This window comes from Sander lucioperca, chromosome 3, assembly GCF_008315115.2.
Source record: "Sander lucioperca isolate FBNREF2018 chromosome 3, SLUC_FBN_1.2, whole genome shotgun sequence".
Classification (NCBI taxonomy): domain Eukaryota; kingdom Metazoa; phylum Chordata; class Actinopteri; order Perciformes; family Percidae; genus Sander; species Sander lucioperca.
The window spans coordinates 12,616,215-12,760,393 of record NC_050175.1 but is presented as its reverse complement, the minus strand read 5'-3'; the positions used below and the strand labels follow the sequence as shown (position 1 = coordinate 12,760,393).

At 40.9% G+C, this 144,179-nt stretch overlaps 2 protein-coding genes and 1 long non-coding RNA gene across 11 annotated transcripts in view; 1 reads left to right on the top strand and 2 right to left on the bottom strand.

The window, feature by feature from the left end:
- Positions 1-38,308, bottom strand: part of LOC116037564 — a 102,653-nt gene extending 64,345 nt beyond the window's left edge. For all 4 annotated transcript variants that reach the window (XR_004101892.2, XR_004101891.2, XR_004896841.1 and 1 more), the window contains exons 1-2: positions 37,930-38,308; positions 36,923-36,990 (exon numbers count right to left, since the gene is read on the bottom strand). This is a non-coding gene — a long non-coding RNA (uncharacterized LOC116037564). The remainder of the gene's footprint in view (positions 1-36,922; positions 36,991-37,929) is intronic.
- Positions 38,309-58,676: 20,368 nt separating this feature from the next.
- Positions 58,677-134,430, bottom strand: cd276 (CD276 molecule). 2 transcript variants are annotated; one of them, XR_004101898.2, is made up of 9 exons: positions 134,139-134,430; positions 128,673-128,768; positions 114,322-114,672; positions 111,185-111,481; positions 84,253-84,390; positions 80,728-80,769; positions 73,332-73,370; positions 72,226-72,283; positions 58,677-59,551 (listed from the first exon to the last, which is right to left on the bottom strand). XR_004101898.2 is itself a non-coding variant. In XM_031281551.2 (8 exons), the coding sequence occupies exons 2-7, from the start codon at positions 128,716-128,718 to the stop codon at positions 73,348-73,350; spliced, it is 897 nt and encodes a 298-aa protein (XP_031137411.1). In that variant the 5' UTR covers positions 128,719-128,768; positions 134,139-134,429; the 3' UTR covers positions 58,677-59,551; positions 73,332-73,347. The 2 variants fall into 2 exon arrangements, 1 of the variants encoding a protein (XP_031137411.1); XM_031281551.2 differs by lacking the exon at positions 72,226-72,283 and having other exon boundaries at positions 134,139-134,429.
- Positions 134,431-135,972: 1,542 nt separating this feature from the next.
- On the top strand, positions 135,973-143,733 carry ubl7b (ubiquitin-like 7b (bone marrow stromal cell-derived)). Of its 5 annotated transcripts, none has more exons than XM_031281403.2 (11): positions 135,973-136,114; positions 136,603-136,783; positions 136,914-137,033; positions 137,141-137,226; positions 139,986-140,070; positions 140,171-140,228; positions 140,342-140,475; positions 141,283-141,332; positions 141,427-141,603; positions 141,809-141,922; positions 143,348-143,733. In XM_031281403.2, the coding sequence occupies exons 2-11, from the start codon at positions 136,609-136,611 to the stop codon at positions 143,486-143,488; spliced, it is 1,140 nt and encodes a 379-aa protein (XP_031137263.1). In that variant the 5' UTR covers positions 135,973-136,114; positions 136,603-136,608; the 3' UTR covers positions 143,489-143,733. The 5 variants fall into 5 exon arrangements, with proteins under 5 accessions (XP_031137263.1, XP_031137264.1, XP_031137266.1 ...); XM_031281404.2 differs by having other exon boundaries at positions 135,979-136,109; XM_031281406.2 differs by having other exon boundaries at positions 136,000-136,109; positions 136,607-136,783.
- The last annotated feature ends 446 nt before the right edge of the window (positions 143,734-144,179 follow it).

Below are 144,179 nucleotides of genomic sequence, written 5' to 3'. Positions count from 1 at the left end.
AGCAGACCCAGGGAATGCTGACTGACATGACCATATAATGCAAAGTATATAGAAGTTCTATTTTAAGCATTAATTGCTTCTCCAGAGAGATATTAATAAGTGTTTCACAGAGAAAGCTTGGATACATGGATGTCGAATTACAATGTGAGTTATGCTTTAAGCCAAGCCTGATACATGACAAGTTGAAGACAAGCCTAATACTGTATATTACTCTTTAAAGCTACATTGTGTAAGAATTTCTCCCATCTAGCGGTGAAATTGTATATGACAACCAACTGAATATTACTTTCTAACCCTTCCTCCTACAGTGGCCAAACCCAAAATTAGCTCTCTCCATCGTTTGCACGCAGCTGTTCTAGCCACTCCAATATTAACTTTGGTGTTGTTGCTTTGCCTGTCTCGTTGTTGTTTTAATTCTCTTTTTCGCTTCCCTGGCGCGTAATCTCCCCCTTGCATTCGTCACGGTGCCATTAGGTGTAAGAGGGCGAAATGCGGAGTCATGTCCCTCTTTGGCTAATGTATTTTAAAGATGGAGGTGTTACATGGCTGCCGTCATTCGAGTGAGTCGCTCGTATGTATTCTGAATGATTCTAAATGGCAGATTCTACGCTTACGAGAATACTTTGATTAGTTGGTGGAAGTAATTACACGAGTGAGTACATATGTGTGAAAGAACAATGATTTCTTTTGCTAAGAATCAACTCAAAAAATTACACAATGTAGGTTTAATTAATTAATGAGATAAAGTACACGCAACGGTTTTTAATTTCCAAAAAGAAGTTACTGTCAACTGAAAGCATCATACGGAAACCTCTTAATGTATAATAGTTAATATTTTCATTATTGTACTTGCATTCTGTGATTACCTATTTATTTAGTAGATTCCCAGGGGGAAAAAAGTATATGTATTGTAAATGTATCTTATTAGTAGAGCTTAACAATTCCAAATTGTGCTGTACAATTAATTGTCTCAGAAATAATTGGTGCGTAACAGTGTAATTGTCTCTTTTAGTCAATTTTTTAAGTTTGGAATGAATCCCAGGATAGATCTTTTGGTTATATCACTCTCATGTGACCCAACTAATGTAATAACACAAATACACAGTCTATGAAGTAAACAACGCCTCTTTATTATAAAACATTATTTTTTTTTACTTAAATAAACATAAAATTGACAATAGAACATTTATCCTCATCAATGAAAAACAAAACACCAATAATCACTTTTATAATTAAAATGTGGCACATCTAAAATCAACTACCATCAATAGTTATACCTCTTAGCACCTTAGCTAATGTTAGCAATTCATTGCAGTTAAACAAAGAAATGGCGATCACTTAAAAAATATTGCGATTAGACAATTATGTAATAATTGTTACAGGACTACTTATTAGATATAAGCCTCCCTGTTTATTTATCGCTTTACCAAATCTGTACCAGATATGTATTTTTTTACTGCTGATGCTAACCCATGATTTCCTAGTCTAGCTTAATGCTAAAGATATTTGTCGACGACACTCAATATCTGTCTGTTTATGCCCAACCACCATGTAACATCGGAAACACAGACTCCTGTAGCTAGCCTAGTCTGTAGTAGGTTAATACAACAGCCAAGCTCCATGCAAGGTTCAACCATACAACAGAAAATCATATTCTGACTGAACCCTCACTGAAAGTTTGTTCCTGCACACATGCACTGAGTCACAGACTGTGCCTTTAACTATTGCAGGAGTGAAAGTAGAAGATTGTCCTTTAAAAGCAGAATAAAAAGTCAGTAATTGCTAAAAGACAATGAAAATAGCTTGCCGGATTTATGAGGAAAGGTCTTCCAGAGCCTGTAGGGGCTGCAATGGACCAAGGTCAACTGAGCACAGCACAGCCTAAAGATCTCAGGCTGAGGAGCAGAACATTCTGTCCATTTGAAAATTCCGTTTTGATATACTGTAGACCATCCTACACACTGCAGCTTAGATACTAATTAGATTGTTCAGTTTTAATTTCAAATGAAGGAAATACATTCCTGACAAAGTAGGCTATCACTTTTCTCGTATCACAAAACGCTAACTGCATGTCACCTCGTATTCCCCTGGGTGTTTATACAGCCCCTGTGGATCAACATGTCTGGGGGAGACTATAAAGGTGATTGCAGTGTTTATGAGAACTGATTTTCAATCAGGAAAACACAGTAGAGTGACTTTCCTCTTGAGCACAATTCAGCCCTTCACACGCTGAGTGATAATTGCAGCTCATCTGAAATGGCTGTTTTTGTGCTTCCTTCTCAAGGTCTATCTTCTACGTTCGCTCAGTTCACCATTTTGGATCTGTTTCGTAACTGTGCATGACTTGAGGAAGTAGTTGAACAGAATAAGATAAAGTTACTGGAGCACAATGTCATTCCCCTCAGGCAAGGTTAAATTAAACTTTATCAAAAGCCCAACTGTAAACTGTAGTTTTGTGCTTGGCAAGGTGAAATGACTTGTGAGTTGGTAAAGAAGACGTTTGGATCCTTCTGTGTTTTGTCAATGTTAGGCTTCAATGCCAGCAAGTACGAGGTGGGCAAACCGAGAGAGTCGTCACACATAACCATACAAGACTATCCGCACAGGTACACATACTGTATACCAACACATACAAGCTTCAATAAAGCACCTTACTGTCTTTCCTCCCCCACAACACACACATGCCACCTCTCCAGCACAACCCTTCATCCTCTCTTAATTTTCATCAAAACAATGCAGATGAGGTCCTGGGCTCAATCAATCAGTCTCAAGCCCTTCTGCACTGCCCCCCTATTAATCACCAAGCCCACCATACTGCAGGGCCAGACCTCAGAAACCTCTCTTTGTGTGAGTGGTTGTGTTGTCACTGGATGTGTATACATCGCTATACCCAAATGCACTCGCCTACTCACACCTTCAAGTGTATACACACACACACACACACACACGACTGCCATTCTTGTACCTTAATTGATTTAGAGAATGTGAGTTGGGCTTATGTCAGGGTCTTCCTCCTTTTCTGTGGATAGCCTGCTGACAATGAAGTGATAAACAATTTTCCACAGGAAAATTCACAAAAGGATTGCGTTGCTTTTGCGGTTTCTAAATCTGCACAGATAAAGACAAAAAATTCTCAAAGCTCCCACAAAAGGGTGAAATGTACCCCTAACAGCGCTGCCAAGCAAATAGCATCTCGGTGCTCCTGTGCCATTTGCACATATTTAAATTAGGTAATATGCATACATTTGGTGCAAAATTGGCCCCTTTCTATGCAAATGAGCCCCATTGCTAAAACAGTCCAATTCACAAAGATCAGCGCTAATAGCCTCACGCAGTGACAGTGGAATTACTGTATTAGCGTCTTCAGAGAGTTGGTGGTAACTGGAGCATATTTATAACGTATGTCTTACACTTCAAATCATGTTTACAGTCTGAAGGTGTATGTTTGAAAACATCAACTGCACTGACAGACTGGGATATTAAATTCCAAATACGATTTCTCTCTGTCATGTTTAAATTCTTTGCCTGAAATTTGAAAGATTTTTTTCTCTGCAATTGTTCTGCCTGCTGTGTTCTTGGCGCAATGGCAACATTTATACTTTGCCAGACGATAAATGCAATCAGACGCAAAAAAGGGCAAATTGCACTAAGCTGCTAAACATTATGTGCGCGTTTGCGCTGTAATATCATTTGTGCAATTTCTTTCCTGAATCGAACTTTGAGGCCCATAACGATTGCAAGTGATGATCTATTAGCGGCCGCAATCCCTTCATTGTGAATTCGCCCGAGAGAGTATAAATTTAGGAATACCATAAGCAGCCTAATGGGAAAAATTTCAGAAAACTTAAGATATAAAATATTTTCTCCTACATAACTTGCGTTATTTCCAAAGCCAATGGGCATATCATTACCTAATTTGATTATTTTGTGGAGTTACAGGTTATGTAAAATGCCTATGTACTGGAACATCCACCCTGAGGGAGCAAAGATGCTACTATATCAGGGTTTAGAGTTACATAACCACCTCTGTCCAGCTCTTTGTTTTGGGGAAGTTTATACTCCAGCCAAACTTGTGTTAGGTAATATTTCATCATTGGTAATCCTTTTACCTAAAAATACATAGACACGTAGCTCTAACCTCTTTAACCCATCTTTTAGCATGATCTTGTTTATGTAGAGTTTTAACGTTAGCATTAGCTTACATTAGCTACAGCTGATCAAATCTTCTAGCAAATATTTCAGCTGATAAGATGAGTTGTTGGCTAAAAATGAGGAAGCTCCTTTATTATATGAAATCAAAGGGCAATTGTTTAAAACACAACTGCAAAAGTTGTGGGATAACAACCGTAACAATGCAGGGCATAGATTATTTCTGCCAAAAGAAAAAAAAAGACCTAAGACAAGAAGTATGGCCTGAATTTTAAGAACAAGTTAAAAAGACATTGCATGACATTCATAGTATTTTTTTTTTATAACTAGATTATATTAAATGACCTAAAACATTTGAAACCAATGAACCACACATTAATATTTGTCAAGAAATTCATTTAAAAAATAGCTGAAAAGATCCACTCTGTCTACTCCCCACCTCTGCATGCTACTGTATCATGCAGCACCTAGTAAAACTGTCATAAAAGCATCCTCATATCTGTCAATATTTCAAGGTAATTTCTGAAAACTTTAATGTGATAGCCATTTCTAAGATTATCCCCGATATGTTCCTAAACTCATTTACCTTCTACCTTAAATTAGCTCTGAATAATTGACTAGTATTTATTCATTATTGCTTGCCTTCCTTTGCTCTTCTTGTCTGTTTTTTCTAATGAAAGTATATAGTACAACAGCTTGAGAGGCAGGGGCAGCTTGCTTAATTATAATACATTTGTGGCTCTTATCTGTCCTAAGTCAACCTTGGCAATTTTTACTGCACTCCTTTTACTGCTCGCTCCTCCAAGGCACAGAAAACACCCATCTTTGCGTCAAATATCTGCTTAAAACACAAGACAAAGCCTTATCTACACCCAGCTATGAGCGTGCTAAGAGAGCAAATGATTCAGTTCCTCAGTAAAGCCCAACTTGGCCTGTGATGCATTGATTTTCTCAGCATTCAGGAGATGGTACACTCATTTTGAGAATGGACATTTAATTAATTTCTTGATAATTCACATTATATCTGGAATATTAACTGACTTAAGCTGAAATACAATAAACCAAGTTGTTACAGATCAATAAGACTGTTTTTCCTATGAGGTCATGAGATAATACCTGAATGTCGCCCCAATACTGACTACTTAGCAACCATATTGTAAAAACAGAGCTATTGTCTTGCAAATGTTGTTGAACAAGCAAGCAAACAGCACTCTCCCTGCAGCAAGAAAGTGGGAGGCTTTCGCGGTGGAGCGCCTGACCAACAGCACATTGCAAGAAACACCAACAAGCCGCTGAGAATTATCAAGTTGGCTGTGTTCCTATCAGACAATCTGCTGCTGGTGCAGTCACAGTCAAAACAGACCATAGACTTTCTCAGCATCCTATATTTTACAATGGATACAATATGTGCAGAGAGACTGAAAGCCTACTCATGTTGAACATGAACCCATGGTGCTGTTAGGCTCTTTTGATACGTATGCAACTCATGTGTCTTTAAGGAAATGCTTAACAAGCAATTAATTAAAGTATAAGTATAGCTATATTCTTTCATTTTAATTTCTGTCATCAAATCCCATAACACCAAAGCCAACAATTAATTTATTCTACCAATACGGACTGGGTTGCCAACTTGCCCGCTCCGGCCACCGCTGCTGCCCGCTGGTCAAACTAACCTGTACGGCGGGCCACAGCAACCTCTTATTTCCGAACATTCATCTCTCCCCCGCCCCCCGAGGGCCGTTGGTCTAGCATCACGTTAACTGTACTATTATGCTTAGCTCCGTAGGTGGTAGCTCAAGCTTGACGTGCTTCGGTGATATTTTAATTCCGCTTTACACAATGTGCATATGGCTTTCAACTTGTGTATGAGCCGTCCGGGAGTTTTGGAAAATAAAAAGCGCCATTCAGGATTTCATTGCTGCTGTCTTTCTCCATCATGCCTGCAGCCTGCAGCAGCAGGATGTGTTACGAGGAAGTGGCAGCTTGCTGACAAGTAACGGTGCTGCAAAGGGTCAAAATAGTAGCCTGTTAGGCACAACGCAAAGCCGAGTGAAGTGTAAAATAAATTAATAAATGCCGGCATGCGATTCAAAAAAATGTATCGCATCGCGTCGGCCCTTAATCGCATCGCAATTAACGCGTTAACGCTGACAGCCCTATAATATATAAAAAAATATATCTATATTATTACATGCTTTGTGCTGGCAAATTCAATACCCTATGAGTATAATGTATTAAGATTATCTTCCTTTATCATTCATGTCTCTAAAACCTGATTGAGGCCACCTGTTGCAAATGTAATAAGCAGTTTTCACAGCTGACAGTTTGACATGACATAAAAACCTGAAACAAATAATGATGGCCAAGCTCCATCCATGTCATGCCAGTAAGCTACTGAAACAGCCTGCTGGGCCCTGGCACTGGGACATCTAAATGGAATGACGGCATTAATAATGTTATTAGTTACACTTGTGTAAGTCAAAATCTCTGCTGAGAAATGTCCGTTGATTAGATTTGACTGAAAAAGGCACACACTGGCCAATGTAAAGTCTCAGTTCCCTGTACATCATATAAGAAAGAAGTTATGTCTACGAAACTGTTGATATGCCTAGGACATAGAACAACTGCTGAAAGCTCCACTGAGCCCCATCATTGAGCCTGACATGAGTTTTCAGATAATGCAGAAAAAGATGGTAATTTCTCAATTAATAAAGTGGTGCTCAATTGCTGCTCATCCACATGTCAAAAACTCTTAAAACAGTTATGATTTGTGTGCACTGACAAGTCATGCTCTCCTTTGTCTCCAATGCAGCACCAGAAAGGTTCTGAATGCTATTTGCCTGTAAAGCTGTGGTTGGCGCACACATGGGATGTGTCAGCTTCTTTGCAATGCAATGTGTTTGACAGCAGGTTGACTACAACAGGTAATGCATAATGCAAGTAATATAAACTCGATGCCTTTGATTACACACCATCTAAATCTGATCAAAGGGTCATTCAAAATTCAAAGCTAATAGATTTGACAAAGTATTCCATTTAAACAGGTCATTGATAGGATGATAGGTTGCAGTCATAAAATAGTAAAGAATGCAGAGTGACACTGCCAGCGAATGCTAGGCAGCAGCTTACAACGATATGCAGCTACTGTAAACTTTCTGTCTGGGCTGACCTTTTATTGTAGTGTAAGATACTAGGCCATGGTGAAACTTGATAAGGTCATAGAGTGTAATAACATCCAGTTATTACAGTTTTAGTGTGCGAACAGAGTCAATAAGTGAGGTAGCCCGTATCTGACACACAGAGGGGAGCAGAGCAATTCTAGCACAATTCTAGTTCTGTTTATATTTTAAAGCTAATTTCTCTGTCACTGCAATATTTAGACTCTGCTTGTCATATAAAATGTAGATCACCCTCTAAAATCATAGCCTATGATTTTATTCAGTGTTATGATGTTGAATACACTACATCCCCCATCAGTTTTCTTTAGGCTCACATTTATTCTTTCTCTAATAAAGTTTCTTGACTCCACAGGGAAGGCAATTAACAGAAAAGCAGTGGTATGCACATTTGCAGTGCCCCAATATCATCATTTGCACATCAAACAGCCTCCGCCTTCATCCCGGTCAATTTGCATATAATACCACTAAGGTGCATCAATGTCAAATAGAAGTCTTCATTCCAATGCAGCATCTATGTCTTCTCTGCTGGGATGCTTAGGGAAGTGCACCTGAGATACACAAAGCACTGCGTAAAAAGAGTCAGGTAAGGTATAAAACACTACTACTTCCACTCCTGACATCATAGAGGATGGTGTGTCATAGTTAGAGATATAGTAATCATGACGAATTATCAATGAGACGACAGACTGCTTTCACATATCCATGTTTCTTTTTTGGATCGTCAAGTTTGTATGACTGTGACCTGGGATCTGTCTCATATGGCGCAAAAAATTCAGATACATAATTTCAATGCATAAATATTCAGTGCTAGAAATTCAATGGCTTTTTAATTTCAAAATCCGATGAAACAGATTTACTTCCATAGAGGTACAGCAGGGGAGGTAGGCAACAACTAAAATCACTCTCCACAACACGTCAATCAACACACTCGGATAACAAACAACTGTTACAATCCATAAAAAAGTCAGACCTCTCAATGTTCAAAAGGAAGGATTCATTTTTGAAATGTTATATATATATATATATATATATATATATATATATATATATATATATATATATATATATATATATATATAATAAAAATTCTCAGTCAATATTGTTAGTCATGTATAACGATCATCAGAAATTGTTCAGCATAAGAATCATAGTCCATAAAATATTGGACTATGGAATGACATTTCCAATTCAAGTATTCATCAAAATTGGTGACAATAATCATAACTTATAAAAGTAAACGTGACACAATACAAATATAGTGTATATGCTAATAAGGATAATTAATTAAATAGTATATAAAAGAAAAGGATGGTAACAGCACATCACCAATAGTCAGATCATGCTGTTTCTCACCATTCACCAGGTATGCATGAAATGTGGGCAACTTCTTTACAAAATTCACTATTGCTAAATTAAAGATGTATGTATATTAAAATTGCAGCTCAACAAGACCTTGGGATATGTTAAATTTTTACTTTTGTGTCACGCCCCGCCTGCCGTGACTTCTTCTCCATGACAGTCTGGTGTGTGTGTGTAAATGTGTTTTGTTTTATTTCTTCATTTTGTTATGCCTGCAGTGTGTTTGGTGTGTTTTGGTTTTCTGTCTGTGTTCACCTTCATTTTCCACAGTGTGTGGACACGCCCCCCCCAGTTGATTCTCCCCACACCTGACACCCATTCCAAATCAGCACACCTGCCATTCATCAGCTTCGTCATCTGCCTTTAAAGACGAGTCTGACTTTCCTCTCCCTGCTTACTACCAGTATGCTATTACACCAGCCTTTGTTATTTGTTCCAAGTCTAGTTTCCTGTTCTCGTTCTGACCTGTCTGCTCCGTGTTCCAAAAATAACTCATCTTCTGAATCCACTGCCTGCTCAGCCATCTCCGGACCCAGCACCTCCACTGCCTGCTCACCATCGTCAGACCCAACACCTCTACTGCCAGCCCAGCCAGCTTCGGACCCAGCACCCCCCACTGCCAGCTCACCCTCACTATCTAAATAAAACAGATTCTTTTGCACCAACTCCAGTCTGCGCCCGAGTTCTGTCCCCAACCTTGACAGAACAATCCGGCCAGTATGGACTCAGCAGATCTGGAGCCGGTGTGTCATGCTGTCTCCACACAGGGAGCAATCCTGGAGCAGCACAGCAAGGGTCTCCAGGAAATCATGGGTGGATTCAACCAGCTCAACACACGTCTGACGGAGATTCAGGCTGTTTCTTAAGCCGCTCCTTCAGTGCTGGGACCCCCACCTCCCGCCGCGCAAACCATGGGTTTCTCCGCCCGAGAGGTATGATGGACATTTCATTTCATTCATGTCAATGTAATACTTTTCTCCTGCAATGTGGGTTAGTTTTCGACCTGCAGCCCCTGACGTATTCTGAGAAAGCTAAAATGGCTTACCTGATTAGCCTGTTGCGAGGAGAGGCTTTGGAGTGGGCATCCGTTCACTGGAGAAGACAGGATCCGGTGACCTCCACCTACGCCAACTTCATTCATGAGATGAGCAAGGTTTTTGACTACCCCGTTCGAGGTTTTCACTTCGCCAGGGGTCGCGGAGTGTGGCTGAGTATTCCATTGAGTTCCGTACTCTGGTTGCTGAAAGTGGGTGGAAGTGGGTGGAACGAAGCGGCGTCTCTAGCCATGGTTGTTCACGGACTTAATGAACAGTTAAAAGATGAACTTGTGTCACATCCAGAGCCAGCAACTCGGGATGATCAGATTTCTCTCACAATCCGCATTGACAATCAATGCAGTGAAAGGAGGAAGAAGAGGTGAGCAGCTGGCGGTGACGTCACTGTGCGACTGACCTGCTGCCTGGTTCCACTCATCCCCGAAGCCTGTCAAAACCGGAGCAGGGAGCCATGGAGGAATACATAAATGGTTCACTAGCTTCAGGCAAATTCGCCCATCATCCTCCCCACTGGGAGCTGGATTATTTTTTGTGAGCAAGAAGGATGGGACTCTCCGCCCATGTATCGATTTCAGAGGTTTGAATGACATCACTATTAAGAACAAGTATCCTCTCCCCCTCATGAGTTCTGTGTTTGAGTCTCTCCAGGACTCTTCCATATTCACCAAGCTGGACCTTCGCAACGCCTACCACCTGGTTCGTATCTGTGAGGGGGATGAGTGGAAAACGGTGTTTAACACTCCGCTGGGACATTTTGAGTACCTTGTCATGCCTTTCGGCCTAACTAATGCTCCAGCAGTGTTTCAGTGCTGGGTTAATGATGTTTTAAGGGACATGATTGGCAAGTTCGTGTTTGTCTACCACGATGACATTTAGATTTTTTTCCAGAGACCCCGCCGAGCACACTCAACATGTTCGCCAAGTTCTTCAACGGCTCCTGGAGAACCACCTATTCGTCAAGGCAGAGAAGTGCGAATTCCACACCTCATCAGTTACCTTTCTGGGCTACATCGTGACTGAGGGTCGGGTTCAGATGGATCCTGGCAAGGTGAGAGCAGTCCAAGAATGGCCCAGACTGGAGAACAGAAAGAAACTACAGAAGTTTTTGGGGTTTGCTCATTTTTACAGACATTTCATCAGGAACTACAGCCGTTTGGCTGCCCCTTTAACTGCTCTCACCTCCACTAGTAGACCTTTTGTCTGGACACCTGAGGCTGAAGACGATTTCGCCGGACTTAAGGAGCGTTTCATTACAGCCCCCATCCTCACCCAACCTGACACTAGCCTGCAGTTCGTGGTAGCGGTTGACACCTCAGATGTGGGAGTTGGAGCAGTTCTTTCCCAACGGAACCTAACTGATAACAAACTTCACCCTTGTGCTTTTCTTTCTCACCGTTTATCCCCCGTAGAGAGAAACTACGATGACGGTAATCGGGAGTTGCTAGCTGTGAAACTGGCTCTCGAGGAATGGAGACACTGGCTGGAGGGAGTAGAACAGCCTTTTCTCGTGTGGACTGATCATAAGACTCTCGAGTACATCCACTCTGCAAGACGCCTCAACTCTCGTCAGGCCAGGTGGGCCCTGTTTTTTGGTCGTTTCAATTTTGCACTAACCTACAGACCCAGTTCACGGAACATCAAGCCAGACTCCCTTTCCCGCCTGTTTGTTAAAGTGCCCATATTATGAAAAAATAACTTTTTCTGAGATTTGGGGTGATATTTTGTGTCTTTGGTGCTTCCACACACATACAAACTTTGGAAAAAAAAAACATCCATGCTGTTTTGAGTGAGATACAGTTTCTGAATGTGTCCTGCCTTCAGTCTCTGGGTGAGCTGTTCAAAATCGGCACGGCTTGTGACGTCACAAGTCGAAACGAGCTGGCTAACCGCAACCATTAGCTCGTAGCGTTAGCATGCTAACGCTAATGCTAACGCTAGCATGCTACCTCATTCTCAATAGCAAAGCACTGCTACAACACACACAAGTTCACCATAATCTACAAAAGAACTACTTACATGTGCGCCCTCATTTAGAAGTCTGTGTAACTGACCGAAGTTGTAGAAACAGCCTTTCTTTTACTGTCTATGGAGCTAGCTAGCTGACATGATCTACATCTGAGCTACTGCGCATGTGCGAGTGCAATCAAAGATAGTACAGAAGAAGAAGAAAAGAGGTCTCACTCTGTAGCTAAAACAGAGACCAGATGAAAAGAGGATCTGCAGCAGTGAGAGAGAGCGGTGCAGTAAAACAAAAATATGGTGTTTTTTGAAAATTAAACCATGTAAACCTATTCTGGTACAACCTTAAAATACAATTATGAACCTGAAAATGAGCATAATATGGGTGCTTTAAAGAAGAGAGTGGTTCCTCTGCTCCAGACACCATTGTACCTGGTACCTGTGTTATTGGAGCAGTTTATTGGGGAATCGAAAAGGAGGTGAAGAAGGCACTGCAACAGGAACCAGGTAACGGTCCACCAGGACGCCTGTTTGTTCCTCATTCTGTCAGAACATCTGTGTTACTGTGGGAGCATTCCTCTAAACCAGTGGTTCTCAACCTTTTTTGTGCCAGCGCCCTGCTATCCATTATCCAGGTTCCTAACCGCCCCCTATCAAATAAGATGTAGGCTAATTGCCCCGAATATTAATGATTATGCCCTAATATTTGGCCTATTATTGTTACTATTGTCATCACAAATAATCAAAATCTTATCATTGAATGACAACATATTTATTAGTTTCCCAGGTATCAAAAAAGCCATGTGAATATAGAAATTATTTTTACAGGTGTTTAAAAAATGAAACCATTTGACATTCAATTTAAATAAGGTAACAGCAGCCAATCAGAACGACTAGATATGTAACATTCAGACTTTAATTAGGTATTACAAACACTAACAGTAGCCAATCAGAAACAGCTAGCAATTTAACATTCAAATCTAAATCTATAATCAAATTGTTCCAATGGAAAACAAGCTGGCACTTATCAAGGGGTAAAAGCAGAAGTAGAGGTCGACCGATATGGTTTTTCTCTGGCCGATGCCGATCTTTAGAAATCAGGGTCAGCCGATGGCCGATTAATGCTGCCGATTTATTTTGGCCGATATGTGCTTGTTTTTAAACCTCTATTTGAAAGATAAAACGTAACACTAATATACACAGAATTTCTCAACAAAAACATTTATTGAACACTTCACCAATCTACACTGTATAGGCTACAATTAAAAATGTATAATGTAAAAACATATGCCTACTGTATATTGTATAGCCTAAATAATGTATGAAAAATATATTAAACAAAACAGGTAAGAAAATAAACTTTGTCAAATAAACCTTTCAATGAAAAAAATAGTTTAGTGCACTTAGCATTTATTAAATTTCTGAGAATACAAATCTGCAAGCTTCACAGAAAGTGACATATTAATCTCAACACTATTTCCTCCTAACTCCTGTTGAATCACATAAGACTAGGGCTATCTAAAGTCAATTCTTGTTCACCTTGTTTGTTAGATCATTGTTCATTTGTTTGTGTGTTTTATCTGTGTTTTTGGGGATCCTACTGTTACATGTCCTGTTGACCTCATTAGGATCTTATCTGAGCACATTTCTGTCATTCAAACAACTCTTAGTTGTAATTTAAAACTCATCCAGCCAATTTAATAAAATTAAGGGTTTTATTCGTGCTCGAGTCCATAGATGCAGTTAATGGATACAGGCACGGAGAACTGAAGGCTGTTAACGACTAGCTCCGTTAGCGGTTAGCTCTGTTAGCTCTTAGCTCCAGTTAGCTCCGTTATAGGAGTGGATGAGACTGCCACGGACAGGGGTAACAACCAGACTCTGATAAATGACATTCAGGGAGCTTCCACAGCGGTGTGGCCGCGGTGTTTTGTACGGTTTTATTAGTACAGTTAATCCCAAGGCAAGAACACCAGCAACATGCTACTGCTAACGGTAGCGTCTGATCCTGAAGTAACTGTGCGAGACACACGGCAAGAATTCATGAGGGGAGGGGCTGGAGGCAGCTGGTCTGGGCGTGCTGTAAAAAGTGTCGCCTATTCATGTTTTTAACACTAGGCTGCCCGCAGATGCACCTGCTTATTAATCGGCTTGATATTGGCCGATGCCGATTATATGACACGGAGCTGCGCCAAACAAAGCTGACAGAAGCACAGAGGAGAAGAGGAGTTATGATACACCGTCTCGTCCAGTTGCAGTGCCGTGAACTGGCAGGTTTTAATGTTTCAGACCACTGTTTTTTGCAAGTAGTTTAAAGTGTAAACATGTATTGTTATTGTGACTCTTTGGTTTAAACTAGCTTTCAAACAAACGCCCCCCAAGGGCACCTCAACGCCCCCCTTTCCAAAATATTGCTTCCAGCGCTCCCCGTCATTTTCTGAACACCCCCTGGTGGGCGGTACCGCCCCCGTTGAGAAACACTGCTCTAAACTTACCTGTCCAGGGTTTCCCGCAGAAAATGTGTTAGTTAAGGTGGTAGGTTTGCCATCTGACGATGGCATTTAAATATCAAATTTAAATATATAATTAATACATAGTGCAGACTCTGTACTACACACTACACTAAATATTACATTTAAATAATTAATAAATAACCAGCTTTTCAAAATAACAGTTGCAATGTGCAACTTTAAGCTCATTAAACTATTTTCAAAAAAAGTGCTGTAACAGTTTCACTGGCATTGCTCCCATTATCCTCCGTGACACGTTCTCTTCCACTTTGCCCAACAACTCTTCTCCAAAACTGCGCTGAGATAGCTTCACACACTCCAGCAGATAGTATGCGTGAAATAAATACAGGACATGTAGTGACTGTGACAGACATAATTCACCTTTATTGTTTGATGTAATATGTTGTGTGTATTACGTTGGTTTAGGGATTGCAGTCCCTTTAAGCATGTGATGACGTCACGTGGGACCTGGGGGTTGGGTTGCTGGACGGCACCGTTTTGTGAATGAATTGTTTTCCCTATATAAATAAATGAGACACGCATTCGTGTGCTCAATGTGAGAAGTTGTCTCTGTCAAGATTACTACAATTCCACAGACACGTAATTTCACTGTGTGTAACTACGCTAACTAACCATGTATTGTGAACCGCGTGTAGTGATTAAAAAAAAAAACCCAGCTGTGTCTCAAAGACCGGGGAACAGCCGGGACGTTGAGAATCCACGCGCGAGAGGTGATAGATATTTCCAGTCACTTCGTCATGTATTCACTTCGTTGAAACAAGAGAAGAAAGCCTCACTGATGTGAAGAACAGGACAGAGAATAAATGTTCTCTGCCCACCATATGCCAACACTCCAGTAAGTCCACTCACCCAGTCTCTGCCCGGGCATGCCCCAGCTGCCGCACATTTGTTGACAAACTCCGACGCACACGCGACGGTGAAATGGCGATTGTTCTCACGGACACACGCGCGATATCAACTGGCTAGTTATCCTCCAGACAGCGACGGACCACGTCTGTTTTTCTTTCTCTCATTTCGGCCGTGTGGCGCGCGTGCCCACTAGCGGTGTGAAGCGCGTCCGCGCTATTGTCCGAGATGCACTTGACGGCCTTTTGTGCAGCGGACTTTTTTTTTTTTTGACAATCTAGTTAAGGCGGTAGGGTTCCCCAGCTTAGGCGGCCACCCAAGCTGCAAAGTGCTGCGGGAAACCCTGCTGTCATCCGGGAGTGGCCTGCTCTCTCACATTCCTCCAGAGACAGTTCTGGTGGCCGACGATGGAGGCAGATGTTAAGTCATTTGTCTCTGCCTGTTCTGTCTGTGGCCAGAATAAGACGTAGAACCAGCCCAGTTCTGGTCTCCTGCATCCGCTGCCGATTCTTTATATATATATATATATATATATATATATATATATATATATATATATATATATATATATATATATATATATAGGCTGTCAAAATAACGTGTTAATTTCGATTAATTAATCTGAGAAAAAATAACGCGTTAAAAAAAATAACGCAGATTAATCCATTCCATATTGACGTTTGACCCGGAGCCGTTCTAGCCACCATTTGACTGTAAAATGAAGGAGGGAGACGAGAATGTGCTGCCTGGATCATTAATTGGAACATTTACTTGTAAAAATCTTCTTCCTGCCAACCCTGGCTACCGAAATCTGGTGCCAATGATATGTCTGCACTTCTCTCTGATCTAGTAGCTGGATTAAACACGGTTAAAATGCTGACAGCTAACGCTAAACGGTGTAAAGTTTGACTGTTTTACTGTAGAGGATTCAACACCGGTATGTAACAATCTGCAGCTGCCATCAGAGAAACAACACAGACGGTGCGTTCAATGAAACTGGTAAACTACAGCCTCGTGGTGCATTTGAAGTTATTGTAAATGTCCTTTTCCCATCTGGTGGTTGTGTTTTCTAGTGAAATAACTTATTGTTATTGTTATACATTATTATTATTAAATCATTTAATTTTGGCCTTAGCAATAAACAAGCCGTTCTTTAATGTCACCGACTGTTGTTTACTACCCTTTTTTTTCTTTTCTTTCCTTTCTTTCTTAAAAGTTTCGGTTTCGGTTCAGGCACCGTTAATTATGTATGCGATTAATTTCGATTAATTAATCAGAGTATGTAATTAATTAATTAGATTAAATGTTTTAATCGATCGACAGCCCTATATAGCTTGTTTTATGATTCATGAGGAGTATACCGTTTTATTGTATTAATAAAGGGCACTTTTTTGAAATATTTAATGTGTCAACTCTCACTGATTCTTGCTTACTCATTACATGGCGTTAGTAGTTTTGAGGAGTAGGAGTTGGTATGTACATATTCAGGGGAGCGCAAGGACGGGTGGTATTTGTGATCTTATGCGGTGGGCCGGTCTGGGCGAAAATGCCAGGGCCGATCTTTGGTCCCAGTCCGTCCCTGCCTATCTAAAAGATATGGTCTTCACACAGAGTAGACTCTGCACACGTACATAAACATTGCATCCACACACAAGCGTAGTTTGCGACTTATATTTCCTTTGCTTACATTATTCTGAATATTATTGATAACCTAGTTAACACACTTATCTATTTTCACACAATCCAAACAGAAGGATTCATCACACGTCTGAGGGGAAAAAGGCTTAACAATGTAACCACTGACTGGAGTTACACTTCAACTATCCAGCTCGCATAACACACTCGTTTGGATACATGCATTATTCATGGTTTTTCTCTCCTCAGAAGGACACATTAAATATTTGTTAACTTATAAAAGCATCATGCAACACTCTGCACCACAGGACAATTAATTTTCATCACATGCTTCATTGTAAAGCTCCATCTGCTACACCACTGGTCCTATTATGGCAAGAAAGGGGGGCTTGAATATTGAATGGGAACAGTTAAACCTCAAAGACGGAGAAGAAAACACGGGAGAGATTCTATATCCACAAATAAATAAGCCAACAGTGTGCAGTCACTCTCAAAAAAACTATTGCAACATCTGAGGTCCCAGTGATGTTGTATATTTGCAAGAAGTGCACAATAGAACTACAAAACAAGACATGGCAAATTGATAACCGAGTTTTTATACTTTGAGCTGGTGGCTCTGTTGGACAAAACAATAACTATTCCAGTACAAATCTAATTATGACCACATATCAACCCCTTTTCCTTAGTTTAAAAATCCAAGTTTCTTTTGGGATAACTTTAAATATTCTTAGGATTACAAGCAGGGTGTGAATTGCATTAGTTATTGTTTTAATTTGTATTCTTTAAATAGCCCCAATAAATCATCTTTGATCCCCTAACACCCAATGTAAGAATCCCTAATTTCATTCTATGCATGCGGACTAATTACAGTGCATTATAAATAGAATGTGGTTCTTTTCTGCAGTGATTAATTAGGTTCTATGCTGCTCCATGAAAGCAATATTGTATTACAGATGTGAACATGTTTAGACTCCAAACAAATGAACATGAAAATCCACATAACAGATTACCGTTAAATTCTATAGTTATTTTTTTGTTTGTTTCCAAGCAAGTTTAGAATAATGAGAATTTTGAGCAAAGCGTTCTCTATGGAGTACAGTGATAGCTAAACTGAAAGGAGTTAAAATGTTTTTCCATTCATCGGTGTATTTTCTAGGTGTCCCAGCCCCATCGACTTTCTCTTTTAAATAAACGATCATGGATATGTATTCCAGAATTTAACCCAGAGTGATCAGCAGTTTTTGGGTACCATACACATTATTTTAGGTCTCAGTTGGCCATATTAACTACATTATGTGAAAATTGTATTTGTGATGTTAACAGTCTACAATAACATGATTACAGTGATTACTACAATATAAAGGCTAACATGCACTTAAGTAGTTACTTAATCAGAGAAAAAAAAATAAAGGGACATGTTGCTTTTATCTTTCTTAAATTGGTGTTGTAAATTGGAGTACTCTTAAGGATACAAATAATATTTACTGCATGTAATTGTTCAGAGGGGAATGTAGCATCAGTTACTTTCTGTTAAAGACTTTTGATTGAACTGCATAATCAAAAGTTCAGTAGCTTCGATAGTACACCTAATAAAAATTAGTTTAAAGCTCAACAGGGAATGTTTTTTAGCCAACATTGATAAGCACCTCCCTAGAGTAAAAGAATGCTCTTACTCGCTGCAGTTTCACCTCAGGACACAATCAAGGCTACTGTTATTTAAATTCTTTGTACCTTTGTGATTACATTTCAAACCTTTAAAATGCCTCTAATTTTTAGTGGATGAGCCACTGCATTGGGAAGTAATTTAACACTCCAGCTCCTTCCTCTTGGCATAATTAACATATCCAGTGTGTCACTAATTAAGCAATCTGGATATGCCCATTAGTAACATGTAAAAAAGAAAACACTGTAGGAATATCATTGCCCATTTTTACCAAATTTGATAGGGTATCAATTTCCATCTTCGTGTTAATTGAAAATGTTTCAGAGATAAAATACAATGTATTCTATGCCCACAGGACATGATTATCCTCGTGGTTAAGCATATCAGAAATACAGATCAAGACATGGAAGCAGACTTCAAAAATGTCGGATGTTCATCCTGTTTATTGTCAAGACAGAAATGGGATGCAAAGGATTTCAACAAGCTATTATTGCAACGTCTGGTCCATCATCCTGCAATGAAATGTCCACGGCACACAAAGAATAAAGGCCACTAAACAAACAGGCTGAGTTTAAAAGGCTGGCTGAGGTTGCCCAGAGGCTCATTAAAGCAGCCTGCCTCTCTTCTTAAAAGCAGCTCCACTGGCAGAGTCGGCCATAGAAACTCCAAACTGACAGAATATTTCATTAGAAGCCTTGAATATTCCATTTGAATACAAATCCTCGAATGCATTTCCTCTTTCCTCTCATACATTACGAATTAGGCGCTGCAACAATTAAACACACTCATCTGCATATGAAAAGCCGCCTGTAAAATCTGCGCTCAGTGAATACAATTTGGAACAGGCATTTGGGATTCAGGGGACGGAGGTTCCATGAATTCCCAGGCCCGGGTGCAGAACCGAGACCTATCAACACACTTCAAAATGCTCATTACATCCCTGGCTACTCCACACCCTGTCTGGCGTCCTGTGGCCCACAGAAACCAACATCCAGCACCTCCCGTCCCGTCTGTCACTGAATTGTCATGGCAACCGCTCTCTTGCTCACATCCCCTCAGATATTTTTCTTCACAGCTACATTTCCTGAAGGCTGGTTCCAAGCATGACAGCTAGCCATCCAACTGGTGTTAAAGCACTTCAAGGTGAAGTTGTGGCACCGTGCCACGTCTTGATTATTTCTCCCCCAAAAAAGCAGGAAGGCAGATAAAAATAATTCACGACAGCTGTGTTATAATCATTTTAGAACTGATCTCATTAGTGAATTACCATAATGCACTGAAGCTATTCTTTTGAAATGTGGTCATTATTATTGTATCTTACCCATTTTGTTTTCTGTAGCTGCTGCTTATTTATGATATATGCCAACTGCTTTAGTACTCAACCTCAACATACCAGATTGTCATTACCATAAGAAGAAAGGCTTTGAGTGAAACTAATCTGATAATATTGTTGTTGTTTTAAATTGTGCATATATAATAGTGATGTCAATTTGCATAGCTTATTATTGCACCTCTATCTTCGTACCAATAAATTGATCTTTCGCATGCTAAGAATATAAAATCATCTGACACATAGTTTTTGTATTACAGTATACACTATTACATTTAGCTGACAACTATATGTAGCATATCTAAAGCCAACCATGTTTATTTACAATCATACACAACATGTTATGGATATTCATTTTTTATTTTTAAACCATCAAACCTTTTTGTAGTTGTTGACATCATGCTACTTGGTGCTGATCAGAATATAATTGATTAGCCTCTTAAAGTTACAATCTAAAAGCAACACAGAAAATTGAATATACTGTAATTAAAAGTGAACCATGGAAAGTGAAGTCCAATGTGACCAAGAAAATAAAATAATTGCCATAGACAGGATCATCTGTGCATAATAGCTGTGGTCACATCTACATCAGGGGCTAGATGCTTAAAACTATATGTAGATTCATGACTGTAACCGTTTGTATGCACAAAGACAGTGTGCATACACATTTTTTTTGTCAGATGTATAAAGCCACACGTAGCGTAACTGTACCCTAGTAGAAAACGTTATTGCCTCAGACTTGATGCAATCATCACATTAGCTGTTGGTTCTATTGTACCACTGTATCTTAAATCAATTATACGTTATATGTACTCCCTGGCCATTTATTTAGGTACAGCTTGCTAGAAATGCCTTACTTATTTGTGGTATTGATTTAACAAGGTGCTGGAAACATATCTGGTCCATATTGACTTGACATGGCATGTTCTAGCGGGGTCGGTGTTGCTGCAGCTGAGCAGGAGCTGAGTGCACCCAGCCCCAGCATCTGTCCTGACAGATGCAGTCCTACAAACTCAAAAGAGACACCATTAAGAGAATTAAAAGAAATACATGTGAAATAAGCTGCATTGAAGTTTGAAAGAGCTAGTCACTAAATAGTGTATTTTCTTTTTTTACATACATTGTGTTTTTACAAACAACGCCTCCCATCCATACCCTAGTGTAAGGCAACAGTGTTTGGCTCTAATTGATTTATCATTTATGGGAATACATTAAGTATTGTTTAATAATTGCAGATTAAATTAAATATGATTCCTGGTTAAACTGTATGAAAAAAATATGTATAATCAGGTCAGAAGTAATATTTTGATTTACAAACCCCAATTCCAATGAAGTTGGCACGTTGTGCAAAACGTAAATAAAAATAGAACACAATGATTTGTCAAATCCTTTTCAACCTATATTCAATTGAATACACTACAAAGACAATAATGTATATTTAATGTTCAAACTGATAAACTTTATTATTCGCCCCCCGCTGGCAACAGGAAATAAGCCTTATATGACAAACATCATCTGATTTACATGAAACTTATGTGTGGTCTGCATGTGATACTGAGCCGCCCCCAATACTTTAACCACGCCCACTTATGCAGGCCACACCCCCTTTCATAACATTTGAACCACTTAAGGTAGAGTCTTGTGTGAGGTGTCACTGAACTCAGCTGAGTTCCTTCTTTATTGTTTATGGTTTGGCCCGCCCCCTATGCCTAAGCCACTCCCCCTTTCATAACTGGTGACCCGTTTAAGGTAGTCTTATGTGAGGTATCAATGAACTCAGCAGAGACTTCCTTTTTAATTGGTAAAGGTTTGCCCCGACCCCTATGCGTTTGGCCATGCCCCCTGTCACAGCTAAAGAACTGTATGATGTAGAGTCTTGTGTGAGGTATCATTGAACTCAGCAGGGAGTTCCCTTTTCATTGGTGACGATTTGCGGTGTCTGAGTGCCGCGCAAATGCACGGTCGCAAGGAGCGGCGACCGCCGGTAACCCCGACGCGCGCAGAGGAGCGAGGGCCCGTCCATCGCTGCTTGCAGCTTTAATTGTTCATGTTTTACAAAAGGTTTTACCCCAAGCCGGGCCACACAACAATGATAGCAATCATATCACATTCATACATCATATATTATTTTTTAAATTTGATCAGTACTTCAAGTTCAGGTATCGGAAGCGGTAAGGAAGAAAATGGTATCGGGTAATCTCTAATTTGAGTCATCCTTTACTAATTTTGCTTTATTTGTGCAGTCACATACAAACTGTATGTAAAGGGAGTAATTAATCACTACAGATTAAACAATAATTACTTTAAAAGCCTAATTTTAGAGCAACATAAATATGCAAAATTATAGTGTATAATGCATTTTGCTATTGCCTCTACACAAGTCATTTTAATTGGATCTCTAATCTAGAAAGCTACCATATTTTATGTCTTATGAAAATGTGGCTTTATAACCTAGTGAAATTTTGAATATGGTTAGATATAATTGAGTGGGTATCACACTTCTCAGCCTCCCCGGTAAAGTCTACTCCAAGGTGCTGGAAAGGAGGGTTCGGCCGATAGTCGAACCTCAGATTGAAGAGGAACAATGTGGATTCCGTCCTGGTCGTGGAACAACGGACCAGATCTTTACTCTCGCAAGGATCCTGGAGGGAGCCTGGGAGTATGCCCAACCGGTCTACGTGTGTTTCGTGGATTTGGAGAAGGCGTATGACCGGGTCCCCCGGGAGATACTGTGGGAGTATGGGGTGAGGGGGTCTCTTCTCAGGGCCATCCAATCTCTGTACGACCAAAGCGAGAGCTGTGTCCGGGTTCTCAGCAGTAAGTCAGACTCGTTTCAGGTGAGGGTTGGCCTCCGCCAGGGCTGCGCTTTGTCACCAATCCTGTTTGTAATATTTATGGACAGGATATCGAGGCGTAGTCGGGGTGGGGAGGGGTTGCAGTTCGGTGGGCTGGGGATCTCATCACTGCTTTTTGCAGATGATGTGGTCCTGATGGCATCATCGGCCTGTGACCTTCAGCACTCACTGGATCGGTTCGCAGCCGAGTGTGAAGCGGCTGGGATGAGGATCAGCACCTCTAAATCTGAGGCCATGGTTCTCAGCAGGAAACCGATGGAGTGCCTTCTCCAAGTAGGGAAGGAGTCCTTACCCCAAGTGAAGGAGTTCAAATACCTTGGTGTCTTGTTCGCGAGTGGGGGGGACAATGGAGCGGGAGATTGGTCGGAGAATCGGCCCAGCGGGTGCGGTATTACATTCAATTTATCGCACCGTTGTGACGAAAAGAGAGATGAGCCAGAAGGCAAAGCTCTCGAGCTACCGGTCAGTTTTTGTTCCTACCCTCACCTATGGTCATGAAGGCTGGGTCATGACCGAAAGAACGAGATCCAGGGTAAAAGCGGCCGAAATGGGTTTCCTCAGGAGGGTGGCTGGCGTCTCCCTTAGAGATAGGGTAAGAAGCTCAGTCATCCGTGAGGAGCTCGGAATAGAGCCGCTGCTCCTTCGCGTCGAAAGGAGCCAGTTGAGGTGGTTTGGGCATCTGGTAAGGATGCCCCCTGGGCGCCTCCCTAGGGAGGTGTTCCAGGCAAGTCCAGCTGGGAGGAGGCCTCGGGGAAGACCCAGGACTAGGTGGAGGGATTATATCTCCAACCTGGCCTGGGAACGCCTCGGGATCCCCCAGTCGGAGCTGGTTAATGTGGCTTGGGAAAGGGAAGTGTGGGGTCCCCTGCTGGAGCTGCTCCCCCCGCGACCCGACACCGGATAAGCGGACGAAGATGGATGGATAATTGAGTACAAGTTTAATTGGCTAAAAAAATAACTATCTACGTATAGTAAGGGCTGTTATGAATGGTGTTTTATTGTGAAAGTGGGAGAGCATTTTTCAACAGTTGTGTCTACGGAAACGCCTTTGCGGATATTGCCATGAATATTGTATGTTTCAGATGTGTTTTCGTGGACTACATATGACAGCTGCCCACAGCGTGTGAAACTGCAGCAAAGAGGAATCTGGTATCAAAGAGCTGCCTTGGAGAGGCGACACAGGAAGAGGGACTTATCATGTCGAAGCTTGAAATATTTATTTGATACAATAGACACATACAGTTGCTGTAGCTCAAGTGGGACATGATTTAAAACCACAGCAAGCCATTAATGTTTCAAGTGTGGTTCTGAAAAAAAAGATGAACCAGATCCATTTTTTTATTCTTCTATTGTTTATATAGTCAAAGATGTGGAGGTAATTAATAATTCTGCTCACTTTTCACCCCATTTTTCTGCCTTGACAGTACTGTTCACTGAACATATTGTTTCAACTGAAGGCGCCGCCTTAAATAAATTCTTATTAGCCATCTAAAAATAGTCTCCTGGTTTCAGGGTCTAGGCTGCCTGTAATCTGACAAGCACAGAGGGAGCATCATGACCAGCCAGCTGCCAGAGCCTCAATGAAAAACATTAGGAATATGGGCATTATATTATAAATCTCCCACGGAATATCAGTAGCTGTTAAGAAAGATTTTGCGCTGATCATTAGCGCTGGCAAATCAATATGAGGAAATGGCCATTGCTTGGTTCATGTCGCACAGGATAGAAATGTAGTTCTGGTGTTGTTTCATCCTCTTTTTTTGACATTAAGTGTGGTATACACAGTGAGAATACAGCGATTGATATGTGAATGTGAGTTTTGGGATCACATGAATTGATCATTTTATGAGATCCATTGCTGTGCATTTATATGTTTTTAGGAAAAGAAGTACTACATGTATGGCTGTACTAGATCTGATTGAAAAGATTAATGATGCCATTGATAACGGTGACTGTGGTATAGGTATATTTTTACATTTAAATAAGGCATTTGATACTAATGATTTTGATATATTATTGAATAAATTACATCATTATGGAATCAGAGGAGTAGCACTTAGCTGGTTTACAAGTTATTTATTTGGCAGACAGCAATACGTAAATATTAAGGAACAAATTTCCATAAGCAAAACCATCAAATTTGGAGTCCCACAGGGATCCATTTTGGGCCCTCTTCTCTTTATATTATATATTAATGACTTTGAAAATTCTACCATGGTTTTACACATCCTTATTTGCTGACAATACAAATTTATTTATGTCACATAAGAGTCCAGTTGGACTGCAAGAAACAGTAAATAGAGAGTTAAGAAATGTAGATATTTGGTTTCAATCTCTTAACATCAAACGAACTACACTGTGTTTCATTCCAACAAAAATCAAATGAAAAACAGGCATGTTTGTCTTAAAATAAATGACCAAATTATTGAAAGAGTAAATACCACTTCCTTGGTATTTATATTGATGAATGTTTAAATTTCAAATGTCATTGATCATCTAACAAAAAAATTATCTAAATATGTTGGGTTATTTTTTAAATTAAGACATTTTCTCCCACACTCAGCACTTCTCACCTTATACAAAACGCTGTTTGAGCCTCACTTAAACTATTGTAATGTCATATGGTGTAATACTTTTCCCAGCCACTTGAAAAAACTACAGATTTTACAGAAAAAAAATAATCATACGGGCATTAACGTGGTCCGAGCCCAATACCCCCACTCGTCCTCTATTTCGTCGTCTGGGTATATTAAGGCTTACCGAATATAATGTCTTTCAGAATGCATGCATGATATTCCAGGTTATCCATAGGTTAAATTACCGTTTGTGTGAGCTTATTCCAATAAATCATCCCCTGCACACTTATGACACAAGGAAAAAACACCTAATTACTGGCCAAAAAACGCTGGTTAAAATGTACGAGCATGAGTATAGTTTGTAGGGGACCGCAGATTTGGAAAGAGCTTGAGGAAAACTTGAAAGTGTCGTATTCTGTCTCCATCTTCAAGAAAAACCTCAAGGAAAAATTGCTTATAACATATGATTGATGATTATTCTTTAAATGCTATAGTTTGTGCTGGGATCGTCTGTCTGTCTGTAGTATTTGTCTATGTTAGTCTAAGAATGTCTGTATTTTGTTGTATTTTCTATTGTCTATTTTGTGTTTCTGGTAAATTGAGTTTTTAGATTGTATATTATCTGTTGTTTCTTGTTATCGGGCCCCCTCCAAAAAGCTTTTAGTAGCTTATTTGGGGTTCCCCATTTCACACGGCTTATATATGATTATTGTACCTTATGAGATTGTGTTTAATGATACATTAATGACGTGTGAAATAAACGTGGTTAAGACACTTAAACGTGGTTAAGATTTACAGTGAGAATGGCTGTTTTTGTCAGTTATGCTCTACAGCATATATGTTTTTATGGTTTGCTCATATATATTCACACTATGGTTACATTCTTTTTCCAAAATATCATTATATTGTCCATATCCATATTCATTTGTAGCTCTGAAGCCAACACAATAATATGCTTTGTAAAGCAACTGCAAGGCCTTTATCTACTGTACAACTGACTCATCTGCCTGTTTATGCGCATGTTTATTGTCACTGATAATCTCATTACCGGGAGGTTCTTACTGTAAAGGTTTCTCAGTGTTAAAGTGAGCAGCTAACTCATTATCAACAGTAGCAACATTTCGGAAACAACTGCCAAAACAATCGATCCATCCTGGATAGTTCACCACTCTATTGTAGGACCAACACATAAACACAAACACAATCACTCATTTCCATGTGTAGGGGCCACTCTTTAGTTCACCTAACATGCAGGTCTTTGAATTGCAGGAGGAAATCAAAATACAAAATGGACCAGGGCTGACATTTGAACACATGATGGCCACCCCTTGGCTTTCTACAAACACTTGGTGAAAAGAAGAAAAGAAAGTGCATAGTACTACATAATATGCATAGCTTTTGTCTAAATGATTATAATTGTGAAATCCACACACCATTTTAATGGGTCTGAATTTTAAGTACTAAACTAATTTAAGTTAGTTAACTGTAACTGGCCTGAAAACACTTTTTGCAGTAACAGTTGGTAAGATTCACCTTTCCTATCAGTCAGTTAAATGCTTAAATGCTCATTGTCTCACCTTAAAACTAACTTACACAACTGTGCCAAAGACTGACATTGTCAATCCAGCATAATCTGTTGTGACACAGCAGATGTTGCAAACTGCAGTTCTATAATGGGCCCAGAAATAGCCAAATTGCCTTGTAATGGTAACATTTCTCCACACATCAAGTTGATCCCTTGATGCATTACAGCGCAATGTAAACAGCCTTATTTCATTCTTGCGGCAATCATTTTACAGATACTCATTGTTCAAGAATCACAAAACTAGAGTAGAAGTCAACTGTGAAGGTTGAAGTCAGGTAGTGAGATAAATGTGTTAGTAGGAAAAACGGTCATGAAACCTTCACTAGATCATTTCTGATGACTTAACTCACATGGGCCAGAATCAAACACCAATGTGATCAACACACACATGCACAGAAGAGATAGATGGTGAGCTCAAAAGGAGCAATCAGTATCTTTGAGTGTAATTTGTCTCCCTTCAGTCACTATAAGCAAGTTACTATGTCTGAAGTGCAACGACCTGGATTCCAATCCACTGGGAAGAAGGTGGGGATGCAGTATAACTGCACAAGGGACCTCAGCAAGGATTGGCTTTAACACATGCACCAATTACAGTGAGCACAGCGTGCTTCCTTTTCCAAAAACTGCTGAGCGCACTGCACCCCCCCCCCGGGGAAAACATCTGCTTCTGTACACAGATCCCAATTCTACTCCCACATATACACACGTTTTATTCTGGTACACATGAGCAAACCTTGTAAACACACTGAATAGTGCATAAAATAAATGGAGGTAACAGCTTTTTGATAAATAATCAAGTACATTTTAATTTCCTTCTTTCAGATCAGAATAGAACTGCCTTATATCCATCCACTGATTCTTACCAACAGTTTGAGAAAATGACAAATGACAAATGTTTTAAATTCAAATTTGTGTAAATGTATTTTTATATTGTTGCTGCATAAATTCAGAGAATTTGCCATTTTGACTGAATAAAATACCATCACTGTCTTGATTAATATTATACAAAATAAATGTTGCCTTCTTTTTGATGCAGATTGGTTATCTTATACTAGATATGGTTACTAATTTTGTTTCACACAGAGCCTCCGGTGTCCTCTTTGGGGTACTGTTAAATCATTTCTTCACAACTTCCTGGAAGATGTATTAGGGGCTAAACCTTTCAACTGGTTAAAGCAGCAACAATACGTGCATGTAATTTGCATTCATTTGAGGGTTGTGCTGCATGTTTCCCAATCACGAGTCACACAGCATAGGAGCCGCAATTATATCTTCCAACTCTGCAACAAGTTCTGGTAGAATAAGTCCATGACCTCTTGTGATTTTCTGCACATCTGTTTGGCTATTCATGCAGATTTCAAGATTATACACTCAAATCACTCTCACTCAGATTATATAAGGATCAATGCACACTGAGCCTCCTAAAATATCTCAGAGCACTTTTTTTCCTGAAGCAAAACTCCAGACACCCTTTTCTCTGGATATTCAAAATAATATTTTATGTTTTGCAAATGGGATTATTATGGAGGCCTGTCAGTTTATGAAATCATGTACTATAAATGGCTTGAACAGACTGGATTGCTTTTCTCACAGCATTATTGTGCACATGTAGATGTACCCAAATATGAACATGGAATAACACATTTCTTTGTCAGTTTAGTAAACAACTAGAATTACCGCCTCAGGCCCCCTGCTCTGGATGTCATCCAGGGAGAGGAAGAGAAGAGGGTGGACTCATACCAGTACCTTAGGGCAGGGTTTTTTACTGGGCTCCAGACGGCGACACAATTTTGCGACCATTTTTTGAGACAGTGCGAGTATTTTTGCGACCTGCAAATAAAAAAAAAAAAAAAAATGTTTTTTAATTTTAAGTTGAAAAACTAGGAGGAAGCTAGTCTGCCAGAGCTGGCCAATATGTGTGTAAAGAGGAGGGTCCGTGAGTGATTAGCCAACTGCGGGGGTAACGTCATCTACCCTTGCGTCACGTGCCAGACTCATTGTCCGTAAAAGCCAACCATGGCAAAACATGCACATGCTGTTGTTGCGCTATTGTTACCATGTTTCTGTGAAAATCATGATGTTGCAGTCCATAATCCATTTCTGAGTGGTGATCCGCAGCCGAAGTTCAACCATTTTTTTGCTGAAGACCGTACATTGGCGAGGAAAATGCTGCGTAGTGATAGCCGATAAGAAGTTAGCCTTGGCCTAACATTAGCCCTCCTCTCTTCCCTCGACTTCGTTTACGGTCTTAAGCCCCGTCTGCGAGCACTTCCAGTCAGCGGAGACGGGGTTGTAGCCCTCGTCAGTGTTTTAGTAATCGGTCTCGTCACAAAATCAACCGCATTTTTACTCAGTGTTGTCTCGGTCTCAGACAAAAATTACTGGATTTTATTTCAAAACCACAACTGCAGGGATATCACTCACTTGCCTGTGCATTCACTGATGTATTTGCATTTTTACGTCAATGCTAATGTTAGCTCCGACATTTGCCACACGCCACAGTACCGCTCCCTCACATGGGTAAGAGAGGTAGAGATGTGACAGCTGAGAGGGGAGACCGCTTCTATGAAAACAAAAATACATTTAGGCTGCTTTGCCTGGCCATAAGCAAACGGCACGTTACTTTAATTTTGGTTTTAAATACAAGGTTGCTGATCAAATATATAACTATTTACCTCATCAAAACAAATAATGCTTTTAATGCCGTGAGCTCCTCTCTCTCTGGCTTGCTCATCACTCATCTTTCCCACACTGGGTACTTAGATACTCCCCTTTCAGTGGAAGTTTAATCCCCTTAGATATGATTGTTATTTCAGTGTTAACAAAAAAAGACAGAGGAGGGAGAGCCTGTATGAGGCAGTAATACAGTACATTGATAATACTTTTACATTTCTGAAAGTGCATTTGTTAAGCGCCATTCAATTAAAATGTGACTGAACCGAAATAAAACAGCACATTGTTTCTGTATTTATTACCAAAGCATCAGTAATACAGTTAAATTGGGGGAAATGTAAAAACTACGTTGCAGGTCGATTTTAGGTGTGCGCCTAGTGGTGCACGATATATCGGCCGCCGATATAATATCGGCCGATATGGTCATTTTTTTACACATCGTTATCGTTCCGATGTCAAAATAGGGCCGATGTGAATCATTCCTGTGTATTTTGACGTGTGTGTAGGCTTAGATGTGAGTGTGTGTGAGAATTTAGATCTAAATCTGACCTGTGCAGTTTCAGACACAGATATGGTAATAATGATGGTGCAAAATGATGTCAAATTGAATAATGGCCAGAAAAGTGTTTTTGCAGAACATTATAATAGCCTCTTTCTGACCAAGTAGTTACAGGAACGTAGTTATAGGAACAGTCCACTTCTAAACAGTTCTACTAACTACTCTCCCTCACAGCGAGGGAGAACTAATCACTCAACGAAATCCCGACTGTTCACTGTCCTGGCTACCAAAAACAAGCTCCCCATCGACATCAGGATGGCCGAAAGCCTACACATCTTCCGCCGAAGTCTAAAAACACATCTCTTCCGACTACACCACGGATAAAAAAAAACCTGCATGAACCTGCATTTTTATGTATCTCTTTGTAGCTTTGCTTATTTAAAGCTAATGTACTTGCACTTACTACTTGTTGTCGGGAGTTTGAACCTTCACAGTTGAAAGCACTTAATTGTAAGTCGCTTTGGATAAAAGCGTCAGCTAAATGACATGTAATGTAAAAAAAACGGTTTTGCCATTTGCATTCGCACTGGCCAAGTTGCCATAGGAACTGGTAGCAGGGGTAAGGGAGTGACGCAAGCACGGCAACGGTCTTAATAGCGTCGTCACTTAACTTTACCGCCACATACAACAAACGAGCATGGAGGAGGCCATCGGAATGTTCCTGTTGTGCCTTGCCAGCATTCTCATAACGGAGTTCGAACGGCGGCTTTTAAAGACTAGGCTGGAGTACTTAACAGAGAAACACAGAAGATGAAGGCTCCAGCGTAATATGATCCTAATTAATATTATGGAAAAAGATAGAAGAGCAGAGCGCAACACGCAAACAAAACAACGGGTAAGTTTAACTAGCATAAAAGGAATACGCCACCGTTTGTTGAAATAGGGTTATTCACCATCTCCTCTATATTTATATAGGTGGGCAAACACATATTTGTCTCAGTGCATGCATTGTCTTAGTCCGGCAGCGCTAGCTTAGCGTAGTGAATGGAATCCTTTGTTGCCGGTTAGCATGTCGTGAGTAAAAGTGACCCAATAGCAACAACAAAAACAAAACCTAATTACTTCTTGTGGCCTGCGTATTCACGAGTACAAATAGCAATGCAGATTAAGACTAGACGATTTCCTAGGCAGATATTGACTTGGGACTATATTGGGTAGAAGTAGGCTACAGCCAAAGCACTGCTACTTGGGCATAGAGATCACGCAAAGGATTCCATTCACTACGCTAAGCTAAGCTAGCGGCGGCGCTGCCGGACTAAGACAATGCATGCACTGAGACAAAAATGCGCTCGCCCACCTATATAAATATAGAGGAGACGGTGAATAACCCTATTTCAACAAACAGTGGCGTATTCTTTTAACAATTAGCTGGTTGAATGCGTGACGTTTGTTTTATGAGTTAGCATACGTAGGCGAATTGCAACAGACAATGAAGAATATGTACTGTTTGTGTTTCAGACGTTGCTAGGTCACCAAGGGTTCCTATGCGGAAAAGAAAAAAAAGAAAAGACCTTGCCCAGAAGCAGGAGCTGAAAGAGTTACAGGAACTGCGGTCAGAGGAACTTAACAATCCCCAAATTGGTCCAGTCGGAACACGAGTAAAAAAGGGTTCTAGGAACGTTATGTTCTAGGAACTGCAAAAATCCCTCCGGTCAGAAAGGGACTATTGTCACAGTGAAGTTAACCTCTTGGATATTAAATGTGATCATTTTATAATTTTTATCTTCTTAGACATTTGTGTGAAATTTGTCGCCGGCGCGGAGGTATGAAAAGGGACATCATATTTGGGGTGCTGCTCGTTCATATTATGGGTGCTGAATATAGTATTTTTGCTTTGGCATTTTGTACTACCCACACAACAATTCTCTCCTGAGAGAACAGGAGATTGGCCATTACTGAAGCCTGCAGTGGTGCAGCAGGATTGCAAACCATTGCAATATTCATGCAAATTTGACAGCATTTATTCATATTTTTCTGTTGTGGAATAAAATAGAATTTGCATACTACACTAAATGAATGGGTACTTGTATTAGCAAAATGTCTTGATTGTCATCCCTCACTGCCAACTGTGGGCTGTATCAGCACAAAATGGCATGAATGATGTGTGTGGGCAAACAGAGGATGGTGGAAAATGCGATGAGGGAATTTCAGCCTGGTTCTGACAAATTTAACTGGACAAAACTATAGTAATCGCATTTCTGTGACAACAGACTTGACCACACTGCTAAACAGAGTAGCACATTGCTGGCCAAACAGGGTAAACCATAATTTCTTGCCAACCAAAACTATATAATGCTGTCAAAACCCACCTCTGCATCCATGACGACAGTGACTATGTAGGTCAACACCGTCTGACAGGCTCTATATGCTTCGGGGGGGGGGGTGTACATGAACATTGTAGAGAAAGTTCATGCACAAGAGACAGATACACACACTCCTCAACTATTAATGGCTAAACACAGTCAGGATAGGTACAGAAAGAGGTCATGCGCTTCCCAGCACTCTGAAGCAGCTGATTTGGCTGTACATCATTGACAAAGACGAGGATGCAGTGATATCACACAGCTCACTTCATTTCACTAGACTACAGTAAGATAATGTGAGGAGTTGGCATCCAGGAAGCTCCCAAGATAGAAGCCATGCAGAACACTACAACTTTACTGAGAGATAAGGGCAAGTTAAAAACAAAAACATATCCACTTTTAACACAATTATGTTGTGATTCAAACTCACAACATACATACATAAACTTAAGTTGCAGAGGATCAGTGAGTGAGATGTCATTCAGAGGCATGACAGACAATAACACCGATATATTTCAGCACTCGCCATAGCTCCTACACATTGGCAGGTTCATAAATGTAAGAAGAATTATTTAGCATGAGAAAGAGCCACAATGCACTGGCCATAAGGCAGGAGTACCTAATTACTGCCTTGTGGGGCCTTGCTTATCATAAGTAGCAATTTTTGTGTGGTAAATATTCCCACAACAGCCTTTGATGTAATTACTTTCCAAACCGCTCCCCTCTAGCCAGTATTCTGTTCTAAATTCATGGCTTGGTTTGTTTGCAACGTCACTGAAACGCACAACGTTTTTCATTTGCTGCCCTGTAGAGAACAGAGACGCAGCAGCTCCACTGACACCAAGAAGCGAAAAACAAACTATATTTGCCACTACGACAGAGAGTAAACCGGTAAAGTGCAGACTACTGCAAGCACACTAGAAAAAAAGCGAGTCATAAATAAACAAAAAGGTTGTGATGGCCAATTTTTTTTTACTTGGTGAGAAAGCAATGTAAGGTTGAGTTTAGCTCCTCTGAGAAATGTGGAAGCAAAATAACCAACCTGCAGTGAGCTTCATTATCAAAATACTGAGCAGAGGACAAAACATTGTTTCTCCAAACAGAGTCGAAGGATAACTCGTTATTTATTTATTTTTTTTAAATGGACCATGTGTTCTGTCATGAGTATGCCATTAGGACAATCATTATGTCCTAGCAGCACAAATTTCCAGTTTCATAACATTTAAATATGAAACTGTGGCTCCACAATTGACACTGTGGAGTCTTTCCGCTTCCTGGGAACTACCATCTCCCAGGACCTCAAGTGGGAGCTGAACATCAGCTCCCTCGTGAAGAAAGCACAACAGAGGATGTACTTCCTGCGGCAGCTGAAGAAATTCAACCTGCCAAAGACAATGATGGTGCACTTCTACACAGCCATCATTGAGTCCATCCTCACATCCTCCATCACCATCTGGTACGCTGCTGCCACTGCCAAGGACAAGGGCAGGCTGCAGCGTGTCATTCGGTCAGCTGAGAAGGTGATTGGCTGCAATCTGCCGCCACTCCAGGACCTATACGCCACCAGGACTCTGAAGCGTGCTGGAAAGATTGTGGCTTATATTATTATGAATGTCAAATTTGAATTTAAGTTACCAACCAGCCATCGTTCTCCATCTTTCCTTTTTTTTTGTAGTTATAAAATAGTCAGGTACAGTGGTACAGTGTTGTCTTATTCTTTCTTTCTAAGAAGCTGCTTCTCCATTCTTTGTTTGTAGTCAGTGATATTTCTATAGAATGAGTTAATTAAATGTTCTCTTCTCCACCACACCACCTTACTTTTACCTTTAGTTGTCTAAATATGCAACTGTTTTTTTTAAAAAGGCAGAGAATTGATGACACCTAAACTGAACTTCCAGGCCTGTGAGCCTGTTAGATAAATAACACACATCTCTGGGTGCAGAATATGAGAATCCAAATGCTCAGTTAAGCTCAAAGAGGCTTTAAAAGCTCTCTAAATGATGTCTTTTACATCACAATGGCACTTTGTAAGTAGAGGCAACTTGAAAAAATGTGTCAGTTTGCCTTTGGAGTTCAACATGCGAATGCCATAACACACGGTCACGTGTCAGAATTTCATGTGAAAAAACATAATTAGTTTTATACATTTTCATTCAGCAAACTGACTAAGGCTCTTTCTCTGCCCCGCCACGTTTGTGTAAAAGAGGAATAAAGTGCCTTATAAAAAGTTTAATGTGCCTTTTGAAAAGTTCCTCTATTCATGTACTATTTATATAGCAATACATCAAAACCAAATAAGTCTAAATGTAATGTAGAAGAACCTGTTTTCGGAGTTCATCACATTTTATGAGTATTGCAACTTTATTGGTGACCAAAGTGTTCAGCCAGGCCGTTGACAAAAATGCACAATCCAATTTGACTTTTAGCTTTGAAACAGCCAAAATGATCGTCAAGACATAATTTTGCCTAATAGAACACATTGTCACGTTGCAATAGCCAGAGTTTGTCTTATAGAAGACTGCCATGCCCTACATCATATTTGCAGTCCCACACTATGAAATACAGTTCACAAACTAGAGGTTTTCAAATGACTGATATTGTCAATGGTCTTGTGTCAATGTCTTTTACGGATACATGACCATTTGATAATGACTTGATGAAATCTGCTTTTAAAACCTTACATATTTAGGTGGGGTTGAAAGGGGAATGCATTTCTGCTCATGTAACTTGACAAATTGTGCTTCAAGGTTTCTATTTATATCTTTCTCATCTCACAGGGAGGGTAGAATCTTCCCAATTCCCTTGCCATTTTGCCAGAGGCTTAGTGTGACATATTGCTAATCTGGTTATTATGCAATTTATCAGCCGTCTCTCTTTTACAGCCGTGCATGGATATTATGCAGGTTTCTTATGAGCCTAACTGCAATAACACTGCAAGGAGCTAATGAGCAGCCACGGCTACTGTGGTAATACATCTCAAGTCACTTCAGGGTATTCTTGTTGCAACAACTTCTTAGTCTAAGTCACTCCATTAAACTAACCAAATTATTTTTTTGCTAATGATATAGAGAGCCTCTCAGGCTGGAACCAATGGATTGTGACCAAAACAAGAGAGAGGAAGAAGTCATCAGAGTCCACCGTCTGACAGCAAACACTTCATGAAAGAGAAGTTACAGACCTTGCTGGTCTCACATAACTGAAATCTTGAAGTTATGCAAGGGATCGGGCGTCTCAGCGAGGATTCATTATTGCCTCTGGCATCTCTCAACACATGAGGTATGGCCACAGCCACGAGAGGAAGCTGTTTTTGCAATGTGAGCGCAGCTTGATATGGATGACAGATTGCGAGTGGCCCGAAGCAAACATCTTCCTGAGCCTTAGATGGTCATCCTTTTCCGTAGCGGCTGTGTTTTTTGCGCCATCAGCTAATTAAGGGTGGCCCATCATTAAAGACACGTAAATCAGACCTTAATGTGACTCAAGAGTCGTGGTTGAGACACTGGGCGGGAAGAATGTGGTCCTCTGATTTAATGGGCCCTGAGCTGAAGGGGATATAAGTCTTGATAATGATGGCCAAGTACAGTGTATTGATCACCACTGCCTCTGGTGTATATGTGGGTTAAAGCAGCCAGGACGAAAATTGAACTGGGATTTCTCAACTGTGTAGAGCAAGCTTACACAAAGTGGTCAAAATAACTTGACTAATGTGTTTGTATAAGACCACTCTGGTTCACTTCGTCATTTCTACAAGATGCCCACTCATTTGTCTGACCACAACTGTAACAAAAAGTCAATTCTTTAGGGCTTTTGGTAATAGATTGTTCTTGTAACATAAAAGTGCTTTTCTATCCACGGGAAAACTAAGTTTGGTTCACTTGTCTTGGAAACATAAGTACACAAAGTATTGCATTCTTTGTAAGTAGGTCTACCTTTTGTAACTCTTAATTGTCAATAGGATACACATCCACACACCAGTGGATGCCAAGTACTGAATTAACGGGAAACTCTTGAATGTGCAGTCCAACTGTGTTCTACACACAATTCCCTTTCCTGTCACCACTCTTTCATGAGAGTGTTAAATGCTGGTGGAGGCTGCACTGGGAAATAAGACAGTTGGAGACAGAGCTTCCTCTAATTACAAGACAACAGCAGCAAAAGTTTGACAGTTAGTGGTTTGGCATTTTGCATTCCCATCATTATTGTAATGAAACATTAAATATTTATCATATACGAGTCAGGGGGGAAAATCATTTTGCCTAGTGTCATTAAGATTTTGGTTAATTATCATGGCCCATTGGGTCCAGCATCTCCTGCAATGTGCTACTGCCCTCCGTCCATTATCCACTGTGTAATTATCAACACACTCTGTCTAGCATCCATCACAGCATTTGCTCTTGGAAACATGTTCATATTCCCCCTAAGATGTTGATTTGGCAAATGCTGTTAATGAAAAGCTCCTGTTAGTTTGCCTGGTATTAGAATCAAAGAGGCATTTATGGAGACACTTGGGAGTGCTATAAACAATTACCTGTTTCTGCAGCTTCCAACTCAGCGTTTTAAAAACTGCTTTCCTGCTGCATTTTTATCACAAAGTACTTTGTAAATATACACAACAGTGTCACTCAGACACAACATCCACAGAAAGAGCTAATGGAAACAGCCTACCGGACAAGACTGGAGCAAACCTTGGACAGGTCTTCTAGAGAAGATCCCACTTCCAACTCAGCGATTTCCTGGGTACAATGTAATGGGCAGAAAATAATGTAAAGTTCCATTGAAAACAAGGACTCCATGAATAAAAAACACATCTAACATCAAAAGATTCACAAGGAAGGTTTTGACACTAAAGATTAAAATTAGATGTAGGCCCATGCATCATTTATGTGCAATTTCTGTTATACATTAGTTTTGTTTTTTTTTAAAACATACACTACCGGTCAAAAGTTTGGGGTCACTTAGAAATTTCCATTCCACTCCATTATAGACAGAATACCAGCTGAGATCAGTTGCATTGTTTTTTTAATCAGGGCAGCAGTTTTAAGATTACATTATGTGCTTACACAATTGCAAAAGGGTTCTCGACTGTTGTAGAAAGAAGTGGCTGATCTTTAATCCAATATCTACATTGCCCATTATCAGCAATCATTCATCCAGTGTTACAAAGGCCCATTCTGTTTACATAATCATTTTAAAAGGCTAACTAAAAACATTGGAGAACCCTTTTGCAATTACGTAAACACATAATGTAATCTGAAAACTGCTGCCCTGGTTAAAAAAAAACAATGCAACTGATCTCACCTGGTATTCTGTCTATAATGGAGTGGAATGGAAATTTCTAAGTGACCCCAAACTTTTGACAGGTAGTATACCATATATTACTTTCTTACTTACTTACTTGTATACCGTATTTTACTTGCCATATCATAAATAAACATTCACTCTCTAGAAACATGACAAATGTAGGACTCATGTAGGAGCATTCAATCTGTCCAGTAGCCTAACGTTAAATGTAACGTTTTTGTTTCTAGAAATGTGTATATTGTTTTACACTGTACACCTCGTGGTAAAATATTTTTTATTTCTGGCAAAGGCTTTTCCACTGATGCAGATTCATAACGGGGCACTAAAAGTGAGAGCTTAAGTGTCTATTGACAGTCTGTAGTTACACTCACCAGGGTCCAAATCATTTTCCCGAAGAAAAAGGAGATCGTGTCCCTCTCGAAGTTAACAGCTTTAATCACTCTTCCCTCACCGCCAGAGCAAACAAGGGGGTTAGAACGTCACCATCGGCTTATGCGTCATTCAATTTTAGCTAACTTGCTAGTGTAATGTTTAGCTAGCTAACTTATTTGCAAGCATGTTTAGTGGTGGCCTAGCTACGGAATATTTAGCTGCACCAAGCATTTAGCTGCACCAGGTGAATCTTTATTTAACTATTAACGAGTCTTCACTCCACAGCCCAATAAGGACGCCCGAGTTAACTAAAGGCACGTACAAACAATCGCAAATCATCCATGATAATCTTGACCTCCTGGCAGCTGCGCGTCACGTGCATTAAAGGGCAAAGGACACCGCACACTGACGGGTTACCGCAACCTCCTCCTCTGATTGGCCAGAGGAAACATCAGTTTAATTAGTGGCTGAATGTGTTTTTCTATGACGGCTTGGGAATACAGGAGGAGATTGACAGTGTATGATTTCAAATACAGGCCTTCACAATATCCCTGTGTCCTTCTGTGCAGACATGCAAACTTTTTTTTCTTATTATTAGTGCAAAAAATACTTTTTCCATTACTAATTAGGCTACAACAAGTTTTGTACTTGAAAAAATAGCCAACAGTGTGCACTGTTGCATAAAATGTACTCGGTTTACTGTTAACGTTTATTGTTTACTGTTTAATGCTATTCAAATGTGTAAATACTTGAAAATACATGCAGAAATACACGCTAGCCTACATATGGTTTGCAATATATTTACATACAGAGTTTGCTAATCTTAAAGCCAGAATCCATAACATTTTACATGTCCAAAATATCAGCTCAGTCAGGGTATTAAAACATTAAAATATCTGAGGTACAATCTTGGAATGTCCCAAGGCCCCCGCACAGCTCTGCGCTCCCGGAATCAGTTTGGCAAGCAAAGTATCTTGTGTTGTACTTGTGAAATTTTCTAACCTCATTTATTGAAACACAAGCAAAGGAGGCTAGTTTGGGTGAATAAAAAAAGGTAAATCAAATTCACTTCAACCTGATACAAGATGTCAACAACCCACTCACTCCACTCCAATTTTCATGGTGTATATTTTTCTCAGTTTTCAGGGGTTGAAACGTTATCCTTTTTGTCTTATTTTCACTTAAAGCAGGCTCGACTTTCAATGGTACTTACTCATAAAACTAATGCTATGGAACAGCAGCATTCATCACATACATAGAATACAAGGAACATCACAAACTGATGATATACCCGTGTAAAAATTTCAAAGGACAGACACTTTTTTTAATGTCAGAAGGCTCATTAAAAAATCTTCTTTGACTTCATCCTTGCATTTTGCTGTAAGCGCAACATTTCTGTGGAAGTTTAAATAAATGATCGAATTATTTGGCTAGATCTGTCAATGGAAACATTAACATATTTCTACATCACAGAGCTAGAGGCTGTCATATGGCTGAGAAACCTTTCTTTCAGGCCCCAAGTGTGTCCAGTGATTACAAACAGTAGGAAGGATTGAACACAGCAGTGCTTTCCTTTGCCTCATGCTTCTTCTCCTGCTGAGATTCAAATGCAAGTGTGTAAGTGCTGAGATTTTACGTAACATGTTGCCTGTCATGTGCATTAACTACCAGGTGTTAATTACTTGTGTTTTATTACAAGTCCCTACATAGCTTCTCGATTTCTGGGACTCCTGACAGAGGATCAGGCCTGATTACATGTGAGCAATCTTTCCTCCTCTTTTCATAATTCCTCAGTCAATTACCAAGAAGCTGCAGTTCACATGACCTGCCCGGATCACAAAGGCCATATTTGGCCATCTGTCAGTGGTTTTGCTGCAGTGAGTATTGAGCAATACATGAACTCTGTGGGCAAGAAATCACATTTCCTGCTTATTTCATTTAAAGTATTGAGCATCACCTGTGTTGTTTTAAAAATGATGAAAATAAAATATGATTTTCTTTACTGGATGCACTATAGTACCTGACATGCCACATCTTCATCATGTGTAGGTGGCTTTAAATAGGTTGCCTTTTGTATGACTGCAGGACAAACAACATTACCACAGCTCTGCTGACTGCAGGTTCTATAACTTTACCATGATAACTGCAGATTAAATCCTCAAAATACTGTTGAGGGTTTGTTCAGGCTTAATGTACCATTAAAGTGCATACAAATGTCTGGCTATTGAATGTGCTACAGTGGCTCAGGGGGAAATGATGCATGCATTGTCTTGAATCTGATATAACAGTCTTTGTCATGTGGGTCCCTTTCTGTTCTTTTTGTTCATTTCAACTGTGTACTGTCTCGTAATGCTGACATACTATAGAAATGTAAAATAATAGTTTTACATTCTGGGAAATATGCATATTTGCTTTAGTGCTGAGAGTTAGATGAGAAGATCAATAGGATTATCATGTTTGTCATGATAAATGTGAAGGTACATCCTGCAGCTGGCTATTTTAGCTTAGCGTAAAGACTGAAAACAGGGGGAAACAGCTAGCCTGGCTGACTCCAAAGGTAACAAAATCTAACTACCAAATCTAATCTACACTGATATATACTACACTTTATATCTTGTGTTTTTACCAGTAACAAAGGAAAAAGGATCAAAGTCTGTGTTTGTTGCTATGCAATTCAATTCAATTTTATTTATAGTATCAAATCATAACAAGATTTATCTCGAGACACTTTACAGATAGAGTAGGTCTAGTCCACACTCTATAATTTACAAAGACCCAACTTTTCCAGTAATTCCCATAAGAGCAAGCATTTAGTGCAACAGTGGCGAGGAAAAATTCCCTTTTAGGCAGAAACCTTGGGTGGTGAGTAAAACTTCTTTTTAGGGAGAAACCTCGGACAGACCCAGGCTCTTGGTGGGCGGTTGTCTGCCGGTACTGGTTGGGGGTATGATGAACCGTGGCAATTATAGTCACAATAAATACGCAGGGTGTAGCAGGACATAGCATGACGTAGCAGGGTGTAGCCGGGCGTAGCAGGGCACTGCAGGGCGTAGCTGGACATTGCAGGGAGTAGTAGGGCACTGCATGGCGTAGCAGGGCATAGCAGGGCACTGCAGGGCATAGAAGGGTGTAGCAGGGCACCTAGCAGGACCATGGCGATAACTGCAACCATGATTTAGGTGCCACTCTAATCCAGGGAAAACTGCAGGGCGAGAAAACATAAGGGCCTGAACATAACCTGCTGTATGCCAGGTTAAATTGACCTTAACCCCTGGTCCCAAACTGACTCCAACTCTCTAACCGTGGTGTTCAGTGTTAAACTGTCCAACCAGACTGAAACACTGCAGTCTTTTTTTCATTGTATTATGGCTGTAAGTCAAAGTATGTTTTTATTTCAACCCCTATTTCTTTACCATCATAGTACTATCTAGCCATGCAGATATAATATCGATTCATTTTCTGAGAGTTTGAGATTCAGATTACTGCCAATATGACCAGCTGTTATAGCTTCCTTTCTGGGATACCATCCATAGCTCCCAATTCCCTCTTTTCATTCATCACACTTCTTTCATTTGCAACTTTTTCTACACAACAGTAATATATAAACATCATAATAAAAGCACAATTAGTTTTGTATTTGATGGTTTTTTTTTCATTCTGATGTACAGAATGAAGAAAAAACAAATTGACATATCCTCTATATTTAGGCCCTGTTATTAGCAAATTAAATCCTGGAAGCTGGACAATAGACAATTGAAAAATGTATTGTGCCATACAAAAGTTCAAAAGTACACAAGTTTATTCAGCAGGCTGTGCTGTATGACTGAGGCAACAACATAAATTGCATTTTTAGGCAGGGATTTTTAGTTTTCCATAAAGTAGAACAGCGACTGGATGTAGATTTCTCCTCCAGTGCTGCCAAAACATCTTTTAAAAAAAAATAACGACCCCTGAGAAATGCAGCCATGTTGAGGGATCACAAACTAAGGAATACTTGCTTAATTCCAGAGACTTCCCAAAATCCTAACACATTGTCACTGGACCTGCATTTATAACTGTTGCCAGTTGATATCAATGGAACATAGTTTTCTGGAAGGTACACAGAGGTACATACAGTTTAAAATCTAGCTTTTCCTTCCTTGTTGAATTAATCAAATATAAACCAATTACACCATGAGTCCTTACAATTTCTTTTGTTGTAGCTTTTCTGCAATTTGCAGCAGGTCAGTATTTAAAGACATGTAAACAAGGTTCATGAGGAGTTTCACCAGTCCCCGCAGAGAAAGATTGGACTATTTCATCCCCAAACACAGCTGTCAACATCCAATAAAAAGTAGGAAAAGGAGATTCAGTCCTTAATATGAAACGTAAATCACTTCACTTCTGTTTTTCTCCAGCTATTCATGGAGACAGGGGTCATGGAGATGAATGCCAATGAACAGCTGTGTTTATTCATTTTTTGTTATCCAGAGAGATAATCCAAAGTTGATCTGATATGGATTGCTGAGAGCAGAGACATACCACAGGAAAGCATGGATAATTTGAGAAATAGCAAGTAGCCCCCAACACCCCCACCCTCACACATAAACACCTAATCTTTTATTGGACAACCTGAATAACACAAATGTGTCTGTGCATCTTTATTTGTAACATTCAAAGGGACCAATCATTATCTTTTAATTACTAGCACCTAGTAGTGGGACCCATTAAAGCAAAGTAATTAATCTGACACTTTTGGAAGGGAGGGGATCTGTTCTACAAACAGCAAGTTCATTGAAACTGGTTTTGAGCTGTAATATTTACAGATGAAGAGGCACTGAATAGCTAATTAATGGTGCAAGCACGGACTAAAGTAGAGCAGTACAAAGAACTGAAATTACTCACCATGACATGTATACCACACGATAGTTTATCAGGAACTATTTATTTTATGACATTTCCTTTTATTTTCTGCATCCATTGCTGAGAAAAAACACCCCTGGCTCAATAGCTAAAGATAAAAGAGCAAAATAAATCAATAAACAAAGAGCAAATATATATTATGATCATACACAATGCCTTGTGTACCACACCTTTGTCTGCATACAATATCAATGCTATTTCTATCCCTTGTTAACATATTAGTGTGTGCTCCAGCTATGTTGATGATTGATTAACATGTCAAATTAAATCACTGTCAAAGTAACATTAGCGGTGCTGATATTCCAAACAGTCCAATTACAGCCATTAATGAGTGAACCCACTCAGCTCTCAAGGACAACAGAAGAGTCTTGACGACCACCGAGATCTGATTTCACTGCCTGTAACCACCACTACCATCTTTGGTGTGATTTATAAGAAATAACAATTCAATCAATTAGCATACAGAAATGTCACACAACTTTGCAGCTCTACAGAGCTCGTTAAGGTTGTTGTTCTGATTGTACAAGCCACAAATTCCACCCTCAGCAGCCCCGATCCCAGCAGTAGCAGCAGCAGCAGCAGGCTGTTTTTTAACTAAATAAGCTAATAAACCTTGACCTACCTCGGTCAAACATATTATATACATAAACAAAGGGCCCAGATATCATTCTTACAAACTATTGAACACCAGTAAAACAGAGTTCAAAGTTGTATGGCAAGTGAGTCCAAATACTGTCTGTTAATTTTGCTGTCTGCTAACATGTTAGCCATAACAACAATTACAAGGTCATAATATGTCAGAAGTTGCGTTGTGGTTTCAGCTTGATGAAAAGTTCTGTCCAAGTGACCAAAACAATTACATCATGCTCAAATTGTACTGTCCCTAAAAATTGTGTTTAAACAAAAATGGCATTATACAGTATTTGTTCAATTAACATGTACAGTACATGTAAATAACTCTGGAATAAAGTGATGCCATTACTAGTAAGCAAAATTGGAAGAGTGAGAAAAATAGGATAACAATATATTCTGAAGAATAACTGTGTTTGCTGGCATAGCTGCAGTTTTTGCTCATTTATTGTTTATTTATTTATTGTGGGGAGCAGACCAATGTCCAAAAATGAGACTTTTGAGAGGCAAGGATGTCAGCTCCATGAGAATCTGTGTCCTTCATCCTGACTGACAGGCTGTAAGCTCAGTCAGTCTCTTTCTGTTAAATATTGTAACTGACTGATATATTATACAACAGAATTTAGGGATAACACTTGCTGCATGTAACTGAATGTACTGTGTGATAAACATGTTCATTACGTGAAATACGCAAAATGTTAATAACAAAACCAACTCAAATACAGGTAACCACTATGCCTAGTCTACAGTGTTTTCTAAATCTACAGTGGATCTAAAAAAAAAAATAAAAAAAATCCAATATCATATTGCTGCTGCTGGATCCATTTCCCATAATGGAAGTGGATTTTGCAGTATCGATTTGCCATTTGATATTGCACATTCGTTTTTTTTTATATCAGTAATGGACATCTCAGTATCCATTTCACACAAATATATGTTTTGTTATGATAATTCTATGATAATACATAGGCATATGGTGCATACCGTAAAACACTGAGTCATAGAACAGTGAAAAACAATCATGACACTTTACAATTTATATACAGTAGATTATTATAGTCTATCGCCATAGCTATCTCACTGAAATCATAAAATACTGAGGAACTGAGATTGCCCTTTAAAATAATATCAGAAAAAAATATTCATCCACTTTATGAGAAAAAAATTGAACAACGAGAGCAACTAATTCCACTGTTTTGCAAACTTTTTATTTCTGCCTCAGGAAAAGAGAGACCATCATCACCATTGGGGAAAATGGTTTGGAGATTTGACAGCCCTGTGGTAATTTGTCAGGGTCGTTCTCCATGAGCGTCTCTACATTGTCCTATACTTCATACAGGAAATGATTCATCTGCATCCAGGAGAGAAGTTGAGCGCCATTTCTAAATTACCTATGAGTTATCTCCTCAATAACTTCTAATCAGACAGCTGCCGTTTCCTCCACTGTAAACAAAAGTAATTACAGTAGATGTGATGGATGGAAAGAATAAGACAGCTTCTGCATGCTCAGGACCAGTCTGGGACTCTGTAGAGCAGAACACTTTAATTAGGGACGGCCTAGTCCAGCACAACTGAACGAGTCTGACAAAGCACACATTTCAGTTGCTAAAATAAGCCTGTGCCTATGCAGTGTATTTTGTTTTCCCAAGTTTGAACCAGTGATTTACTTCTGCACCTCTGAGGAAGTTGTTATGAAAAGGGAATAAAATCTAGCATGATATCACTTTATCCTGATTAAAGGTAATGAGATTTTAAATAAAATTGAGGAGAAACTGCAGAGACAAATAAAAGCTGCAGTTTTCATTGGACAACCAGGAGTGTCATTACTTATTTGCTTTTCAGTGCACTTGGTGATTGATCATTGTTTATGAAATATTAAAACTCGAAGCAGATACAGTACAGTTGGGAGAAAAATAAAACCCAGATCTTGATTTATTCAATATTCAGAATATGGACACGCAGGAGGGAAAACTCTGCTCTAAGTGCGTTTATTATATAAAATTGACCAAATTTTCAAGAAAAGCAGATGGGGTGGCTTTGCAAAAAAGACATCGTTTTTGTTATACAACTAAAATGGGGCAACACTGTATTAACATTAGCAATTTAGAGTAAAAAACTATAGCAATAAAACATTTACATTGTTATCTGTGGAATAAATTCATTGAGCCACACCTTATTTTAGGAGCCTAGTGAGAAAAATGGACTGTTAGCGTTGGCTATTGTACCCAGAGAATGGGGTTGGGTACATGTGCACCTCTTGCAGGTCAAGGGTAAACTGTTGAGGGGGTTATAAATTGTGACAGTATACTGTGTTAGAGATGGATTTTGTGGTTTGTTTGCTCAGTTGTTGTTATTGAGTTTGTGCTCAGATGGTGTTATTCAAAAGCCCTCATACCTACAGATTTAGGTGTTTGTAAGTGCCCTTCAGTAACCACCCGTACAGGTATGACAGTTCCAAAAGGGATTCATACGAGTGAGTGCTCTCTGATCTATGAACTCTATGTTTTTAGCTATAGTGCGTAGTTTCTGCCGCCAAGTAAGACAACAAAACTGTCGGTGTGTCCACATGATACCAGCCTTCCGTGACCGCCCACCGAGGTAATTATTTTCACTCGAGTTTCTGTGCGGGAAAGTTACCGGACACCACAATCTTCTGAACATAGCCATACTGAGAAATACAGAGAGAGTTGTGTGGAGCTGATAGTCTTAATTAGCTTTATAACAACTCATTTGGCAATGGCTTGAATGTAACGGACGTTCATTAATATCAAAAAGTTACGCACTAAAGCTTTAATGTCTGGTCAAGTTTAGGTACCCAAAACTATTTCAAGTCCATTGAAATGGAGAGATCATCCTCATGGTTACACTAGTACAATGCTTACTGTTAAAGGAGATGGAACTCAAACCACAGTCTCCTGTGTCAAAGTCAGACACTTTGAACGCTCAACCTTCCACCTCATCATTACAAGAATCAGCCGCTCCTTTGATATCACCACAACTGAAAATCTTCATCCTTGGGATTCTAATGCAAAATGTATATGCCGTCTATCTCTCTATACTGTATAGCTCAGTGGCTCTGCATACCTTCATCAGATTTATTCCCTGTTATGTGCATCGACAAAGTTAAAGATGAACCTAAGATGGAAGGTATCGACCGTAAATAATGCTATCTTATTTCCCAACATGACGTGACACAGATAAGTGGTGATTAAACTTTAATGGCATTACAAGAAAATGCTTTTATTTCATTAGAATCCAACCATGCTGAAATAGATAGTGTGTAATTTGAAACAAACACACTTGTCTCCATCTTAAATTTAAATTTGAGGTTTTACGTGCCCAAAAACCTGAAATCATGAATTCACTCTTATTGATTAGAATTTGGCAGCAGAATATTTTAGCTGTAAAACAGTACAGTTTGAGTCGAAGGTCATCATCACTACATACTTTATGTGTCAGACTCTGTCATGCTTTTTCAATGCATCCAGTATTGTGAAGTTGTTGGTTTATACTGTATGTTGTTTTTTTCATATATATTTATTCACATATTGTCCTTCTGTAAGAACAATGTTTGTGCATTGTGTAAGTGAGGCCTGCATATGATAGTAGTGTCATTCTTTGTTGGACGCACAATGTTTTTGAGGTGAAAGAAGGCAGTTCTGGTTATTAGGTTGATGTGATTTTCAAAATTGAGGTTGCTGTCGAAGATGACTCCCAGGTTACGGATGTGTGGGGATGGAGACATGGTGGAGTTGTTGACAGTGAGACCGAAGTTATGGGTGGTATTTGTGAGGGATTTCGGGCCGATGAGCATCAAGTCGGATTTATTGTAGTTGAGTTGGAGGAAGTTGGTTTGCATCCAGGTTTGAATATCGGTGAGGCAGTTGGTCAGGGTGGAGGATTTTTGCTGTGGTGATGGATTTGGTAGAAATGTAGATCTGGACATCATCGGCGTAGCAGTGGAAGTGAAGACCATGTTTGCGTATGATATTTCAGAGTGGCAGGATGTAAAGGATGAAAAGGAAAGTGAGGGGCGTGTGGGGTAAATAGTCACGCACGTGGGGCAGACTGTACAGTGAGCTGTAGGTTGACTACTAAAAACGAGCAACCTAGTCTGTTTGGGTGAACTCCATCAGGCCTATAAAAAGAGTGACAGTTCCAAAATAAATTAAAATTGTCAATGAAACCAAAGTTGTGGGTATAACAGGTGGACTGAAGCCAGGTGTTGAGACTGAGAAGCCAGCTGAAGCGCTCTGAGTCATGGGACAACATATTCTTTTTTTTCTTTTTTATTGCTGTACTCGTTCGTTTGGCAAATCATGGTATTTTGAGGAACTGTCTTGCCAAGTTTAGTTAGCAAAGGGGAATTTAGACATTTCATTTCATTTTGCAGGAGCCAAAAGTTTGTTTATTTCTTTATTTGATCAGGGACAATGCACAAAAAACATTAGTCTAAAAAAGAAGAGATGTCATGTGCCAGGTTATAGCAAAAAATGCTAATTTCCACCCGCAGTCCCTGGACAGGTTGATGTTATACTTACAAAAGTTCATAAAATATATACAAAATAATACATGAAAGCATTACTTCACTCACATCATAAAAACACTCTCCACTTCAGGAATCTATCACTCACTCACTCATAGTTTACATCATCAATATCATTCAGTGCGTACAGGTTTGCTTTGATAATGATGATAAAGTTGGATCGTTGACAATTCCAGTGGCTAAGGATTCAAGAGAATAAGTACCGTCTAAAAAAAAGGTCAGGGTTTTTTGCACCTGTTAAATGTATAGGTAGGCAACCTGCAAATTTGTGAACTCATGCATACTGATAGTGAGTGCATGTGTGTTTGATTTTTGAGTATAGTATATAGAGGAACATCAATTGCTGATGGGGGGAAAAAAATCTCCTGCATCTTTCATACACAACTGAAATTCAAAACTCATGTTAATTAACTGCAGTGCCATTGTGTTTCCATTAAATACATTGTTTTCACACTGACTTGTCCAGGTGTTTACCTACCTGTTACTGTCATACTGAGTTTGGCCTTAGCTCCCTTTGACCCTCAACACATGGATGAACCTCAACTGAGTGGGTCAGACAGACAATGTGCCGAGGGTTGATCGCATAAAGGAGCATATCTATGGTGTCAGGATTATGTCATATCTCGTGAGTGCAATAAAACATGCTCACAAGTAAATTATATAATTTCACACGCGCAGATTACTCTTCGCACACCAATTCAACAATCGAGAGTTGTACGGGCAGCTTCGAGCGTGAAACAAAACATGGAGAGAGGCAAAGAATGGCACCTGCACAGAGCAGCCACCACACACCTGCTTTGCGAGCGCTGGAAGACATACACACTCTCGCAGGTAAACTCTGTTCTCAAAGTTGATTTCTGCTCGCCCGAATGAAACTGACTTTTGACATTTTGGGGGCGGAAACCAAGGAAGGCATTGGCCCTCCTATGATTGATTCACTTTCAAGGCGATCTCACCAACGGACCTCGAAGTTTACCTTGACAGCTATCGTTCTGGAAACCCGGACTTGGTGTCCCGGCCGAAGAACTGTTTTTCCGTCGATATTAAAGATGTAGCGCAAGATAGCACCCATTCTTTGCCTCTCCCTATGTTTTGTTGCAGCTGCTTGTATAACTCTCGATTGTTGAATTGAGTAATATCTGTGCATGTGAAATGATCAAATTTGCTCGTGAGCTTGTTTTATCGCGGTCAGGAGATATGACACAAACCTTACGCCATACGTAAGTGCAATTTTAACAATTTATAACCATTAACATTTTTCACAGAAATTGATTCTCAATTAAATGACACTCAATGACACAATGAAATGACAGCAATGATTTTGCACTCAACCCTGAATTCAGTATAGCAGACTAACTTATTCCCTGTGACCACATCCTTGACTCTTTTAAAGCTCCATTTAGGAATATTTTTATTAATAATAATCCATCCATCCATCCATCTTCTTCCGCTTATCCGGTAACGGGTCGCGGGGGTAGCAGCTCCAGCAGGGGACCCCAAACTTCCCTTTCCTGAGCCACATTAACCAGCTCCGACTGGGGGATCCCGAGGCGTTCCCAGGCCAGGTTGGAGATATAATCCCTCCACCTAGTCCTGGGTCTTCCCCGAGGCCTCCTCCCAGCTGGACGTGCCTGGAACACCTTCCTAGGGAGGTGCCCAGGGGGCATCCTTACCAGATGCCCGAACCACCTCAACTGGCTCCTTTCGACGCGAAGGAGCAGCGGCTCTACTCCGAGCTCCTCACGGATGACTGAGCTTCTCACCCTATCTCTAAGGGAGACGCCAGCCACCCTCCTGAGGAAACCCATTTCGGCCGCTTGTACCCTGGATCTCGTTCTTTCGGTCATGACCCAGCCTTCATGACCATAGGTGAGGGTAGGAACGAAAACTGACCGGTAGATTGAGAGCTTTGCCTTCTGGCTCAGCTCTCTTTTCGTCACAACGGTGCGATAGATTGAGTGTAATACCGCACCCGCTGCGCCGATTCTCCGACCAATCTCCCGCTCCATTGTCCCCTCACTCGCGAACAATACCCCAAGGTACTTGAACTCCTTCACTTGGGGTAAAGACTCATTCCCTACCTGGAGAAGGCACTCCATCGGTTTCCTGCTGAGAACCATGGCCTCAGATTTAGAGGTGCTGATCCTCATCCCAGCCGCTTCACACTCGGCTGCGAACCGATCCAGTGAGTGCTGAAGGTCACAGGCCGACGATGCCAAGCTCACCAAACTGCAACCCCTCTCCACCCCGACTACGCCTCGATATCCTGTCCATAAATACTACAAACAGGATTGGTGACAAAGCGCAGCCCTGGCGGAGGCCAACTCTCACCTGAAACGAGTCCGACTTACTGCCGAGAACCCGGACACAGCTCTCGCTTTGGTCGTACAGAGATTGGATGGCCCTGAGAAGGGACCCCCTCACCCCATACTCCCGCAGCACCTCCCACAGTATCTCCCGGGGGACCCGGTCATACGCCTTCTCCAGATCCACAAAGCACATGTAGACCGGTTGGGCATACTCCCAGGCTCCCTCCAGGATCCTTGCGAGAGTAAAGATCTGGTCCGTTGTTCCACGACCAGGACGGAATCCGCATTGTTCCTCTTCAACCTGAGGTTCGACTATCGACTGAACCCTCCTTTCCAGCACCTTGGAGTAGACTTTACCGGGGAGACTGAGAAGTGTGATACCCCTGTAATTGGCACACACCCTCTGGTCCCCCTTTTTGAAAAGGGGAACCACCACCCCGGTCTGCCACTCCTTAGGCACCGTCCCCGACTTCCACGCAATGTTGAAGAGGCGTGTCAACCAAGACAACCCCTCCACACCCAGAGCTTTAAGCATTTCTGGACGGATCTCATCAATCCCTGGGGCTTTGCCACTGTGGAGTTGTTTAACTACCTCAGCAACTTCCACCAGGGAAATTGACGACAATCCCCTATCATCCTCCAGCTCTGCCTCTACCATAGAGGGCGTATTAGTCGGATTTAGGAGTTCCTCAAAGTGCTCCTTCCACCGCCCTATTACCTCCTCAGTTGAGGTCAACAGCGTCCCATCCTTACTGTACACAGCTTGGATGGTTCCCCGCTTCCCCCTCCTGAGGTGGCGAACGGTTTTCCAGAAGCACCTTGGTGCCGACCGAAAGTCCTTCTCCATGTCTTCTCCGAACTTCTCCCACACCCGCTGCTTTGCCTCTTTCACGGCAGAGGCTGCAGCCCTTCGGGCCCTTCGGTACCTTGCAACTGCCTCCGGAGTCCTCTGGGGTAACATATCCCGGAAAGACTCCTTCTTCAGTCGGACGGCTTCCCTGACCACCGGTGTCCACCACGGTGTTCGTGGGTTACCGCCCCTTGAGGCACCTAAGACCCTAAGACCACAGCTCCCCGCTGCAGCTTCAGCAATGGAAACTTTGAACATTGTCCACTCAGGTTCAATGCCCCCAGCCTCCACAGGGATGCACGAAAAGCTCCGCCGGAGGTGTGAGTTGAAAGTCTGTCGGACAGGGGCCTCCTCCAGACGTTCCCAATTTACCCGCACTACCCGTTTGGGCTTAGCAGGTCTGTCCAGAGTCTTCCCACACCCTCTGACCCAACTCACCACCAGATGGTGATCAGTTGACAGTTCTGCCCCTCTCTTCACCCGAGTGTCCAAAACATACGGCCTCAGATCAGATGAAACGATTATAAAATCGATCATTGACCTTTGGCCTAGGGTGCTCTGGTACCAAGTACACTTATGAGCATCCCTATGTTCGAACATGGTGTTCGTTATAGACAATCCATGACTAGCACAGAAGTCCAACAACAAACAACCACTCTGGTTTAGATCAGGGAGGCTGTTCCTCCCAATCACGCCTCTCCATGTGTCTCCATCATTTCCCACGTGCGCGTTGAAGTCCCCCAGCAGAACTATGGAGTCCCCCACTGGAGCCCCATACAGGACTCCATTCAAGGTCTCCAAGAAGGCCGAATACTCCGAGCTCTTGTTTGGTGCATACGCACAAACAACAGTCAGAGTTTTCCCCCCCACAACCCGCAGGCGTAGGGAGGCGACCCTCTCGTCCACCGGGGTAAACTCCAACGTAGCGGCGCTCAGCCGGGGGCTTGTGAGTATCCCCACACCCGCCCTGCGCCTCACACCCTGGGCAATTCTGGAGAAGAAAAGAGTCCAACCCCTATCCAGGAGTATGGTTCCAGAACCGAGACTGTGCGTAGAGGTAAGCCCCACCAGATCCAACTGGTAGCGCTCCACCTCCCACACAAGTTCTGGCTCCTTCCCCCACATAGAGGTGACGTTCCACGTCCCCAGAGCCAGCGTCTGCTGCCCGGGTCTAGTCCGTCGAGGCCCCTGACCTTCACTGCCACCCATGTGGCAGCGCACCCGACCCCAGCGGTTCCTCCCACAGGTGGTGGGCCCATGGGTTGGAGAGAGAGGTGCCACGTAGCTTTTTCGGGCTGTGCCCGGCCGGGCTCCGTGGCAAACCCGGCCACCAGGCGCTCGCTGACGGGCCCTCCATCTGGGCCTGGCTCCAGACGGGGGCCCCGGGCTTCCTCCGGGCAGGGTCACTCCATCTCTACCTCGTTTTTTCATAGGGTTTTTGAACCATTCTTTGTCTGGCCCCTCCCCTGAGACCACTTTGCCTTGGGAGACCCTACCAGGAGCACAAAGCTCCAGACAACACAGCCCTCAGGTTCATAGGGACACACAAACCTCTCCACCACGATAAGGTGATGGTTCCAGGAGAGATTAATAATAATGTTGAATGAAATTCAAAACCCTCCTCAGAGAACAGAGTGCTAGTTGAAGAACAGAGGGACATATTGACCCAGCATGTAAAGCACCTACAGTACACTCAGTAACTAACATAACATAATTGAACAGTTTTCCATTCATCAGTTTTCCACTGCTTACCTAGATCCGTCACCCAGATGTATTCCTCCCCAGCCACTCTCTCCAGCATTCGTAGGGATCCTAAGACCTTCCCTGGCCAATGGGTCCTTGATCTGCCTAGGGGTCTCCTCCCAGTTAGACGTTCCCTGAACACCTCCATGGGGAAGAATCCCAGAGGCATCCTGATCAGAGGCTCATACCACCTCAACTTTTGATGCAAAGTGGCAATGGAGCAACTCTGAGCTGTGATTCAACATGCAATTTTATCCTTTCTGTCACTACCCAGAGTTACACAGAGCTTTGAATGGTATCTGCTGGTAAACCAAGAGCCTTTCTTTAAGGCTCAGCTTCCTCTTCACCATGACAGTAAAATGCCCACAATATATTTACTTCCGTACCTAGCCATGATCTTATTCTCTATCTTGCTACTGCAAATAGTAGTTGTCTTTTCGCAGTTTTTCAACAGCAGATATATCAAAAGGCCTGAAATGACAGTACAACTTAAAAGCTATACAAACATCTCTGTGTATATATTCACAGCTGGTATTATTGTACATTTTGGATTGAGGCTTTTCTTCTTAGCACCTCAATTGTCTTTTTTTTCTTTCATTGTAGCTAGGCGTGTCTACCCTTCCAACAGTTACATTCATTTTCTAACTCTCTTAAATCCTTATGGCAACATCTCATGCCCAGTAAGGCTGCTTGCCATTCAGGGTGGAGGATTACAATGTTGTGAATTCAGGTGCTTTCAAGTTTTCTTTGTTTCTTCTCTTACTTTCACATTGTGAATTCGCTCAAGGAGCAACTTTTTTGTCCTTTAAGATAACTACTAGGGATGTACAGATTTGAAAAAGAAGTGGAACATAATCAAGAGGTTTTCTGCCATCTAACAACCGTTTCTTCACAGCTATCCTTATACATTATACTTGCATTCTAATAAGAAGGTATAATTGAAGGTCAGTATTCTCACCACAAGTGATTATTAAAACATAGAGGTGTATTTGTCTAAGTTTGTTCTGGTGATTCCACTGGTACTACTTTAACTCACAACTCCCATGGCAGACTATAATGAATGCTTGTTCTACTTGTATTTGATTAATTTACACAAGGCTGCTGTCACATAACAACCGCTAGACCACCACTACACTAGAGCTATACTATTTACTATATTTGCTTTGGGTTTTGAAGATAACACTGATTTCAAGTGGTTTATTCAGTGTTTTCATTTGTCAGCCAGTGTAAATGAAATGGTGTACTTTTATCTTAGTTTTCTTATTTGGTCACCTTATAGCCGTTTTCTCATATGATATTTGGACAATGTTCAGAGAATCTGGTCCGGACATTGTCCAGAGTAGCCCTTTCACACATGACATGTAGCACACAACAGGAGCTTGTCTGTGTCGGATGTGTTCTCACTTACTGGAAATACTCTGTTTGGTTTAGACGAGGGGTGGTGCCTGGGTAAAACGTGCAGGAGGCAGGGCATGACGTGGATTACACCGTGGTCACCTTGCTGGTTCTTGAATTTGTCTGACAATTTTGGCGTCAGCCTATACCGACAGAAGTTCTTGAATCTCGTCATCTCTCCGGTTAGACATTTTCATTGGTGTCTTTTTTTTTCACATACAGCTACTCGGGTAAGTTCTAGGTAAGTTTAGGGTTGTAGTGCATGTGTGACGAAGAAGATCGATACCACTCTTGTATCTATTTGATACATACTGTATGAAGTTACAGGCAGCAGGCAGTCAGCCTAGCTTAGCATAAAGAAACAGGGAAACAGCAAGCCATAATTAGTGAGTTTTAGGGGTGCTAGAAGGCTTTAACTGTTGGACAGACCCAGGCTAGCTGTTTCCAGTATCTATGCTAAGCAAAACTAATCTAACAATCTCCTGGCTGTAGCTTTTATTTCTTCTTTTTTTAAGATAATTCTTCTTGGCATTTTAGGCCTTTAATTGATAGGACAGCTTGGACATGAAAGGGGAGAGAGAGGGGGAATGACATGCAACAAAGGACGCAGGTTGGAACTGAACCTGCGGCTGCTGCAGTGAGGACTGAGCCTCTGTATATGGGCGCACGCTCTATCAGGTGAGCTACCCAGGAGCCCATCTGTAGCTTCATATTTATGGACAGATGAGAGCGATATCAGTTTGTTCGTCTCAATCTCGGCAGGAAAGTAAATAAGCAAACTCTCCAACATTTCTATATTTCACTTTAATGCAATAACCTAAACTTCATACAATTATGTTCAATTACCTCAGAGGTTGAGACAAGAATAATCTGTGTTTTAGAGGAAAAGAAGTAGACGCCTATGAGGTTATAGCAATCCTATAATAATCCCATAGGTATTCTAGAAGTTATTTCAATAGCCGATTGTTTAACAATGTTGAGAATGAAATTGGGATTTAAGTTAATTTTGAATTAATTCATGTAAATTCATATACATTTCATAATTGAATATGTATGTAACAAATATTCTCTGAGCATTAATTTTGGTCACAGTATCGGCTTTCAAAACCCCATATTGGTGGATCACTACCGCAGTTGATTTGCCTGTTTTATGTTTCACTCCCGCCTCTGCATACTAAACACATTATCGAACCTCCTCAGGAGAAATAAAACGCAGCGTAAAATGCTGGCAGTGTTTTCTCCTTAAGCGGTGAACAAACCCAGCAGATCGTAAAAATGATGCAAGGATGCTCACAGTGAGCAGATTTCGCAGAAAGTGTTTACACACCATGCTTACATCCAGAGTTAACTGACTACTGGCCATTGCCCAAGCTATTTACATGCACCTTGATAACTTGTGATAGAGTATCCCACGATTCCATGAATAAACCAATTACACAGTGGTCTTCAATCCTGTTCCTGGATTTCTTTACTACCGTCTACTTAATTGCATTCACTTGCGGCCCCTGGTGTGAATCAGTCCCTTATTAGACTGCTAGAATGAAACCGACAGAGCTCTGGATGCAGAGTACTTGGACTGAGAGCCACTGACATCAGGTGTCCTATCCCAAACAGAACATGGGCCACTAGCTACCAGCTGCCTCCTCTCTATTTGACTGAGATTACTTTTAATACAGGGGGAAAATGATTAATGTAGAAGTGAAAGGATGTAAGAAGTGTATATGCTTACGTTGAAATATCTGCTAAAGAAAAGAGCAGGATAAAGGAAGATATTGACTAAAGAGCACACTAAGCATTTACTGTGTACTAAAATTTAAGAAGCGCATCTGGCCCCATTTTCAGTGACTACTTTACTGGGACCTCATGTTCAAATCAAGTCAAATGCAGAGTAGCAGAAGTGCTAATAAAAAGCTACAGCGCGATTGGACCACTGAGCCAGGTTATGTGAGCTCTGCGGAATGTGGAGAACTTTCTGAAAAATAAGAGCACTGGTGTTCTCCCTTGCTCCAAGATATTGTTTTATCCCATCTGCATTGATAGCATATAATTGCCTCACTTTCTTTAAGGGAAGTTTCTTAAAGTTTGTTCAGTCATTCAGTGTTTTTGGTCATAAATAGCAGTTAGATGTGTTCCCTATAACATGCACCAACTCAGTGCGTGAAGTGTGCCTATACTGTAAGTGTGTGCGTGGCAGTTTAAACTGATCAAACCTTACAAGGAACTCAAGTTGTTTCCCTTTTGGCTCCTGTCTCCGTACATTCATGGAGACTTACAATTTTGGATACCTGACTTTTTTTTTGCCAATGTGAGCACACATATCTTTGCCTCAATTTGTGCTTCCAGGGACACATCTATATTTGTTTGCCTCTGTTTGTTTCTTGACTAACTTTGTATGCACTCATGCCAACCTTTTAATTTCAGTAAGCATTGTACTTGTACATGCAAACACCACACCAAACCGTTACCTGCTTTAGGTGGGAGTTTGAATTCTTTTATCTGTGAAATGTTCCCTTATGTGAGTCCGAGGCTTGGCTGTGCATGGGGCAACTCAAAACCCTGCCAAGAGTTTTATTTTGATAGATAAATAAAGATGTTACATTAGCATCTTAAACGTTTATCCTCTTGTGCCCGAGTCTGTAAGAGGTGACATTAAGTGCAATCAATTACGCATGTGAAGTAAGTTAAGTGAAGAACTGTAGTTGGCAGGTGAAGTCAACTGATAGCAGGCTTGTGATGCATGCTGCTATGCATTTGAACAAATTTAGACTGAAGCTTTTAGTATAGAGTTACATTGCCAAATTTCAATTTGCTGTCTGCACTCACTGCCCCCTATGTTGAAACATGTTGATGTACATTTGACTACAAAGTGTTTCTAATTTAGAAAAGTCAAATCTGTCTTAACACACATGGTCACATGCCAATATGTGCATTTAAATAGGTATTGACTGCTGTCATCTGTCCTTCAGTCCATTGTGGCAATGAAATGATCAAGCCCTAGCACAATTACACTGTAAGCAATGGGCGATAAAATGCTAACTAAAGTTCAGCTGAAGCTACAGTAATGTGAAGCCTCAGCCCTGCCAGGGGTACTCGGCAGTACCTACTTGCTGTGAGGAAGCAATGCTAATCACTGGACCACTGTGCCGCCACTTTAGCCAAATCAAGTGGGCATTTTCCAAAATTTGCTAATTTTCTTTTTAGGAAGAAATCTGAACCTATCCTTTAAGTTATAAGTTGTATTTATCAACTTTAACACAGTTGTTTCAACTTTGTCTTTTCTACAGTAACCACATATCCATGATTTTTTCCCCCTTTTGATTGCCACTTGATGGTCACTTGTATTTGAATGTTGGAAGTGAATGTAATTTGGAATTAAGGATTGTGAAAGCTTGACAGACTTCAAAATTAATGAGGGCTTGGCATTTGCTTCTTATGTCTCACAAGACTGATTTTTTAATTCCCAAGGTGTCCATTCAGCAGTGAGCTGCTGTTTCATCAGAGTTCCTTCAGTTTGACTTTTCTTGTCTTTTTTTATTTGATTGTACCTTCTAACCTGCAATGTAAGATTTAGAAGTCTTTGCAGATAGTTCAGTTTTAGGGAACCATTGGCTCCAGCGCTCACAGTCAGAAGAAAATGTCTTCAAGACTGGCAGTTTCTTCCTTAAATCCCATGACATTTTTCCAGTCCCTGAATGAGAGAATGGATGTTTCTCAGAGAGGGGCCAACCAAATAAACCCCTCTTTGGGCCTGGAGCGACTAATCTGTAATTTAATTTCAGGCGGGTGTCTGGGCCATGAGGACACACAGTAAGGTCAAGGGCTACTGTACAGAGAGAGCTGCGCTTTTGGGCACAGCCTGGGGTTTGATCAACAGTCTCATCCAGCTTAGGAAGAGGACACAGTATGTGCATGTGCTCCTGTGCATGGTTGTTGGGGGAGGTATTTCTGCACTACTTATACAAGTCAGACTTGATGCAAGGTAGCTATTTCGTGTATGACAGCAACAAACAATCACAGACAAAATCCATTATTCAAAACAAGTAAAATGTTCGGGATGACTGAGCATCTGCAAACATAGAGGGATTAGCCCTAAAATAGGACTGTGTCTAACTGGGAACAATTCAACATGTCAGTGTTGATCTGCATGTAAATGAAATATTTGTATTGCTTTGACTATAATTCATGTTTTACTCATTATGTAGAATAGTCTAGTTGGCAGATAAATCAACTAATGGAAAAGTGGAAGGATGAATTTGAGCAGCATGGCTAATCCTGTGGGTGAAGAAATGTCTGTAATAAACTCGACCTTGTTCTGCCTAAACGAGCCCAAAGTGGCCCCGGGAATGGGACCAATAATTACCAATGACCAGGCAGTTTCACCATGTCTCTTTAATGTAAATAGGCACTGGGCTATCTGACACAAATGGCTTTGGCATTCATAATAGAAAATATGGCACATGGACTTGCTCAAGTACCTAAAGAAATGCAATAAAATAACCAGTACAGCCCCTAGTCTGGAAGAGATAAAACATTCCACACCAGCAGTAGAAACTAGCTGAGATACTCTGTATTCATTAAAAACAATTTCTTACATATAAGGCTGTCAGGTCAGTGAGAAAATCAGGGTGTATCCCATGCACCATTTGCAGTTTGTCGGAGCTTAGCTGGCATTCAATTTCAATTCCCTCAAGTTACTGAATATAGGAGAGCGGCGCACACTGACAGGTACAAGTTACTTCAGCGACAGACGCTAATTAGCAAGTGCAGGAGTAATGGGAGAGCCAAGCTCCCTCCCTGGCAGAGAGACAGTGATGGCAACTAAGGCAGGGTCATCTCTTTAAGTGTCTCACTTCCTATTAGACAGGAGATCTCTGGCACATGCCCCATCACAACCCATACAGAGTGATGTCAGCGACAGAGAAAGCATCCTGTCACATCCTGTACTTTTCAAACAGAGCTTCTCCTTTGCATAGAACAACTCACTCAACTGTGTTCGCTCACTGCCGCGGCCCTCCACTGACAGAAACGGAGGGGAGGGCAATAGAAAAATAATGGCACATGATGTGTTTATGTGTTTTGATGAAAACTCGAGGGAAAGTCTTAGAAAGAAGATGATGGACTCATCTTCTGCTCAGCGAGGCTTTGACATTCTGTAGGGGACGCTGGAAATAGTCTCCAGGTTGATGGATAGGTGGAGTGGGATTACCCGCCAGACTCATCTCCTACCCGCCGTCTGGCCTTGACTCCTGGAAAAAGACACAAAAACACAATACGTATAATGTCAACACTGCTCACCGTGGGAAAGGTTATTAGCTTTGAAAAATAATGAAACACCGCAGCAGGGTCACAGGAACCAACAGCTTACCCAATAACTAAAGCAAGCAGAGTTAATCCCACTGGTAAAATTTGGTCTCACGTGCAGATTACTAATCATCATTTCTACTGTTATCTTTATAAATAATAGTAAAATAAATGACGAAAACAAAGCGAATGTGGTATTGTTAAATAAACAATCACACCAATAGGAAGATGGGTTTCCAAGGATGCTACAACCTTCAAGTCTCTCTCCATCTACACATCCTCCTCTCTGTATCACAAGTGTCTTTCTGAACTTCTAATGCCTCTCCTCACTCATAGCCCCTGCGGACCATCCCACCGCTGGCACAGCGAAATAAATTGTTCTCGCTGCATCATTAAACAGTTTGAATTAACTTGGGTGGAATTTAATTATGTCACACATGAAGCTCTCCTACTTGAAGCTTTTAAAAGCAATATAGTTGGCTATATGCTTGGAGGTTCGGCTTTTAGATACATTATTCAAGTCAGTCAGCTATATCCGCATGCAACTGGACTTCTAAATGAAAACAGTGGACTTGCCCATCAGGACTGATCTTTTAATTTGTGTTTCCTAGTGAGATATCCAACATAAATGAGATCAGCTAATAATCAGTACAGTTGAGCTTCTGCTCATGCTCTGTGTCCTATTAAGACCCTAGCTGCACTGCATGAATCTACTTCTGATTTAGATATACCATAAACGTGAATAGTTATGACTCTACGCTACTCATGTTTGAAGCAGTTACTATCCTAATATTTCATCAATCACAGGGAAATACAAAAATAGCTCTGTTAGTGAGGTTTTTCAACCTCCTAATTGATGCTCATTATCATACCTTTATTACATTTTACACATGACAGGCTGGTGTGAAGTGGATAAATCCTAAAGGCATTGCTCACAGCTTCAAAATGTTAAAGCAAAAACTGAAACAGTAATAAAGTCTGTCATTCTAAATGATAGGAGTCTTTGCAAATAGCAAAGCTCGCTGAAGAATATCTGTTTTACGGAGCAGCGCCACATTTGAAAGTCTGGCTTCCATTTTCTCCCTCTCAGAAGGTGACTTATTCATCACCCAAATGAACACAACACAGTTTTCACTCATGCATTTTCTCATCAGATTCAAACCCAACCGACGTGCCTCTAGAGAGATCTAAGGATCTGTATTTTAAAAGCTAACTGTTTTTTTTCAACCTGGACCCTATTTTCCTATGTTTTCGTGTCTAAGTGACTGATGGGAATGACAATCTTTGAAATTAGTCCAGTATTAAGCAAAATTGCTTCAGTCGGCAGCAGCGAAACAAGCTACAATGTAAGTTAATGGGACAATTGTCCAGCTTGTATTTACTGTCACAAAAGTGCTCGTTTTTCCACTGACAGGCTCAGATTAATATTCTAAGGGCCCTATTTTAACGATCTAAGCGCACGGCGTGAAGCGCATGGCGCAGGTGCGTTTAGGGCATGTCCAAATCCACTTTTGCTAGTTTGACGGCAGTTCAAAAGGGTTGTACTTAGTGTCTTATTAATTCATAGGTGTGTTTTGGGCGTAACATACAATAAACCAATCAGACTCTGATTGGTTTGTGAATGGGAGATGACACTCTGATTATCAGTGTGTTGAGTGTTGTACCTTGGCGCATTGCTATTATGATGGTGGATTTTCACGGTTATATTTTTATTTGTAATCTTTTGCATGTTTGCGTGCTGCTGCGCTTCCCTGTGTGTGTGTAACAAGCATAGTGTGCGCGCGCTGTGCATAAGCCTAGGCACATTTTACTAATTTGCTGTTAAAATAACAATGAAATGCTGCGCTATTGACTTTAGACCAGGTTTTTGTTGGTCAATGGCGCGATCACTTTCCAGTGCCTCAAGATAGCAATACTCCAAGAATGCACCTGAACACACCTCCCTGTAAGACCAGCATGCCCATGGGCGCAAAGATGGGCGCAGGTGCATTTGCTATTTAAACGACGCGGCGCTGGACGGGAAATTGACAACTGTGTCGGTCTTACACTAGCAAAGGCCCTAAGTGTCTGGCAACATTATGGAAAGGATTTCTAAGGAGGTGGACCTTTCTGTTAAAGAGTAAGATCCTTTTTTTAAACATAAAAACATCCGCGAAATCGCGTTCGCTAAACCCACCAGAATCCATGTCATTAAACACTCATTTTAGCATATAAGCGTAAAATACACAAAATAAAACTAAAGCCGTTTTGGGTCATCTTTCCACTTTTCCAACCGTCACAAGTCTAGTTTTGGTTGAAATAAACACATAGTTTACCGATTTACATGTGACAATATGTTGACTCTATACACGCTAAAAGTATTGCTGTTTTAAATGGAGTCTGGTGGGTTAGGGCTTGCAACTTCAGAGCTGTTTCTGGTTAAACAGAAAGGTCTCAAAGAGGTTTTAAAGGTCTATCTCTGAAGGGAGTCTTTCCATAATGTTGTCAGACACTTGGAATATAAATCTGAGCCTGTCAGTGGCAAAACGAGTACTTTTGTGACGGTAAATACAAGCTAGACAATTGCCCTATTAACTTACATTGTAGCTTGTTTTTCCACTGCCAACTGCAGCGACCTTGCTTCATACTTGACCAATGTCAAAAATTGTTGTTCCCATCAGTCACTTAAACACAAAAACATAGGAAAATAAGGTTGAAAGAAAAGGTAGTTACCCTTTAAAGAGGAGTCATATGCTAGCTGTTGAGTCCAGAGGTCAGAGATGAAATGAAAGACCTTCACCAAGACACTGGATGAACATCTGCAGCACAGTAATTTGCAACAACCATACCTGAAAAGATTTTTTTTCTGGGATTGTTAACACAGGCAATCAAAAAGTAAAGTCCAACTTTAGTGTTTAACAAACAGCTTCTCTCTGTCTGAGAACCCAAAGCAGCTGTGGCAGGGCAGAACCATTCCTGCGCTCCAACACCTGAGACACAAGCTGATGGACAGATTCATTTACAGCAGGTACACGAGATTGCACACTAATTTCCTCGGGCTATAGGAGATTGTTCACGTGAAAGATACAGCGGCACAGTGGATTCAATCTAATGAACCGCTGTATATCCACACTGTGCCCATTACTTTCCTCATTTACATTGAAATGTAAGTGCCATATTTCATTCTCCATGTCGGTAACTTCACCCCCTTTTTTTCAAAAAACAGCAGGCCTGCTGCTTTTTGACACATGCACAGAAATAACAACAATCAAAGTTACTATCAAAGACAAACAACAGGAATGGGACTATAAAAGTAAATGTTTGGGAATAACCTTGGAGAAGTATTCAGGATAATGAGGAAGCAGCTAAACCTCTGTGATACGTAAAGATCATTACCAGATGATCAAACACACCATACAATTTATCTGTGCCGGAATGGAAAGTATACTACTCGTAGATGGTATAAAGATCTGTTTTTATGGAGCATTTACATATCAACAAATGCCTTACATGCCTCAATATACAGTAGAGAGCTGAAATGGACATAAGATCCTGTGGGGACTGCAAAACACAAATGGTGGGGGGTGGGATAAACAGTATATCTAAACAGTGGTTGGTATCATCAGCGTGGGAAGAGATATAAGAGGTTATATTATTATTAGTATTAACCATGCATTGAAGTAGCCTTCAAGTAAACTGTGTGGTGTATGCTTCCAAATACATCACCAAATAAAGTTAAGTATTGCATTGTGTCTCCCTTCTTTCAGCCCCCTCGTTTTGAAACAAGTTTTGAAGTCAGTTATAAAAACAATAGTGACTTTAGAAATGTCCAATCGTAAGTTAAAACATATGATAATAATAAAATCAATAGATAAAAACACCATCACTGCTGCTGTCTAACATCTGATTGGTTAAATGCTAAGGATAAGTGTCTGAGGACATACAGTAAAGTATCAGAGAAAAAAGGCTTTTAATAGTGTTTATTTTCATTTAATGTCTTCTAAAGCTGGATTATTAAAGGAATCGTATATTTTGGAAAATATACTTTCTTGCCAAAAGTTAGATGAGAATATTGATACCACTCTCTGTCTCATGGATACATACGAAGCTATTCAAGATATAACATATTAAATAGTGAGCTTTAGAGCTGCTGGGAGGTGGAATGTTGTACTGTTGAACAGAGCTAAACTAAGCTAACCAGCTGCTGGCTGTAGCTTTATATTAATCATATGGACATGAGTGGTATCAATCTTCTCATCCATTTCTTTAGACTGGTACATTTCATTAGAGGTACATGTGTCTCATTTTCCCTGTAGTTACTTAACACTAAACAGTGATGCAAAAATACATCGGAATCTCTGAGGGAGCAGGCTGGGGAAAAAAACAGTCGTCTGCCTCAGTGATAATTCACATAGGTCACAACATATATAACAATGATCACTATGAATGATGCAGTAATGCAGCAGCTCTTGCCCCTCCACTTGGTCCTCATAGCAGTAAGCCAGAGTGAGGTGTCTGGCAGGTCATTCTGTTACCACTCCACTATTATTCCAAAGCAGCAGCATACATCACGCTCTAAAAATCTCACACCTTTATCAGCTCTTTTTCAACGGTCGAGGAACCTCACCCTCGACCTCTCTCCAAAAGCAGCCTGCAGCCCCCCTGGTGTTAATTATAAGAGTTTTTCCCCTGGAGCCTGGGTGGGACGTGAAAGTGCATTAATCTTGATTCTCCACTTCAGTCTAAAGGATCATTTATAGAGACTCCTGTGGTAAGCCCCAAAGGCGAGGTGACTCAGTACCAGGAGAAAGGTAGAAGGAGTGGAAAAGAAAGAGTCACATATATCCTGCGCTCACACTGGGATGCCGGCCACCTCAAGAGGCAAGTCAATCATTTACCCTAAATCACTTATATTCTCAGTATGTAAATCTGGATGGATATTAAGAGTCGCACAGGATGACATGACAAGTGTCCGTCTTGCACCTGTGCTGTTCCCTTGATGCTGCATGAAGGTGACTGTCACCCTATAAGCTGAACTGAGCAGAGCCAAGCAATGGCTGAAAGACTGTGACGTGTCGATGAGTTTACATTCAGCCCCATTTAATTGCACACTTTAGCCCTTCATGGGTATGCACAGAGGTCAATGCTGCATTTTGCAGTGACACCACGACCACAAACCATAGTAGATGAACATTTACCATTTTTAGTGGTATTATGTATATATATTTCTAGTTATTTTTAAATAATGTAGAATATGATAATGTTTCATGATGTGTAAAAAATAATTTGGTACCCATTTTATAGCATTAAGCCATACCCTACTGTGTCTCTACACCTTGTTTTGGCCAATGCTATAGACTATAAAAATGGAGCGATGGAAATGACACAGACACTCAGGTAATTGCTTAAAAAACACCACAGACTAGAGACATCAATGAAAAAAGCCAGACGTAATAAACAGTGGCCTGAATACACAGGTCATTTTAAATAATGTCCAACCGGAGTAAATGAGAGTGAAAGTATAATTTCTAACTGACTGACAGGTTGAATATTCAGTTTAGTGCACCACTAATAAGCTGCATGTGACACAATCACATCTGATGTTTTAGTTGAAAGAAAACACATTCCACAACATTCTCAAGTCAGTTTCATCAAGTGCATTTCAACAGCATAATTTCTGTGCACTTGATTTTGAATGGCTTGCTCTGCATGTATGATCATGGTCCTTCTTATCTCATTAGTTAATCTACTTCTACAGTGCCCATCTACTGCAAGCTCCCTTCATCTGAGCATGTGCTACTTTGCCTGCAGTCTCACGATAATGTGTGCACACTTCAGAAAGCGACACATAAAAGTAATCTCGCCATTCAATAAGCACCATGTTTAGCATCTCCCAAAACAGTGGGGAGCTGTTCATTATTTAGGTTTGTGCCATCTGTAAATCCTCTGGTGCTGAACAGATTCTGTTTGGTAGCAATACTTTGTAAACAATAGGCTGGGATCCATTTAAAAACTACTACTTGTGTCTAGACTAATTTAGGTTTAAAAAACTTTATGCTGGGCAGTGTTGGTTGCCGTGAACGGAACATTTCGAAAGTGCAAACATTCTGAGCTTTTAGAGAAAGACTCATCATGTTGCCAAAAACAGTAGAGATTCTTGAATTTGACGACTGTTCAGAAAGCGTGTTTTACTAGGTAGGAAAAACTAACAGTGATTGGCCTGAGTGAGGGATGCTAATTTGTTTTATGACAATGGCCATGGCCTGGTGACCACACACAAAGCAAACCATGTCATTGCTGCAAAACATATATCTGCTGCATTAGCTCTGCTGCGGGGATCATAAGTGTTGCTGCCTGCTGCATGTTTGCAACATTTAACAGAATTACAGGTTATCGTGGAGACTATACAGTAGATTCAGTGCAGCCTTTTGCTTTATATATATATATATATATATATATATATATATATATATATATATATATATATATATATATATATATATATATATATATATATATATATACACACACACACACACACACACACTATGTATCGGTTTTCATTGCACCCTCTGATGTACTTTGGTGCATAGAGCCTTATAAAATAGCCTCAGGGAATAGATGTTTGTGCATGCAAATAATGTCTGTTTTCATTGTTGGGATAATCACTTTTATTAAAGTAGATAGAGTACATTATTTTGCTTGTTACGGCCCTTTGTTGAGCAGTTTTTACTAAATATACATTGATGGCATATCTCAGATTCACAGTGTCCCAATTGTCTGTATCCTTGCATGCACCATTTGTGTGTTTTTCAACATCACCACACTGCTGATCTTGTACACAGTCTCTCATCTGCATTATGAGTAATCTATGTTAGTTAATTGAGCCCAGAGGCAGTTGGTTTCAATGGAGGCTCCTGTGCTTTTCTGGCAAAAACGGGAGAAAAAAAGAGCTCTCTGGAGAAGGCAGCTCTCTGTCGAGAGGCAAACAGAGCAGAACTCCTGCCGTGTTCATTAGCTGTCATTGATCAGAGATTCAGTTGCTGTGCTGCTCCAAGCACAGCTCACATATTACCAGTTTCATGTTCTAAAAAAATTAATATAAAGGTAAGAAAGTGGAGCCAGCACAGCATTTTCCTTGTTATATTTTATTTTTCAATGCACTATTTTGATGTGAATGGATGTTTGCCAAGGTCCTAAACAGTATGCAGAGACTGCTACGCAGCACACTTGTCCATTCCACAGTTTTCTGATATCAATATGAGCTACTATATTCGGTTATTGGCTTCCCTCAGAGGCTATCATCGCTGCAGCCTATTCCATTACAGGAGATGTACTGTAGAATGAGGCTGCGAGGTATAAAAATGCTGATAAATGGCTGAGACAAAAGCATAAATAATGCAGAGATCAGAGATACTGGAATAGCGAGTCAGACTCTACTTCAAGACACCTCCCTGGAGAGAGTCCAACGTAAGTGTCCTGTCTGACAACATCAGTGTCTGCAGGGCGTCACCTGCCACATACAGCAGAGAGGAACTGGGGGAGCCCCCCTCTGTCTCACCTAGTCCGTCACTCTTTTTCTTACCAACTAAAAAAATCATCAGAGAGCTCACATCCCATCTCGAATACCTAGCTGCAGCAGGCTTTTAAAATACATTTAAACTAGTTTTGTCCTTTTCAAATTTCACTTTTTATCTTGTCCCCATCCTTTGAGAAAGGACTCCCTTATATGCAGCCAGTACTTATAAAACCATGACAGAGTAAACCCTGAGCTATTTCTGCAAATGACTATAACAACGAGATCTATTCTTCAGAGTTTAAGTGAATATATAGGGGCAAATTAAATCAACATTTCACAACTCTGCTGAAGGAGCTGGGAAAGGGCCATTATGTAGCACTAATTGCACCTATAGGGCCTATCTTTAAAAATGGAATGTCTCTCATTGGAATTCATCGAAAGTCGTCAGGTAGATGACCGGGATCGTCCATGCTGCTCCACATTTCATTGACTTTTCTTTATTCCTATCATGTCTGCCTTTGAATATTTATTCTCTTCTCCTTTGCAGCCATCTCTGTCCAGGCAAAGGTTCTACACAATACAGTGCAGAAAGTTTAATTGACCCTTTACACATGGAGAGAACAAAAAAGACTTTTAACAATCATTGCAGTTTATGAACAAAGGTCATAACTCCAGTGCCCAAAGACAAACAACACTGATATTCAGCATTTTTATTCAAATGTTGCTGGAACCAGCATTGTTCAGACACTGTGGTTATGCAACTATCAATGAGTAGTATCCTTCCACTGGCATTTGCAAAGAGGGAACTTCAGACTAAAAAGATAACTTTGGAAAATAACCAGCTGATTCACCAAGTCTTCTGAAGCATCACATTACCTTTGGCTGATTTTGATTGTTGCTGGAGTATGTCCTACAACAATTTATGACAGTGGTGTTGGCCTGCAGGGAGTTAACTCTGCAGTGTCAGAATTAAGAGGAGGGGGAATTAGTATGACCAACCATCTCCCTACATACATAAAGGGGATGAGTATAAAATCACGACTTACTTTAAAGAAAACCCCTCCTTTACATCCTGCTTACAGAATTCTGTTCTTGGAAGAATAACACATTTTATTCATTGAACACAACTACTTCTACTAATGTTTAAGTTCCCAGAACCACAAAGTTGCCATAATGATCAGTATGTAGTATCTCTAATAGCACACGTCTAAACCACTAACGATGGCAACAATCTACTAAATATTGAGAGGTAGATTTACTAACACTAGCGCAGTTTACGCTGCATCTGTTTATGCAAGTTTGGTAATAGCGCACGCTATGCTTCCTCATTTTGCGTAGTATTTATCAAACCTGACACCCATCAGGCAATCAGCACATACTCCGCCCTCTAGCGTAATTACCGCCCCTCTAAAAGAGCAAAGAATGGGCCCGCATGTATCTATCATGGATCTTCCTACGGGAAAAAGAAAGCACAAGCTTAAATTTAGTGACGATGAAATTGACCTATTAGTGCATGAAGTAACAACAAACCTGAACATATTACAGGGCAGAACATCCACACCCTTGGAAAAAAAATTCGATTTGGATTGCCATAACAAATAAAATCAACTCGTTATCATCTACAAGAGAGAAGTGGAGGAGGTAAAAAAACGGTGGCAAGACATAAAGTGCAGAAGAGAAGGTAGCGTACAACCAGGCACAATCAAGGAGAACTGGTTCAGGTCCACCAGAAATCTCGCTATCTACTATTGAAGAGGTGATGCAGCAAACACTTGTTGCCGAACAGGTGGAAGGTGTGGACGGCATAGATACTGCTGAGATCTCTGTAGAGAATGAAGGCATGTGTGGGCTGTTATGATACTGTTGTGTTGGCTTTATGTATGTATACATATGTTTATATAATTTATATGTCAACCCAAACGATGAGGTTAATTAAAGAGAATGTTATATAGTTAAATAATCGCATAGTTGTTTATCAATGTCTGCTGCCATTGAATAAGGTAAATTTTACACACAGGAAAACGCGCTTCCTGGTTTAGACCTGCTTTTAAGAGGCGGAGAATTTCCCCCGCAGAATAGAGGCACGCTCTTACTGGCAGACTTTGTAAATACCGCGGAATATATAATTAGGTGCACTTTACGCGTATCCTCCCACCTTTTTGGGTGGAACTCCCACTTTCCCCATGACCCTCCCACGAACGCATATTGAAAGTGCTACTTGTCTCTTCATGCTCATGTGGCAGGCAATCTGCGACTTTACCCAAGTGCGCCCTGTTTGTAAATATCCCGCTTCGGTTAAGTCAGTCTTTGCGAACAATTAACGCCTGGAAACAGGCGAAAACGGCTTGATAAATCTAGCCCTGAGTGTGCTGCAGATAGCCATTTACTATGTTATCTGCCAGTAATGAAACAATAAAAGTTTGAGTGGGTAAACATAAGTCACGAAGGAACACGTATCGATAAGGCAAAGGTTTATGAAAACAAAGTGCCGCCTCACTCTGAAACTACTTAATTAAATGCCGAGCCTTGCTTTATTAAATAAGATATGCTGCACTCTGCATAAATGCATTAATCGATAGCAAAACTGCCACACAAATATTACAATAATTGATCCAGGATGATTCAGCAGCAGAGAGGTCGAGGGGCTTGCAGGATATTACCTAGCAATAACAGTCCCGGTGAAGGTCAGTGGATACTACAGTAATGACAAATGTCCTCTCTTTGACTCCTACTAACCAGACTTTATTTTGGCTAGTTACAGGAAATTACTTTCTGCACCTTCCATCATCTTCTACTCACTCTGCATGCTGCGGCTTTATGGCAATGACCAGTCAGGGTCTAATAAAAACAAGCTGTAACTGTCCAATAAAAAGTAATAAAAAGTATTCACACAACCGAAACTGCTGGTTATTAATGTTAGAGTAGCTGTGAAGAACAGATACAGTGGGTCCATACTGTACGCTAATGTGAGATAGAAGTAACTGTGACTCATAGACAGTGGTGCTAAAGAGCAGTATCATCTACTTTATTTTTCTCTGCACACACACGGACACCAAATATATATATATATATATATATATACATATATATATATATATATATACATATATATATATATATATATACATATATATATATATATACACACACATATATATATATATATATATACATACATACATACATATATATATATATATATATATATATATATATATATATATATATTTTTTTTTTTTAAACCTTTATTTATTCAGGGAAGGTTCACTGAGAAGCAACCTCTCTTTTGCAGGAACGCCCTGATCACATTCACACAGTTATACAGTCATACCTGGAAGCTGCCCAGTACAACCACTACAATCTGATCTGCTGGCCACTGAGCAGCTCCACTGGAGCGGTTGGAGGTTACGGGCCTTGCTCAAGGGCACCTCAGTGGTGGTAATGAGGGAGGGACAAGCGCTGCTCTTTCACTTTCCCCACCCAGATTTTACCTAGTCAGTCTGGGGATTGAACCAACGACCTCCCGGTCACAAGCTCAAATATACACAGTACATTAAATCTGTACTGCTTCTAAGTAAGCTTCTGTGGGGAACTTTAGTACAGGTTTCCCTTGTTAGTAGAATACATTTTAAATGGTCCTAAACAGCAGGAAATATTCACCAATAGCAACATTTCTCATTTTCTCATTCTCATTTTTTCTAACAAAAGACAAATCAGCTACAACATCCTGTTATCACACCAGCGCCATAGAGACAAAACACTTCAACAATATCTGTCAAATCAAAGTTGATGGAGTGCCTCTAAAATGTCTCTAGAAATGTCAGCATCCAACATCAAAACATGTATGTCTCAACAAAAGAGAAAATTATTTTTCTCTTCAAAAAGAAAAAGATTTGAACACAAAAATATCCTCTGCCCTTCCAACTCCTGTCCTTCGTTGGTTATTCCACGGGAGCTTTCCCAAAATAGCTCCAAGGTTTTGGGCTTTCCTGGCCTATAGAGGTCCATGTACTGGGTGCAGGAAGGTATATAGTGTCTGACACAGGCTGGCCATGGTCGAGTGAATATGGGGCCAGTGGGAGTGTCCCATTTCTCTTCCCAATGGCCACAGGCACTGCCAGCACCCAGGCTCCTATCAGTTTCTGAAATGCTGCTGCTCTTGGTCCAGCTCAGCCTGCTACTAGAGCGGAGTCATTAAAAAATAAGGAATACTGCTACACAGTCAACCTTCAGTCTGACAATATAAGTGGGGAAAATACACCATCATCCTCACTCTCTGAGAAACAACTAGTTACCCAACATTCAAAGATGGTCAAGAGAAAGCTGTTTTCACAACTGGAGACTGAAGAAATACTAAAGAAAAATGAAAACAAGAATGATGTCCCAACACAAGGTGACGATACTGAAACAGCAAAACACAACTGAGGGCCCTAAGACTCTTACAAAGATACAAACAGAGTATAAATGGATAGAGTATAAAGTATAGGTATCCTGGTCTTCAAAGGACATCTGGATTTCTATTGGTTTAGAAAAATGGGGGTGAATAGCAGCTAAAAGAGGGAGAACTGACCAGTCTTCACTGGCCAGGGGTCACTCATAGGTGAGTCAATCCACACTGCAGCAAAATGGTCCACCTCCACCTTTTCATGTGCCCAGCAGGAGCTAACACACAGAGATAGAGGTGAAGTGATATCAGGAGTCAAGAGAAGGAAAGTACTCCAAAGATACCATATGTGGTATATTTTCTTTGATGATTCCATGTACAATAACGCAACTGTACCAATGAGGTTCCTCTGTTTGGTCACACCATTTCCTAGATTACGATAACAATTCTCCACATGTCCTACAGGGAGAATCCAGTTACTAATCTGTTTGTCTGTGTTCCCTGTTATCAAGACAGAGGGTTTCTGGGTCGTCTACTAATCCAGAACAGACCACAGTTCAAATCAAGCCAGCCAGTACCCAGATATATATCCAACTTGGAGCACCTTCCTGTCTGCCTCTTTAATATGGAGGACTCTCCAATAAAAGAAAAAATGCAAAAGGAACAAATGAGCATTAAAATAAGGAAACATGTTAACAATCAATATCAACAGTCCATTTGAGATTAGCTTTGCTCACCTTCCTAACCACCTTCTTCTACTGTGTGAGAAGTGGAACTGTCCATGGCACTGAATGTCTGAGCATAGTACAAACAAAGAGTATACTTTGCCTTATTACTTAATATTATTGTTATTATTATTATTATTATTATTAATATATATTCTTTAAAAAATCATCATTGAGCATAGAATCATACTGTAAAATATATTTTGTGCTACTATAGGGGCCATTTTTATACTTCGCATTGTTTCCATAGATTGTCCATATTTAAGACTGATGAAGTGTCACTCAACCAACATTACTTTAACCGATAAATATATTTTGGTGCATTTTAATTAGCTTATCAAGGGCGAGACTGCAAGGTGGGGGGTTGTGATCATGCTGCAAGTCTTCTTGTCAACGAAAAAAGTAAAACTACCACTGCAATATTTTAGCATGACAAAGTTAGTGACATTATCTGTTCAACCAATGCCAACAGGAAACAAAGAATATGTAACTACTGTGCAAGTAGCAGAGAATGTATCTCTCTCTCCTCCAAAATATAATATATTTGAATGAGGTGCACTTACATGTCATGTTCAAGACAAACAGCCACAAAAAAACAGTGGCACATTGAAAGTAGCAAAAGGATGCTATAAAACCTATTTTGTAAGGCTCCCAAAATGCTCTGCTGCAGCTCATCACAAGCTGAAGTTGGCAGATTGAAAACTTCATGAAGATGACACTGAATATGCATAGTTTCAGACAGACACGACTCACACCTTACATGTTTACCATTATTCAGACTCTTAGACTGGCTTTGAAAAGGCCAGGACATTTATGTTTGCATGCCTGATAAAATGAAATAGATTTGTCATATCAGCCAGTGTCCCTGTGATACCTAAAATCAAAATGTCAAGACTTCTCATATTCACCACTGTCTGCTGAATTAATGCAGCCTACCTAGCCTGATTACAGCAGCACTTACACATAACCTACAGAGGTACTGCGTCCTCCAGAGCATTACTGCTGAGAACACCAGGCAATTGTGAAAAGCAGAAAAAAAGTGTGAAAACTGAGAGACACATAAAGACACAGGTGTAATTAAAGATATACATAGATATAGATATTGGAATTATACTCACATTTATTCTCTTGGCCTTAGCTTTTCAGTAGTGTCATGGCTGGAAAAAGAGAACACAAACAAGAATGCTTAAGCTTAAATTCAAAGCATTGTGTCATTTAAAGATCTGTAAGCAATACAACTACTGTAAAGTGGTCGTGCCAGCATCATCAACGTACAGTAACTATTGGCTTATGGGCAAAAGCATCATTTAAGGCTTGGTAGTTGTTATCGTGTCCCTTCTTCCTTCAGCACCCCTCCTCCTCCTCTGCTCCATCTCTGTGCACCAACCTTGCCATGGCTAACAGGAAGCAGAGGGCACAGCGCCTTATTTAATTAGTCACAGCAGCTGAGTGCTCATGTGGAACCAAACAGGGGAGGCAGATTGGGGTAGAGAGATGGATAGGCACTATCCCACCGGGCCTCGCTGTGCTGTCAGAGGCGCGTAGATTACATGACAGAAGGGGGAATGAGGGGGGGGGGTTGGATGGCAGGAGGATGTAAATGGTGTCTGTACAGGGGGACTCATCCCAGGAAAAGGATTGGCTTCACTCCTGTAGCACCCCTGTCGTCTCACAGAAGCACTCTTTACACTGTTACTTTTGTCTAATATGTAAACCAGCCAGCAGTGGGATTGGCCTGTTATTGTGATGCACAGCACTGAGTGGTTTGACTGATTTTATTAACTGTGACAACACTCATTATTTCAAATGATTTAGGCGCTGCTATTTTTTTTTCTATCTCTTCTGACAATCATCGGGTGGCCGTTTCCTCGCGGACCAGCAGATAACCTCTGACAGGTTGCAAAAGTAGCTCAGTGTGCAGGACATATTTGATGAGTTCCTTCCTACTCAAGACAAAGAAGGGAAAAAAGGAGAGAATAAAGTTTCTCAGCAACTGGCAATCTCCTTTTGGAATCTAACCCTTTCTCATGTTGAAGGTAAGCAATATATAGAAATAATATAAAAAAGCAAGAACAGGAAATGACTATTTGTACCTATTTAGAAAATTCTGTTTTATTTAAAACGTACATGTATATGATTCATGTGATAGGTTTATAATTCCCGTTACTATCCAACCAGTTACTTGGCCTTCAACACAAAAACATCATCTCTCAGGGTTCACACTTGGAGAAAACACAGTAGTAAACATGTAGCTTACTGTATGGTGCAGAACCAGCAAGGAACATGAGTGAAGTGCTTGAGTAATGTGTGAGCAACTACTAAGCAATGGTGTACTGGGAGCTCTTTTAATTAGCGCTCTTGAAGTTATCCAGTGACCCACATCTAATAATGAAGGCAACATGAATGCTCTATTTACATATATTTAGTCAGTAATGTGTGACCGCTGGGAGAGCCCAGTGGCTGAGTACTGTATGTGCTGCCAGTGAAAAGGGAGGGCATGTCAAACAGAGCTGCCTGGGAGCTGCTTTCCAAGGCCCTCTCAATTCAAACCATGTGGAATGGTATGTTAGTGACTAGCAGGTCTGTCAAACTGGGTTATGTTATAAGAATATGCTATGCAACTTTTCAATAAGCCTTGGTCTAGTACTGCCATGTGTCCAAGAATTTTCTTTTTCCATTATAACTCTACCATGTATAACCTATACTTTGTGGCTTAGACTAGGCTTGTAAATGTATGTTGGTACATTAAATAAGAAAAACAGACTAACTCAAAGGTGTCCTCTGGAGTTTTCTGCAAAGCATGTGTGCTGGATCTCAAGGATACTATTTCTTTCCATTTTTTTTCCATTTGCCATTTTCAGAATATCTGAAATAGTGCATTGTTTACATCCAGGTTTCCTTTTTTTTCCAACCTGCTGCTTCAGATGGAACCATCTGAGAAAATGTCAATGGAAACTGTTAGGAAAAGGGCAGGCATATTTTTTTTAAATAATACCTGGCAGGTGATTGGACGAACCATCTGTCTATCATGTCTGCCATTGTTTTTTTAAACGAATGTGATATGTGATTCCGCCATTCTTGCACGATCTCGTGATATTGCGAGACTCCAGCTGCCGTGTAAGGTAAGTCTTCTTCCTCACTGCCTTTGTTGGCGCCTTGCTCAATTTGTTGGTGCGTTACTGACACGTTTTAGTTCTTAATTGTCCAATTCCCTACAATGCAGTTTTTATGGTTAAATGGACACATAAAAACAATGTCCTACCTTTAGTCAAATTGACTGTATGTATGAATAATATTCCCTGAGGCAATAAAAAAATATGCAATTTCAAGCAACATACTGAAATATTTAAACAACTTAATTCATTTACTCAAGAGGCATAGGGTGAATATTATGTTCCTTGCACATTAAAGAGCTGTATTTCCATTGATATGTGAATAACTCAATAGAGAGGACAGAGGGGGGATATAATAAGCACAGAGGTGACTTTGACTCTGGTACAGCTGTCCTTGTTTTTGTCTGTCTGCTCAAGAGTCACCTTTACACAGCCTTAGCTAGCTAGCTTCTTACAATAAGGTGACCAGATTTCTGAGACAAAATCCGGGGACATTTTCAGCTCAGAAGCGTAAATACCTCCAAAAAAGGTAATGTTTTTATCTTTGTAAAACTTAAAACGGGGACACTGCCCCAGGGGGGTCACTAGACCTAGAGCTGCACTGGGGCACAAGCCCCCCTAGGGGGATCTATGGGCATGCTCCCCTGTAAGAACATTGTGTCTATTTTAACGTTTAAATGCATCAATCTGGTGCACTTTGAAAAGAAATTCAGAGGTTAGACTTTATTATTCTTATCTATGGATGGAAATATTTGTGCTGTAACCTTAACAATTTTGCACTTCAGAATTATAACCATGCACACACAGGTGGAATAGTTTTTTCTTCATATTTTTGTATTAATGTCACTAGGAAGCATACCAGTAGAAATATATATTCATATTTGTAAGTGGGATATATATATATATATATATATATATATATATATATATATATATATAAGTGAGATTGTCTGGAATCTGGCAATATAATAACCATTATGGTGGGATACACTGGCTAAGCAATTAACAAAAATGTCTGTGCTGACATAAATAGTTTACATGAGAATACATTATAATTTTGGCTCTTTGGCTGAGTCTCTATCTGTCAGAGGAAGAGCAGGAGTGCGGTTGTGAAGAAGTTGGTAATTTCATGGTGTAGATTAACACTTTTGCATGCACTATATCCATGTCACACTCTCATTAGGGGCTGAACCCCCCTAAAGGTCTCATCCTAGAATCGCCCCTGCTGCTACTTCACAAGTACTCCACTACACCTCAGAGGGAAATGTTGTAATGTACTGTACTGTAATGTTACTGCACTACATTTATCTGACAGCTTTTGCTTTATTGCTTCACGCTAGGCTTTTTCTGCAACAGCTCATTGAGTATTGGATACAATTAAAACTATTGAGGAAATATTTTCCTTTGACATTGGTCCAGTATTAAACGAGATCCCTGCAGCCGGCAACGGTGAAACAAGCTACAATGTAAGTTAATAGGATGTCAATTGTCCAGCTTGTATTTACATTCATAAAAGTGCTCATTTTGCCACTGACAGGCTCAGATTAATATTCTAAGTGTCTGACAACATTATGGAAAGGATTTCTAAGGAGGTCGAGCTTTCTGTTAAAGAGTAAGATCCTTTTTTAAAACATAAAAAGTCCGCGAAATTGCGTTCGCTAAACCCACCAGACTCCATGTAAATAAACAGTAATTTTAGCATCGTAAAATGGGGATTCTAGAACATCTCTGAGCTCTGAGGCTTGCTCTGGCTGTCTTGAGCCTGTGTGTAGGGTGCACGACTATTTCGTTCCAATTTCAGGTCTGTCAGTCACAATGAAAACCGGGGACATTCCCGGGGACAGCTTCAGCCGGGGACAGGTCACCGAAACCGGGGAGTGTCCCCGGAAACCGGGGACGTCTGGTCACCCTATCTTACAATAATTTAGGGTGATGAGCTACTAGGCTTGAAGCTTTAATATGATTTTAGCCACTGTCATCCATCTTTCAGTGGTGGCCTTGGTATGAAGGAACCAGAATATGGTGAAGGGTGGGGCTTGTGCTATCAAGCTTTATCAGGCCCCATATTCCCTAACCTTCCACCTTCGCGGGACTCTGCCTCAGTTAAGAAGGGTTAATAAAACATTTTTTCGCATGGAGCTCCCTTTTCAGAGGGCGTGTCAAATCGTTCTTGCCGACAATTCTTTGTCTTTGAAAGAACTGGGTCACTGACTAAAACTCTCTTCCAGGGCCTTGTTGCTAAGGCCTGACTCCTTGGAGTCCAGGATTTAGGGAGACAGGGGCTAGTGCACACAAACTAAAGCCAGCTTCTGACAGGAGGAACTGCACTTGCGTGACTGCAGCTCCCTCTAAACAGCACATCATGCTCAGATTACTGAACACATTTCAGAAAGGAGGTGGGGAGCTGAGCGATGAAGCCAGCAAGAATTGTACACACTGCACATCTCTGCATGTGGATGTAGATTAGTGTTTAACAGTGTGTCTTTCTGTGTGTGGTGTGTGTGTCCCTTTGCATGTGTGTGCATGTGTAGACATTTTAGTGTGTGTGAAGGGGTTTCTTGTGGCTTTAGCACCTGCAAATCAATCCAGAATTTGAGCTCCACTGTTTGTTAGACATTATTTGCCTCCCTTGAGGCAACAAAGGGATCCTTCCCCATTGCAAATGAATGAGTCCAGGTCCCTAGTTATCATTGGTAATTGTTAAACTCAGGCTGGCTTTGAATGGGGAGGTGCGCTCTCCTTTGGACAGCTCATTAAGATAACACACAAACGTGGCTCCCCATCATCCTGGGTTTATTAAAGTGGGGCTCATTTCAGCTCTTTTGTCCCATGCAGGAACCTCTGCCTCTGTCAGCGCAATTGGAGCCAGATGGCAAAACAAAGCTTCCTGTCTGGAGTGCTTACAGAGTGATCTCAGAAGGCAGAGCCATTAGCTTGACTTCACCAGCTCACCGCCCACAATGTCCACCTGGATCAACCAGGTGTATGGACGATGACAAGAGGCAACAAGAGTGAGGGAGGGAGGCTGCAAGTTGCTGTCTTGTCACTGGAGTACAGGCATACTACAGTCTCCAAGCTCTATTCTCCTTTGCCCTGCACCTTTAGCTAAAGCTGAACTATTAAGTATCACTAGTTGTGGGATGGCTGACCCTGCTCCTGGCTGCACAGATCTCTTTGAAACATTCATGAGCGAGGCATTAGCGAGTGAAAGTCATTGTTCCGCTTCACTCAGAGACTCTCCTTCACCTCTCAGCTTATTAAAATCACATGGTATTAACTTTGCCGTTCACATAAAGGCTAAATAATTAAATCAGACTAAAGAAGGAGTCAAATGAATAACTCTAATGACATTAATGCTTGAGGGAGAACTGCTCAGGACTGTGGGTAGTCACTGAGGCTGGGCAGGCAGAAGAAGCTTGCTCTGCTTGCTAATGGCGAAATTAATTATAGACTCATAAGGTCATAGTAAGCAAAATATCACATCACTCTTATCAAAGAAAAAGAAGCACACACCTCTTTTTTCCTGGTTCACTAGCATTATGAAAAGCAAAAGATTAGCAGGCTACTGAGCAAAAAGTTATATAATTAATTTCACATTTTGGTAAATACGCTCATTTTCTTTCTTGCCAAGAGTTAGATGATGTCTGTACAGTAAATATAAACCTGGCAACCAGTTACACACCATAGCACAACGTCTGGAAACAAGGGGAACCAGCTAGCCTGGCTCTGTCTAAAGGTAAAACGAAATCAGCATATCTAAAGCTCACAAATGAACAAAACAAAACTGTTATATCTCAACTAGTAGAAAATAGTCAAATAACAGAAGTGTAAAAACGACACATTGCAGTGTAACAGGGGAGCTGGACCATTTCTTGCCCATTTTTTCAACTTCCTGGAGTCATCGCCATAAGGTTGCTAGGAAACCAGCAGAAACTCCAGCTTAAGCTGAACTTTGTGTTTTTCTAATACAGTAAACTAAGTTGGTGAAAATGCTAAACATCAGCATGTTAGCCATGTCACTGTGAGCATGTTAGCATTGGCATTTAGCCCAATGCAATTTAGTCTCTTTAGTCTTTCCTCTGAAGCATATTACCTGCCAAATAGCATAATGTTACCATTGTCATTGTGAGCATGTCAGTATGCTGACATTAACATTTAGTTTGAAGCACCACTCTACTTTAGCACATCCTCGCAGAGCCACTAGTGTGGCTGTAGACTCATCTTTATTTCCTTGTTTCAATGCTTGACTTTGAACAGTTGTGGAATGTCTCTTTACTGAGGGACAACATTTATAATATGGAACATAGCTCTCCTTCTTGGCATTTCCTTTGTTAAGTGATTCAAACTAGTTAGATTTGAAAGAATAGTGACTTGCCAAACTCTGTATAGCATTAGGTGGTGCAAGGACTGTCACAGGTGTTGTCCATTTTGCTGGATGATTCATCATACAAATTCAAAGCAATGTATTCCAAGTGGCAATAATATGCATAACACATTTCAGCCAGGACTCAATTTGGCTTGGTAAACAGGATAATTTGAGTGCAGGACACGGCAGCACTATTGTTGGCATTTTGTGAAACTTGTTACCATTAAATTTATAGACAAGATAGATTTCACTGTTATAGCTGTAGCTTTGGGGGAACGTATAATGTAAAACAGCTTGTTGGCATCACTAAATTAGTGTGCCCATCTCCCCCTCTCTGCCTCAAACACTTACACACACACACACGCACTTAGACACACACACACACACACACACACACACACACACACACACACACAGAGTGGAAGAGTTATGCCACTGGGTTGCTGTGTTGAACGGATTCAGTGCCTGAAGCTGGTCTCATTTCTCACGTGCACTCATGCTTCATCAGTGTTTACTTACACTTCAGTAAACAAACTTAACATTCAGTTACTTGTTCTGTTAGGTCCCTACCATCCTGCCACCTGGACTTCTTTTTAAAGAAGACTGTGGGTGATTTTTGTGTTATTTGATATTTTTGTAACATCAATGCTTTGCACAGTTCATGTAAATAACATAACGAAACAATTCTAGATCAAGCTTGCAATGAGCTTTTGCACGTAAATGATTTGCACGGTCTGGTCTGCCTACCCATTTCATCCACCCTTCAGTGGACAAAATGCACCGTTGCCTGTTCCTGACAGTGTTTATAGCCTTGCATGATTACACTGCTCACAGTGCTGAATGCTAAACATTAAACATATTTAAAATTTTAATATCGTTTTTAGCTGAAGGATGTGGAACTTTAACAAGTGGATATTCAACTGTTTCCTGACCAGCATTTGTCACAAGCACCCGCGCAGCAGTGCTAGTTAAAACATACAGCAGGTCCCTCATGCATGCAGAGGCTGAGGCTTGACCAGATGTGGATTTGCTGACCTGTCTTTGACTCCTCTTCTTCCAGTTCCTTGGCCTCTTCAGCTGTGGGGAGACAGAGAAGCCATTATCAGTGGGAGTCACAGTACAAAGGCAGGCATGCAATGCAGTCACTTCATCACAAGCCTATGGTGAGCTGATCCTTCACAGCTCAAAGGACAAGCTGTGGTGAGAGAGCTATGTGACAACGCTGCTCCACACATTGGTACCCCTGCCACATCATACACACAGGCACATACACACAGAGCCATACCCACCCCTTAACCTCCTATCCAGCCCTTTCGCAGAGACAGTAATCAGGCTTTAGCTGCTGGCTCTCTGAAAACCCACTGTCAACAGAGTTAGGGAGCCAACCCAGTGATGGCTGTCACACTTACACACTTAAACACACACACACACACACACACACACACACACACACACACACACACACACACGTGGCATGCAGGCTAAAAATAGTATTCAAGCGACTGATATGATTTTCTATGACACAATTTTCACAGCAATCTGGGTTGAAATCCAATATTTAGTGTCTGATACATGATATTAAACTAATAATTAAACATAATTAAATGTCAAGGCAACACAATTAATTTGTCTATATTCCTATACCTTTGCCTGATTTTCTTTGACTTTGACAGCGGACTACAAAACATGCTTTCCAGATTCAAAGCCTGTGCAGTATATGCATACGTCTACCCACACCACATTCTTCAGTTTCTCTTTCTCAGTGTTATGTTGTATTTTGAAATCACATTTTATAAAATTACACATTTCTGTAGTATTCACAGTATATATCCACATATTACACGACATTATCATTAGTCAGTACAAGATATGGCTTTGATCATATAGCTTAAGATTTTATATATACATACATATAAACCACTACTACACATTTGAACTGTGGTGTGACATTCATATAGATGTGTGAGCCTGTTTACGTTCACTGCTTCATTCAATACCTCCAAATTGACCAACAGTCCCACCACTGTGGCAGCAGTAAAAAATACCTTGGGGATGTGATCGGAGAGTGAGGCTCATTTAAAGGCACCTTAAAGTAAGACGAGGGCATCCACAGGGTAAGGAGTGAGAACTGCTTTCCTTGTACATTGAGAGTGTTACAATTTGATGCCCCTATTGGCTGCATCCCAGATGTGTGGGGGTAAGAAGGAGGGCGGTTATGGCTTAAGCACAAAAGCTGGAGAAACCACATAAAAGACTAAAGAGTCAGGGGAAAGGAAGCTACTGAGTGAAGCCAGAAGAGTGTTACTGTTCCTCATCATCCTCCCTTCTGCTTCTATGTTTCCCCTACAGAAAACTGGTGCAGCAGTGCTGCTGAATCTCTTCAAACACTGCTGTGACATCATGGGTGTTTCAAATGTAAGCAAAGGCCTCTTAGTAAACCTATAGTACTATAAACACACTGATAAGTGGGCCTAATTCATTCATTCTTGCACCCCAGAAACAGCAGAGCTTTAAAAACCTTTTTGCACACTAGGACATAAAGCTTAATGACAGCAGTGTTTGTGCTGCGTAGGTTTTAATTTATTTTCACTTCCTTTGACACAACTCTTGATGACAAAAATTTAAATTTTTGCTAATTTAAAAAAACAAAACAAGAGGAACCGCTTTCGTCTGCCAATATTTTGATCAGGGATTTTATAAATGTCTGTTTTTAGTGTTTGCTACATAGACTGAATTAAACACAGACAGAATTAAATCAATCTACGTGTCTGTTATTTAATGCGAGTCACATGCACACAAAAGGTGATCAATTAACAGCATTTGGTCTGTGGTAAACCTGAGGGGGGTGCACATGTTTCACCCCTGTGAGACAGACACTGTGGTCAAAACCCCTATGGGAAACACTGCTTCCCTTGTGACTTTCATCTTTCACACCGGGGAGATCTGTCCCATGTCACCTACACATGGTCTCCCAGCGTAAGTCTGATTAAATCATATGCTTATCTAAATGTTAAAATATGCTTTGGAAAAATGGAAACGCAGCCCTAGATAGGTCACTGAAAGCATATATTAAATAAATAGTCATCATGTAAGGAAGGACAAAAGAGAGGGCTGAAAGAAAAAAATTATATCAGAGAAAACAGAACCATGCTGGTCGTGAGGTACAACACTGCCCATGGAATTGAGCTTCCACAAGCTGCTCTGCTCTGCTACGATACACGTTCGGGTGCTCCACATACATTATGACAGGTAAGAAAAATGACTTACTCACTTCTCCACTTGTACTGACCCTTCCACCCTCGCTACCCAGACACAGTGAAGAGAGAGTCAACTTCAATCTAGCCATACCCGGGAACCGCCATTAAAAGATAAGACAACCACAATTTGGTTGCACTTCTCTGCTTCCTGCCCTCAGCTCTGGATATGAGTATACCAATCCCATTTTAAACCCCTCCACATCTGTATTCATACAGTATCATTCTATCAGGAGTATAAGAGTCTGCATGATATGTGAATAAGTCAGCATTGCCATCAAAGACTTGCTGGCAGGGGACAGAATAAGACTTAACATTTCAATAAGGCGGACAGTGGATGACCACATAATCAATCCCACCTTCGGTGTTAGGGCTGGAGGCAGCTTGTATTTTACCCTACTGAAGAAAAGCCGAGGAGCCTTTTTTACCCGTGGGAGGAACTGCATTATATTTCTCTCTTTCCATTTCATTTGATTTCATATGTTCCATGGAGCTATTTACTCTTTCCTCTGAGTCTGTGTCACTTCCATATTTATTTTTAAACCTCTGGGCCCTGGTGCAGACACTGGCTGACCTTTATTTAAATGTCTCCTCCTCTCTGAGCAGATCTCATTACAGCAGAGCTGGTGGCACTGCACTATCTATCTCATTTCAAAACTTTTTCTTTTTGCACTTGCGGCGATCCTCAACCATTCTGCACAGCTAATTACTGGACCCGAGTAATGATGTTCCTCTTTGCTGAAGATATGTGTCCCACCATCCGAGATCCTGCCTATACACATTAAGCAGACTTCCCTCTGGATTCTCAATGTTCCTTGAGCAGTTAACATCTCATCACTGCTTTCTGCTTTATCTCTTTCTGCTCTCGTTGTGCCTCCCACATGATCCAAGCAACATGTCGCAATAAGGATCTCATCTACTGAACTTCTATATGAATAGTTTAAGGAGTCATTCTGCATTTTAATGAAGGCCCTGAGAAGGGTTGAAAGGGCCTGAGAGCATGATAGGTTAGCATCCATTATTCAGCAAGTCCTTGAACGGTGTATGCAGCAGGCTAACACAGTCCATGAAAAAAAAAAAAAACGGCTTATTTTTTGTGCATATAGTTTGTTGTCACTGCCTTCATATTGCCCCTAATGAAGGCAAGTCAGCCCAAAACATGCTTGTATCTAACCTTGAAGATTAAACATGGATTTTTAAGAGAGTCATCACCAATGAATTGTACCCCTAGTGAGAATATACACTGGTGCAGAATGTCCAGAGCCACCTTTCCCCTTCCCCCTTCTCTCTTTTCCATTCCCTCTACCTTCTCTCCTGGCCTCCTCGCAGCTCTCCTTGATCTTCCTGCGGCAGACAGCAGCCAGGGCAATGAGCAGTACCAGCAGACACACGGCCAGGCCAACGGTTACCCACAGAGCCACCGGGGGGAACGCAATGTTCTGACCTGAAGCAAAGAGCAGAGGGGGAGGGGGGCAGAGAAGGGAGAGCCTCATTATTCACTCTTACAGAGCTAAAATAAGAGCACAACACTGTCACGGCTGTATCCATCACCATTTGACACTTTTGCTGTGTGAGTTCATTGTCAAAAAATCCTGAATTATCGAGACTGCAGAACATGAAGCACAACATGATGACACTGATGCCGATTATTGCCATCATGCATCATCATCATCATCTCCGTCATCATCGTCAGACTCATATCATCTCCGTATAAGGTCTGACTTTCAGAAAACATTAGGACCGTCACAGAAAACCAAAGAGTCTGAACCTTTGCTTAATGTGAACGGAGTCAGTGCTTCTTTACTAGTGTCCAATTAAGACACTTGAGTCATTCAATTGAGTCCAGATGGCAGATAGCTAAGCAGTTGCACAAGGCTGTGTTGTTGTTTCACTTGAACAGCATTGGCACAGCATTAAGAGGATGTTGGCGCTAACTATCCCACCCCCTGCCTTCTGCTACGCATTGCTCAGATGTCTGAAGTTCTGATGCGTTTGGTTTAATACTCCATAACTTCTTAATGTCTATAATGTAATTTTCACTCTGAACGGGAATGAAATGCCAATATGCAGTGAGATATTACAAATATGCACGGTACATATTTTGATACAACATTTTGGTCTTTTTGACGAGTACAATGATAGCATATCTTTCGGACAACACTATATTAAAATTATTTTGAATACAATTAGACATCAAAATGAGTGACAGTAGGTTGGCAAACTGCAAACTGATGAGGAGGAATAAAAACTGGTCAGCAGGACAAAAAATGATATCAGAGACACAGCCAGATTTCCCTGGGGTATTCAAAGTGAACAGAGGGAGAAGAAAGGAAAACAGCAGAGCCACTAAATAGCTGTGAGCCTGGCTGTTGCACAAACAGGCCTCCCTCAGAGACTGTCCGCTCTGGGCAGATAATAATAAAAAATAAAAAAAGACTGAAAAATGACTGGCAATGGAAAGAGGAAATGATGAAGCATCTGTAAGGATTTGGCATCAACTATGCAGACAGGCAGACAGGCTATAATACAGTCCAGCCAAGATGGAGGGCAAATAGAGGCGTCCTTTTGGAGGTGATCAATTCTCAGATGGAAATCCAGTCCATCTGATGCTGAGAAGCAAATGTACCTGATTGTCCTACGAAACAGAGTTAATGAAAGGCCACAGAGGGCCATAGTGAGGAGGACGAGGAGGGACATGTACTCATCATGACAGAAAATGGTCATTTTAAGAAGTCAGTTCAGCCTTTATTCTGGTGTTGTTTTTAACCATAGCTACATCTCAACAACTATTGGATTGATTGCCATGAAACTTTGTATAGACATGCATGGTTCCAAGAACATAAAGCCTATGACTTTAATGATCCCCTGACTTTTCTTCTAGCCCCAACATGAGGTTTCTATTTGTTGAAATGAACAACTATTGGACAGATTCCTAAGCAAGTTGGATAAATTGCATTCTTATTATAGTTTCTCCCCTCAGGATGAACTGTAATAACTGTGGTGATCCATTGACTTTTAATATAGCGTCATCATCATGTCAAAATCTTAATTTATCCAGTACTTTGGTTTATGATCAAATACCTGCAAAACTAATGACATCCCCATCAGCCATGTTAGCATCGGCATTGTGAGCATGGTTGCATGGTGACATTAGCATTTAGCTCAAAGCCACACTGTACTAAGTACATGCTGTTATTGGCACACACAAAACCAGAACAAAACCAACATCCAAGGGTAAAGAAGAAGGGTGATTTACATGAAAACGGCAATGGAAATGTCTTACTGGATCGGTGATGACATTAATATTTAGCCCCAAGCACCGCTGTACAGCCACACAGAGCTGGTAGCATGGCTGCAGATTCTTAGTCTTGTCATTAATACTCCTTGGTTATATGGCAGTAAAAGATCAAAAGGAATGCCTCCAACACAATATAGACTGTTGTAGAGGCTGATATTAATGTATATTACATGTTATACATTCCATGTCCCATCCAATTTAATAAGGTCACCATAGTCCGCTTAACCATATATATCTATTTCAAGAGAGTCCCTCGATACACAAGGCACTTTTAAGACTCTCTGGTACTGCTACTGCAAAGCAGAATAAACAACCAAATGTCAAAGAGAAAGGATAAAATCTGGAAAGTCAATCTTGTCATTTTGATGAAGCTGCGTATGCCTCCCCAGGCTAGTCATGACTGATGATGCTCTGGCTCGCTGTCCACCGAGCCCTTCACTCTGTTATATTTAAAGAATGACCATGTGAGAGCCACTTCGTACTAACAGCAAAACCACAAAACATGTATAAAAGAGAAATAATCATAAACAAGCTGTTTACGTCTTTTAAGTCAGAAAAGTAACACGTGTCTAGCTCTTTGTGACGAGTAAAGAAGAAGCTTTGCTCTTTGTTTCCATAGTCTTTCTCATTCTCTTTTTACTCGCACACCTTCCCACCACACTCTCCCTCCCTCAAGGCAGACTGATAAAGACAAATGCCATAGTCGGCTATCATTGCTACGCCGGGGCCCAAAGGGCTGCAGGATCATATTTTTCTTTTTCTCTTGTTTGATGATGTGATTTTGTTTTCTTCAGAAATAGATTTGTCTCTAATGGCTCTGTTTACCTATCCTCTCTTTCCCCTTTTCCCTATTCCCTCTGAGCAAGGGTAAGGATGGAGTGCTTTGGGCTGCACTGTCACATTACCTAGAGTCTGCAGACTTCAGAGCTGCACCAAACAGGGCAAACTTCACTTCACACACTTGATGTTTTCTAGATACTGTGAATGTGTAGTACACATCAGAATACACATCAAAATAGTGGCAGGGGGTCTATAACAAACTGACATGATAAGATAGAGAATGAAACAAGACAATCATAATAACCATTTTAAATGCCACATACTCACCAGGATTCATGTACTTCCTTCCAATTTTGCTGATGCAAATACTCAATGTCAGTTGACTAGTAAACATAAAATAGGGGCTAGGTATGTACCCTGTCAGTGTACATAAAATTACACTATAGATTTAGATCTTTTAATTTTTTGTCATATCATTTACTACAACGTGAAAGCATGAAATTCTGCATATTTCAGCACATTCAAACCGCGTGCAGCATTTATGAATTTTGCTTTTATTGGAATCTATATGTTTGATGTGTGTCAGGAAAACTGCACGTGGTAACATTTGCATTTTGGCACTGTCAGCAGCCGTATGCAGTGGTTAGAGTTGCTGCCACCATTTTCCATGAATCCTTCCTCATTGCCTTATTGTGACATCACACATCTACAGTGATTATTTTCATATGTATATCAATCATTTTCGGAAATATACAACACTAACGTGTGGAGGTCACATTTGTCTCATATATTACTGACAGATTCAGTAGGTGGACACAATTACGGCGACACCTGCACAATACATTGCAAATCCAATAGAATAGTCTACTTTAAATGTTTAGATTTTTTTAAAACTGTCTGCACGGCATTGAGTCAACACTATGGTAGTTTTGAAGGCTATAAAATGCTGCTGTTGTATTATGTTCTATTATATTGTACATACAATGTAATGTGTTACTGTCTTCATCTCTTGCAGCTTTTTTTTTGCTTTTGGGCACTATCAAACTGATAAAAATGATATATAATGAAAGGGTACAACTGGTAGCTACAAATGCACTTTCAATTAAAGTTTGCAACATTTTTTACAGGTTATATCGACCACACCTGGAGCGCATTCTCTACTATTACTTCTTATAGGTGGTGCTTCACCGTAGGTGTTTTGTGTATCATAGGAGGCCACAGCAGACTGCTACAGTAAAAATAGATATTTAATGGGGGCAGGCAAGAGTATGATAAAACACCACCTCCATATGGAGCCTCTAACACAGGGCACATCACCAGTGAGAAATGAGGCTCCCTTAGTCTCTAGAAGACACTATTGGGGACTCGCAAGGGACCAGCTTAGATATTGTTTGGGCATCAGTGAATGTGAGAGCCAAGATTTGCAGGCATTTTTACAAGCTTGAGTGTTTTCTCACCAGCACCTTTGGTGGAATAAAGTGCTACTAAGACTCCCTTGTCTGTCATCTTGGTTCTGCAACGGGAAGACAGCGGAGATCAAAGCTGCTTTCTCTCCAACTGTCAGCCCAGTTTTACCTGCCTAGAAGAAACCTAGCCTCTTAAGCTGTGACCAAAGGAGAATAATGTCCCTTGACAGAAGGATGGCTTCAGGCTAAAAAGAGCCTCAAGGCTCATTGTAGACAAGCTGGAGGGATGAGGAAGAGGAGAGGAAGAGTCAATTAGGTTTTTCTTTCATTGTCAGGATGAACAACCTGACCTTATTCTGCCTGGATGTGAAAATAGAGGAAGAGAGAGGGAGTCCTGTAGAGGAGGAGTGTTGATGAGAGAAAAGCGAGGTGGACTAGGGGCTAGCCCAGGGGTTGAGCAGCAGTAGGGCCCAGCCCTGCTGGAGGGCCTATACAGCCCTGGAGACCACAGAGGCACAGCCAGGCCCAGAACTCGAAATAGGCTTATATATCTCTCTAACAATGAGTCACATGGCAGAGATAAAGACATTCATTCAGACAATACAGTAAGGCTGGGAAGAAACAGTAAAGTGAATGAGATATAAAACTCAGTGAGACAAAACAGGAGCTCACGCTTAAATCATATTCACCCAACACTGGCGAGGTGATTGATGCATACTACCTCAGCGAGTGCAAGCAGCTCGCAGACATTGGTGATTTAAACTTCTTTATTCAGTTTCTGTGTAGCGCCGCCGATCTCACAGGAAAGAGATTGGCAGAAACAATAACAACGGTGCTAATGGAAAGAAGATGGCCTCAGTGTCAGAGGACACGGATTAGCCAGAATGAAAAACATGAGCATGAATATTAGCATTACATTGAACGAATGACTTTGAATTTGTTTCAGCTTCAGTTTCAATTACCAGCCTTTATTATCAACCTCGAAGGCGTCCATCTATCAAAACCTCTGAACCCTTCCCATTCAGCCAACATGAAAAGCCTGTGACCACACAGACACACCAGCTGTTCTTGCAATATTTCTAGGAAACACCTGTCCTCTCTGGGAGAGGACAAGAAGCTCACTTGTAGAGAGAAAACTTGGCAAACTGAGATGGATGGCGACAGGTTTTTGTCCTGTCAGCATCTTTGCGCTGAGCCTTCTCTCCTCTTTTTTGCATTTCAATAAATTGCTTTTCAGCAAGATGCTACCTCAATGTCTTATTGGCATGCAGGGAGGCAATGCACTCTTCTCTAGGACAACCTAGCGCCCATTTACTTACACAATTTGTCTGACATTATTGCCCTTCCCTTGACGCCATGGGCTCGTGGCAAACACGAGTGTATGACGTGCACATTAAAACAGAGTAATGGCTCTGCATTTATAGGAATAACGTTTCTATCAGCCCTCTTTCTTTCCTCAGCGGGAGAACTATAAAAGCCATCTGGTAGTGGTGGGGGAAGTGGTGGGGGGTAAGCGGGTGTGAGTAAGGTGGATGAGTTAGTGAGTCAGTGAAGGTTGGAGGGATGGGATAAGCGGTTGAGTGACCAAGCGACCCGAGAAGGGGAAAAAAAAGCGGGTGAATGAATTTGGGGTTGTGGGTTCACCAGCAAGCAGTGCTGGTAACTACATGAACGCAGGACTGGGTTGGAATCACAATGAGGTTTTATGGTATTAGTCCAAACTCAACTCATAAGCTCTGACTATGCTGCAGCGCTATGGATTTAGAATGATGAGTTGGTGTGTGGTAAATCAGACTTTAATCTGATTGATCCACAGGTGAATATTCTCTGCCACCCACCCACAATACTAAGAGAGGTTACAATGAAACAAAGAGACAGACTGAACTCGAGTTACAATTGGCAGGTCAATGCAGGATATTAAGTTGGATCATTGTGGCTTGCTCATACAAAACAAGACAATGGGGTGGTTGGAAAATGATAAGTTTCTTAGCAATAAAAAAGTAAGTTACCAGTGTAAATCAGGAGTATCTGGATGTCTGTGAAAGGTATTTACAAAGGCAGCAACATATTTTGAACATGACAGACGGTTATTGAATATCACTTAAAAAGTCAAACCTTTCCAGAATTTGGCTGTGACACAAAAAAGACAAAAATCTCCCACTGAAAGCCAATATGCTGGATAACCAGACATTGAAAAACTTGCTGTAAATACATCAGTATCAGCATACCACAGTCGATTGATCAATCAATAAGTATAACAATAAATTGCACTACAGAAATGACAAAGATATGTTTGTGATAAAATGTTTTATGCTGTAAGAAAGGTTAAAAAGGTTTGTATTAACATTTACATGATGGAAATTAGATTATTGTTAGAATTCATTGTTACTGACATAATGTTTTAATAACATTGTAACAATCATAGCAGAGCTACCTTAAATGCTATTGAGCTTACGCATTTTAGCAACAATGAAGTGCTACCACTCCATTATTTTGTCTTAATATTATATATTGCCTTAATATTAATATAACGTACAGCGTAAAGGACTGCCAGAGCTGGAAGAAAATTAGAGACTTTCTATCACAGCAGACTGCCACTGACCTTTTATAAAAGCCATGGTGACTGATTAGAATGTGTTTGATTGTTTGTGGGTTTAGAACAATATGAAGTTGTCTGAGTATGACCCTTTAAAATGTGAGTCAATACAATATTTCTTCATCCAAAACACAGAGTCACAGTGGAGCTAAGTATTTCTATTCATATTATTAATACAATAAATAGTATATTGGGTAGTTGGTGTGTTTTAATTTATGTTGATAAATCAGGTCCCAGACCAAAAAAAAACAAACAATGGCATGACAATTTATTATTATTATTTTTTTTTTTAAAGATTATTTCTGGGATAATTTTTTCAGGACAGCTAGGTGAGAAAGGGGAGGAAGACATGCAGGAAATTGTCACAAATAGGAGTCGAACCCTGGATCTCTGCGTTGAAGCATAAGCCTCTCAGTACATGTGTACCTGCTCTACCACTGAGCCAACCCGGCCACTGCATGACAATTTATGATTGTTTTTATAGAATGCAAATAATGCTAATAACTTTATGACCTGAATGACCATACTGATAAGTTAGTATCAGAGGCTTGCTACTTTAAAACATCAAGCTGCAACCATATGGCTGCAACACATGGTAAGCTAGTTGAGCGAGTTGCACAATAAGTTATCGGCATACATAACTTTGCCCCAAAGATTTAGGTCTTTTTAATCCTATATCAGTGGTGTATGTGGTGATGTCAGGTGTGTGTTCCCAACTCTGAGATTATAATAGGCTGTGTGAACCGATCTGGACTGCGACCTTTGATTTAGCTAAAAAACAGCATCTACAGTACAACCAGAAGTTAAAACAGGAAATGGAACAAACCAAAAAATGGGTGTGCCACATAAGGTCCATAGGGGATGAGTATCTAATATTCAAAGTATAGGTTATGGGTGGAGTATTTCTTTAGGATGGAAGTATTTCATAGTGCCATAAAAGCAACTGTCAGAAAGCTTTTTGTGTATTACTACAGTACACAATCAGCACAAAAGTCACTGATTTGTCTGGGAGGAAAGCAGGGCGAAGCTAAGTCACAGGTACAGTATATTCAAAGGGATGATTTCAAGTCTTACTCAGATATGCCAGGGGCAAGGTTAGAGTGGGTTTTCTCATCTTTACAGTTGAAGGTAATCCCATACCCAATAGACTGGCTAATTAACTGAATATACAGCTTAGAGCCAACTGCATGGTTGTCGTGTTAGGAAGGCAGATGCTATGTTACAGGCAGGGAGGTGTGAGAATGTGTAACAGATCAGTGCTGGAATATATAAACAATGGCCTGGGGTAGAGGTGGGCAGTAAAACCAAAATAAACTTCACACCAGTGGAGATATGTGCCCTGATGTGGATTTGGCTACACCATTTGTCCTGGTACAAAATGAATTTTAAATGTCACGTCAAATTGCACTGCGAGCATCAGCCCACTGCATGTTAACCAGTGAGCATACCCTACCCTTGTACATTAAAACAAACGCACATTTGCATGCTACGAAAAGGGGTGGTGAAGAAATGGAGTCGGACAGCTCAATAGAGCGAATAGAGCAAATCATGAGGAAACATGTCAACAAGGAATATACCCAAAAAGTGGTCCAGCTCTGACACACGTAGCACTGTCGTAAAAAGAAAAAACCCAACACATTGTTGCCAAATTTCCTGTACTAATGATGAGACAAGTCAGACATGGTGAAAACACAGAATCCATGGTATATAAAACAAACTCGCATTCATTTCACCCAAAATAAAATCCTGAACTTGAAGCAAATGCATGTACGCACGCACTCAGACAATACTGTCTAACAACCGGCCTGCCCACCTCATCTAACACCGGCCAGGCGAGCTCTCTCTCAACGTCTCCCATGTCCCTCCCAGCCCCACTGGGGCCTCAATTAAAAACTCCTCTGATGTCTAGTAACTGACAGAGACTCCATCACTTTCACACATCCCTCTCCACTGAGAGTGGCATTAAGATGTTGGAGGCAGAGTGGACTATTGATTTTCTTCTTCTTTTTTCTTTGGTTGCTCCATTTCTTCACTAGGCAATCTTTGCAATGCAGGTGGAACTTTGGTGCAATACTCAGTTTAGAAACATTGTGTTTGTGTCTACATTTTTAATTAGCTTTAAAGCAAGAGCTGCATGTGAGATGCTCAGGATGTGTAGGAGAGAATCACTAGTGACAGCTATCAGTAACAAAACAGACTATCTGGCTAGTTGGTAATGCCAAGTAGAGGAGCTGAGAGCAGAGTGACAAGGACAAATAGCTATGGAAGGATTAAAGAGTCATTTAAAACAAAGCGTATGCATTAATCCTGATAAACAAACCCAAACTTAATTCTTGACTTGAGCTACATCTGGTTCCTTTTAAAGCAGTAATAAAATATTTATTTTTTTAGCCCCGTGGGGCATTCCAATAAGCTGTAAAGACAACATTGACAAATTATCATCTAAACAAGCTGTCATGACAAACACGTTATCAAACGGTTACCTATTCTATATATACAACGTTTCACTCCCAGGATTGCTCCGTTGCCAACGGAAATTCCGCCGAATGTCCCTCATTTAGGCCGGATTTCCGTTACCTTGGGCTTTCTTTGTGTTGGCATTTTAAACTCCGGTCGATTTATGAGGACTATGGTTAACTGCTCCTCAGATCTCTGCAGGGTAAATCCAGACAGCTAGCTAGACTATCTGTCGTATTTGAGTTTTCTGTTGCACGGCTAAAACAACTTTTGAACGTACACGTTCCACCAAAACAAGTTCCTTTCTGAGGCTATTTTGCAGAGGCGCCGTTGCTCCGTACGGCGCTTAGTGCTGACCAAGACGATTGTGATTGGTTAAAGAAATGCCAATAAACCAGAGCACGTTTTTCTCCCATCCCGGAATGCTGTGTGGACTTGACAGCCCCTCATCCGCAGCGCTGTGGAGGAGGGTCTGGCAAAGCGAGACTAACGGTTACCTATTTACACATCCAGACGACAGAGTAATATCAGCATTCATTTGCAGTTGTGTTTCTGGCCACCCGGACAAATGTAAGTCTAATTTTTTAAATCTCCTTTTAGCTCTGTTTTGGTCTTGACCAACTCCTGAGAGAAATATCTTTAGCTCTTTAATGCTCCACTGCTCAACAGCAGTCATTTGATGTGTGGGTTTGTTACTACAAGCAAATATTTTCACATTATATTCATTCATTTAATCCACTGTCAATATAAAATATATTGATTAGTGCACTTTAAACTGTGATATTGATCCTGCTGCATTCTTTTATCAGTGCATATTCACAAGCTGCTAATGGCAAATTACTTTAAGTGATAAAACGCACAGATAAAAACAATAACAGGTCTCATTACACAAACTTCAATGAAATAAAGACAGTACAACAACTCCACAGCTCATTCCAATGGCTCATTGCACCAAGAACAAACTGCAGCTTGAAACTCTCTGCAGACAGTCTGTGAAGTACACACCTATTGATGAAACAACTCCTGTGTTACATCAGTATAGTGTGAAGTGGGTGAGAGATATCACCCAGGGTATGAACTTTAACATAACACTTACTGAACCATCCATTCAAGTGTTCATTTAAGTCAGGAACACACCCAGTAGTTGCACTACCTTTTGTAATAGTCTTCACGTTTGTTTTTTGTCTCTTTAGATTGCTATCAATCTGTAATGGGACAGCTGACAGCATCAACACTTAGTCCTTATATCCAATGTGCTCTAGTTATACAATCTCTTGCAAAACCTTTTTTTTTTTTTTTTTTACAGCCATAGTTGATTTTGTCTGATTTAAAGTATCAATGTTTGTTTATGAGTAAACAAAGCTATAGCTGAAATCCACATGAACTGTTGCTGCTTACAGGATAACATCTGAATACAAAATTACAGGCTATACGATTAACCCTATATCAAAAGGCAATGCAAGCTCTATCCAAAACATTAAAGAACTGCCTTCAAAGAGTGCAAGTTCTTAGTATGCTTCCCCCTCTGCAGTATTACTAGGAGAATATATAATGACAGATTTTTTTTAAAGACATGCATCTGTATGTCTTTGCCTAGGGCTCTCATTATAAAACAGCATTTCTCATTTTCCTCTGCTGCAGTCTTTGGTGGTTACTGGAGAGACAGATGAATATTCTGAAAGCACTGGAGATAGGCCGAGCTCAGAGTTTGAAGCAGGTTAGCTCAATCCTGTTTGCCGTTTATCTCAAGAACAAACCTCTTCACATAATTGCACTGTAATTTGCTTAGTCTGAATGCGAATAAATACAAACACTCTTGGAACCACACAGCTGTTGCCTTCAGGGAGGTCAGAGGACAGGTTTAGCTATTTAATAACACAACTAACACTCTTGATGCTAACAGGGATACAGTGTCTTATTTGAGGACATTTCTCAGGGTAGATCGTCAAACTCTTTTCCTATCATCACTCTTCTGCTCAAAGAAACTGCAGAATGTATTACGAGCATTTCTAAGAAAGGTGTGTGCATGTTGGTGGGAGAAGACATCTAAGAAAATGCCTAGCTTACACAAAGCACAGTTTAGAAACCATAAATACAGTATGGTTCATACCATACAATGGCAATGTATAATAATTTTATTATATCTAATTTGAACTTTTACAGTCTGATTAATACCTTTACAGCTGCATGGAGATACTTAACATAGCTTTGTTTCACATTGATATTTGTGTAATACCCTGTAGCTTAAACAAATGACTGCAATCTAGAAGCGAGCACTGAGATCCATTGTGATATCAAGTGATTAAAAAGAGACATTTCAAAGATTTTAGGCTTTTAAGCGCCGAAACAACTTTCCAATGTCCATTACGGGCTGAGCTGGATCAATACAGCTCCTCTTAGAAAATCAAGTCATTCATTGAGTTTAAATCATAAAACTGTTTATTCACTCAGTTTTGATTGAGTGTGTTTGAAGTTCTTGTAAAATACCGTGCAACTAAATCACCAGTCAAAGTGGTAAAAGCATCATTTATTACAGAAATGACATTAAAATGTAACATTTATGGCAAATTTACATTCTTTTTATTGCAATCATTTTACAAAAGCAAAAAGCTACTCAGAGCTGTGCTATGACAGTTTTTTTAGAAGAGTCCCTAACAATGCCTCTAAGCTGTTCCAAAATCACTGTCAAGTACAGCTTCTCATGGCTTACTGCTTAAATATACGTTGTCTTCTTCCAGCACTTTTAAAATATGATATCTTGAACAGACTGAAAAAGTGACTCTGTAAATCTCTCTCTCAGAGGAATGTAGCTAATCACAGTCTCACAACTTGTGTGTAGCTAAGTCATTTAGCATGAGAAAATGCTCAGCCGCCGGCTGATAAAGAAGTCAGGGACAATATGTTCATACCAATGTCCCACAAGGGTAGCACTTTCCACAAAACTAATACATTATGACTAAAACAAGGCGACCTAATGCACAAATAAGGATGTTTATTCTCTCATTTGCCATAAGATATGTACAAAGAGGGCTTAGAGCAATGCTAGTAGGTTCTGAAAATGTCTAAGAGAGAGACAAAACAAAAGATTAAACATGACATTGATCAACTGATCAAGTGTCTAATGATAATCAAAATGTCAACAAATAAATAAATGACAAAGACTGCTCTAGCCTTAAATAGATGAATACAGAAAAACATATGCAAAAAAGAAAGAGGAAGAGAGAGAGAGAGAGAGAGAGAGAGAGAGAGAGAAGAAAGAGTGAAACTGATGGGAAAATACAATACTTTTCTGTTGTTTTTTTTAAGTTTACATGGCAGAAAACAATTTACAAGGCTGCAGGCTATTGTTTAGCCATCTTTGAGCGAGGCATTAACCCCTAAAACTCTCCAGTGGAGCTGCTCAGTGACTGGCAGAACGAGCTTGGTTGTTACCAGGTGGGAGTGTGTGATCCAGGCCACCACTATAAACAGCATGCATGCAAAGCAAGTATTTTCTGGGTAAATAAAAACAAAAATGACTCTTTTACCATGACTTTGAGAACATTTTCTTTCAACAGAACAATGGATGCATGGGAAACCACATTCACAATTGAAACAGGCTGTTGGGCTATGGTTTTAAACAGGCCTGTATTTTGTGCAGGGCTTGATTATAATTACAGGTAAACCAAAAGACTTTTATAATGAGCTTTACACTTTAAAGATTATTCCCAATTTCACTGCCCAAACTACTTCAAAACGTGAAGAAGCTATTGTTGGCTAATGTGTCCATCACACCCATCTTAATAGCACACAAACTGCAGAATGGGTGATCATTACTTCTACCAGCAATCAGTTCCCCAGTAGCCCACTCTGCATTGAAATGACAGGGATACCTTGAAGCAACTGTAAAAAGGAGTTTGCCCTCTTTTCCTCCCTTTTTATCATATTTTGACACCATTACTGTATGATGCACACTACTGCCGTTTTTAAAGCTGTCTAGCCCTTGCTTTAAAATGTATGATAAATAACAAGAAAATACTGGGAGAAATATTATTTAAGACATTCTTGTAAATCAATGGCAGATTTACAATGTAGAGGATTACAACTTGAATCCTATATTACTCTGTAACCTTGACAGCTTCTTTTCCTGCAATGGAGTACCGGCACTAATTCTTCTCGTGGTACACAATACAAAACAGGACACCCTTACTTTCATCTCTGGATATAAGTCATCACTCTGCTGAAGCAGCACATATTTCAAAACTATAACCAGTGACATCATCGCACCCACAATGTCATCACTTTATGTCACGTGGCTTTACCGAGATGCAGTGAAATATTGAAATCCAAGGGCATCAGTCTGCCTGCGTGTGTCATTTAGCAGGTGTGTACACAACCTGCAACACACCACACTCAATGTGTAAGGTGCCTATTGAGATATATCATTGAAAATTAGACACCCTACAGTACATACTGCAATAATAATAAAACATGTGTGTGCCTTCTTGAATTTGTGACATTTTGGGGCAATGGGCTTATTTGCTTTCTTTGCTGAGAGTTAGATAAGAAAATCAATACCACTCTCATATCTGACTGGTAAAACAAAAGCCTGGCTCTGTCCAAAAGTAACAAAGTCTGCCTAACAGCACCTCTAAAGCTCACTAATTAAGATGTTATATTTCATGCTGGTAGGCCGATTTAGTTATTTAAAGTTATTAAAGTTACCTTTCGGCAAAGCCGGGCTAGCTGCTTCCTCCCTGTTTCAAGTATTTGTGCTAAGCTAAATACCTGCTGGCTCTACCTCCATAGTACATGCACAGACATGAGAGTGGTATCGATCTCCTCATCTAACTCTCCACCAGACAGCAAATTTCCCAAATGTCGAAATACTTCTTTAAATCATATACTGTAAATATATCAGCAAAACCTTTCCACTCCCTTTCCAAAAGGCTTGGTTTTTGCTAAAGTTCTTGGTTCCACAACACATCCATAGCAGTGTAACCCTGTTTGGATTGCTTAATCCCTCTAATAACCACATCAGGAAAACGACCCGACATTACAAATGGCATCACTCTTCATCTGGTTGAGTAAGTGGCTGAAAGCATCGAGACAGATACATTATAGATATGACAGACTCTTGCGGTGTGGGTCACCGAGCTGTCTCTGCCGTTGACAGAGACTTGCACTTACTCCAGCAACACACACGAGGAGGGCAAGTGATGAAATTAAACACAGTTGACAATATTAATAAGGTAAGAGGAGCGAGTTTGTTTCCTTGTGGACAGTTTGTCTGTAATGAGCTGCAAGTTGTCAGGCTCTGGGGAGACAGGCGTGGTTACAGAGTCGAGCCAGTGGGAAGATATTAATGCAACCCGATAGGGGATCTGAGTCATCGCGAGCTGCTGTCCATTCAAACTGGTATCATAAGGAGCACGACCGCAGCATGGCTTAATCACAGTCATTACTGTGATATTTGACACTGGGTTTGAAATAAAAGGCTCTGTAATAGGTACGTTTCTTATCGCGCAGTGAGTCAGTGGGTGCTTACGTATTTTGAAGTCAAGATGTCAGTAGAGGCGGAGGTGAGCGAGTTGAGCACTACGCCTGCTCTTCTCCCCTGGGACACAGCCACACTCAGTCCATTCGTAACTTCCATTTCACACTTGGTAATCAATTACTGGTCTCTAGGGCTATTGAAGAAAAGAGCTACCTATCCTGAGAATAAGCTAAATCTCTCAACGCCTCCTAACTGAAAACGCATTATATCGCTAGACAATGCTCTTTGTGTGTCGCCAGCCACTAATTTGGACTGTTTGCATGCAGAGAACAAAGCAATTTACTGAGGTTGCAAACATCCTTTGCAGGACAATAATTCATGGTGTTATCAGTTGCAGAGTTTAAACATCAAATAAAAGGGCTGAATAACTAAATAAGCGAACTTTGAAGGTGTGCCCAGCCATTTGTTGGTGGCTATTCTCCCAGTGACTATGAAAAGCTGAAACTAATATGATTTCATATCGTGAAGCCAAGACTGATGCCAGACCTCCCGAAACCAATCCCTCTTACAGGATTTAGCGGGAGCTGTGTGAAATGTACACTGCTGGGCCCCACCGGTCCCAATGATAGTCCTTGCTGTGAGTCCAAATCAAAATGAACCCGATCAATAACAAAAGAGGGCTTTTGTGCATTTACTGCCATCATAAATACAGTGTCCTGAAAAGGAAAGCGAGGGAGGACAGAGAGAGACAGGCTTTCACCGGGCCGGAGACGGGCATAATGATGTCAGACTGCTGATGATCACACTGCCATGATGTGATGGTCTCGGAGCAAAGATGGAGCCTGTTTTTGATCACATGCATGTTGACATGAAGAAGACAGGAATATAGTAAAGGTGTACATGTGACAGACACAAAAACAGCTTTGTGTACTTACACAAACTTACTGTACATGCATGTGCATATATATATATATCCACACACACACAAACACAGACTGATGACCTTTTCTTACAGAACAAATGGCAAACAAAAAGACAAAAAAATATCATCCAGGAAGAAATACTACTTTAACTATAAATACTAAACTTTTAATTGTGGCAAAGAAAGCATTTTGACACCCAACAAGAGCAAAAAACCTTTAATGCTAAAAAGTCAAAATGGCAGAGAGGGAACTAGAATAAAAGGAAAATAAATCCCAGCACAAAAGGGAGGCGCTCATTTTATCTTTTTGACTGTAGAGTTCTAAAAAAGCAGCACACAGACCAGAAAGTGCCCACAACTGAATCCAACCAAACACTCCCTCAGAGTCGCTAACAGTAAGACTGGGAACATGACAAATAACATTGCCCAGGCCATAATACAGGGATAAATTTCCTATAATGAAGGCCCAGAAGAGAACATTCAACATTTTAGACCACTGACAACAGCAAGTGGCCCGAGTTAATAATCCTGATAGGAATTAATGTGCTTACAATGGTGCCATTGCTGCCTACCTGAATTTATTTTAGATTGCCTACATTACTTCATCTGTCTATTCGGTTGTTTTCCCTGGCTGGGCTGCTGATAAGACAGAGCATGCATTCAGCAAGAGAAAGAAGGTGTGTTTGTGCACTGGACACTAATTAATACAGTGCTCCGTCGGGAAAGTTGCCTGCTAGCTGCTCCACTGACAACAGATTCATTTATATTGTTTTCTACTTCTCCGAAGGCTCTGTTAATTGTATTTAAATTAGACCTTGTTCACGAGAAAACAAAGACCAGCACAGTAGTTTGTTATAGAACCTGGAAGCAAAAACATGATATTCGTCAACATATTACCCCAAAGTTGATTGACAGAGATTTTGATAGAAAGTCCTACCAGAGAAAAGCGCAAAAATGCTTGTAAAATATTTCAGTAATAACTGTAATTACGACAATTTCATCCCAACAGTTACTCTAATGAGAGAACCTTTGAACCAGTACATCACTGCATCTTTCTGTTTGGCCCTTTGGCAATGCTAGCACAGCAATGCTTTTACTCCAATTTAAGACACAAAAATGTTCCAAACTGCCACACAATATTTTCAAAGATTCTGAGTTAAAAATAATGTACTTAACAATATTCAGGGAAAACACTTATTGTGGGACTTAGAAGAAACAATAGAGGAATCAGTGTTTTATCGCTTGAGTAAGCATGGCAGGTAGCTATTTAAATGACAATGCAATGTGAAGATCAAGTTCTTAAGACATAATAACAATCAGGAAAAGGGGCAAGAAAGCAAGCTGGTACACAAATAATGAAGAAAAAACAAATGCTAAGTGTAATGAATAGCTGAATGCTCTCACGCACCACCTACAATTAGCACCAGTGTTAGATTCCATCTTCACAGCTAAGGTCAATGTTTATTTAGCAATTAAAGATGTTTTCTAACCTTGATTTACCCAGTGAAGGTTATGCACACGCTTCACAATCATACAGTAACAAACAGTCACCTTGGGGAAATGTGCCCCATTAAAAACAATGCTGTACCTGGAGTAGAGTAAGTCACATTAGAAAAGACTGAAGGAATCTGGAAGGATCTGACAGAAAACTGAGGAAATGTTAGAATGTGGTCTCAAAGACATGGGGGAAAAGAACACAGTAAGTCTCAGCGATTCTGTGTATCTTCATTCCTGTGCAAGGGAATAAACACGGAATAAGAGACCATGTTTATTCCTGCATAAGGGCCTTTGATGGGGCTGACTGAGTTGGGCAATCCTTTGGACAGTGTGGACTCTAATAGATTCAGGGGGATTAATAATAGCAGCAAAGGTGCGCTGAGTGAGGGTCCATGACAGTTGGTTAAAAAAACATTTGACAAACAAGGACACACAACATTGATTCACAGCAAGTAAAATATGGCCCAGCCAATTTCATCCAGTGGTGCCACCTATATTCTGTCTTCTGGGCTAAAAAATATAGAAAAACTTACCATAAGGACTATAAACTATAGGAAATTTGAATGTGTGAGGAAACCACGGGATGAAAGGAAACCCACACTTGCATGGGCAAAGCAAGCCAATGCTACACAGACAGGACTGGGACTGGGACTGGGACTGGGACGGAAATCTGGGATCATCTTTCCGTGAAGCAACAGTGCTAACCACTGAGCCACTTTGTTGCCAAGTGAAAGCCAGAGAATGCCAGCTAGATAGTAAAATTCAGCAAAAAGCCTTCCACACCACGTGGGGTGATCTCCTTCCCCTTTAGCGACTCCATCCTGCCTGCCAGACCATAGTGCCACAACTCTGAGCTCAGCAAACGTTTTTGTCTCCATCTTGCTTTCTGTCATCCACTTCTCACCCCTCCTAACCCTGTCTCCCTAGCTCCATCTCTCTATCTCCCTGCCTCATCTCTCTGTCTCCCTCCTTTTCCCACTCTATATATCTCCATCCGCACACTGTTCACTGTAAATGCTGTGCCAGCAGAGTGATGCCGGGGAAATGGCGCCATCCTCATTGAGAGAGCCAGCAGACGGAGTGGGGGTGGTGCTAGAGGGGGTGTTCAGTGACAGGCCCTGAAACCCAGCCATCAGACAACACACTGCAGCAATCACACAGCTCCAGTAGATAGGATACACAGAAAGCTCCACATTCAGAAAAGGATCAGTAAAAAATGATAGGATATGGTCTTGATCCCCCAAAAACTCCCAAAACATGATTCCTTTTTTTGAGAACAAAGGGGTCAGAAAAGGCTGGGAGTGTGAGACAGTGGGCAGTCATCAAGACAGGTGGATGAGGAGGAGAGGGAGGTGGGATTTTGGTACACAAGCATGCTGGCCAGGCAAGCAGACAGGCCACGGTTCATTTGAGGTCTGAAGCTGCTCCTTTCCATCATTTGACTGTTCATTAATACCAGCTGTTCCTATGGGTCTCCTCGCAACTAAGCTTTGCTGCACTCTGCAAAATCTATCAATATCCCAGCAACACAAAAACACTGCCTATTCCAGAGCTTGGCTTAAAAGCTGACTGGCACTCCACAGGGCGTGTGTACAAAAATAACTGTCTCTGAAATGCCTGATAATAGTGTTCATGTAGCATGTGCATATGCTATTGACAGTCTGGATGCTTCTGGTGAGGTAGTTAAATTGGTGGTGACTATAAAAGAGGTTAGAATAACATGGGTGACTTAACACAGACTCTCAAGGAGTAGATCATGCCAGCCCACATAGTGCTCTGCTCAGTGTGGGTAAAGGGTTCATTTTCTCAAAATTAACCTTGTCAAACTCCTTTTCTGCTTGTGGGAGATTGGTATTACTATTGCAATTTTTCAATCAGAGATTGGGGAGAGTGTGAAATTGTAACATGCTTGTTCACTCTCTGCCTCCCCCCACCTCGCTCTCTTTTTACTCTCCCATTTCTTATTTTGTTTTTATATTTTTTTCACTCTCATAGTCCATTTAGAATTTTAAACAGATTTCACCCATTGTTATAATAGGATTCTCCACTTTCTGAGTGTGGTGTGCTGTGTTTGTAAGTGTATACAACAGGCAAGTGTGTTCCCTATATCAACTCAAGCTCGGCACACTCCACACTCTGCTACAGCAGAAGAGTTCTTCTGGGTCAAACTTAATTACAGAAGCTGTTAAGCACATACCAGCTGTTGTAAACAAATGCAAATATATTTTCATTTCAAACAAGTCCCCTTGTATCACGGCACACAAAATACTGTAAATCTTCTGTTTGTTTACTAACAACTTGGGCCATCATCAAGCTGTGCTGGTGCTCCTACAGAGAAATTACTCTTATTCATGTCCGTCCAATTGCTGAAAATCATGATCACCACTTTTTAATTTAGGGTTTTCCCTAGTTTATTTGTAGATTTGCTCCTGTTGCCATCCCTCTTTCAATCTTTACTTCATCACACTTCAATAACGCCATTGCTTTTTGGCTAGACGTCTCTTTAACAGGCCATTTTGCTCCTAGGCACTTTCTTTGACTGGATCTGTTCAGACTGATTCCTTTATTATTTTTAAATTAGGGGAACAGCAGGATCATGGCACTGATTAAAGGAAATGACAATCAAAGTATATATAAACTGCTCTAATATTGAATTTGATCCTTACAGTATTGGGGCAGCAACTAGCGTTTACTTTCATTATCGATTGATCTAATTCTTTTTTCGACCATTATAATTTCCAACACACCAAGGGGACATCTTCAAATGTCTTGTTTTGTCTGACCAACTGCTCAAAATCCAAAGATATTCAGTTTATTATGTTATTATTATTATATATGACAAAGAAAAGCATTAAAATAGTCACATATAAGAAGTTAGAAACAGCAGATGTTTGGCCTAATTGCTGAAAAAAAATACTAAATAGATAAAATTGTTGCAGATAAAATGCGTAGACAATGGTGTGAGTGGGTGGACCTGAGCTGCCCAATTGTGTGCAACTGTCCTCAATTTAAATAATGGGGAAGTAATTAAACTACTGCAGTGCCGTTTAGAGCGCGTGCCTATTCGGAACGGGCCAATTGCTTGGTTCCCAGTATTTTTGAACCCCACAACTTTATCTAACTATAAGCGTGGTTCAATCAGGCGTGGCTTGACTGCGGCTCATCTAGGGATTCGGTGTGTCCCCTTTTTTTCGTCTAGCTGTCACAAATCCAGGTGGCGATGTGGACCAGGCGGGGGGAGCAGGGAACCCAGCTCAGACTGCTGAGAAAGCCACTACAGCGCGCAGAACGGGCAGAGAAATGTTCGCAACCGCCGGCAACAAAACAACGTGCTGGAGAGCCCAAGAGCCTGGTCGTTCATCTAACATGCATTTGTGTACCAACCCGTTCTCATACCAAAGTCGTCAAATACTGACGCTTGGTCAGTGGTCTCAGATGCCGACACAAAAGGCACCCTTTGGCGTCTTTATGGGACGCACCGGACATAGCAGCAGCTCGATGCGGCGCTGTAAGAGTAGAGGGCGACCGATAGTGGATTTTACCGATACCGATAGCTAGGTTGGGCCGTATTTGCCGATAACCGATTAATCGACCGATAGTATTTATAACATACAGTTGACAAAATACATACATTGTTTCAAAAAAAGTCCAGACGCTTTTGCCAATAATCTAAATAATAATGTCATATTTATTGATATTACACCCACAGCAATGCTACACAAGCATGTGTGTTGTCTTAAACAGTTCTCCTACATATTTGGAGTCATCCAGTGCAAAAATAAACATAATGAGCATTATAATTCATATAAAGGACAAACAATCTCAAAACAGTGACGCCATTCTTCTCTGTAGAACGGTAACAGACGATCTCTGACCTGGAGGGATCTATCTTTCCCACTTTATACTATATATATATATATATATATATATATATTTGTTCTCGCTTGGATGCCCATATAAGGCGTAATGTGTGACGGACCTGCCTTCCCATTGGTTGAAAACATAAACAAAGGCATCATGGGAGATCCCCTTGTCGGTAGCACCTACTGTCTATGGGTAGCACGGAGTTAGCGGCAGAAATGACCGAAAATGCTTTAAACGAGCATCTGATGTCAGCCTTCTCCGCACAGCATGTGCTCTCCGTGCAGCGCGCAGTAACACGTGTCGAAAATAAACAACACGAGGCATCAGTGATAGTTTTTATTTCGCCTCTAGAGGCCGCTATTGTAATGCATGATGCCAGCAGACCCTTCTCAGCTCTCGTGTACTGTGTAATGAATGACAGCGCGCGCTTCTCAGCCGCTCCAGCAACGGACGCAACCATCGGTATGGATTTTTGCCGATAACGATAGTTCCACCAATCAACTATCGGTGCCGATTAATCGGCAAAACCGATGAATCGGTCGACCTCTATGTAAGAGTATGTAATATGAAGAGCGACAACTTTAGAGGCAGCTACACACCGGGCCGATAATCGGCCGTTGGACAGTCTGGCGAGGTCGGTGACTCGAGTCTGTTCGGTGTTCCGTGCCGTCGTCCGTCCGAGGGGCTGTCGGCCCTCATTTTGGCGGACCTGACGTGCTCAGTTGGAGACAGGGCAGTCGGGACTCACCCAGAAATGGCGAGCGGAATGAGCGTGACTAAGCCTCTCAAAATCTGACGAAAATCTTTTAAACTGACCTTTGTTGATCAGAAATGAAGACAGATTCAGCAACTGCATGGCCTATTTCTCGCTTAAAATATTTTCAGAAACACATTTCAGTGAACTATTTTAGTACAATATGAGATTGTATTCTGAACAAGCCACCATAACAGACTGTCTTTGAATTTCCGGAGAAAACAAACCCACGTGACGCGTTTGTCCAATCAGCCGGTTTTCAGTTTTGGGCGACAATACAGATTAGCGCCGCCTGCTGTTATGGAGACGTATTACGTCTCGTCGCTTTGGTGTGTTCCGAGGCACTTTTTTTGACCAACTCGGGGAGACTGATCAGTCCAACTGCCTTTTCTGCCAACGGTCGGCCGTCTGGTTGGTGTGTAACTGCCTTAAAGAGTAGTATTAAAAACCAAAAATACATGTGTAAGGATGCAGGTTGGGGTGGTGGGTGGGTCAAATAACACAGGACTTTAACCCAGGAGCCGGGGTTCATAGCAGAGCACATACACATGCACAGAGATTCCTCAATTTATAATTAGATTTAAGAATTACATAAAGTCTTGACTTGAATGTCACCAGCAGAGGGAACACTCTCAGCTAGCAGGCAACACCAGGTCTTTATTCTTTATTTTAATCCCCATTAGCTTCCACAAATGGAATGCTAGTGTTACTGAAGCATTAAAGATCTCACCTCATCATTAATCCATGGTGCACTACTGCACTTTATAAACCTGAGTGGAGCATGCTCATCCATTAACTTCACTAATTGTCCATGCCATTTTTCGAAGAAATACTTCGCTTTGCATCATTTCCCTCACATACATGCAATCTGATCAAATTATGATCACTGCATCCTATTGCCACTGATACTACCTGTCAACACAGCTCACGTATGTTAGTGAAAATATGCTCAATACAGGTTGAAGTAATAACACAGTCCATTGTGATGGGTCACAGCCTGGATAAGATTGCAAACATCCGCCATAGAAATTAACTTCTTATGTGATGGACCATTTTTAGAAAACCAATCAATATTCAGGTCACCAAGAAGGAATATATATTTACTTTCATCTGTCACTAAATCTAGAGTTTCACATATTCAATTCAAATACTTCACATTAGAACTGAGCGGCCTCTACCAAACAACTAGAATAGGCTTACAGTATGGAAGGTGAATCAGTAGCCATATTAGTTCAATGTCAGTACTTATATCTTTCTGTAGAACTGAAATGTTTTCCTGAACATAACATGCAACTCTGCCACCATATTTGTAGCCATCTATTCTATATAACATAAATACTGCAACAGCCAACTCAGAATCATTAAAAAAAGTAGGCTAGTTTCCATGTGTGTCTCTGATAGTACTAAAAAAGATTCTGTTCATCTCATTAACCTTGCTCCTGAGGTTGCAATCTCTGACTGCAATCCCATCAATTCAAATGTTTGTACTCCTGCATTGATTTTCTATGTAGTCCAGCTTTGTAAACATCCTAGCCATTTCCTGCTTTGGATTCATTGTCGTTTTCAAATCTCCTTATTACCAAATGTCATCTCTTTAAACCTATCTTGGGTGAATTCCAAGCTGGTCTTGAGCTCCTGTACAGTACTTCTCTAATAACGGCATCTAGTATTTTGTTAGTTTCATGCATGATCAGCTGAATGAAGAATTTTAAGTTTTGCTGCTGAAGTAACCTCTCTCAAGTCAAAGAAGAAGATTGTCGGTGATGAAGCTATCTCACTGGTGATAAAGCAAAACAGTCCACAAATTATCCTAGTACAGATGGGGGTTCTCCACACTACAAAGAAAATGAGTAGTATTCTCAAAAACAGCCAGTGAGCATGGCTCGCCTGCTACCCCAATTCCCCCGATGCCATTGCATTGCATTAACATGGTTAAATTTCGTTTAACCATGTATCCAGCTAATTTTTATAGCTCACGTTACTGTATTGTGTGAACAGTAAACTTAAGTTATTATTGTATGTGGCCTTTTCTTGGGGTCAATTGTTCATTACTTTATCATACGGACACACACACACACACACAAATCCATCTGCATGTGTATATGGCATGGTTGATAATCAGGGATCACAGCTCCATACAATCCTAATACCTCCACACATATATACTCTAAAACAAGTTCCTTCCTGAGACTATTTTGCAGAGTACTGGTCGCTGCATCCGGAGCTTAGCGCCACCTAAAATCATTGTGATTGGTTTTAAGAAATGCAAAAAAAAAAACAGAGCATGTTTGTGTATATCCAGGAATGTTGTGTGGAAGAGCCAAACCTTCTTCCGCAGCGCTGTGGAGATATGTCTGGCAATGCGAGACTACACAATCAGGGACTGATTACTCAATGCAAGATGTTTCTCATCCAAATAAAACAGTGCAACGTTTCATTTGCCCAGCACACACTATGTGGTTACAGTAAAAGACTGACAAGTTTTTGTGCAGCACATAAAAGGCAAGGAGGAGAATACTGCCAATCCATCACTCACAGAGAGTTTGGACTCTTGTCCTTTCCCTGCAGTGATTCAACCACTAAGAGCAATTGTCACACTGTCTATGACAGGGTGCACGGTAGAACGCCTGTTCTCCACATGGCACAGCAGGGCATCCATGCTGACAAGTAGTCCTAAATGTTTGTCGCTACTTTATGACAGATTTAAGACAGATGGCAGAGAGATTGGACTATGACGACATTATTGCATCCCCGAAGAGCAAGCCTCCATGTCTTGCACTGTGAAGTCATCTAATAGTAGGAGGATTTAACTTTTGTATATAACTGAGTGTTGCTGGCTATACCACTGATGTTGAAATGTCAAAATTCCACCATCAGGCAACCAACTTGTAGAGTTAAAATGTCATGTTTTCAGGAGTTGCAGGTTAGACACAAAAAACACAAGGCAGGAAGTCAAACAAGACATTACACATTGGACGTGACTCTACAAAATAAAACAGGAAAGTAAAAACCCAGCATCATGGGATAAAAGGTTTGGCTAAAAAAATTATATATGGTCATATATGGTTTTAAACTCTATGGGACTAAAGAAAAGAAAAGAAAAAAAAAAAGAAAATTTCACGGAATTCTCACTGATTTACATTGACTCACCCACCCTGAAAAATGACAAGCATTTCAATTGCCAATCCAGATGACTCAGTCAAAATTTTGTTGACATTAAAGTTAATAAAACAATCATATCTATTTCAACCGTACCTGAAGGAGTACATCAATCCGCAAAGGTCAAAGGGTTATAGCAGCCACAGACTATTTTACCACTGTTACCTTACAGTCATATTTCATTCTCATGTGTTTAATACCTTTCCACTCCCCCATGGTCCCTCGGACTGGTTATCTGAGCTGTTTTGAAAGAGGCCAACCAAACTGTTAGAAAGGCCACCCTCCCTCAGTCGTCCAGCAAGCCTGCCCTGCCAATCGGCCATCCTGTTTCCAGACAGCACAGTCATTTCCCAGCCCAGTGGAGCAGCACTCCCTGACCTCCGCCTCAACCTCCGCCTCAACAGCCCGAGCTCCAGCACCAGCACCAGCACCAGCTCCAGCCCAGAGAGCAGGCTCAGGCCACCTCCACTTATTTATGAGCCATTTCACACAGTGCTGCTCCCATTAGAGACCCAGCCTTGGCCCACCTTACACGGCACTCTTCTTGCACTTAACACATAGAGTACACCAGCAGGGCCAGGGGGACATGGGCAGTGGGTGGGGATGGTGGCCAGCTTGGGGAGACCATTAGACCTGTCACAGAGGTACTGCCACACACCCAGCTCAAGATGACAATCAATCAGAGAAAGGCAAACATATATCAATAATTCCCTGCTGACAGCTGCTAGGAGACAGCAATCACTACATCTAGCACAATCTTTTATTACTGTATCACCTTTTGAAATATGTGATGTATAGCTATTTGACTATCCTTAGGGAAATAATCACCCACTGATCTAATTTAACGATGCACAACACTTGATGGGTTACATTTATTGAACCATAATTGGACATTACATCTAGGGCTGAACGATTTTTGAAAATAATCTAATTGCGATTTTTTTCCCAAATATTGCGATTTCGATTCGATTATTTTTTTAAACTTTGTCTTCTGTATTATTCAACAAAGAAACAATAAATCATTTTATAGTATGAACAACACACAATTACACACTAGACAGTTAAAAAAGTAAAATTATAGTATATATACACACACACACACACACACACACACACACACACACACACACACACACACACACACAGTGTATTTTTTTTTTTTTTACAGTGCACAGAGGAGCTGCCTCCAGCCCCTCCCCCTCGGGAAGTTGCGTGCTGCCGAGTGCACTTGTTCAGAGAAGCTATTGTTACGTTAGCTAGTTGCTGGTGTTCTTGCCGTGGGATTAACTGTACTAATAAAACCGCTGAAACACCGCGGCCACGCTGCTGTGGAAGCTCCCCGAACGTCATTTATCAGAGTCTGGTTGTTACCCCTCTCAGTGGCAGCTCCTCCACTCATATCTTTATAACGGAGCTAACCGCTAACCGGAGCTAACCGCTAATCAGAGCTAGTTGCCAACCGAGCCTTCAGTTCTGCGTGTCTGTATTCATTAACTGCACGTATGGACTCGAACCACCAGAATAAAACCCTTCATTTTATTAAAATGGCTGTAAAAGTTTTAAACTACAACTCAGAGTTGTTTGAATGACAGAAATCAGTTCAAGGTACAGTGTAGCGTTAGCGTGCTAAGTTGATGCTTTCTCTGCGGAGTGCAGACTGATTTGCTCTCGCGAGTCATGTGACCAAATCGCAGCCTTTGCGATTAGGAAATCGCGTTTTAACATATCGCGATATTATCGCAAATGCAATTAATCGTTCAGCCCTAATTACATCATTTCTCATTCCTTTCATTGGAGCTGAACTGTTAGGCTACTCTTAGCAGGAAACATTGATTCACAAAACCATACGAGACGTTAATAAGAAACTGCTTATGCATGACTGAAAACAAGATTAGTCTGAGCTGGTAACATTCAAACACTGCATGAAGCCAGTGAATATTAGCTTGTTTACTTTACACCAGAATGGAGGTGACAACGTTGACTGAAAGACCTAGAAGCTATTTATAGAGAAAAAGAGATGAAGACCCACCTGTGATTGTGACAAAGGCGTAGCCCTCCTCGCCCAGTAGTGGATTGATCAGTCCGCAGCTGTAGTTGCTATTGGGCTCCAGCACAACTGTCAGCACACTAGTCATAGAGAATAGCCCTTCCTCATTGGCCACCAATGAAGTGGTGATATTGTCCGTCAGGTTGCGCCCGGCCCCATCCTGCCATACCACGCCAGCTTCAGGATAACCCCCGTAGGCCACACAAGTCAGGGCCACCTCATCTCCTGGTCGCAGGTTGGATTCAGGCGCTAAAGTCACTACTGGCTTGGAGTAGGGGGCTGGAAGAAAAGTACACCGAAAGAGGAGGAGGAGAGGGGTGAGGTATGGGGTGGGTAAGGGCATGTGAGGATGGAGAGGGGATAAGGGAGCAGTAGACACATACTGAATTTAGTTAGATTCTCTGCAGTGACAGTCACCCTGGGAACTGTTTGACATGATTCCCATTAAATTCTTAATTATATTTAGGGAGCTTAGCATAACACAGTGCTTAAGATCCCACAGACACATACAGCATCTGTGGCACATCCCGATGCTGCATCACTACACTCTTAACACCACTCTCTCTAGAGACCCAAAGCCCTGAGCCACTCCCAGAGGAGGAGGAGGTGGAGGTGGGCAGGCCGAGGAGAAAACTGGCAGGCTCAGAGATTTGGGACGACTCAACCTATAGCATGAAAAGAGCGTAGAGGGATGGAGGTGAGGGGTGAATCCTCCGCCTCGGTTGAAATCACGCTTCTTCAATCCCTTGAGCTAAAACATGAGTATAGAGGTGGCAGAGAAATAGGCTGCTGTATTCCCAGAACTAATCATTGCACAACAAACAATGGGGTGGAGCTGAGAGCGAGATGAAATAAGTTTGCCTGAGCTGCTTTTTGAAAAGTGGACTCTCAACACAAAGATAGATTTAGCGTGGTACACACACTAACTTCCCCAGCTGTCCATTTGACTGACAGGCACATTTCCATTGAGGGCTCCTTTCATTTTCTTCCAGCACAGCATGAAGGAAGTGTACAATGTTAACTGTAAATGTTGGCTAAAAATAGACCATCTATAAATCTAATGCATAAAATGGAACCAATTTGTCACTGCTGGAGACAATGTTTTCCCTCTCCCCAGTCATGAAAAAAAAATGTTATTCATTAACACCGCCTAATGTACATCCATCCTTGGAGAATACAGGAACAATCGCACAACAGATATAGAAATGCGAGAAGGAAGAAAAAGGCACACAGTATCATCATAAATAAATAAAAGGCTCTCAGCTGTGAAGGTGGGCGATGTAGTCAAACAGCAGAGAAGATGTTAGTGATGGCTGATTGACCGTAACAACAGCTAATAATCAAAGTCAGCAGATATTGACCATGACAGACCACAATCAGCATTCATTGACCAAAAGCACTGCTCAGCAGCCCTGAGGAAACTGTTTATCACCTGCTCACGTCTTGTGAGAAGAAATGATCATAAATCACCTTCTCCATAGGTAATTGTATAATACATTTTATTGTGTGCCATTAGTGTATATGTGTGTATAAGTGCTGAGCTCAAATCACTTTTAATGCAATCAATTCAAAGTGGAAAAAGAAATTATGATGCAAACATTAGCCAATGACACAGCATTTATCCATCATGTAGGCAATGTATTGAACATACTGCACAGAAAGAATCCTTAAAACATAAATTTTACATGTGTTTTAGTTCATGGGACCATTATATTATCATTATCATTATATTATGTCTTACTTTCATACAATAAACCTGTGTCTGTGTGTGTGCATGTGTGTGTGTGTGTGTGTGTGTGTGTGTTAGTATTTGAAATACTAACACATCTTGAAACAAATGTGTTAGTGGGATAACTATTGTGCAGTATTTTAAAATGTAATTCTTTCAGTTTATTGGGGATAACAAATTTGTACGGTAGAAGCCATGTTGATTCCCAATGAATGTTAGAATAAAAAGAGTTCCAAACTAATTTCCCCCATGGAGTGATTTTCCTTTTGCTGTAGAAATAATTCCTTATATGTTTATTGGTACATTTATGACTTTTAATATTTATTCCATTAACAAATAAGGTTGGATCCAATTCTTGCAATTCTTGACATTTCATTAGTTGAAGAATTCCACTAGGTATAGTCTAAGAAATTCCTATCAACCCAGTGTTGTAGATATAAAGAATTATTATGTCTGGTTATGAATTCATTGTTCCATATAATAGTTCTGTGTGGAGAAAAATTATGAAGCGCCTGCTAATGAAATTTTGACCTTTAACTTTTGCGATCATTTAATTTCATTATAACTACATTGTAATACAAATTGGAGGCCTCCCATGTCCAAATATGGTCTGTGAAATTAAGTTAGTATTTGTAGTAATAGTAGTATTTCTTCCTGGATGATGATTTTTTTTGTCTTTTTGTTTGCCATTTGTTCTGTAAGAAAAGGTCATCAGTCTGTGTGTGTGTGTGTGTGTGTGTGTGTGTGTGTGTGTGTGTGTGTGTGTGTGTGTGTGTGTGTGAAAACAATTGTATAATGTTTTCTGTGCTCTAGAGAAGTTATGATAAGTTAACCAATGCTCAGGCTTGTAGAGAAATTATATGCAGCCTGCATTACAGACTGGCAGTGGAGTTGTAAAGATATGGGCATTCCTAACAAAAGATGCTAGGTTGCATCATGGGAAATGTAGAACATTTTTTGGCTTTATCCCTACCACGGACTAAAATTCAGATATCTGGGCTTAAATGTTGAAATCTGTCTTTTGTGAATCCCCCGACTTTATGGAAGTGCTATACTAAATTGCTGGAGCGCTTTAAAATAAGGGAATTAAATGAAGAAACACATCAATTTATCATTGAACTATAAAATGTAAAAAACTTGGGTGGTAGGAAATTGTGAGTTTAAGGTTGCCCTTTTTCTGACATTTTTGCTTGATAAAATGATTCTGAAAGAGAATTTAAGTAAATACTATTTATAAATGTTAATTTAGCTTATTTGCAGCCCGTCCCTTGTTAGGGCAGTGTTTTTTTGGCAATGTGTGTATCTACTTTGTGCGTGCCACTGGTTATTAGTGTCCATGTGCATGTTAATCTGTTTCTGCACATGTCATGGTTGTCACAGATTGACTCACCGGCCACCTGCAGCAGCAAAGAAGCACTGCCGTAGTCTTGCACCCTGGCGAAGCAGGTATAGCTGCCTTCATCGGCCACCACCACCCTGCTCAGCAGGAGTGAAGCGTTGCCCAGGCCCAGCTGGGCGGGGAACAGGCTGGTACGGTTGACGAAGCTCTCGGCCTGGTCCACCAGCTGGTCGCGTCCCCCCCAGTACCCATGCACACTGCGTTTGGTGTCTGTCAGCTGCCAGAAGACGCTCAGATCAGACAAGTTGAAGGGGTTGGCGTGGCTGAAGGAGCAGTTGAGTGTGGCATCACTGCCGTGCAGCGCCACCACTGGCTGCTCCGGGACGGTCAATTCCAACACAGCTATAAGAGAGGAGGTGGGACATATAAGTGATGTCAATAAAAAAAAAAATCCCTGAATTGAATTAAACAATTGTGTTTTTATCTAAGTAGAGAGGGGTGTGTTTTGCTGTAAGCTGTCTCAAAATATATTAAAGAAAAATATATCTTGACTCTGTGGTCTTCATTGTGTCAATCATATAACACCACCAACCTGTAACCTAGGTAGTCTAAAATAGGCAATAACAGTATTAGTAAATAGAATTTGGTTCAGGTCTAGTACAGTATTCACTGAATCACAGCATTAATTCAGTGTGCTGTGTTCAAATGTGACAGACTGACATCTACTCAAAATTGTAATGTCTTTGAAAAAGAAAATCAATGCAGTATTTTGAAATATATGCAGAAACTGCTTCAGAAACATCCATTTTGTTTGCGCAGCGTGGTAGCATAGCTACCATAGCGTAGAGAGGAATGAAGAGGAGAGATCGGGAGGTAAGCACTAGGACTTTGTTTGTGTTCCTATTGGCTTTACCTCCTGGCGATGGCTCAGTGTGCTAAAACTTAGCGAAGGAAGCAACAACATCTTTATAACTTTAGTTAAATTGTTGGTTAAATCTAAAAAAAAATATCTGTTGGGGTGTGTGTGTGTGAGGGGTAGAACTGTGTGCTTTTGTGGTAATGAAAGGTGACTCTGCTTTTCACCAAACGCTTCTACTCAAAGGCAGCTGATTTTTCTGTGCACATGCATGTGTGTTTGTGTGTGTGTTTGCACTTTTGTGTGTCGTTTGTCTAGACTAGGCCAACAGCAAAGAGTACACTGCATAATCATTTTGGATTAGTAGCCATCTCAGGCAGTCCAGAGTACATCCATAGTATTCTCAAGAGTCAGCATTCTCCATTGATCCCTGTCTGCTCTTTTTACAACTCCGAAACACTCATCAGCATCACAGGGGAGAGAAAAAAGCCAGTCGGCCCTTGGAGCAATACACTCTACTTTATGCTCAGCCTCTCTAATTGTTATAATCACAGCGGCATATTAGCCTCCTCACCCCTTTTTGAGCTCTGCCTATCAGACAGCCAATGTCAATGTTGAATCGCTTTGCTGTGAAGGTGATTTGACTGCTGCAGAGGTGCAATAATTACTTCCCCTATTAACAACAAACAAGTCTTTCATCTGAGTGAGTTCATATATGGATGGGTACTGCTCAGTCAAGGCAGACCTATTTTCAATCACATTCAGCCATTCCCAGCTAGGTAGCCTCTCCACATCACACCCCAAACAACCTGCTCGACTGTAGGAACAGTGCCACCTACTGACTAACCTCACAAGTGCAGACACGTGGGACAGAAAAATGCACAGATCGCTGTCCAAATACCCCATGCCCCATCTAAACCTGGGTGTCTGGGCCAAAATAGCCCAGGGAAAGCCTTATATAGTGAATGACACAATCATTTTACAATTTAAAAACATTCAAAACAAAAACACATTTAAGTGATGGGCACTTCTAGAAGATATATTATTTCCTCCTCAAATATTGCATCACATTAAAGTAGAAACAGGAAACATTGTGTGACTAATCAATGGCATTACCATGTTTTGAATAAAACTTAAAACGTAACATAATTTATCATAGTTTTTCATAATTTTGACCTGGAGCAAATCAAAGCCTCTATACCAACCAAGTGCCAGTCACACAACAATTCTCTGACCACCCTGGTGTGAGCAGCAGAGGGTGTTTTCCTTCACTGTGATTACAAAAGCTCTTCTGGTGTTGTGGGGGTTTTCTATCATCCGTATTATGCCCACATTGACTCAGCTGGGCTACAGCACGGCAGACAATAATAAGGAGTTATCAGGGCAAAGCATGGCAGGAGCGGCCGGTACTGTGTCGCCATCAATAGGAAGGGATAATCAAGCAGATTTCTGGAGTGTGTATTTATGCTGTCTTTGGAGGTGGCACAACCTTTGCCATAATGAATAGGTCGCTGTAGTTTTTTGTAGGAGTGGAGGGTCAGTGACAGCCCTCTCCGAGACGTGCATGTTGAAGGAGGAGGAGAGAGAGCAATTAAATCACTCCCCGAGCAGCCTGGTATGACTCACACCAGGAAGGGGGAAGGGAAAGAGGGAAACAGAGAGAAAGGCCGACATTGAGCTCACACTTAAAGATAATATCTGGAAACAAGTCAAGGAAGAGGCTGTGGTGGAGCCTCACACACTAATCCCTCAACAGGGACCAAAGCCATATCAGAGAGGAGAGAGAGATAGAAACCCCCCCTTTCTCAGTCCATATCCCTGCCTCACTCCTCCTCTTTCACTCACTGCTTCTTTAACCGGTAACCTACCACTAGCTCCAAGGCCTTGGGAGGATGCAGCTCTACACAGGGACCTTGTGTAGAGACACCGACCATTGCTTGGAAAGGGAATTCAAGGGGAGCATTTTGCATTGTATCGAGAGGATTGGACAGGAGAGAAGGGCAAGCTAGGCCGGCTGACGTCATGGAAAGCGCACATCTGATGTCCTATTCGTCAAAGGTGAAATACCACGAGCCAAAGCGAATCACTGCGCACTTGGGCTGTTTTTGATCTGCTGCTGTTTACACCAAACAGCATCTTCTGTATGGTAGCTGACTGTTTGATCGTCTCTCCTCAGCTCTGCTCTCAACATGAAAAAACATGCATTCTCTAAAGAGACAAGTGTAAGTAGCAGAGGTTAAAGATAACTACACAGGTGGTCTTTGGTTAAGGGGCCGGGCAGCACCTTGTAGCCAGGCCCGTGGTGTCTTCTCAGGAGTAAGTGGGGATCTCGCCTCTCCCTTCTCCCTCTCGATAAAGAGATGCTCAGAAGCCATAGAGGGCAGGCTGGGAGACGTCAGGCTGTGGGGATTTACACACTGCACTTTGTGTTTATGGGCCTCAGCTCTGTTTGAGTGCCTGCGAGACAGAGACAGGCACTTTCACAGCCGACATGAAATAAACTCATTACAGCCTTCCTGAGCGCTGGCAACAGGCCCTGCTTAGCAGCGAGGCACAGGGCTGGCTAGAAAACGCTGCAAGTGATCTTCACACTGCTCTCCACTCTACTTTCAAGACTACCCACACCCTTGTCAGTATCAACACCAACTTTCATCATGCCTTCATTAGGTGTGCTGCTGGATTTGCTTCAACCATGTTATTTGTATAGTGAACTGATGCTAGCTAGGCACATGAGGTGAGCATGGAGGCTGAGTGTGAGACAGGGAGGGCGTGGGATGTAAGCAGGAGGATTACAGCTTTTAAAGGGAGGGTGCTTGCAGGGTGACGTGCAAGGCTGTTGGTAAATAAAATCTAGTGAGTGCACATGCACACACCCACATGCACAACATCAGATAACTGGACTGAGATTTGTAGCCTTCACCAGTCAATCTAGTTATGTAGATAGGCATTATGTATGTAAGTATGTATTTAGCAGGGGTCTGGCTATAATATGACAATATACTGAGGATACATGTGTGAGTATGCTGCAAGAGTGTTTATGATCATTTGTTTGTTTTTTTTCCACTGTGAAAACTGGTCACTTTGTAATCCGTTAACGGACATTAAATCAAGCCTCCTATGGCCACATTAAAGCCTACAATACTCAAATTAAACCAACTCAATAGAGAGGACTTGAGAAAAATTGTGTCTTTCTCAAGAGGCTAAAATTCTTTTGATCATCCTTCATTTATATCCAAAGACATAAGCCGAGCGAGAGCCACGATATGCTCCAAAGGTAGTGAGTTTGCAAGATTCTCTCAGTTTATCCCTTCTGGGAAAAAAATACTGATCAGTTCAGATAATGATCAATTCTGTATGAGTCAGATATTTAAATGATGGTTATTTCATTTCTGCTGTCGTTTATTGACTTAATAACTAGAGAGGAATGATTTTGCGCAAAACATGTTGTGTAGAAGCAGTAACAAGTGATTAAACAAGTATTCCAATGGATTGCCTTAGTCTTCCACAGTGCTGTTGGTAAGGGAAACTGGTAAAAGTACAATGTTAGTGAGCATTGGCGTTAATCAGTAAACAGTAACAATTGAATCAGTATCAATAAACTGCAAGTAATATCGAGTTGCACACACTGTCCCCACACACAGTTTCATGCAGAAACAGAGAATGAATTGATATTCCACACCTTTATGACTTCTGACAGCTCCACAGCAAAACACTGTCTGAGGAATTGGACACAAGGTACTCTGACACTACAGTGGAGACACTGTAACAAAGCTGCTCTGGAGCAGCGAGGTTCCCATCAGCATGACCAGCAACAGTCAAATACACACCGTGTACACAGTGCTTGTACACACAGGTACACAGGTCGGTACAAACACACACACACACACACACACACACACACACACACACACAATATAACGGAAAGCAGAGATTTTTAAGTAAGTAATTTCTGCAGTTTTCTGCAAAGATTATTTTCACAATTCACTGACTTTAGATGAGGTTCACATATTGATGTCCAGCACACACACAGTTCAATACCAAAGTCAGGGTCTTCCAGCTCAATAAGCAAATACAACTTCCAACTTTTGACAAATATCAACACACAATAATTAGCACTTCACAGCCTCTCCTCACTGTCACATTGAATGACAGACAGTGAACAGAGCTATTTACACATCAGTGGAGCCATTTGTTAAATAATATATACAATAAGAACACATCTTTAGAGGGTATGTCTAAAACCCTGCTGAAACCTATGACATGGGAGGAGGAAGTATTAATATGATTTCACACATAAGGAAAATCAAGCAGTAGCACTGGAGGGGGAAATATTGACACAGCAAAGTAAACAGGTGCAATACTAACAGACTGCAATGACATTAGGGTTTAGTCGGGCAAAAAGACAAGCAGGAGAAATATGCTTTAACAACACTGCCCCCCTCTGTTAAAGAACTTAACTGCAGCGCAAAACATTTTCACTCGGGACATTTTGCAGCATCTGGACATCAAAGGATTTTGCTCAAAGGATCAGTGAGCCCTTTCATACCAATTATTCTTATGATATAACCAATCCATGTAAAAGTCTGAGGGAAAAGCTAGCTTTTGATTTCATGCCGTCAGGAGCAGATGTAGATGTCCATAATACTTCCTGTAAAATCATCTGGGAGCGATGGGTGTGTGCACAGTAAGCATGATTTGGTTTGAAAATTAGCAACCTGAAAAAGAGTCTGTGTCTTGAGCAGCAGTTTTCAAATGGCCCCTCAGTGAAAAAAGGCACAATATGGATGGGATTAAGTGAGATTTAAAGCCTTCTGCGGTGTAAAAGGGTCACTTTCAACATTAAGCTCTGAACATAATCTCTTCCTTTCCCATTTCTGCACCAGGAACTCATCATGGAATGTGAATGACCTCACTCAGGGAGAGATACAGGTGATGGCAGATAGGGAAGACAAGAACTCTGACTTGCTTATTTTCAGCAATGTCATAAATGAAGATGGGACTCAATATTGTGCTATTATCTCTTTTTTCGCTGTTTCTTTCTCCCTATCTCTGCTCCCTCTGTCTTGCTTCCTTCATGGATGTATGCCTTCTCATATCCCGTCAATAACCTGTTAATGGGCTCCGGCTGTAAGATAATAGTTCCAGCTGAAGAAGAACAGTGGGCAGATAAAGACAAGCTTCTGGCTTATGAGCCTGAGAGACAGAGAGCCTTTGATGAGCAGGAGGCTGGTGATGGAAAAGGGATTAGCGGTGTGGCGCAAAGGGAAGTTTAGCAAGGTAGCAGAAGTGTCATGGGGTCAGATCTGACTTGAGTGAAGCTAAATTCTCATCATGGCAGGCTACATCCACTATGACCATCATTACAGAGGAGCCAGGAAGAGTAGATGAGGAAGACCAAGAGGATATTTTTTGGTATTTCTCTGATGAGGCAGGTGTTTTCCATCTGCTGTCTTTTGAAATTATTTTTTTTTGCTCTTTCACAGGTCCATATCCTTTGCTGATTCACGGCTTAATGCATCAGAAGTGATGCGAGGTTAAGCATGGGTCAGTTTGTCACCAGCTGTGCGTTGTCTCGATGACAAAGCCCTTGTGCCTGACATCACCACGCCACATCACAGAGGCAACACCCTGGAGGTGGGTGTCTCCCTGTGTCAGCTGCTGCGTTGCTTCCTCAGCAATTCAGTAGCTGTGATGCTTTCCAAGCACAGATCAGCATCCGTTCAACCCATTCATCACAGCCCACTAGACACACATATGGCTCCAGGCCCCTCTTACCCTCCAGATCTGCAATCTCGGCATATTAACCATATCAATTTTTTAACAATCCCACAGGGCAGCATTTTTAGGACTTGTTGAAATAATCATGAGGTGCTTGTTGGGTAATGCACTCTGTTTCAATGAGCGCACTGTGAGAAAAGAAGAGCTGGGAAACGGTGAAACAGAGGCAAGCCAAAAGAGACTGGTCATTATGTATGCATTGCGGCGAAACCAATCTTTGTTGAGCCGGTTCTCGATTGTTTTTAAAAGGATACTTCACTGGACGCAATCAAATTAGCAAGAACATCACTGATATGGGGTAATAACCCTAAATTGAATTTGTGCACAGGCTTAAGTGTCACCTCTCTACAGAATCAATTGCTGTAAAGAGAAAAGGAGGACAGGAAGTGGGCATTTATAGTTAGCAGACCTTTAAAAAGTACACCAGAGATGCAGGCATGAGCAGGCTATTTTCACGCTCCGGAGCCCTGCCATAATGTCTGCCTACCGACTACTATGCTAGATGCAATCTATCCAATTATGCTAATTAATTTGAATTACCTTACAGCTCCCATCACTGAGAGTGAAATCCGGTCAGCTTTCCATTTCTGCATTTGCATGAATACAATTCTCTTTCATTGTTTGGGTGCTCTGGCAGCCTAGTGGCTGTGCTAACTGAACAGAGAGTATGACAACAACAAGCAATTAGCTAGACAGCCTCCTGTTAGCTCTGCCACTGGCTGGCACTGCTGTGCTGGAGTGAGCCAAGGATGTTACTCTACTCAGCTACTGTCATTAGTGTACATATATATTGACATTTCATGCATTTTGCTGACATTTATAAACACTATGGGTTATAATGAGTGTGGTAAAAATAAACCTAAGCAACTACCAGGGTCAAGGGTCAAAGCCAGACTGGGTTGGTGGTGTAGCAGATTTTCCTCATTTCTGCTTCCTCAATAGTGCATTTAAGCACAAAAACAACAACCCCTTACAGACAACCCTCTTCACTGCTGCCATGACACAACAGCTGTGCAGTGCCGTATGAGTAACATCAGGAAGAGGTTTCACAGAGAATGATCCATCATCTGACTACTGAGTCAGGATACAGCTACGAGCTACAGAGACAATGTCACTGCGTTGGGATGACAGTGTTGTCATGTGCTGTCCTTGTGGTTTCTTCCACAAATACTGTTCTCACAATAGGAAGTGTGTTGGCAAGACTACAAAGTGTAATTGTGTCTACTGATATGGGCACTTGCAGGAGTTATCGAGTAACACGGCTGAAGTAAAGGAGGATTAGAGCCAGTCATCCCAGCAAGGGACCTGGAGACCCTGAATCATATCGACACATTTTAACCATTTATTTATGTCCACATGAAGAAAAATGGTACAGGGACAAAAATATTACAGATGCAGTACAATACATACGCAAACTCATGGACAAGTGGCATGCAGCAGGGTTCACAATATCACTTAATAAGCACAATACTCAGTTCTTAAGGGTATAAGTAGCAAAGTCTCCGCCATATGTGGCAGCTGCCAATAATAGCAGATATGGCACAGTACTTTGCAAGGTGTTTAGCTCTCTTTTTGGCCATCCCAAGTTGTTGCAGCCCTCTTACTACCAACCTGTGTGTGTGTCCTAGCCTAGGCTACCAAATATGAAAACGAGTAGTCTGCACTTATAGCCTAGCTCTGAGATGGTGTTTAGGAGTGGTTGGTATTTAACTACCTTGGTGTAGAAAGCCTCCTCCATGCTGGAATCAAAGGTGCAGGTTGAGGATGATTTGAATCGCTTTAGATCTTTTATACTGCCAAAGATGTGCGAGTTTATTCCTGCTCACCTTCTTGCGCCGCTGGCCATATAGGTCGCTTCTGTCTCCAGGGAGGGCAAGATGGTTTCACGCAGGTAACCCAGCTGTCCGCGAAACCAGTCAGCTGTTAAAGCCTGTGTGGGATGAGGCCGTATCAGCGGGAACTTCTTCAGGACTCTTGCCACATATTTCAGGATTTGTAATCCGAAAGGTTTACCACTGTTGCTTTCCGCTGTAAAAAGTTCTTGAAAAATATTCCGTTAAGCAATATCGCGAGCGTTATCCACTTTCCTGGATCGCTGGAGGAAATAAACTTCTGCTCGGGCTACCGGCTGGTGTTCAAGCAATCCCTGTAGGTTTTCTCATGGATCTGGAAAGCCATCCAATGCTGTTCAGACAGCGGATGGACGTACTGCTGGAAGGCATGGTTTGTAAGCTCCTCTACTGATAGATGTTCACAGTAAGGATTGTGAGATAGCAACGGCTTCAGGTAGATTCTCCCCGTGAGTAATACTTGTTTGGGTGCACGCTTGATAGTCGCAATCAAACACTTCCCAGACAGCAAGCCAACATCGTTGGTTTACTGGGCGATATTGCCAATGTGTTGAAAAGTCATCAATTTAGAGTTGACCGGGAAACGACCTGTTGTTGAAAAGCCATCGACATATAGTTGACCTGGAAATATGATGGAAAATCCAGCGATTTTTGGTTGACCGGGAGATCATCGGGTGATAGACCAACGTATTGCACGGACACATCTCATTTCTGGACCCTTGGGACCCATATGATCGGTTAAGTTTGCTTATGTATTGTTCGATATGAACTATTGTACCAAATCAAATGTTGTTACTCGTTAACATGGTTAGTGTCCATCATGCTTTTGGATTCTGCTGAAGACAACTTTTAAAAATAGCTAATGCTAGCTAACATTAGTTAGCATTAGCTAACGTTAGCTAGCAGTAACTAGTCTTAGAATATGATACAAATCAAGTTGGAAATGATGTTTGGCAAGGAAATTATTGGATATGACTGAATTCCATTTGTGCATTATAGCTTTTGGATTTTGCTTAAGACAACTTTTAGAATTAGGTCATGTTAGCTAATGCTAGCTAACGTTAGCAAGCGGTAGCTAGCATTATCTTAGCATACAAATCTATTTTCAACTGATGTTTGGCAAGGCATTGTTTGGGTGTGACTGTATTTGTTGCTCTAATAGTGTTGTAATGTGTTTGTAGAGAGGAAAATGCCAGGTGGAGAGGGAAAAAAGAAAGAGATCACCTGCAGGAGAGACTGAAGCAAGTAAAAAGTAGTGTTGACGAACTGACCGAAGAGCCGGTTAATTAACCCGACTCATGTCACTGAACCGGGAGAATTGAGTGCCATACGTCAATGAACCGACTCACTCCTGTTTTTTTCTTTTACCTCATTCGTGCTGTTGTGTGTAGCTGGTATTCTTCTGCTACTGTGTGTGTAGTAATCTAGCTCATTAGCGCCTCCACTGGAGTGGTGGTGGTAGAATCAATCAGGAAATGAGCTACCTAGACCGCGCACCAGGCTACCAGTGTTGCCAACTCTTTTCCAATGAAAGTCGCTAGCACCAGCTCCAAAAGTCGCTAAAAGTCGTTGGATGACGTCATACGCTCATTTGCATATTGTTGACGTCATTACGCAATCATTTGTATAAAGCTTAGTGGTTGTGTTAGCAAGGTAGATAGAAAGAAATAGAACTCTTTAGCCAAATAATCACAAATTAAATACAGGAATTTATTTTACCTTAGAATTATTACTTAGGTAGCCTATCTTTTAAGTAAAAAGATGAAATTTTACAAAGGGAGGGAAAAAGATCGATAAAGAATTTCTCAAAGAAAGCTGGCTTGCCCAGGTCCAGGCCAGTTCAGCGGCGTCTTTCTCCCGTTGCGTCCTGCTGTCTCTCCTACCTACACCGGCCCCCGCACACCCTGTCCCCCCCTCTCCCCCCCTCTCCTTCTACCTGCCTGTGCAGCAGCACTGCGCACAGTGCGCAGTGCTGCTGCACATGAGGAGAGAGGGGAGAGGCTGCTCCGCTGCTCCTCTGTCACAAAACAGAAGACTGTTTTGGCGGCTACAGGAGAGAAATACCTTGCGTGCTCGCTGGACAATACTGGTGACGTTTCTACAGAAAGTCACCAGATTTGTCGCTAGTCGCTTTTTTGAAAAAAAGTCGCTAAGGTGGTCTGAAAAGTCGCTAAATCTAGCGACAAAGTCTCTAAGTTGGCAACACTGCAGGCTACTGAACGAGGCCGAATGTAACCGCGCAACCGGCCGCTCGAGTTTAATGTAATCAAGCGGTGTCTTGGTTCTCGGTTTGAGTTATTAACCAAGCCTTGTTTCTGGTGCATCTTAGATGATTGTGTTCATGGCAATTCACACATTATCGATGGGGAAGTACATCACATACAAATACACGTCATGTTATCTTGGTAGTTATGTTAAGAGGAGAACTCCGGGCAATTTTACGTTAATCTTGATCGCTATACGTATGTGAGTGTACTGTCGATAGCAAAAAAAAACGAGCCGAATCGGTGGTAGCAACACGGAGCTGTTGCTCCGTGTAGCAGGCCCGACCGGCATCCTTCTACTTCTACTAAGGATGCAGGTCGGGCCTACTAACCCGGCTAACGCAACTAATACACAGTTCGCCACTGCCGAGACTCCTATATTCACCAACGGCAGATGGATCGCACACAAAATGGATATATATGCTACAAATACACAGGGAACTGCTGCTTGATGATTATTACTGAAGCCTGGCTGAACACACTCACTCATCCCAGACGGCAGCTATCAGCTAACAGGGTAGGTGAATTTAAACAATGTCTGAGTTGAAAACGCATCTTGTTGTTATGTAAGGGCCCTGTTCATGTTGCACAGACATTTTAATTGCATTTTGTGTCTGTTAAGAGGCACAAAGGCACTCTTTATGTTACGCCCCCAAAACTGCCGTTTTAGCTAACTGGGAGCTCTCGACATTAGCTGCAGCAGCTCCGTGTTGCTACCACCGATTCAGCTCGTTTTTTTTTGCTATCGACAGTACTCAGATATGTATAGCGATCAAGATTAACGTAAAAATTGCCTGGAGTTCTCCTTTAAATGTTAGAGAAGTGAATGTTGCTACATGGTAGGTAGGCTCATGAGGAGACCGCACACCAGGCTACTGAACGAGACCATAAGGACCATAACCGAGGGTACTGCATGAGTCTATTATTCAAACGGGTGTCTAGGTTCTCAGCAAGTTTGAGTTATCAACCGATCCCAGAAGCCTTTGTTTCTCGTGCATCTTAGATGATTGTGTACATAGAAATTCATAGGCTACATTATCGATGGATATCACATACAAATACACGTCATTTTATCTTAGTAGTTATGTTAAGTTAAATGTTTGTTACATGGTAGGTAGGCTGTCACCAGGAGACCGCACACCAGGCTACTGAACGAGACCGTAACCATGCCTAATGCATGAGTCTATGTAATCAAACGGGTGTCTAGGTTTTCGGCAAGTTTGAGTTATCAACCGATCCCAGAAGCCTTATGTCTCCTGTATTTTAGAATTGTGTTCATGGAAATTCATAGGCTACATTACCAAGGGGAAAGTATTATATCACATACAAATACACGTAATGTTATCTTGGTAGTTATGTTAAGTTAAATGTTAGAAGTGAATGTTGCTACATGGTAGTTAGACTGTCACAAGGAGACCGCGCACCAGGCTACCAAATGTAACCGTGGCCAGTGTGTGAGTCTAGTGTCGGTCAGTATGAGTGTGTAAATAGTATGTCGAGACCGAATGTAACCGCAAACGCTCGAGTCTAATGTAATAAGCGGTGTCTTGGTTCCTGGCGGGGGAAGTAAACCCGCAATCGACCTGGCAATTTAGACCTTTTTAGATTAAACCTAATATAGTATAGTATAGTATACTAAAATACCAGTGAAGTTTCGTTGATATGCTGGGATTTCAACATTGTTTCAATATCCATTGTAATCGAAATACCATTGAAATCCTGTTGATCTCTAGGTATGATTTAAACGTTTCAATGATAATGGAGGGTGCAACATGATGAAGAATCAACATCAGAGTTCGACGTTGATTCAATGACTTTATCGTTGACAGCGGGATGTTGATTTAACATCGTTTCAATGACTATTTGCTATCTGGGATAGTCCACAGAAGTTGCCAATGTATCCTATTACATTAACGATGGCAATTACAACGGGTGTGGTTGTTTAGATTTTACAAAAACAACAGTTTGGTGTTAACCTGCACATCACCTGCAACCGCAATCTTGGACAGCACACACACACACACACACACACACACACACACACACTCACATAATTATACAACAACAATGTCTGTAGGGTTTCTGTTTGGGTGGCCAACAATTACTGTTGCCCTAACTGGTAAAAAAAAAAAAAAAAATGGAAACTAACCTAATTTGTAGGCCCACAATCATGCTCAATATATTTATTAATTAATTAATTAACAAAGAATGAAAAGAATAAGTCAGATTTAATTTGACTGTGTTTCTCTGAAATGCACCTGCAACTCTAAAAAGCTAGTGGCACAGTTGAAGTCACTTATATTACACTAAATTAAATAAGCTCCACAAAGCATGCAGTGTTTTTGTATCATCTTACAGTGTTACATGTGCAGACTATAGAATCAAACTAGGCTCCAACTAATTCACTTAGTGTCCCAGTTAGCAGAGAGAAACTGAATCATTGTGTGAGCTACAATAGCCCATTACCCATGAGTTAAAGAACTCCATCAGTCCCCGACACCTCCTCCTCTTCCCTCCCGGTGAGAAGAGCGAGTTAGGCAGTGGATGCCACACAGCCAGTAATGAGCAGGCCGCAGGCCCATTTGTGCTGGGAGAGAATAGGTCCCTAATGAACCACTGAAGACACTTAGGTCCACTGAGTCAAGATTGAAAGGTGCCACTGATGGCCGATAGGAAGTTGTGTCAGCTCAACCAGAGGGCAGAAAAGGCGAAAAATAGCTCTTTTTAAATGATGGTGTTTTGGACAATAAAAGTTCTTTGTGAACTTTGTGGGTTTGCCAAAGTACGCTGAATCTATTTTTTGGCAGGCTGAAAAAACCTTTCATAGCTGACTACCTCCTTCTTCTTCATTAATATGAACAGAATATCATCTACTATGAGATTTTTTTATTTACATTATGTGTACACACCGAATTGGAAAAGGGTGGTAATAAAATGTCGATCCCTCTTTTGACATGCCCAATTCCCTTCTTTTATTCACCATCACTTGAGACGTTATCAAGCCTGCACAGTCTATCTGTATCTTTTTTTATGATGACACAATTTCTTCTTTAAGCACCATTTCTAGAACTTTTGAGTGCATGAGTTATGAATCATCAGTTGCAACATCAACCACCACAATGCTTCCCGGTGTTGTAAATATATGAGGACGACTTCCACACCACACTCCCTGAGTCACAGCCGAAAAACAGCACTTCTAGCACTTTTCATCGAGGGCCTCACCTTAGCCTCAAGCTCTATTCCTCACATGTCTGGAAAAGGTCAAAGCTATTTTGTTTTACACACTGAATTATTAAAAAATATATTAAAAACACACTCCCATATCATAGAGTTGTAACCCTGTATAAATTCAACTTAAAGATGAGTAATGTCTTTTTACTCCCTGAGGCTACGTCTATACAGTATAAATAAGAATATGTATTGTGTCAACTTGTCTGGATGGGTAAGAGTTTAAACAGGGAGGGTTTATAACTTTCAAACTACTTGTCAAATTATTTTTGGGAGTATTCTCATTTGAACTGTTGTTTTGGCCAGTGAAACCTTTGAAGGGGGAAGACTAATAGGCTCTGCAGGGCGTATTGTTTAACAGGCAGTGGCATTTCCCACTGCGGTAACTCTGATCTAATGGCAGGGCATAGACGGGACGACACCCACCCATAGCTTGGACGGCCAGCATTGCGGGCAGCAGGAGGGACAGCATGGTATACCAGGGTGGATTGGAACCGCAGGTCAACTTCTTCAGACACAGAGCTGCAGGTAAAAAATAAAAAAACACAGACATCTGAGGAGGAGGAGGAAGACTGTTACAACACAGAACAGAACACAATAAGTCCAGCAAAATAAGAAGATGAGTGGATAGAAGGAGGATTAGGAAGTGATAGAAACAGAGAGAGGTACGTATCTACTTTGTTTCAGCTTGCTTGCTCTCTCCGGTGGGTGGAGTTTGAGACAATGAGACAATCCAACATATTTCATGAAGTAAAGGCTATTTAAAATTCCAGAATATTTTTTGTGACTGGCAAATTTATCTGAAATTATGTCTGAAGGTGACTATTTCAGTCATTTTTTCTGGCCTACTCGGGGCTTTTCTCTTTCAGAGAGAGGGAGCTGTGATGACAAATGGGGACTTCCAAAGTTGACAGGAAACAGCCAACTCATACTCTTTGCTTTCCAGAGGGAAAACAGAGAGTCTCTACCCAGAGTGAGTAGAGACAGACAAAACTATCCCCTCCCTGTCTATTTCTACTCATGAAATATTTATGAGATATTATTCTCAGAGAGATTGGTAGAGGTCACCATTTGTATCTGTATTTGTTGACAAAATAAAGTAATGGATTACCTAGATCGAGTTTCAAGTCACTGCAAGTTTTCATGTTGAACTGAAATGAATGAAACCAAATGCTACCATGCTGTACATAGTTGGATACACTGTATTATTTAGTGTGTAGGGTACAAAAAGAAAAAGAGGAAGACAAAAGCAGAGAAAGGAAGAGAGGGGGAAGATTTTTCTATTATGAATCAGACTCAGCATTTTAAGCAAATAGGGTATTTCTACGTTATGAAAGATAAGATAAAATAGACTTTATTAATCCCACACTGGGGAACTTTCTGTGCTACAGTAGCTCAAAAGAAAAAAATGGACACACATCAGAATAACACAAATACAAATTAAATAGACATAGGAGAAAAAGAAAGAAAGAAATAGAAAAACATAGATAAAGTTATAATAATAATAATACAAACATATTTACACAATAAACACCCTTATATAAACAGACAGTATATATACACAGATATACAGATGGTAAGGCGCGGATGAATAGAAATGACATATTGCACAGTTGGAGGTGACACAGAGTAAAGAGTTCTTAACCCAACTATAAACATATCTAGAAGGAATCTACAGCCACTTGAGTTATTGGATATCTTCTCCACATACGTATCTTTATTGTGTTAGAACGTGCGAGACATATCCTTGAGCACAAAAGGATGTGAGCAACAATCTACTACCAGTGTAAACCAGTTGGCTTCCTGTCAATAACTGATACAGCATGACATACTTTCTTTCTTTACTCTCCTTTCCTTGTGGTAAGTTATCCATGTCTTCCTGTCTGCCCATACTCTACAAATGGAAGTAAACGCTGGACTACAATAGAGCTGTTTGGAGCAGTTTGTGAACAGTGATTTCTGTTGGAGATGGTAAGTGCCTTTGGGGTGGACTTTGGGCTTTTTCACTTTGTTAACCTATAACATGCACAAAAACGATATATGACACAATAAAGGAAAGGGAAAAAGCAAGAAAAGCATAATATGAGCACTTTAAGACAACTGCATTTAAGACCAGCGATAGTGTTAAATGTAGTCATTTGAAACAGGAACAGAAAATATGAATAACACCTATATTGTCTGTGGCAATACTAGAAAAATATAGCTTCTAAACATTGCAATAGCTCAGTTTTCCATATCCACACTGTCTTCTTTTTAACATGTATCCACCTTTAATAATGCTTTCACATTTTCCACTTCTTACTCAGCATTTACAGTAACAGCTGTGAGTGTTTCACAACTTTGATCAACTGTGAACATCAAGGTTCAGAGTTGCTAAACCTTCAATGCTGTAAAGCCCACCAATCAACAAAAGTAAAACCCTATGGTCGAGCAGTTAAATGTCTACACAAATCCACAATTAAAAGTTCAGCAAACTTACGTTTTTTAATACGTTTTGGACATAAATACTTTGAAGTTGGAGAAGACAGCTAACCAATCGTGATGTTTTGGTACAATGAATTATTTCAATATTGCTGTCAGCTGTAGTTCCACCTCAGGCCAGACCAAAAGTTTTCCATGAGGCTCCATTTATGGCTTAAGCAGAGAGGATGTGGGCAGGAGTGCGGCTTCATCACTAAGTTTCCATAACAGCACACTCACCGTTTTCTCTCTGGACTTTCAGAAGGCTAGTCTGCTAGAGACCAACTGAAAAGACAGACTTGTAACACTATCTGAATTTACCCTCAGAGGCAGAGATATGGGTTATTCACTGCACAGACATTCAAAAATGGGGATAAATATTCAATGAGGAAACGACCAAACACATATCACAGTTATCCTGTCCAAATGGACAAGATTTCTATAAAAGTATCTGTAAGCTCTGTAAGGATCTGTAAGCTCTGTAAGGATGGCATGAAGAGAAATATGCCAACACACCAAACCACAGTCTGACGGTGTCTGTGTTGTTCAGACACAAGGAAGCCATCAAAGGGTTTTTTACTGAATGACTCAAGTACTTTACTGACCCCATGCCAGCATGTAGATCCCCTTTTCTTCCTTTCATTTGACGATTTAACTTTAACGATTCAGTCCAATGTCAGAGATCAAAACAAGCTGACCACACGTCCAAGTCACAACACCTAAAAATATAATGATACAATAAACTTTAACTGTAGAAGGTTGTATTTTTCAAAAATCTATGTTATCCATCACTATTATTGCACCAATGTATCAAAACTATTGCTGGCTCTTTGTTCAGATTTCAATGGTTTGAAGCAGTTTCAGCTGAGGGACATTTTTCTGAGACATGACGCCTTTTCATCTGACACTTGACTTTCATAGACTTGACAGAGCTTTTTCTGAGACTGACGACTTTTGGTCCGTGGCTGTTTTTTCCGAGACCTAATGCAGTTTTGTCTGAAGATGACAGAGGTTTTTCTGAGACTGAATGATTTTTAGGCTACTCCGATGCTGATTCGCCTGTGACCTGATGCCTTTTCACCCAACACCTGATGCCTTTTCGTTTGAGTCTGACATCTGAGTCTGAGATCTGAGAATGCCCTAAAATGAACAACGTAGTGCCAGCATCCATCAGACTGTTGAACAAACAATAACCACCCCCCATCGATTGATCCAGACTTCGACCTATTCTCCCTACCCACCCCTCTACTCCTACCCTCGACTATGTATTGTTGGATGTTGTGTTTGAATTTGCCTGACCACAAACAAAGTTCCCTCACAGAAAAAATAAAGTTCTTTTGATTTTGATTTGATTTTGATTTGATAGTCGGAATGTCTTGAATTTCTTTTAGTGATTGGTCGGAAGCTTTTGAGCCATAATCACCAGTGTATTTCATTTTGACACTGCGCTAAGGATTATTAAGCTTCTTACCGAGGTCAAAGGAAAGAGAAATGATTCTTGAAGTATCACAGAACATTAAGATTTACTATTTCGCCATGGTCATTGTACCATTGCAGTATTCTTTCGAGAAATCTGTGACAGTGGCTCTCTAACAGTTTGTCTTTTTACTGACACTACTGTTCTTGAGTCCACTCCTCTCCTAGATGGCAATGCCATTCTTAAACACTATTAATATAATGAATCTGACTGACCTTTTGGGCTAAAATGTCTCATTGACATATGGCTGGCACAATTGTCTATCTCCTCAAACCATTGGGAACCATTCAACCCTTGATGATGGGGATATTTCCAACCTGGAAGACACCGGCCCCATCGAGGACTGAATCATGGGATGAACGTGAGCCTTTTAAATCCATATGACAGCAGGGGTGAGAATTTAGCAAGCCATTTTAAGGGATGACTGAATTCACCTCATGCAGGGAAATGTTCCCCGTAGTAGTCAAGTCAATTAGTGCATTACGTTGTCAAATTATACATTAGCTTGTCAAACTGAAGAAAAAAGGAGCTCCATAAACGTCAAGAAAGCATTATGGCTCAGACGTATGAAAGTTTTACTTGCCAACTTTCTTTATAACTACTGAACCTCAAATTTACCATTCATAATAGGCCATGCATTAGTGTCATACAGCAATCTAATAATAGGAAAGATAATGCAGTACTAGACTGTATATTTGTATCTCCCTGATAATTAGCCTAGCTACTGAGGCAGTGACAACAGTTGGACATATATCTTCTCAAGACCAGAAAAGTGTATAGGATTAGTATGCAATGTGACGGATACTCCAACATCCTGCTTTTGCAAAGCCACGGGAGCCAATTAAGTGTAACCTTTATCTTATGGCAGCTTTGTTCAATAATATGGAGATGAAATTATACTATGAACTGCCAAACTGCAATCACGTCCCTGGCAAAACATGCAATAGAGCATCTTGCACATGTCAAAAAACATAATTATGTCTCCACTATATCAGAAACCATTTCCTACACAAGTCAGAACAGTACATACTACATCCTCCTACATTCCACAGGAAGCTGTACCTGCCAGCGGTACACAGCTGCACTATCATGTGATAAGGGCAGCATCAGGACAGGCAACATCCTCATTGCAGCCTAAAGTACAGCATGTCCTATGTTAGTGGTTCCCAACCTTTTATTGTTTGACAAGTCTGGAAGAAAATAAGCATAGTTTAGTGTAGCATGAATATGTTTTTTTCTTCACTTTTCTACCCTGTTAATTATCTATTGACCCCTCAGATTTGTCTTGTGATCCTTTTTGGGTCTCGAACCTCAGGTTGGGAACCACTGTGACCTAGCCAATTCTGATACAGTTCATTCATTCATTCACAAAAGAGAGAAAGAGAGAGAAGAAAACATAGGCCTACTTATAGTAATTTTAGTTGTATGGACTAACTAAGTCATAGCCCTGAGTGAGGATTTATAAAGAAAACTGACTAACATGACCTTAATGCAAGGTTCAGGATAAAATAGTCGCTTGCCAGTAAACGTAAACGCATGACAGTTACTTGTTTGTCCCTATTTTGAATTATGGAAGTTGCTTTACACAGATTAAATGCATTGATGCAGTGTTGACTTTTTGTCAAATGGGGGCGCAGTTCATTTCATTCATAGATTGCATTCGCTCCATCTGGGAAACAGTATACTGTATAGCTTAGCAGGCCTATGTATTGCTTTGAAATTACAAACAAAAATACCAGACATGACATAGAGCCAGTGAATAGAGCCAACTATGTGAGCCAGTTACCCTACCCTGAGTTCATGGGGTTCTTCTGCTCCCCGCCAGCTGTTGCTAGTCTTTGAGAATAACCGAAGTTTAGTAACGTGCAGTTATCTTTTTATTAGCCTAACGTTATATGTGATATCATTTCTGTTAGCTCGTGCTCTGCTTTCAAACACAGTTTCTTAAGGCTTACCATGTTAGGAGGGCGAAACTTAGAAACCACCAACCATCCAGCGGCGGTGAATGTTTTCTTTGACCAGCACAGCCGTTGTTATTTTCCAGAGTAGTTCAATCCTCTAACACCAAACGCTGTAGCGTTACTAGAACTGCTGGCCAGCACGATAACAGATTGTTTTGACGGTGGATAACGCTATAGGATGTGTTTTCAGTGTGTGGGTATGTTCCATTGATCTGGGACGGTTCTCTTCACAGAAACCACTCCTTGCGCTTTGTCCAGCAGTGATGTCATGGGGAGAAAAGAGTCTCGAGTCCCGACCCCCAGGTTAACCATTTGTGAGCACACATCTACCTCGTTTTCTTTCCATGTACAGCATTATAAATTCAAGTAACGGTTATGGTCCAATATATTATTATTATCTGTGGGCGCTCGAAATTACTTTTTAATCTGTAGGCTACCTGATAAGTCGTATGTTGACTTATCATACGGTCCTCAAACGTATCACTGCAGCATAGATGCCGTTTTAAACATAGAGGTTTTAAATGAAACAGATTTAGTAGCCTACATTTACGTAGGCTAGATAGCCCATAGTCTACTATATTTACAGAAGAATATGTGGATTTATACGGCGATTTGATTCCATATTGTACAGGTTGCCTATCGAATTACTTAATTCATGCGATGGCTTGGATGTGTGGTCTTTACAGAAATAGCTTAGCAAAGATCGGCTTGATTTACACTTTTAGTTAGATATTGGCCTAAAGTGAGACATGCATACTAAATTATTATCTGGAATTACGTCTGCCCAAGACATGACACAGCTTCTAAAGGAAAAAAAAATCTTGAATTTGCAGCAAGAAAATCAATTGGGAACCTGGTGTGCAGTAGGCCTACAGGAAAATGTGGAAGTTTAAAAAAGATCCTGTAGGCCTTCATGGAATGAGTTAGTAGGCTATCTCTAAATAATGAGAAACTTTCTCAAAATAATGACGAAGAATCTCAAAATAATTAGAATCCTTCTCAAAATAATGAGTGATCTCATTATTTCTAGATAATATCTTATTATTTTGAGAAGTCATTTAGAGCCAGGAGATATACCGGTGCACCGGAGAGAGCAGAGAATAATAAACAGTGGTAAATGTACAGTGTGGGTAATTTTCTCATTTGTTTGACTAATATGCTGCAGCACCTAAACACCAACATTTGAGGCTGTGGTTCATAATTGTCATGGGCTGAAACCTAGCTAAGTCTCATTAATTACATAAAACTTTAGATGAGTAATAAACAAAAACTTGTTGAAAATATAGCATGAATACATATAAGGCAGTCCTCAATTATTTCTGTCAAATCAAATGTAGGCTATTTATACCATGTCATGTGATTATGCTACTTCCGTACACAACAAACAAATATTACTGTGACCACTATACAGATGGACATTTAATATCTAAATTATATTCAGACACCACCGCTGACTATCCCAGTAAAAATTTGGCCACAAATAAGCACATTGACCATACACGATCCATCCATATACTAGGGTCTATTTTTTCTTCCCATACAAATGGGCTTCTTTAGAAAAAATATGTTACAGAATGTAGGAAAGAATTATATGTAGCCTATTACTCACTCTTAAACCAGAGCCATAGAGATACTCTGTCTTAAACAAAACAGTGTGCAGTTTATATAATATAATATATAATGTAGCTAATGCTGGTCAGTGATTTAAATAGGTACACAAGTTTTCTCTTTTTCTTAACTGTAAACTGCGACTGTGAAAAGGCCTTACGTGCGTGTTTGTGGGTGTGCGCGCGTGCGAGAGAGAGCGAGAGAGAGAGAGAGAGAGAGAAGGGGGGGGGGGGGGTAAGGATTGTATACAGTGAAGGACAGAGAAGTAAAAACTCCTTTGTTTGGACAGTGGAAGTAAACGTAACGTAGACCACGTGACTAAAACCAGGAAGGGAATAGAGTGTCAACAATAAAACGTTGAGGTGAGTTTGCGCTTCTTTCACAAACACTACAGTTGTCGTGGCGTCTCTGTTGGGCATTTATATTGATGTTATCAAAGAGGTTGTTCTAAACAAGGCATACTATACTGATAGCCAACGTTTCATTTAGCGAATCGGCATGTTTTGCTTTTAGCAACGGCTAAGCAGCTAACCGGGGTTTGCTAACGTAGCTAACTTGTCATGTCAAGCACCCCAAAAAAGATAAAGATGAAGGTGATAATTGCTTTTGTAATGTTATTCGTCTAACGTTTATTTTCTATAGTATGTGGTAACGTTACTGAACAGAAAATAGAAGTGCCATTCTTTTCTCTAATCTATCTTGAAATGAAAACATAGTGACGTTATAATATAAACTCGTACTTCTAGGCTAGCCTGTGGCCGTCTAGGCAACGCCAATAGCTAGCTACTGATCAAGTCTGTAGTTACTGTCCACGCCACCATGTTAAGGTTGTGTTCTGTTTGTGTAAAAGGTAGAGATGGCTTCTTCAGACTGGCACCTGTCTTTGAAGCTGGCGAATCATCCCAAATCCACCTTCCACTTCCCAGACATGATGCCAGGGGATGTTCCACCTGGAGGATACAGAATCGCTACTTTAAAACAACTTGTTGCAGCACAGACCCCAGATTCCATCCCAGATCCTGAACTAATAGGTGTGTTACACCTGCTGTGGCGGTTGAATGTTAGCTGTGAATGAAATGTTTCTGTTTGTGTGCTGTCAACGTATGTTGACTACCTATTGTTAATTTTCCTAAAAATGTTCTATCTCTGTTCCTGTATCAGAGCTGGTCCACTGTGGGCGGAAACTTAAGGACGACCTAACTCTGGATGCCTGTGGGATTCAACCGGGATCCACCTTACACATCCTCAAAAAGACTTGGCCAGAGCCAGGGAGCAGCTCAGGTCTGTCTGTTTGTCATTTTCAGTACGGAAATTATATTTTAGCTGTAGGATACTGTAAGTGAAACTGAAAGTCTTAATCTGAACGTGTGTGTGTATTTCTTTTCTAGAGCCTGTGAACAGAGCAACTGCAGCTAGGGAGTTCAGGGTGTTTCATGCTGCTCTTCACTCTCTCAACTCTGCCTACAGAGACTCAGTGAGTAGAAAACACACACACACACACACACACACACACACACACACAGCAGCAGCAGCAGCGAGCACAACACTGCCCATGGTGACACCCCTCTCTGCTCCAAAGAGTTTAAATTATGTTCCATTTGATCTACTTAGGTTTTTAGTTTTAGAACTGTATTTTGAGAGAATGGATCAAATGTGTATTAATAACCTTTTTTGGACAGTCTTTGATACAATATATCAGTCTTCTGTTACAACTGGAGGGCATAGGTTTAGGCCTTGTGTAGTTTTGTTTTCTTCTATTCAGATACATTCAGACTTGACTTCACAGTATATCTGAAATGCCCCCCGATTGTCCTCTTGTGGTCAGATTTAACTTCTCTTCTAATTTAATTATATATGTAGGGAAAGTGGGACTGTTGCCTAATACATATTTGAACATTTTGGCTACATTTTCATTGCTACGTTTTGGTTTTTAAGCAGAGTTTTGAGCCACAAGCGATTTTCTGTGCACACATGTTTTTAGCTCCAGTAGAAAAGCTAATCTCCGTTTAAACTAACACACCCAAACCCCATATCTCATCAACATTCTCGTATACTGGGCATAAACAGGAGACAGCGTATACTCCGTGGGTTGCTGGTAGTAGCTTAGTCTCAGAGAACGAGACATCATGACCGAAACCTTGGTGTCAGTGTTGCCAAAGGTCTCTGTTTGCGGCCGTTACGACTTTTTTCTTTTTCTTTTTTCTTTTATTTCAGGACAATGCACATTTGATGAACATGTACAGCAGTACACATAAAAGTGCCAGATTGTAGTCCAAGGGATAATGTCCATCTGTAGTAGCATAAGACAGGTTGAAGTTACAATAAAAAGGACAGAAGATATACAGTAGTAACATTTGCTATATAAAACAGGGAAAAACAGGTAGAAAGAAAAGAAAAACAGGACAATTCATTAGTAAGTGTTAAAACAAAGACACAATTCATTAGTATGCTCTACTGGGCTAATACGGTACAGCATACAGTTAGAGGTGATTGCACGTTTGGTTAGCTCTAAACCACACCTTTACCTGGCTCTTAAAGGTGGCCAGAGTGGGACATTCCCTTATAGTTGGGGGTAGTGTGTTCCATAATGCACATCCTTTAATAGATAGTGCATTATGGCTGAAGGAGGTTTTTCTAAAAGGAACCTCACAGTCCCTTTTTACAACAGCTCTGGTGATCCGAGTCTGTCTGTATTTAATAAACTCCAGCAGTGGGGGTGGCGCCAAGCCATGTAGTACTTTATAAATTAAGCATATTGAGGAAAATTTACAAAAATTATCAGAACTCAGTAAGTTATGTTTCTCTAAGATATTGCAATGATGATAAGAGAAAGTTTTTTTATTTTTTTTTATCTAGAGTTTTGAGTGCCTTTTGAGACTGCAACACAACCCCTCAGATTCCAAACCAAAACGGGTCAGAAGTGTTCTCAAATGTCTCCGGTTTAGAGGCTCTGAAACGCCAGAGCAGTGGGAATGCGAGTTGTAAACGTGGCAAAAAAGATATTTATTTTTTAACCAAAACATAGCAATGTAATTGTAGCCTTACACTTGGCCATAAAGCTGGAGAAGAGGGTAGGTGGGATATGGAGTTCATCCTCTCTGCAATCTAGTCTCTAGTGTGTGAGTTATGTGACATCGGCAATAAACGGTTTGCAATAGGGTTTGGAAGCTTTCTCATGCCTTACACACAGTAAAAAGTTAATTAAGTTGTCTTTCACTGCCAAATGCAGGGATTCATTGGAGTGTTTGCACTATACTCATTTTTGGACACACACATCCTTGACCTGGAGACTATTTGGTTTGGGTGTTTGGATTTTTCTCTAAAGTCACTTGGGTGCCTTCACACCTGTGTTCACAGCTTTTTATCTCTGATTGAATCACCCTAGATCCGTGTGTGTGTGTGTGTGTGTGTGTGTGTGTGTGTGTGTGTGTGTGTGTGTGTGTGTGTGTGTGTGTGTGTGTGTGTGTGTGTGTGTGTGTGTGCAGGACCCTGGGCAGCTACGAGCTGGTCAAAGATTATCCTCAACAGGAACAGGTTTAGCTATTAAAGGCTGGCAGCTTTCTATGGTGTAAACCTAGTAGGTACAAACAGTTTTAGAATACCAGCATGTTGGCTTGAGTGATAAAGGGATAGTTCAGATGGGAATTGGCATATTTTTTCTGACATAAACTGGCACTCACTTATTTTGATATTGATCCATGGATGTTGGTACAGATGTGGAAGGAGCTACGTGTCAGCACCAGTTTGGGTCGGGTGAGAAAAACCTTTTAAAACCACAATACAGCAGTCAAACAACATGTTACCCATCCTCAATGCATAGATAGTGTATTCTGATCTGTAATGGAATGCTTTTATTTGCTGAGTGAGTACAGAACTGATTCTGAAACAAACAGCAGAATCAAACATGGGTATACACCATCGATGTAATATGTTGTTGACGGTTAAAACGAGCACTGGCATATCTTTATGCAAAGGATCTGCAGATTAATGCCTAAACGTTAGATCAGTATCGCCACCAGTGAGTATCACACGCAACCTAATGTCAAATCTGGAATGCACGCTAATCGTGTATATGGTTAAATAAGTATTGCTTTAGTGATGTAAATAGTACTCAATTACTGGCCGCTACTATTTCTGCAACTATTTCTACCGCCACTAGGTTACTATTAATCCTTCTTCTTCTGATGCTGCTATATTTAAAAATGGGACCTACTGTCTTTTCCACACACGTAGGTATATAAAATGCTGACAAATAAAGAGTCTCTGGATCAGATCATCGTGGCTACACCAGGACTCAGGTCAGACCCAGTCGCCCTAGGTAAGACCTGCTGAGTTTTATTAATGCTGTTATGCCATCTCACTGTACCATGCAAATATGTAAATGGTAACATTTCCCCTCACGCCCTTTTTTTTTTCAGGGGTGCTCCAAGACAAAGATCTCTTCGTGCAGTTCACAGACCCTAACATGCTGGATGTGTGAGTGTGGCTTTTCTTTTGTTATTGGCTCTGATGTGACGCATCATAAGTACAGCACAGACACACGAGTGGAAGGTCATTTAAATCTGCATCTATGCTTTTCTGTTTCGTAGATTGATCAGTTCACACCCAGCCCTCGTCAACGCCATCATCCTGGTCCTGCACTCTGTGGCAGGCAGCATGCCCGCTCAGTCCAGTGCCAGCTCTTCTCGCAACGTCTCTGCCAGTTCTTACAGTGATATGCCAGGTGAGCAAGGACGATGGCGCAGTAAAAAACAAGCCAAATCTATGACAAGCAAGAGAGGAATGCTTATAGTAATAAAGAATTGTTGTTGACAAACTCCAGATATTAACACAACTGATCCGAGGCAGACAATAGTTTAAAGTGCTCATATTATGCTTTTTGGCTTTTCCCCTTTCCGTTATTGTGTTATGTCTTTTTTTTGTGCATGTTATAGGTTTACAAAGTGAAAAAACTCAAAGTCCACCCCAAAGGGACTTACCATCTCCCACAGAAACACTGTTCACAAACTGCTCCAAACAGCTCTATTGTAGTCCAGCCTTTACTTCTGTGCCAAACGTGCGTCACTTTGTAACACGTTATAATGCTCTCCTAGCTGATAGCGTGGCACTCCCTCATACTCTGCTTCTGACTAGATAGTAGTCCTTACCTAGATACTGCGCATGTGCAACTCCCAACAAAGATGGAACAGAAGTGAGATGTCTCACTCTGTAGCTAAAACAGAGAGCTCAACACACAGGGTGAAAAGAGGAGCTGCAGCATTGTACAGTAAAACAAAAAATATGGTGTTTTTTGAAAATTAAACCATGTAAACCTATTCTGGTACAAGCTCTAAATACAATTATGAACCTGAAAATGAGCATGATATGAGCACTTTAATATTTTGATGCAATGCAACAGATAACTACTGGCAGTATAATGTCTGCCCTTTTAAAAAAATATGTAGCAATTTTGAACAGAAAAAGAGTTTTCGATCAGTTTTTGTTGCGTTTTCACTACAAATTTACAAATCCTTCTTTTTTTATCCGGCAGGGGGCTTCATGTTTGAGGGCATGTCTGACGATGAGGAAGATTTCCAGTCCGTGAGTCACTCTGCTTGATACTCAACATCAGATATCATATACAGGAAAACTGGTGATGCAAGGCTATCTTTCTGTGTCTAAATGTGTGTAACAGGGGAGCCCAGCAGGTCCCTCCAACCGAGCGGGAGGCTCATCAGGATTGCGACCAGTTTCTCTGAGCCACAGTGGAGCGACAGGCCCTCGACCAATAACGCAGAGCGAGCTGGCAACAGCTTTGGCTCTCGCCAGCACTCCTGACAGCAGTGCGGTCACTCCAACAACTTCAAGCCAGGTGAGATATATTTACATTTAGAAAAAGATATACAGACGCATGTATATATTTTTTTACTACTTACTTAATAGATACTGTAGAATTGACGCAAGATTAAAATATGACCCATTAAAGACATTTCTTATGTATTGAATACATGATCTCTGACACATTATTGCAGGTGAATACATTGATCTTTTGTTTTTCTTGTCTGCCTTTGATATAGGCGGACCCCTCCAGTGGCGTAGCCCCTATGCCAGCAGGGACCCCAGTCAGTAATGATCTCTTCAGCCACGCTCTACAGCAAGCTCTGCAAGCCTCCAACATGTCTGCTCTACAGGTGGGGATGTAAACTCGCAGACTAAATCCCACATAATCAATTCATGAAGGAGATGTACTTTGAAATATCAAATAATGTTTAAAGTGCCCATATTATGAAAAAATCACTTTTTCTGGGATTTGGGGTGTTATGTTGTGTCTCTGGTGCTTCCACACACATACAAACTTTGAAAAAAATCCATCCATGCTGTTTAGAGTGAGATACAGTTTCTGAATGTGTCCTGCCTTCAGTCTCTGGGTGAGCTGTTCAAAATCGGCACGGCTTGTGACGTCACAAGCCGAAACGAGCAGGCTAACCGCAACCATTAGCTCATTAGCATGCTAATGCTAACGCTAGCATGCTACCTCATTCTCAATAGCAAAGCACTGCTACAACACACACAAGTTCACCATAATCTACAAAAGAACTACTTACATGTGCGCCCTCATTTAGAAGTCTCCGAGCTAATCCTGCCTTGTAACTGACCGAAGTTGTAGAAACAGCCTTTCTTTTACTGTCTATGGAGCTAGCTAGCTGACATGATCTACATCTGAGCTACTGCACATGTGCAGTGCAATCAAAGATAGTACAGAAGAAGAAGAAGAAGAACAGAGGTCTCACTCTGTAGCTAAAACAGAGACCAGCTGAAAAGAGGATCTGCAGCAGTGAGAGAGAGCACTGCAGTATAACAAAAATATGGTGTTTTTTGAAAATTAAACCATGTAAACCTATTCTGGTACAACCTTAAAATACAATTATGTACCTGAAAATGAGCATAATATGGCTGCTTTAAAGTGCTCATATTATGCTTTTTGGCTTTTCCCCTTACAACACCTTAATTGTGTTATATATCTTTTTGTGCATGTTATAAGTTTACAAAGTGAAAAAGCCTAAAGTCCACCCCAAAGGGACTTAACATCTCCAACGGAAAACACTGTTCACAAACTGCTCCAAACAGCTCTATTGTAGTCCAGCCTTTACTTCCGTGACGAACGTGCGTCACTTTGTAACACACGTTATAATGCTCGCCTAGCTGCTAGCATGGCACTCCCTCATACTCTACAACTGACTAGCTAGCAGTACTTACTGCGCATGTGCGACTCCCAACAAAGATGGAACAGAAGTGTGATGCCTCACTCTGTAGCTAAAACAGAGAGCTCCACACACAGGGTGAAAAGAGGAGCTGCAGCAATGTGCAGTACAACAAATATATGGTGTTTTCTGAAAATTAAACCACATAAACGTATTCTGGTACAACCTCTAAATACAATTTTGAACCTGAAAATGAGCATAATATGAGCACTTTAAATGGTAACTGGCCTGTATTTTTTGTGGTATCAGTGTAAGGTATACACTGCAGCTGTAAAGTTGTTTATGCAGAGCTTAAACGAGGCAGGAGTGAAAATGATTGGTGGTTATTCAGTGAATGTGTTTTTGTTTTGCTAGGGCCGCTGGCAGTCCCAGATGCAGCAGCTCAGGGACATGGGGATCCAGGATGAGGAGCTAATGCTGAGGGCGCTGCAGGCCACAGATGGTGACATCCAGGCTGCCCTGGAGCTCATATTTGCTGGAGGCCCAGGACTCTGAGCTCCTACCCCACGGACAAAGCCTTTTCTAGAGGAGAGAAAGCAGAAAAAAGCTTGTCATTGTGCTGCCCAGACATAATAAATTATGGCTTTAGACATACAGTATACAGACTCTTCGTATTATTACACTGTTTACGCCATTTAAATACTGTACAGTATCACATCTGAGTTCCACAAACGTTTTGCCAGCTTTTTCTTACTGATGTGACTAGACTTGTAATAAATGTAATAATGCTTACCTTATCATCTCCTGAGCCTGTCTTCCTTTTATTTAATAGGTGGCATTGACTGTAACATACTGCATTGGTCTAGTCCGTCTAATTAAAAATTTTTTTTTGCTTCTTGATTGTATAAACATATATAATTATAAAAGTTTTGGGTTGCAGTATTAAAATATGGGCTTCATGTAGTGCTTTAAAAAACATACTGTATATATTAACTACACCAAACCTGTGTAGTTAATATATTTGTACACTAGATGGCAATGCAGTAGTTCTATCCAGACATGACGTGGTTGTTTTATTTGAAGTTGTGGGTTTTCTTTTTTTTTTTTTTTTTTTTTTTTTTTTTTTAAAGGCAATAGGCTTAGGCAGCCAGTAACATAAAAAGGAAGTTGCAAAGATAAGGTGATCGCTGTATTAACATCCACTGAGGTGTTGCTGTGCTTGTTGGAGCATTGTTACCATTAGCTA

Excerpts from the sequence above, each read along its gene's own strand:
- cd276 (XM_031281551.2), bottom strand. The coding sequence starts at position 128,718 with ATGCTGTCCCTCCTGCTGCCCGCAATGCTGGCCGTCCAAGCTATGG. Across the intron at positions 80,770-84,252 it reads CGAGGAGGCCAGGAGAGAAG|CTGAAGAGGCCAAGGAACTG; the intron begins GTAGAGGGAATG and ends GTCTCCCCACAG. Across the intron at positions 73,371-80,727 it reads AGAAGAGGAGTCAAAGACAG|CCATGACACTACTGAAAAGC; the intron begins GTCAGCAAATCC and ends CTCTTTTTCCAG.
- ubl7b (XM_031281402.2), top strand. The coding sequence starts at position 136,313 with ATGTCAAGCACCCCAAAAAAGATAAAGATGAAG. Across the intron at positions 136,346-136,602 it reads CAAAAAAGATAAAGATGAAG|GTAGAGATGGCTTCTTCAGA; the intron begins GTGATAATTGCT and ends TTTGTGTAAAAG. Across the intron at positions 140,229-140,341 it reads GACCCTAACATGCTGGATGT|ATTGATCAGTTCACACCCAG; the intron begins GTGAGTGTGGCT and ends TCTGTTTCGTAG.